At 37.8% G+C, this 144,179-nt stretch overlaps 4 protein-coding genes and 1 long non-coding RNA gene across 13 annotated transcripts in view; all 5 read right to left on the reverse strand.

The window, feature by feature from the left end:
* Nucleotides 1–2,988: 2,988 nt before the first annotated feature.
* Nucleotides 2,989–48,665, reverse strand: LOC136246266 (uncharacterized). The gene is made up of 3 exons (XR_010696344.1): nucleotides 48,177–48,665; nucleotides 25,945–26,007; nucleotides 2,989–3,153 (listed from the first exon to the last, which is right to left on the reverse strand). It is a non-coding gene; the product is annotated as an uncharacterized lncRNA (long non-coding RNA).
* Nucleotides 48,666–50,898: 2,233 nt separating this feature from the next.
* Nucleotides 50,899–54,050, reverse strand: LOC136246268 (putative phosphatidylglycerol/phosphatidylinositol transfer protein DDB_G0278295). Its single transcript, XM_066037680.1, has 5 exons — nucleotides 53,894–54,050; nucleotides 53,735–53,833; nucleotides 52,539–52,664; nucleotides 51,487–51,536; nucleotides 50,899–51,158 (listed from the first exon to the last, which is right to left on the reverse strand). The coding sequence occupies exons 1-5, from the start codon at nucleotides 53,997–53,999 to the stop codon at nucleotides 51,072–51,074; spliced, it is 468 nt and encodes a 155-aa protein (XP_065893752.1). The 5' UTR covers nucleotides 54,000–54,050; the 3' UTR covers nucleotides 50,899–51,071.
* Nucleotides 54,051–64,729: 10,679 nt separating this feature from the next.
* LOC136246269 (uncharacterized) lies at nucleotides 64,730–77,598 on the reverse strand. The gene is made up of 4 exons (XM_066037681.1): nucleotides 77,466–77,598; nucleotides 70,915–70,974; nucleotides 66,834–67,517; nucleotides 64,730–65,546 (listed from the first exon to the last, which is right to left on the reverse strand). The coding sequence occupies exons 1-4, from the start codon at nucleotides 77,554–77,556 to the stop codon at nucleotides 64,852–64,854; spliced, it is 1,530 nt and encodes a 509-aa protein (XP_065893753.1). The 5' UTR covers nucleotides 77,557–77,598; the 3' UTR covers nucleotides 64,730–64,851.
* Nucleotides 77,599–86,248: 8,650 nt separating this feature from the next.
* LOC136247610 (uncharacterized) lies at nucleotides 86,249–93,520 on the reverse strand. 6 transcript variants are annotated; one of them, XM_066039374.1, is made up of 32 exons: nucleotides 93,263–93,519; nucleotides 93,082–93,147; nucleotides 92,953–93,027; nucleotides 92,678–92,905; nucleotides 92,569–92,625; nucleotides 92,308–92,520; nucleotides 92,105–92,185; nucleotides 91,987–92,052; nucleotides 91,651–91,937; nucleotides 91,475–91,597; nucleotides 91,213–91,422; nucleotides 91,078–91,158; nucleotides 90,762–91,019; nucleotides 90,596–90,710; nucleotides 90,417–90,547; nucleotides 90,157–90,366; nucleotides 89,915–90,094; nucleotides 89,722–89,866; nucleotides 89,359–89,664; nucleotides 89,007–89,311; nucleotides 88,843–88,958; nucleotides 88,644–88,783; nucleotides 88,297–88,593; nucleotides 88,214–88,247; nucleotides 88,015–88,152; nucleotides 87,743–87,961; nucleotides 87,188–87,684; nucleotides 86,904–87,063; nucleotides 86,656–86,857; nucleotides 86,542–86,601; nucleotides 86,404–86,494; nucleotides 86,249–86,350 (listed from the first exon to the last, which is right to left on the reverse strand). In XM_066039374.1, the coding sequence occupies exons 3-26, from the start codon at nucleotides 92,959–92,961 to the stop codon at nucleotides 87,774–87,776; spliced, it is 3,918 nt and encodes a 1,305-aa protein (XP_065895446.1). In that variant the 5' UTR covers nucleotides 92,962–93,027; nucleotides 93,082–93,147; nucleotides 93,263–93,519; the 3' UTR covers nucleotides 86,249–86,350; nucleotides 86,404–86,494; nucleotides 86,542–86,601; nucleotides 86,656–86,857; nucleotides 86,904–87,063; nucleotides 87,188–87,684; nucleotides 87,743–87,773. The 6 variants fall into 6 exon arrangements, with proteins under 6 accessions (XP_065895446.1, XP_065895447.1, XP_065895449.1 ...); XM_066039375.1 differs by having other exon boundaries at nucleotides 86,904–86,972; nucleotides 93,082–93,519; XM_066039377.1 differs by having other exon boundaries at nucleotides 86,404–86,491; nucleotides 93,082–93,519.
* Nucleotides 93,521–124,462: 30,942 nt separating this feature from the next.
* The window catches only part of LOC136247628 (hemicentin-1-like), an 82,851-nt gene continuing 63,134 nt past the window's right edge, over nucleotides 124,463–144,179 (reverse strand). For 2 of the 4 annotated variants that reach the window (XM_066039397.1, XM_066039399.1), the window contains exons 8-13: nucleotides 131,346–131,669; nucleotides 130,971–131,288; nucleotides 128,442–128,750; nucleotides 124,987–125,019; nucleotides 124,822–124,936; nucleotides 124,463–124,769 (exon numbers count right to left, since the gene is read on the reverse strand). In XM_066039397.1, the coding sequence (XP_065895469.1) occupies nucleotides 124,535–124,769; nucleotides 124,822–124,936; nucleotides 124,987–125,019; nucleotides 128,442–128,750; nucleotides 130,971–131,288; nucleotides 131,346–131,669 (1,334 nt within the window). In that variant the 3' untranslated portion in view covers nucleotides 124,463–124,534. Of the gene's footprint in view, nucleotides 124,770–124,821; nucleotides 124,937–124,986; nucleotides 127,840–128,441; nucleotides 128,751–130,970; nucleotides 131,289–131,345; nucleotides 131,670–144,179 lie in introns of those variants that run through there. The other 2 variants (XM_066039398.1, XR_010697672.1) reach the window with 2 other exon arrangements.

The raw sequence follows: 144,179 nt of genomic DNA on the forward strand, positions 1-144,179 counted from the left end.
GTATCCTACAATTAGCTATGTCTGATATCAAATCAGACTCCAATAAGAAGCCTAAACGGTTAGATGATGTAGTGTTACATGCTATGGGAAGTGCAGCTGACTCTATCAAACAATCATCGCTAGAAAATTCAGATGAGCCATTGAGTCCAAAACAAAAATGGCAAAAAGCTGTTTTGTTATCAGCCCACAATAGAAAAGTGAAAACGTCATCAATGACCTCCAAAGCCAGTAGTCAATCTAAATTACGACCTGTTAGTATTCATAGAATTGGTCAAAGAATTAGTAGGAAGAGCAAAAAAACATTAATTTGTAGGTTCAGTACCTCAGTAAAAATCTGTTCATAACTTAACTGGATTGTCAAAGAGTTCCACACCTAATAAAAAAGATGCATTAAAAAGTCGGGCCGTCTATTTCACAATGAACACTGGAGCACTGTTAGAAGATGTTGATGAAGATGAGCATGAACCAGATAAGCAGTCTTCTGTTGAGAATAAGGGTTACAAATCCAAAACTGCTACGAATTCTACATCAGCTATGGCTACTGGTGAGAAGAAAGACCAATTTGATGCTAAGGAAGTAGCTACTAAGCCAACAGAATCAAATCGCTACTTTTACAGTGACTCCAATACTCTGGAATTCCTCTACTAACTATATTGTGCCTATATCCCCCTCAGTGATGTATTATCTGTGCTGTTATCTACCATAGCTATAGATAACTGAATTGTGAAGTGGTCATTAGCAGCTAGTGGTCTATTAGTGAACCTGAACCCAGTGTTTTATTGTTTGGTGTAGTGTTACCATATTGTTCATCACATGTCTTGTGTTGTGTTTTCTATACTGATATTTTTATAATGTTAGTGTGCAAATCTTGAAATTTTTGACTTACAAGCGTATATTGTGCAATGAAAGTAGTATGTTCCCCTCCTCTCATTCCCAACCACCTATGCCTGCATTTCACTGCATTGTTTATGTAGTTAAACTAAAATACAGCTTCTCCCTGCACTTATTAATAGCTTAGTACCATAAAGAGCTAAGAGTGGAAAGGAGGATGCTGTATCAACCACGAGCTGCTGATCACAAAAACATTGATGTCATGATATTAATTTTGTCTTGGATGCCATCGAACTGTATGTTAACATATGTCACTAATATGGAGAAGAACAAAATAGTTTAAATTCATTACTATATAGGAATGTAATGAATATCTCGTATGTATGTAGTTGTGATTAGGCTCATCCATTTTATTTTTACCATGTCACAATGTTTAACTGCCTAATGTTCAATGTTAATTATGTTTTGTGCAGTGATGTAATAGAAGTGTAACAAATCAGTAGGTCAAATAATTAGTGGCTACCTCCATTACTGAGTTACTGAATATTCTATTAGAGTATTTGTATTGCACTCCACAACAAGTATAAAACCGTAAAAGTCACCTTGTTTTGTACAGCAAAGTTACAATTTTTGTCTTACCTCCCTGGAATATTATGTATTAAGTGCCATACCTGTAAAAATTGGATGTGTGGGCACAAAGTACGCTCCTTTACATAACAGTTTATATCTCAGTGCTGGGATTGAACATCTGCCTTTTGCAACTTGTGCTATAAAGCCAATTGCATAAACCATCCACTTACATAAGCCATCCAAGTTGACAACTTTGATGACTGATAACGTCAAATTGGAAAAGGCTATTGACTTGAAATTGTGAGCACCAACATAGCTTAGTGGATTGGAAGTGTTTCAGGTTTTTTATGCACTGAGTTATGATCTTTCAAGTTCTTAGAGTTGGATTTGTCACAGGTGTGGAAGACCCCTTTTCGCAATTTCGGTCACAACTGATTTATGATAAATGTGGCCAAAACATGAAATAAAAAGTTATGAGTCAGCCTAAGTTTGGAAAAGTAGACAAAATCTATGTCTCCACATGTCCTGCTTTCAGAGACCCGTCACAAATAAAGGTCTTGCTGGATAAACAACTTAAATTGCTTTTAATTTGAGAAACAGAGTACTATTGATGGTTGACATTTAATTTCACTGAAACGTGTACAATTTTAACTAGTTGATAGTTAAAAGCAATCGAACAACTGTTTAAATGTGTTTCTTGCAGAAAATTGATTAATTAGGTTGATTTGTGCAGTACCTTAGTAAAAATATTGTCAAACAATTACCTGACTGCTCTATTAGAGTTGCCAACTATGTTGTTAGGGTATGTCGACCTTCATTAAATTTTGTGACGTGCATTTAACAAACAAAGGCTAATAGCATTATTACTCTACCTATTATGCTAGCATTACACTGTGCAAATGAGTCTGACTTAGTGAACGTCACTACTTTTTGTGGTAATGAGGGTCACTGATTGCAAAATTGGTCAGTGACAGTCACTGGGATTTGCCACAAAATTCATGTGATGCTGCACACCACATGCCACCAAAATCAATGTTTAACTATTTTGCAATGCTTGTGCTTTAGTATAGTTTATAGACATTATGTAATATTTGAACATTCAATAAAATTTTCAGTTCAGTTAACTAATTTTTCAGTTGAGGTAGTTAATTATTCGTAAAAGTATTAATTATTAGAGAGCTTATAGATCTTAAACTACCAGCATTTGTGCTTTCAACATTGAATTTTCATAAACATTTACAAACTTCAGTTGAACTTACCACCAAATTCAATCCCAGAAAGCTTATTTTCAAACTTTCCTATGTGAGCATAATAGCCTAGACATTAAACTACAATACAACTAATTCTGTTGTCTATAACTCAGCATATAGCTACTATATAGTTAGCATTCATACTTGCAGTGTTACTTAGTCAAACTGCCACAAATTCAATCTCCGAATGTAAAATTTCCTTACATGGGGAGTAGCCTAGACCTAAATTGCTATACTAGTTCTGTTTTCTAGCTCAGTAATTATATACATAGCTACTATTAGCATTTGCACTTTCAGTGCTAAACTATCAAAATAATTCATTCAAAAATTTCCAACAAATTTAATATCAGGATGTTAATTTTTCAAAATTTCTTGAGGAGGGGAGGGGCATAGCCACAGACCCCTTATATATTCATGCTTCACATTTCGCTGAGTGTGTTTTGCACACTGTGCATGGAGTCACTTCTATCCATGTGTCCCCCCTTAGCAAAATCCTCCAAACCTGTATTATGACAGAAACATGCAACAAGTAACAACATCCTACTGGTAAATATACATACATTAATTTTACTCATAGAGAACTATTGGATATTTGTAGATCACATGTCAGCTACATAATTATTAAAAGCAAGTTACTGCCGTACTGCACATCATTTGACGGCAGAAGCAACAGAAAGGGCAGAACAAACAAGTTTAAATAATGACAGTGTCACAGCTAGGAATGCTACCCTTAAAACAAAATACACAATTTCAACTGTTTCAATTTGAATTTTTAATAGATTATGCAATACAGTACATCAAGCACAAATATTATACCACAAGTGTACAGTATGTGTAAGTGAAAAGTAGAATACCAGCATATGATGTAGACAAGTAAAGTGGGTAAGAGTGACATGTTAGGGAGCTCATGTATGACTAAAATACCAATGAAATGTGATAATAAATGTACTAAGAATTAGATTAATAATCACTAGCTATTACTTTTGTTTTGTTTGATGTAGAATTACATCAAGTGCCAGCACTCTGTCAAGTACCAGCACTCTGTCAAATGTCCACTAATGTATTTAGGAAACCTATCATTAAGCAATTGTTGTTGACCCTGTGATTGCCATAGCTAGCTTTATTGACATCAGTATTACAATATCATAATACAGCTTCATGTGTATTAACTGGCGACTGCAACATAATCATGACATTCTTTACCAAAATGGATTTTCCTTTTAAAAACATTCCATCTGTCTACTATAGTTTTATAAAGATCGGTTTTTCTTTTGTGAGATTTTAGTATCACTTTATTCTATCCAATATCAATTGTACCTACATACATACAGATATACCATAGTACTCTTACCCACCCTACATATCTGTAATACATCTTTACCAGTCACAGTCTTGTATACCTAAAATAGTGTATTTGTATATTGTGCAAGATTCAGTGTATTGATAACCTATTCTCATTGTAAACCTAATGTGGTAAAATCAAGCGTGGAAACTACTGTACAATTAATATTATGTTAACTTTTAAAAACTTGTATAATACCTGGATGTGACAGTAGTACTATGGTATGTATGTGGTGCAATAGGTAGTAGATAGAGACTAAAACTACACAAAAGAAATGTCATCTTTAAAAAGCTATTGGCTATAGCAGACATAGGTAATGTGTTTACATGGAAAATCCATTTTGGTTAAGAATATCATGTTACTGAATGTTATGTGATATGCATATTCTAACACAGATGTCAGCTAATAACAACCTCAAGATCAATAACAATTTTAGTGACAATTTTACAATTCTTTGTAAACACATTAGCAGACACGATTGACAGTGCTCTGCAGAGTGCTGGCACTTAATGTATTCTACATCAAACAAAATAAAAGTAATAGTGATTTATAATCTAATTCTTAGTAAATGTATTAGCTATCACATTTCTGAATCAGTGTAGTTTTACATTTTGTATGTTGTCTCATATACTGGAGCTGCCTATCATGTCAGTCTCGCCCACTTCGGCTTGTATACATCATATAGTTTTCATATACACATTTGTGATATGTATGCTTGATGTAATGTAATTCATAATCTATTAAAAATTCCTGGGTTCACCATAAAAGAGAACAGCATGAAACTGCTGAGAATGTATTTGCATAATGTAAGAGTCTAAAGTAAAGTTTATTACATCCCAAGTGCGTGGGAGTATCAAAGCGCCGCACTGGGTTATAACTACCATACAGCTAGACAGAGCGGCGCTGCTACTGTACGATATATTAGTTATCACCCTGTTGCAGAGCCACTCAGCCAGTCTCTTTCGTGACATCATAATAACCGCGAATGGCATTGTTTACCAATGGAACAAAGAGCCAAATAAGGAAATATTGATACAAAACACACCAATACAGCACTTAAAACTAGCTAAATCTTACAAGAAAACTGTTAATCCTTTACACAATAACATTACAAGTTACCAATACGATAGTTTAACAAATGTCAAGAATAGTCCGTGACGATTTTCGCTCCAGCAATCACTCCCAACGGTCACTATGGTGAAGAACTAACTTCCTCTAGCTTCACCGTTCTATCTCGGACTATGGTAGCCACTTGTTGGTCTTCTGCTTCTTCTCAGGCTGGGGTGGCCGCTGCTGTTGGTGAGATAGCTAAGGACAACCAATACCAGGATATTGTGAATGATAATGGAGGAGATTTTATCCCTCTTGTATGTGAGACCTTTGGTGTTTGGTCACCATATGCCCTATCAATTTTAGGATCCATAGCTGACAAAACAACTGTTAGAAACGGTTTACCTCGAAAGTTTGCTAGGCACCAACTTCTCCAGCAACTGTCTGTGACTTTTTGGAGGTTCAATGAGAAAATGATACTCCGCCAGTATTCGCTCACTGCTGGGGACGAATTTCCTGACTTTGACACTGGTTAAGTTAAGTACGTAGGTAGTATTATTATTATTATTATTAATGGACAAAAATTGCTTGGCAGTACAAGACTGTCAAGCTAGGCCGCAGGCCTTTGAGAGTGCCCATATCTTGTTGTTCTCCATAAATCATCAAGATTCTTCTTAAACAATGCCACGGTTGGTGCAGAAATAACATCTGCTGGAAGAGAATTCCACAAATTAACTACTCTGTTGGTGAAAAAATTAATAAGTATATAGTTAGGTAATAAGTAGTAGTATGGTGTAGTTTTCAGTATGTACGTGTATTATGTCCCATATTCCCTTCCAGTTGGGTAGACTTATTGGTCTTTATTTTTCTCTTGCACACCACGCGACACCACCATACCAACTTCTGACGAAGGCTAATCGTACCTGGAACCGCTGCTTCATAACACCGCCCTTCGCTACAGTTTGTAGGCAGTATGTAAGGTCTCTCTTGTAGCTACGAAGTAGAATCTCCACATAATTCGGACGAAATCTTGAGCACAGTGACAGGAACTCAAACCGAAACTTAATTTACTATCCGTAAACTTCTGCGCACTCCCGCGCACTGGGATATAAAAATAGTTATATCCCGTATACTCGGATGATATCATTGTTATTACACTCGTCCTCTGCTCCGCCTCGTACTCGTGTAATAAGAATGATATCACCCTCGTACTGGGATATAACTATAACTTATATGCCAAACAGTACCCTGTATACATACAGGTTAATATATTATACCACATATTAAAATTCTCTTTATTGTCTTAAAAGACAAGCATCCCAAAGTCAATACATCAAGCCTCTTTGCTAGGTGATCAAAAGCAGTCGAAATTTTGCACCGCTTTGTAATGTACTTCGTAATAGTATTCTTTAAATTATTATATTCAAATTAAGTCACTGCATGGGTTAAATTATGTTATCATAGTTTAATCTTAAATCGAATTCATGTTATAGGATATAAGGATTAAGTTATTAGACGTTTTAATTTTTGAGGAAACTACCCGACAACATATAAAATGTAACACTAAAACTACAGTGAAATGTGCTAATACATTTACTAAGAATATCTATTAGGTAAAATCACATTTTGAATTACATGAAGTGCCAGCACTTTGTCAAGTCCCAGCACTCTGAAAACTGTGTCTGCTAATGTATTTATAAAATTGTAATTAAGTAATTGTTATTGATCTTGAGAGTGTTAATAGTTTAGAATAGGCATAACACTTTTTTTTTCAACCATAATAGATACTCCATGTAAACACATTACATCTCTCTGCCAAAGCCAATAACTTTTAAAAGATTTCTTTTGGTCTCTGTCCATTATTGTATCAACGTACATGCCATAGTACTACTTTCATGTCCAGGTGTTATACAACTTTACAAATAGTTAACATAATAATATCATGGCTGCCACTTTGATTTTACCATACTAGATTATCAGTACACTGAACCTTGTAAATACACTATTATAGGTGTACAAGTGACTGGTAAAGATGTATTGCAGATATGTAGGGTGGGTAGGAGTACTATGGTATGTCTGTTATGTATATGTTGGTACAATAGATTATTCATGAATGGAGACTAAAACCACACAAAAGAAATGACATCTTTAAAATGTTATAGTTATATATTGGCTATAGCAGACAGCTGTAATGTTTTTACAAGGAAAATCTATTTTGGTAAAGAAAATTACGATGCGGTCACCAGCTAATAAAAAAATGAAGTTGTATTAGATTGTTAGCTATGTGATAATTATTGTAACACTGATGTCAATAAAGCTATATGCAACCACATGATCAACAACAATTAATAGTTTTTACAATTCTTAGTAACTAGCTACATTAGTAGACATCATTTGACTGGCACTTGATAGAGTGCTGGCACTTAATGTATTTCTACATCAAACAATTCTATTTAATTAGATGCACCACATTCCTGGAAAAACGGCTCAGCTAAGCTATATAAGAAGCTAAGCAGCCAGTGTAGCTATAGCCATTTCAAAACCTGCTAAAGCAAATTATCCAAGCTTCTATTGGAATTCGTCTAGCCAGTGCTCCATTGCATAAGATGACCAGCTTTACTCACATATGGTGCCTGTTGCTGCTGATCGTATCTGCAACTGTTGCAGAGGTAAGCTCTTCTTGCAAAATCATTTACTAGCTAGCTATGTGATTTTGCTCCTGTATATAGCAATATATGTATGATCAGGTTGTTGCCAACTTTTCAATAGGCTAGGGCTTAAAACTGAATTAATGGTCTAGCTACAGCTTCTTAGTTAAGCCAGGAAAACTTGAACACTTGTTTCTCATCCACAAGAATTTGGATTTCCATGCAGGTGGGAGGTCATATTTCATTATTCATTATTAAAGAAACTTCCTTAAAGAAAATACTCTAATTCAAGCTGTCTGTTACTATAAAGGTTAGTTATAAAGCCTTTTAAGAACTAGTACTTATGTTTTACCACCGTTCACTGACATTTGCTGTGCTGTAAAATGACAGCCAGCCTTCTTAGCACTGATTAAAATACATGTGCACGTACAATAATGAAATTATAGGAGGTGGGTTAAAAAGAGATGCGGGCGGGGATGAGAAATACTACTAATCAAGTTTGCCTTGCCTTATGTCTGGTACCTGGCTATACTGAGCTATGGATCTTAGGATATAAAAAAATTCAAATGCTGGAATGCCGGCTGCCTACAGCTATAGTTAGACTAGCTACTTATTATATCTAGCTACATAAAGTATGCGAGATGCACGGGCGTAATTAGAGGGGTTTCCTGAACATAATTATTCACAGACATTTAGGGCTTAAACGGAACCTAAGCAAATCTCAGTAAAAACTGAGCCAATTCTGCTACTCAGTGGCTGGGGCTATGCCTCTGTGTGTGCTGGTGTGTGTGCGTGCTTGCGTGTGCATGTGTGTTCGGTTGTGTGTGTGTTCAGTTGTGTGTATGTGTGTGCATGTGTGTTCAGTTGTGTGTGTGCGTGGACATTCGACATGTATGTATGTATGTATGTATGTATGTATGTATGTATGTATGTATGTATGTATGTATGTATGTATGTATGTATGTATGTATGTATGTATGTATGTATGTATGTATGTATGTATGTATGTATGTATGTATGTATGTATGTATGTATGTATGTATGTATGTATGTATGTATATGTGTGTATCTATGTATGCAGAGGTATGGACTTATTTATGTAATGTTATGAATGTATACAATAGCTATTGAAGTCAGCTATAGTACTTGCATACAGTACACCATAATGTAGTTCAGTGGCTTATTCTCTCAAGGTGGTTTCCAGATTTGGTATAATAGCAAGTGCAGGGATCTGGGTACATGCACATGCACATTCACATTCACATTCACATTCACATTCACATTCACATTCACATTCACATTCACATTCACATTCACATTCACATTCACATTCACATTCACATTCACATTCACATTCACATTCACATTCACATTCACATTCACATTCACATTCACATTCACATTCACATTCACATTCACATTCACATTCACATTCACATTCACATTCACATTCACATTCACATTCACATTCACATTCACATTCACATTCACACATACATACATACATACATACATACATACATACATACATACATACATACATACATACATACATACATACATACATACATACATACATACATACATACAAACACACACAGACACACACAGACACACACAGACACACACATACATACACAGTCTTAATTAAGACACACGGTAGTGTGTCGTGCGGCCCAAGAAGCCAGCGCGCAACACCCGTGAGTATATTGACAGGAAGAAAGAAAACGCAATTTTCGCATCTCCGTAGCTCTGTGCTACCTTGATGAAACAAGACAATTTTTGCTATGGACACTCCCTACAACTTCAGTACTCCACATTCCAAATTTGAGCGAAATCGCTTCAAGCGTTCCCGAGATATGCGACTTCAAATATTGGCTTACAGTAGTTTCTTGGCTTATTTCTTCTTATTTTTCTTCCTCTTTTCGCACACTTACAAAAACTGCTATAAAACGCGAACACTATATCCGATTGCCTTGAAATTTGGCACACAGAAGGGGGTATAAAGGCGCATCTCGGTACCAACTTTGGCTGGAATACGATAAACAGGTAAAGAGTTATGAGCAATTATTCACGAAAAATAGCACCAAGATGTTATCACGCCTACAGAGTAAACCGCGCATGGGAAGAAGCTGAAAATCGGTGGGTGAATAGGTTAACTATTGAACCTCAAACCGTGTGTGGTTCGAAAGAAATCGAGTTAAAAACCAGGAAGATACAACGAAAAAACCAACAGTGTGTAGCAATTACGCAATCGAGATTAGCTAATAAAAAACGACTATTTGCCACGCCTACCAGATAAACCGCTTGGGGTAATGCTTTGAAATTCGCTGTACAGATGAAGTAATCATCTTAGAAATGCTCTTCAATGGTGTAGAAGAATCAGACTTAAAGCCACGGAGTTATAACACGAAATCCAACTTGGTGTAGCAAGTGCGAGATCGAGATACTCTAATAGAGCAGTCATCCTAATAGAGCAGTCACCCTGAAGAGAATTCAAGAGATCAGTTAGAAACAAGTAACCTATATAGAGATCAGCTACAAACAAATCACCCGTAGAGAGTTCAGCTACAAACAATTCACCCTGTAGAGAGATCAGCTAGAAGAGGTTATCTTGTAAGGAGTTCAACTACGGAATTTCAAAGAGATAGCTCAGCTAGAAGAAATCACCTTGTAGAGTTCAGCTACAAAGAAACCACCATGTAGAGAGTTCAGCTACAAACAAATCGCCCTGTAGAGAGATCAGCTAGATGAAATTACCTTGTAGATAGTTTAGCTACAAACAAATCACCCTGTATAGAGCATCTAGAAGAAGTCACCTTGTAGAGTGTTCAATTACAAAGAAACCACCATGGAGATTTCTGTAATAAATATAATTATGTATTATGCATATAATTTGTACATTTACTGATAAAATATTTAAAGTACATCTACTTCATTTTTCTTCTTCTTGTGGTAAAGAAAAAATATAGGTTTAAAAAGTCCCAAAGCTTGGGGTATACAAATACAAAAAGAAATGAAATCTAATCCAAAACAGCCAAGCTGTATAAAAAGTGTGCGGCACTCAAAAAGGCTATATGGTGAAAAAAGACATGAAATCTAAGGTGGCGGCCAAGAAATGGCTGTGATGGTAGGTTAATAAAAATTTTAATAATGACAATTCAGGTGAATTTTGTGCCAAGACCAAGTGGCACCAAAATTCACCTGAATTGTCATTATTAAAATTTTTACCATTAACCTACCATCACAGCCATTTCTTGGCCGCCACCTTGGATTTCACATCTTTTTTCACCATAGCCTTTTTGAGGGCTGCACACTTTTTCTACAGCTTGGCTGTTTTGGATTAGATAATAATATTATATATACACATGTATATCTTAGCTGTTTCCAGTTATATAGCTAGCTATATTTGTGCAAATGTGTGTGTCTTTCTAACAGAAACTGCTGTTTTCGCCTGCTAATTACTTGGCCTTCCGTGGTGGCTTGTCAAAGGATTGTCAAATCTTATCAGCTGATGATTCAATTGAGTGTGACCACTCTACAAAATTTCAACGTTTGCTTAGTGTGCCACTTGGAGAATTCCTTTACCATGTGGTTGCAGATATCACTATTGGTGTCAACCCAAAATATGGTGATACTGTAGATAGTGATTTTTGGATAGTTCTCTCTGATGGGTCTCAAGCTATTGGATTCTTTGTTCATGATCGACTTGATTATAGTCATAGCGGGCCATGTGTCCATGCCCAAGGCACTCCTGGTACATCATTTACCAACAAAAAAGTAATGCCCTATGGGCCATTGATCAATACAGGCAATCGCTATCCTCAGACATACAATTTCCTTTTCAGTACTCGCCAGCAATCAGGAACCTGCCAGACTTCCACAGCAATGGAGGGAGCCTATACCACTGCAGGACTTTATAATACTACTTTAACATTGGGCAAACCTATTACATTGGATATCTATAGTGATGATGAAGCTGGAGAAAAGTACAACTTTAGGTACATAGCTGTAGACATCCATGTTGGAATATAGTGAGTGTTCATCTTTTCATCGGACTGAATTTGGGACTCTTGACCTTGACATAATTATTGTAGTAAAGTAGTGACATATTTAGCAGTGCAGTGACTCTAATTCATTAGTTGTTAAGCAGCAATGTAGCATTGATTTTGTATTTGTATGCATGCTTCAGTGAGTATAAATATGCACTGTACCATGTACAATTCTTTTCATATCCATGATAGCTATATTTGATACAACTTTGTAATAGCATTCTTGAATGTTCTTGATCCACACTGAGTTGCATTAGAATATGTATGCAATTAAGCTTCAACATACAGGTGTATGTGACCCTGTCTGCAAAATGAAGTGTTATAGCATTTCCAAATTGTCAAGTTTGACTAATCATAACTCCTCATGTTTTCAACCTATCACCTTCATATTACACCAAGCCATTGTGCTATGTTAGGGGTGTAAGGGGACCACATTTCAAGGTGATGCCACATTCACAGGTCAAGTTACAGGTTGTTAAGTACGTGCAATTGAAAAGGCTATAAGCCCTTTTTGCATACCAGGTCACATATTGTCAATGCATGAAGCTTCGTTTTTTATGAAATCATTGTATAAGTTCATTATTACTTTAGTGTTACAGTAACAAGTATTAACATATTACTTTCAGATCTAACTGATCACTATATTGATTACTTGGACAATATAGTACGTACCAACGTTAAAACCGGGTCACTACTATTATTATTATTATTATTGTTACTGAGCAGACAGCACAGCTGATATGCTCAGGAAAAAAAAGCAATCATAAAATGAATTTAGCTACGTAGTTACAAAGATTACAGTTATAGAGTTCCATACAATGTTTGCAGTTCCGCTGAAAAAGAGTCAATATTGTTGCTCTCAATGATGGAAGATGGTAAGTTGTTCCAATCCTTAATTGATCTGGAGAAAAAGCTCTGTTGGTATGAATGGGTAGATGAATTTGGTAGAATAAAACGATGTGGGTGATATAGTCTGGTGGATCTTGTCATTGAAATAAAATGAAGAGGAATTGACAGTGAATAATCTTGATGTATAATTTTAAAAAGTGCTTGTAATCTGGATATTTTACGTCTCAGCTGAAGGCTTGGCCAAGAAAGATGCTGTAACATAGCTGTGACTGAGCTGAATCGATTGAAATCATTTAGGACCCATCTAGCTGCCCTACGCTGTACTTTCTCTAGCTATTGAATATTGTTATGGTGGTATGGGTCCCAGATGACTGCAGCGTATTCCATTGACGGTCGTACTATCGTAAGGTAGGCTGTTGCTTTGATGTTAGATGAGCAGCAACTCAGATTGCGTTTCAAAAAGTTTAATGTTCTATTGGCCTTAGCAGCTATATTACTAATATGTGGAGACCATGATAGTTTGTTGTCCAATATAACACCAAGGTAGGAGTGTTGGTTTGACGTACCCAAGTTGTGATTGTTTAGCTTGTAGTTGAAAATGATTGGTGATAATGATCTGGTAAACCGCATATAGTACATTTGGTTACATTGAATCTTAATTGCCACTTAGTTGCCCATTCGTGTAGTTGATCAAGATCATGCTGAAGTTGAATGGCATCCTCCTTGGTGGTGATAATTCTGTAAAGTAAACAGTCATCAGCAAATAACCGTAGTGGCGAATTTACATGTTCTGTTATGTCATTAATGTATAGAAGAAACATCAAAGGGCCGAGGACCGTCCCTTGAGGGACTCCTGAGTGAACAGCTATCGAGTCAGAAAAAGTACCGTCCAAAGCTACTTGCTGTGACCTTCTGGTCAGCCAAGTATTGACCCACTGACAGATGTGATCGTTGATACCATAGTGTCTTAATTTAACTAATAGTCTTTGATGTGGGACACTATCAAACGCTTTAGCAAAGTCAAGGAGAATGACATCGGTTTGTTTCTGTTGGTCTAGAGCATGTGACAAGTCTTCTATCAGTGAAATAAGTTGGGTAACACAAGAGTGCTGGGATCTAAAGCCATGCTGGGTATCAATGAGAATGCTATTAGAGTTTAAATGATTCATTACGGAATGATATATAATATGTTCCATAGTTTTGGAGCATACAGAAGTCAATGATATTGGTCGGTAGTTTGCGGTACTAGTACGGTTTCCTTTCTTAAAAACTGGACATACATTTGCCATGAGCCAATCGGAAGGTAGTATACCTGTGTCAAGTGATTGAGTGAATATAACTTGCAGTATAGGAGATATTTCGTTTGCACAATTCTTCAAGATATATGGATGAATGTTGTCTGGCCCACTGGCTTTGTTGGTATCTAATAGGGATAATTGATGTTGGATACCAGCCACTGAAAATGTAATACTTGGCATAGTAGGCAGAGCATTCACAGGGTTGTTGCAACCATTCATGGAAGGGATATTAGATAAGTTTTCTTTAGTGAAGACTGACTCAAAATAGTTGTTTAATGAATTGGCTTTACTCTTTGTATCTGAGATAGATTCACCATCTACAATTAGGGTGGAGATATTATGGTAGTCCTTATGTTTTGCTCTAATATACTTCCAAAATTGTCTACGATTTCCATTAAATGAGTTGTCAAACATTCTATTATAATAATTATTGTGTGCTACTTTAATCTTGCTATTTATAGAGTTTTTAATCTTGCGATAGGCATTCCAGTCATTACTAGATTTGGTTCTTTTAGCTATGTTGTATAATTGTTTGCGTCTCTTCATATCCCTCTTTATTTCTCTGTTTATCCATGGTAATTTGGAGTTGGAACGTATAGTTTTGTATGGCACGTGCTTTGCAACACTGTCATTGATTACACCTTTTAGATCAGTCCAGTTTTGTTCGACAGTTTTACAGTAAGGATCATTCCCAAGAAAATAAGTTACTGCTGACCCCGATGACCCACTGACCCGGGTGTTACGCGGATTAATTAAAGCCGAGACGTGTTTCGGATAGTCTCGAGCGAGCGAACGAGTCTTCATTTTAAGCGTTCGATTCGTGTTGAGTAAATATTGCAACTTCAGCCTAGCTGTACGTTGAAGACCAAAAAAAAAAAAAAAGGTCTTCACCTACTGACAATAGCTACCCCTCACCATACATTCCCTCAATTTCGTACTACATACTAGACTTACTAACAAATGAGCGTGGCTAAGCGTATGTCGGTAATGCGATAAGTGAGCGTGGCTCACGAAAGAGCTACGCGATAGCGTTTATAAGTTTCCACGTCGTCAAACGAACAATTTCGTTTCTCACGTGATCCAATCCGGGTCATACCCGGAGAAAATGTGACCCGGATGACCCAGATGACCCGACCCGATTTCAACGCTGGTGCGTACATACCCACCACAATACCACATTACCAAGGTCATAATTCTGGCCCTGTAGCTGTATATTCAACTTTTTGTTAGTTATCACTGTGTGTAGGGGTGGGCGATATCTCGGTTATATCGCCAAACCGCGACATCAAGACACACGATAGTGTGTCGAGCGGCCCAAGAAACCTGCACACCACACCGTGAGTATATTAACAGGAAGAAAGAAAACGCAATTTTCACACCTATGTAGCTCTGTGATCCCTAATCCGATTGGACCCAAATTTGCTAGAGAAGTGCCGGCCAGTTAGAGGAGTCTACATACCAAATGTGAAGAAAATCGCTCAAGCCATTTCCGAGATACGAGCGAACAAAATGTCGTTTTAATTTCTTCGTTTTTTCTTCTTCTTCTTCGTCTTCTTCTTCATTTCGCACACTTCGCAAAATCCGCCATAAAACACGAATGCGTGTTTCAATCGGGATGAAATTTGGCACACGTGAAGGGCTCATTAAGGCGGATCTCAGTACCAACGTTGGTAGGAATCCGATGAACATTCACGGAGTTATGACCGATTATTCGCGTAAAATAAGATCGAAGGTCTGTCACGCCCACAGGGTAAATCCCTTGAAGGAATGAGCTGAAAATTGCTATGTAGATGGAGTAACCATCGTACGAGTGCCTTTCTGTGGTTTGAAAAGAATCGAGATAAAGACCATGGAGATATGACACAAAGCCCATGCAACCTGTGTCACGCAATCGATTTTTACGAATAATAAAACTATTAATTTTCATGCCTACAAGGCAAACCGCTAAGAGCAATGATCTGAAAATTGGTGTGTAGCTGGAATAATCCTCATAGAAAGTCCTTGCAGTAGTACAGAAGAATCGGATTACAAACCACTGAGTTATGATTCGAAACCCAACTACGTGTAGCAAATGCGAGATCGAGGTACTCTAATAGAGCAGTCACCCTAATAGAGCATTCGGCTACGTTTATAACGTACTCCATTAAAGAAGTACATTACATTGCAAGTTCTTCTGTAGGAAGTTCAGCTACAAACAGTTAATCTTATAGACAATTCAGCTAGAAACAATTCACCCTGTAGAGAGATCAGCTAGAAAAAAAAATGTACCTTGTAGAGAGTACAGCTACAAATGCAGAGAGTTCAGCTGCAGACAAATTACCCTGTAGAGAGTTCAGCTAGAAACAAGTCATCCTGTAGAGAGATCAGCTAGAAGGATCACCTTGTAGGGAGATCAGCTACAAAGAATCACCCTGCAGATAGTTCAGCTACAAACCACAGCATAATTCATACACAAATACTGACTGTATTTATTCCATCTATATTTTGGTGTTTGAACTAATAGTCCAAAACTTCTACCTTAGCTCAAACAAAAACAGATCACAGTTCCCAATAGTGAATAACATTAGAGTCATTTATAGATTTGAGGTTCATTTTGTCTCGTTATAGGCAGTTTTTAAAAATAGTTGTTCCAATACTGAATAAAGACGGGGTTAGAATACGTAGTAGTGGAACACTATTTTTGCTGTGTAAACAAGTCATCCTGTAGAAAGATCAGCTAGAAGAAGTTACCTTGTAGAGAATCCAGCTACAAAGAAACCATCATGCAGAGAGTTTAGCTGCAAACAAATCACCCTGTAGAGAGGTCAGCTATGAACAGATCACCCTGTAGAGAGTTCAGATACAAACAATTCACGCTGTAGAGAGATCAGCTAGAAGAAGTTACCTTGTAGAGAATTCAGCTACAAAGAAACCACCATTATAGAGTTCAACTGCAAACAAATCACCCTGCAGAGAATTCAGCTACAAACAAATTGCCCTGTACAGAGACCAGCTAGAAACAAGTCACCCTGTAGACAGATCAGCTAGAAATTACCTTGTAGGGAGTTCAGCTGCAAACAAATCACCCTGTAGAGAGTTCAACTACAAACAGATAACCCTGCAGAGAGTTCAGCTAGAGTCAAGTCACCCTGTAGAGATAATCCTGTAAAGAGTTCATCTACGTACAAGCAAATCACCCTGTAGAGAGTTCAGGTACATTTCAAGTCACCCAGTAGAGAGATCAGCTGCAAATTATCCTGTGAGGATTAATTGACAGATAATAAATATATGAATCATATAATATTATATTTGTACATTTATTGATAAAATCAGAATGAGTTAAAGTATTTATAAAATCTGCTTCATCTTTTTCTTTTTCCTGTGGTAAAGAAAAAATATAGGTTAAAAAGCCCCAAAGCTGGCCATAGGCCGGATTTGGGGTATACAAATACAAAAAGAAGTGAAATCTAATTAAAAACAGCCAAGCTGTATAAAAAAGAGTGCGGCCCTTGAAAAGGCTATGGTGAAAAAAGATGTGAAATCCAAGGTGGCGGCCAAGAAATGGCTGTGATGGTAGGTTAATGGTAAAAATTTTAATAACAACAATTCAGGCGAATTTGGTGCCGCTTGGTCTTGGCACAAAATTCACCTGAATTGTCGTTATTAAAATTTTTACCATTAACCTACCATCACAGCCATTTCTTGGCCGCCACCTTGGATTTCACATCTTTTTTCACCATAGCCTTTTCAAGGGCCGCACTCCTTTTTTTACAGTTTGGCTGTTATTGATTAAATTGCATTGACACTATACCAGTATTGCGAAAAATTATTGGTAACGATATTATCGCGCTATCATAATTACCGTCCGTACACCTCCGTAAAACAATACTAAAACATGGCGGGACAGCGTCACACCGCTGCCATTGTAGCGAGTTATTTGTCAGCAGTAGATGATGGAGGCAGCGACTCGGATGAGTGGTTATCGTCGTCATGTTCTGATGCGAATAATGAGTTTGAGGAAGAAAATGAAGCTGAAGAAGAATACTTAGATGACCCTGGTAATAGTAGTACCTCTATCGACCACGTATCAAGTGGAGCTGTCATCAACTCTATAACGTCTATGAGTAATACTAGCAATGCGTGCAGTTTAGTTGCGAAAAAGAACACAAAGTCAGATGTTTGGCGCCATTTTGGGTTAAGACAAATATACGGTAGGGTTGTGGACAAGCCTGTTTGCAGAGAGTGTTTTTCGGAGGTACGTGCGAAGCCAGGTAAGGGGGCATCTCCAAACTGATTTTGGTACGCTTAACGTCATAATGACGTTAACGGGGGTTCAGCCCATGTCGTTTTTAATTTTATTAAAGCAGTTATAGTGTAAACAGCTATAGAACAGAGAAAGTGACGTAATTAAACAGCTATACTGTTTGTAGACTATGTTTTCAGGTAAAGAATATAACGTTTTGTGCTTCTATTGCCAATGCATTGTTTTCATAGTGTGACGGTAAGGAGGGGGTCTGAAGTTAGCGTCATTATGACGTTAAGCGTACTAAAATCAGTTTGGAGATGCCCCCTAACACTAGCAATTTATATTATATTCTCATCTTAAAACCAAACACCCTGATTTGTATGCTGACCTTCAGAAATCATCACAATCGAAAAACAGAGTAGCGTCCAGCAAAATTCAAATCAACCATTAATCAAAGAAGCTTTGTTGAGGGGACAGAAACTAGCAACCAATTCTAGGGAACATGTAAGGTTGACTAAAAGTGTGACCTATTGGCTTGCAAAAGATTCTCACCCTGAATATGCTATTGAAAAGCCCGGATTTAAACGCATGCTGAAATCTTTTGCTCCTACTGTAGTCAGGGGCGTAGCTAGCCAGAAGGTGACGGAGGGGCAGGCATGCCCCCACGAAACACTCAAAATCATTCCTAATTGCAAAAAAGGCTAATGACCCAATGGTGGGCTAGCCAACATACGGTGTTGTATTATCACAGCTTAAATAACTAGCTACGTAACCATTTCAGTACTGACTGCTTCCAATCGAGGTAGCTATATTCGTCGAGCATCATCGCACGTGCCACAACTGTACTCCAACAAATTCATCCACAGTCCGGTAGAACTAATACTTTCAAATACAGGTTACTTTACGTTAGCCACAGCCTGTGCTGCAGTCCTAGCACACTGCTGACAGGATGACGTATTCACTCACTTCACTCAGCGAAATTCAAATGCCATGTATTGCACGAAATCCCACCTGTCTTGCTAGCAGAACTTGTAAGCTTGACTGATCCACCTGACTGACTGACAAAGTAAAAACAGACTGCACTGCCGTACGTACAAAGGTCCAGTGTGATCAACTCGATACTATAAACTTGGTACATTTACTTAGCTAACACTTTATCACCTCGTAGACAGTAGGTTCGTAGCATCATCTGGTCTCCTTTTTCACTTGTGAGTTGTGACTCCTGCCGTGGAGAAGCGGGTCACTCTTTTTAGATTCAAAAATATTCTATCACGCGAGTAATCTAGGCTAAATATAGAAGTATGTATCTAATATTTTCGTTCGATGGATTCACGAGCGAGTTGAATGTTGCGTGTGCGCATTCACTAGCAACCCCTGGTGATACCGTGTAGTAGTGTACATAATTTACAGTCATTTGCGTGTCAGCTTAATACTGGTAAACTTGTGACGAAGGTTTTAAAAAAAATCATTTAGTGATGGGGGGGGGGGGGGGGGGGGGGGGGGCAAATGCCCCCCCCTGCCCCCCCTTAGCTACGCCTCTGACTGTAGTAGGTATGAGCTGCCTGGTCGTAACTACTTCAGTCGCACTGCTATACCTACATTATTTAGCGAAACTTATGATAAACTTAAGTGCACATTTTCTAGTACTGAAGTCAGCTTCTTCTCAGCAACTACTGATCTCTGGACATCATGTGCTAAGGATCCATTTCTAAGCTACACTGTAGGCACCAGCCTATTATGCTTTTAATTTTGCCTATTATGCCATGCTGCAGTGCTCAAAAATGTTGCCTATTATGCTCATAATTACGCTCAAATTTTTTGCCACAGTTCCAATGTTTTGTTACTTTCTATGGATAGTAATAAACTTTGGCTTATGAACAACTGGTTAGATGTAAAAAGTGCTTATTGTGCATTATGAATTCGGCTGCATTGTAAACTATAATAACAGCTGTGTCAGATAATTACTTAATGCCATACAAGTGACATCGACTACAGTGGAACCTCGATTATCCGAACACTGATTATCCGAATTCTCGATTATCCGAACACCAAATCGACTGCTCAATTAGGGTATTTTGTCAAAAAGTGTAAGCTTTATTAGAGTAGTTGAGCAAAGCTCAGTATATAAATGTATGGATATTCGATCTTACGTACTTTCGATCATTCGAACACCCTTCCCCCAATTAGTACGGATAATCAAGGTTTCACTGTATTTTATTGTTGTAAGTCAACCTTATTCTGTGGCATGTATTTTTGCTTACAGTGTGACAATTATTCTGCCTATTATGCTAGCATTATGCTTGATGCTTTCAGGCACCTATTATGCTCAAAATTATGCCGGCATAATAGGCTGGTACCTATATATGGCCCCATCACCATATTATTGTTTTACAACCAGAGTCGAAAGTCACTTACATATACAACTAGTTTTTGCCCACTACTAACACCCTTATAATGTGACAACGTAAATGCTGTGGTATCATTTGAGCTTATAAAGTTGAGCTTCAAGGGATTTGGGAGTGCAAACCTTGTATGACATTAAATATTATTAGCTTAATTCAATTGATGCTAGATTCAGATAAATGCAGCATGTAACTGTGGTACTGATAAAGCAAAAACAAACAGTTCTCAGGTACTACAGCCTTGTTAACTGTATACATGCTAAGAAATTAACTGTTTTACTTAAGCGTGTTAACCCAAGCATCAATGTAGTTACAACTGAAAATTCCCACTATAATATTAAACTATCTGACAGAAGTTGTTCTCAGAAAGTGATTAGTATATGGCAGGATGTTTGGAGCAATGGTAAGATAGCAGTGCACAGGTCAAGAAAGGACACTGGCAACTTCTTGAAAAAAATATTATGGTGGATGTTCTAATAGAGTAGTTGGCTGTTCTATTAAAATATTTCCATTTTTAGCAGCTTTTAGGTTAAGTCTCACACCAAAAGTATAATTTGAACGTCTCTTAGTAATTCTAAGTAAAGATTAGCTATTCTCCCTTCTCTTTCCATCTTTTCATTGTCCATGCATATGTATAAGATGCAATTGCATCTATACTGCAACTTTTAGAAGCTTTCTAGCTTGCACACGGTAAAATTTTGGAGGGGGGTGCTTCAGCACCCCAAGCACCCCCCCCCCCCCCCCCCCCCCTAAATCTACCTTTGATAGTAGGGACAGATACACAACTATATACAACATTTTGAATACACTGTATTTACATAGGTCTCTCTAACTGTGGAATAAACATCCATCTGCTGTTGCATCTTGGTTTCTATGTTCGCTGTTTTGTTTCATTGTGGACCCATTCTGCATTTGCATTTGAAAGTCAGATGCATAACTATTTACGACACTCACATTCAACACATGGAATTGGAAAACAAGTAAGTTACATAAATGCTAATATACATTTATATTACATGCTTCACTTAATCAGGTATCATGCAGATAAGTATATATGCAAAGCTGATTCTACGGGCATTACTGTATTGTATGAGAATAATGGTCATTTTCTAAAGCACAATTGGTACAATTTTAAGCACTGTTCTAAAACACAATGCTCAAGTTTTGGAGCATAATTATAGTCCCATGCGTAATTATGTAGCATTTCACTGTATGCATACAGAGTAAGTGAGCTACTGTAAGCTATATAGCTACAACCCTATAGGCCACCTTCGATTCACACAAACTATATATACATGTATATTATGGTAAATTTAATACTAGAGCAACTTCTGGTATATCTGGTTCATAGGCAGTGGAGACGGGGGGGAAGGAGGGCCATGGCCCCTACACTTTTATGTGACACTGTTTGCAAGAAAAGATCGAGATACTCTAATAGAACAGTCTAGGTCTGGATACTCTAATAGAGCATTCACATGCAGTATTCAGAGAAGCAGTGTAGCAAGCTACTTAGCTACATATGTGTAGTTATAAATAGGAGGTATAATTGGTGGAGAGCAGCTATTGTCAGCAGTATGTGGCAGTAGCAGTACACATATATAGCAGTAGTGCATGATGAATGCAGGTCAATAAGCTAATTTTCACTGTTCATAGTTAGTTTTATGCGGAATTTGCACTAGCTGTTCACCATTAAAAGTAGCTACTTGGGTGCTCCACTATGAAAACATTTTCACTGAAATGATCATAGATAATATACCCTACAGGCAGTAGAGTATAGTGCAATATATATATATATATATATGTGATACAGCATACATTTAATGAATTATTCTACCACTGCAATGCTTACTAATAATGCAGCAGTGAAACAGTTTCCACTCAGAAAATATTCATATGTTAAATTATCTATGTATGTATTATAGCAACTTGACTATAACACACTTGGAATACTTTTATGCAGGTTTATTATTATGTGCACAGGTAGTAACATCTCATGTGATGAGCAAAATTTTACATGCTAAAAGACAAAAGCTTCTGAAATGAAACAGTGGATGCTCAAGCATGATGAAATTACAAATGAAGGATTTTCACAGGTAATAGTACTTTGTATGCAATTTCTGCTTGTGCCTCCTATTAACAAGAGACACTATTTAGGTTGTTTTGGGTAAGTAATAAATCCCATATACTCCACTTTGTTTTATTCCTATATACTCCACGCTTTCAGGCACAATATAATATAAACTTTGTCCCATACAAATGTGCATAAGAGTGTTGTATGAGAATCTCTAACATTGCAAACTTTACCATTATATATATAATAGATCTCCGAATGCTCTGCAACCTGCAGAATATGGATCGGCATCATTTCTTGGAAAACGGAAGTACTGTCTCCTAAAATCTACAGAAAAGGACGATATAAACTACCTCATGATGAAGAACAATTTCGAAGAAATTTCAAATACTGAAGCAAGACGCTATAACAAATGCATCGTAAACAATAGAAAAATATGCACAAGATGTTATGGTAGTGACAACAAACGAAATAACTACACAATTTCTTTTGAAAACGATGGTACAGTGAACTACGCACTAATAGAAAAATTTATCTATGTTGGAAACCATCACCTTGCTTTTGTAACAAGCCTAAAAGTTGTCGGAAAAGGGCCTGATAGAAGCTTTGATGATTACACTACAGAACAAACAAAAGAAATATTATTTGAAGATCATCTAGCCTTTGAAGAAGACCATGGGATGGTTATATTTAGTAACCAAATTAGGAAGTTGTGTTGTAATCTTAGTAGTTCTAGCTGTAACCTTATAACATTATCTGTAAATAGTATTGAAATAGAGTGATTTGTCAACAAATAGCTGACATATTTTTGTACACAATATTATGATACTTCAATATACTGTATACTTATCACATTATAATGACTATGTCTTATATAGCTAAACTCTCTATATCAATTTCAAGTATTTCTGAGAGGCAAAGGTTAGCCATTGCTATAAAATTTGTGCAACAAAAATTATATGGGTAACATAATAGTAAATATGTAATATGTGCTGAAAATTTCATGGCAAAACAATAATTAAGGACCCGCCGATTATGCTTATTATTTAACCTATTATGCTATGCTGCACTGCTCAAAATATTGCCTATTATGCTTAAATTAACGCTCAATGTTTACCTATTATGCTCAAATTATGCTCGACATTTATACCTCAATTCCCATGTTTTCCTAGTAAATTTGCACTTTATAGTAAATAGCAAGTTGCTGAAGCACAGACTCTAAATCCTTGCTTGTCAAAATGCATGTCACAGGAAAGATCGATATACTCTAATAGAACAGTCAGCTGTCCGACTATTCTCTGATTGTTCTATTAGAGTATATCGATCTTTTTCTGTGATATGTATTTTGATAACCTAGAATTTATGGTAATGCATAAGTGTTCTGCCTATTATGCTAGCATTATGCTCAATGCTTTCAGGCACCTATTATGCTCATTATTATGCCAGCATAATCGGTGGGTCCCTAGCAATAATTCAATACAAAGTTATGATGCATCAAAGTTTTTTAAAGTAGGTAATTTACGTGTCCACATATCCTATTTTTGCATGCAGGCGTGGAACCTCCCTATACCCCCATTGTCCGGACAGCCCAAATTGGTCATGTGGCTTGTGTTTATTGACCATAATGAAGTTTGGTTAAGATGAAAGCACAAGGAGGGAGCCTAAAGGTTGCTGCTTACCTGTTTGGTGGCTTGTTTATTCTACTGCTACTTAGTTACTAGGTGATATTGCATTTTTATACAACAGGGGAGTGACCTTGAATGTTCTGTAGTGACTTCCACCTCTGCCCACTAAGCTGCATAGCACTAACTGATAGCACTAACTGATAGCAATAACTACACAACTTGTACTTAATTATAAGTTAGTCACTTTAGCACAATGGCATGTTATTCTTAGTTATGGACATTTTTGAGATACAGACAGTAGTATGTACCAGACCGCCCAGATAAGAGAGGTTCCACTGTATAGTATTATGTAAGCAAGCAATAACTAGGTTTGAGTTAATTATGCTTTGAAAATAACCTATTGTGCTTTTGAGCAGTGCTCAAAAATCCAGCCTATTATGCTCATAATTATTATGCTTTCAATATATATCAAGATTACGCTCTAGAGTTGGCTGAATTATTAGAGTATATCAGTCCTTCCTAGCTGCTGTATTAGAGTAAATGACTGCTCTATTAGAGTATCTTGATATTTTTTCCATGAAGTGTATAATCAGCTAGCTATAACTAGTTGGACATATTGCACAATTCAATGAGAAGGATTCTTGCAAGAAAACAAATATATTTGATCAACATTATTATAGTCTTATATATTTTCCTGCAAGAGATATACATAAGTAATATTTTCTTGCAAGACTTCTGCAAAATCCTGTTTAAGTATTATTTCTTTCAGGGTTCTTACAGGAAATCATATCACAGGTACATTCCTGCAAGACTGTGCACGATCTTGATTATTCTTGCAAGATTCTTGCAAGAACTTTCACACAATCTTGCTACATCTACCATACAGCAAGAGTGTTCAAGATCTTGCAGGATCCTGCACAATCTTGCAGAATCGTTTTGCCTGGGCACTGTCCAATTTTTACAGGTTGCTTTATGTATAATGTTGGCATTGATACAACTGATAATAAAGCCATATGTAAGTAACATTCTCAACATCTTTGATGGGTTTGTTTTACAAATAATGATCTTGGTTTCATTAGTACCACTTATTGATAGTTACGATCAAAATTTGTTGCTATCAATTGCTGTTATTCTAATAGCTCTGCCTCTGATAGCGTTTGCTGTGATGGAACTGTTCATCCACAAAAATGGTATTAAGGAAATAAGTGGGAACATACGCCATAAACCTAATTCTTCCACTGATCACAGGAATTATTTACTTATGAACAACCTTGCACTGACAAGTGTTAAGAAGCTGAACAGGTGAGCTATATTTAAATAGTAGTTGTTTGATACATGTAACATAAGAAATCTTACAACTGGCCAGATCAACACATGGTACAGTGTTGTGGACATAACTTGGCAAGACAGAATACTGTATATATATCAGTGTGTAACTTTTAATTACTATTTATTTTGTTTGTTTGTTTGTTTGTTTGTTTATATGATTGTAATAATATCTACACTGCTATTTACTGTACTAAGTGGTTTGGCAGATCTGTTAAAATTTAAAAATAATGTTCTTAGCTTCATAGTTGTAAAACTGATATTCAATCATTTTTTATAAGTTTAAGATAGTTACGCTTCCTTGAAATGATTATAATAGTAATTATATTACAACTTCATCAACATTATAAGAAACACCTTTTCCATCCTCATTTTGCAGAATGTATTTTTAAATTTGATACTCACTGATATTACAGTCTTGATAACACTTCTGTAGTTTTCACCCATTTGTCCCTTGCTCCTAACAAGCTATAAATAGACAAGTATTATAAAATATGCATTTTAAGTTACAGGTGTGTAGCGTACAGTACTTATCACTAATCTGGTCTCTGTGCATGAATATTAACTAAACTTTGGCACATATATTAAGTAACCATATAAGTGTGAATATTCACATATAACTCATCATAAAGGTTATGCCCACTACCAAGAATCTTTATTGGAAGTGATGAATGATATTGAAGACTGACATGATGTGGTAACATTCGTGCATATTAATAAACAGTGACAGATTTCAAATAATTATTCTATTATGTGTGTGTACGTGTGTAATATTCAATTCGTGTGAATCAAAATGTGTAATGTCTATCTCTTGATGTATTCCACCATACTCAGCATTGCTACTTTTGTTACTTATTTTTTTTTACTTGTACAAATTCAATGAAAACATGACATTGTATAGGAGATTTTTTGGCCTTTGAAGGTGCACTAACCAATAAACATTTCAATTATCTAGCTAATGCTACTAACTATTAATCTAATCCAAAAGGGCTGAGCTATGAAAAAAGAGTGTGACCATCAACATGTCAGGCTAGTTTGAGAAGATGTGATATTAAAGGATGGCAGACAAGAAATGGCAGCAGCAATATTAATAAAATTAAAGGACCCTTTTACATCTGACAAAACACAATTAAAGGACCCTTATACAAACTGAGTCAGGGGCGGTGGAGCAGGCCAAAGAGTGAGGGGGCCAGGCCAGCTGTGAGTTGAAGACCAAAAAAAAAAAAAAAGGTTACAGCCTACTAAAAATAGCTGCTCTCCACCAATTATATCTCCTTATTTATAACTACACATACGTAGCTAAGTAATTTGCTACACTGTTTCTCTGAATAATGTGACTGCTCTATTAGAGTATTCAGATCCTGACTGTTCTATTAGAGTATCTCGATCTTTTCTTGCAAACAGTGTCCCAAAAAAGTGGGGGGGGCCATGGCCCCCCTGACCCCCCGCCTCCACCGCCTATGAACTGAGTAGAATAAGTTTCTAGAGATGGCTCCACCAAATTTGGATTTCCAGTTGGAATGGACTACGAAAGAAAAAGCCAATGTTATAAAATTCATTCATGTATATTATAATTGTGGTAAAATTAAAATAATACAAGATGGCTGAAATCATTTTGTTATATTTGTATGATGAACTCATATATCAGCTATGATATGCACGCTTGAAGCTATATACAGTATATACCATTTTCTTTACTTCAAAGAGAAGAGAGTGCATCTCTTATCAATGTTAAGAGATGCACTCTCTTCTCTTTCCATGTATATTAAAGTACCAATAAAATAGTATCTTGTTAATATAGGTTTCTTACACATTTTGCAAACTCTTTTATAGTAGGTACGCTGGCTACCTGTAGTGTACTAATGCTGTCTGTTTATTGCCATTTAGGAAATGTCCATAAATGTCATGTGGCCTAAACTGGTGGAGAGGATAATGCAGACTGGCACCATACTGTCCCCCATCTATACTGTGTTTAGGAAATGTTATAACACACATGACATTTCCTAGACAAGATATTTGCATTTTGACATCACCTATCCTGAATGCAAGAAATTTCTGAATTTTTTTTCTTTCCTGTGTTTGAGAAATGTCAGTGAATTTCATCTATCCTGCATTAGAAAATTGATGTCAGGAAATACCATCAATCCTGCTAATAGGAAATATTATGGAAATTGTTCTCTATACTACTTCAGGAAATGTCAAGGAAATGTGAAAATTTCATGTACACCGGAAATGTACAAGAATTTTTGTACATTTACTGAGGATTTCAAAATACCTGAAATGCAGATTTTCTTCCTGTATAGGAGATTGTGACTATTTATATATATATATATATATGGCAGCAAGTTTTGCTTTTTATCTATAGTGTCACATGCGACAGTGTGTTTGTAGTGATATGCATTTGTTTGCATGGTGATGTTAACAATTGACCATTGCAATGACAGGTGGCAAGTTTCAAACACACATCTTATCTTAGGCCATGAGACAATTTTTACAAGGTTAGTGATCGTGCAATGCTGGTCTTGTGATCCTGTCACACACTTCTAGGTAGCACAAATGGCCAACACATTCTTTGCGTGCTGTATATTGCAGTACTACTCTTAAACTAAGTTTTTAATGTCCGAAAATGTTTCTATATAATAATGTCATCACTATAATATGCACTTTTGTGAGATGTGATATTTATATGTTTTGTTGTATTGATTAAAAGTTTGCTTCACTGCTACTAGTCATTCATGGATCATACAATTACAAAAATGTCTGGTAACAACCATTCAAAAAAATTAATACCTTAATGTTATATTTAGAACAACGACATGCAGCCATAATTTCAGCATGAGACATCTTACTGAGTACATTGTTAATTAAACACATGGAGTTAAAACATTTAATTTATAGCATGTGGCATCTACTGTCACTTACAGCAGTGCTTTTTGGATCCTGCTTACTTCCTAGAGGAGTTGTGCCGAGATATTAACTGATATGACACTATTCTCATCAAAGTAAAATACTTAGGAATAATTACAATGAACTGGTGGCCTAAATTGACAGTCACTCAGAATGGCTACAACGTAGAGTAAAAAATTATGTGGAATGAGTAATACAGTTTCTCATACATATATTATATGCTGTATATGTAATTAAGGTGTGTAATTTTTTGATACTAAATTAATTACAGGATTTTTGTGGTGTTATTTTTGGGGAATACTCATTTTCACTCATGTTACTTCAAAATAGCATATTGGCAATTGTGATAATGATTAAATTTTGCATAGAACAAAGTGGCTGTCAAATTATGTCTCTCAAAATGTGTGTATATATGCACACAGAATTGTAGCAGCTGTCAAAAAGTCTTTATCAAATACACAGTATTATATACTGACACAAAGGTGGTAGCTAGCTACATAAACAAGTACACAGAAAAATTTGGAATTTTCAGCTTGAGTAGGGACCATAGCACATCGTAAAAAGTACTGATTCAGAAACAAGCTGGAGTAGTGCACGATATTAAATCATAGTAAAACAATAAGAAGTGTTATATCCCTACTGTGCTATGGTCCCTGTGTAGTTGTTTGTTAACTTTTTTGTAAATAATTATCTAATCCAAAACAGCCAAGCTGTAAAAAAAGTGTGCCGCCCTCAGAAAGGCTATGGTGAAAAAAGATGTGAAATCCAAGGTGGCGGCCAAGAAATGGCTGTGATGGTAGGTTAATGGAAAAATTTAATAATGACAATTCAGGTAAATTTTGTGAAGTGGCACAAAAATTCACCTGAATTGTCGTTATTAAAATTTTTACCATTAACCTACCATCACAGCCATTTCTTGGCCGCCACCTTGGATTTCACATCTTTTTTCACCATAGCCTTTCTGAGGGCCGCACACTTTTTTTACAGCTTGGCTGTTTTGGATTAGATTTCATTTCTTTTTGTATTTGTATACCCCAAAGCCGGCCTATGGCCAGCTTTGGGACTTTTTTAACCTATGTTTTTTTTCTTTACTACAGGAAGAAGAAAAGATGAAGTAGATGTACTTTAAATATTTTATCAGTAAATGTACAAATTATATATATGTGACCGGATTTGCGAAAAGGGGTCTTCCACACACATCCAATTTTCAAACTTTGGCAGTTCATAATGTCAGATAGGAAAATAGTATTTCCTTGAAATTTGGACAGTGATATAGGTTCATACATGAACAAAATTTCAGGTTAGTATCTTCTTTGAGCACAAAGGTATGGTCATTCAAGTTCATAGAATTGGATGTGTGTGGAAGACCCTTTTTCGTAAATCCAGTCACATATATTACATATGTGACCGGAGTTGCGAAAAGGGGCCTTCCACACATCCAATTTGCCAACTTTGACAATTGATAGCTTCAGATTGGAAAGAGCTATTGCCTTGAAATTTGGGCAGTGGTGATTTCTTTGCAGCTGAACTCTCTACATGATGGTTTCTTTGTAGCTGAACTCTCTACAAGGTAATTTCTTCTAGCTGATCTCTCTACAGGGAGATTTGTTTGTAGCTGAATTCTGTACATGTGATTTGTTTGCAGCTGAGCTCTTTACGGTTTCTTTGTAGCTGAACTCTCTACAAATTAACTTCTTCTAACTGATCTTTCTACAGGGTGATTTGTTTATAGCTGAACTATCTACAAGGTAATTTCTTCTAGCTGATCTCTCTACAGGGTGATTTGTTTGTAGCTGAATTCTGTACAGGTGATTTGTTTGCAGCTGAGTTCTTTACAGAATGGTTTCTTTGTAGCTGAACTCTCTACAAGGTAACTTTTCTAGCTGATGTCTCTACAAGGTGACTAGTTTGTAGCTGAACTCTCTACATGGTGGTTTCTTTTTGTAACTGAACTTTCTACAAGGTGACTTCTTCTAGCTGATCTTTCAATAGGGTGATTTGTTTGTAGATTCACTCTCTACAAGGTAACTTCTTCTAGCTGAACTCTCTAAATGATGGTTTCTTTGCAGCTGAACTCTCTGCAAGGTAACTTCTTCTACTGATCTCTCTACAGGGAGATTTGTTTGAAAGCTGAACTTTCTAAATGATGGTTTCTTTGTAGCTGAACTCTCTACAAGGTAATTTCATCTAGCTGATCTCTCTACAGGGAGATTTGTTTGCAGCTGAACTATCTACAAGGTAACTTCTTGAAGCTGATTTCTCTACAGGGAGATTTGTTTGTAGCTGAACTCTCTACAGGTGATTTGTTTGAAGCTGAACTTTCTAAATGATGGTTTCTTTGTAGCTGAACTCTCTACAAGGTAATTTCTTCTAGCTGATCTCTCTACAGGGAGATTTGTTTGTAGCTGAACGATCTACAAGGTAACTTCTTCTAGCTGATCTCTTTAAAGGGTGGTTTCTTTGTAGCTGAACTCTCTACAAGGTAACTTCTTCTAGCTGATCTCTCTACAGGGTGAATTGTTTGTAGCTGAACTCTCTACAAGGTAACTTCTTCTAGCTGATCTCTCTACAGGGAGATTTGTTTGTAGCTGAACTCTCTACATGATGGTTTCTTTGTAGCTGAACTCTCTACAAGGTAACTTCTTCTAGCTAATCTCTCTACAGGGAGATTTGTTTGTAGCTGAACTCTCTACAAGGTAACTTTTCTAGCTGATGTCTCTACAAGGTGGCTAGTTTGTAGCTGAACTCTCTACAAGGTAACTTCTTCTAGCTGATCTCTTTAAAGGGTGGTTTCTTTGTAGCTGAACTCTCTACAAGGTAACTTCTTCTAGCTGATCTCTCTACAGGGTGAATTGTTTGTAGCTGAACTCTCTACAAGGTAACTTCTTCTAGCTGATCTCTATACAGGGAGATTTGTTTGTAGCTGAACTCTCTACATGATGGTTTCTTTGTAGCTGAACTCTCTACAAGGTAACTTCTTCTAGCTAATCTCTCTACAGGGAGATTTGTTTGTAGCTGAACTCTCTACAAGGTAACTTTTCTAGCTGATGTCTCTACAAGGTGGCTAGTTTGTAGCTGAACTCTCTACAAGGTAACTTCTTCTAGCTGATCTCTCTACAGGGAGATTTGTTTGTAGCTGAACTCTCTACATGATGGTTTCTTTGTAGCTGAACTCTCTACAAGGTAACTTCTTCTAGCTAATCTCTCTACAGGGAGATTTGTTTGTAGCTGAACTCTCTACATGATGGTTTCTTTGTAGCTGAACTCTCTGCAAGGTAACTTCTTCTATTGATCTCTCCACAGGGCGATTTGTTTGTAGCTGAACTCTCTAAAAGGTAACTTCTTCTAGCTGATCTTTCTACAGGGTGATTTGTTTGTAGCTGAACTATCTACAAGGTAATATCTTCTAGCTGATCTCTCTACATGGTGATTTGTTTGAAGCTGAATTCTGTACAGGTGATTTGTTTGCAGCTGAGCTCTTTACAGAATGGTTTCTTTGTAGCTGAACTCTCTACAAGGTAATTTCTTCTAGCTGATCTCTCTACAGGGAGATTTGTTTGTAGCTGAACTCTCTACAAGGTAACTTTTCTAGCTGATGTCTCTACAAGGTGGCTAGTTTGTAGCTGAACTCTCTACATGGTGGTTTCTTTGTAATTGAACTTTCTACAAGGTGACTTCTTCTAGCTGATCTTTCAATAGGATGATTTGTTTGTAGCTTCACTCTCTACAAGGTAACTTCTTCTAGCTGATCTCTCTACATGGTGATTTGTTTGTAGCTGAATTCTGTATAGGTGATTTGTTTGCAGCTGAACTCTTTAAATAATGGTTTCTTTGTAGCTGAACTCTCTCAAGGTAACTTCTTCTAGCTGATGTCTTTACAGGGTCACTAGATTGTAGCTGAATTCTCTACATGGCAGTTTCTTTGTAACTGAACTCTCTACAAGGTAACTTTTTCTAGCTCATCTTTCTACAGGGTAATTTGTTTGTAGCTGAATTCTGTACAGGTGATTTGTTTGCAGCTGAGCTCTTTAAAGAATGGTTTCTTTGTAGCTGAACTCTCTACAAGGTAACTTCTTCTAGCTGATGTCTCTACAAGGTCACTAGTTTGTAGCTGAGCTCTCTACATGGTGGTTTCTTTGTAACTGAACTCTCTACAAGGTGACTTCTTCTAACTGATCTTTCTACAGGGTGATTTGTTTGAAGCTGAACTCTCTACAAGGTAACTTCTTCTAGCTGATCTCTCTACAGGGAGATTTGTTTGTAGCTGAACTCTCTACATGATGGTTTCTTTGTAGCTGAACTCTCTACAAGGTAACTTCTTCTAGCTAATCTCTCTACAGGGAGATTTGTTTGTAGCTGAACTCTCTACATGATGGTTTCTTTGTAGCTGAACTCTCTGCAAGGTGATTTCTTCTAGCTGAACTATCTCTTTCCATAGTTGCATGAACTCCCTACATGGTAACTTCTTCTAGCTGATCTCTCTACAGGGTGACTTGTGTGTAGCTGATCTCTATACAGGTTTCTTGTTTCTAGCTGATCTCTTGAATTCTCTTCAGGGTGACTGCTCTATTAGAGTATCTCGATCTCGCACTTGCTGCACCAAGTTGGATTTTGTGTTATAACTCCGTGGCTTTAAGTCTGATTCTTCTACACCATTGATGAGCCTTTCTAAGATGATTACTCCATCTGTACAACGATTTTCAAAGCATTACCCCAAGCGGTTTATCTGGTAGGCGTGGCAAGCTGTGGTTTTTTTATTAGCTAATCTCGATTGCGTAATTGTTACACACTGTTGGTTTTTTTGTTGTATCTTCCTGGTTATTAGCTCGATTTCTTTCAAACCACAAAAGGTTTGAGGTTCAATAGTTAACCTATTCACCCACCGATTTTCAGCTTCTTCCCATACGCGGTTTACCCTGTAGGCGTGACAACATATTGGTGTTATTTTTCGTGAATAATCGCGCATAACTCTTTGCCTGTTTATCGTATTCCAGCCAAAGTTGGTACCGAGATGCGCTTTTATATCCCCCTTCTGTGTGCCAAATTTCAAGGAAATCGGATGTGGCGTTCGCGTTTTATAGCAGTTTTTGTAAGTGTGCGACAAGAAAAAGAAAAATAAGAAGAAAAAAAACGAAGAAACTGAGCCAATTTTTGAAGTCGCATATCTCGGGAACGCACGAAGCGATTTCGCTCAAATTTGGAATGTGGAGTGCTGCAGTTGGGGGGAATGTCCACAGCAAAAATCGTCTTGTTTCATAAAGGAAGCACAGAGCTACGGAGGTGCGAAAATTGCGTTTTCTTTCATCCTGTCAATATACTCACGGGTGTTACGCGCCGGCTTCTTGGGCCGCACGACACACTACCGTGTGTCTTGATTATGACTGGTGAACCCACGCATATCACATCTGAAATGGCGCCGGGTGCCCCAATAATCGTCTGAAAATTTAAGTATTCATTACGCTTCGTTGTCAGCTATGTCAATGCGTTATGCAGCATTTCGAATCAAAAACTGTTCAAAAAGCACCTCTGCAATCCACGCATACCGAAAGAAATGGTGCCATGCTTCGGAAGAAAATCCATCCCTCCTGGAGGAAGACTGAGTGTGGCTCCGACTAGACGACCTGCAGTTTGAGTTCTGGGATTGGAGGGATTTTTTCCTTACTTTCACCCTTTTTCTGTTACACCTTATCAATCATTAAGTCAGTCACTAAGTCAAGTCACTAAGTCAAGTCAATAAGTCAAGTCAATAATGCACTTGTCAATTTCATGCCCCACCCCCTTACCCGGTGGGGGTGGGGGATACAGGGGATTTGACAAATCGTGGTGTCACATTCCCCACTACTGGGGCAAAATCGGCTGTCAAATCCCCACTATGTCCCCACCCCCATAGTAGTGGATTTGACAACACCTCAAGGATGACTAAGCACATATTTCATGCATGCGACTAGTAACAAACCTGCCATGTAGCTAGTAAAATTATAGCAAGTACGATTTTATTGTTTAGAAATGCAACTACCGAAAATCGGTCAATGAATTGGACAACTGTCAATTGCCCCAGGAGTGGGGATAAGAAACAATGTCAAATCCCCACCTGGGGTGTGGGGATTCCCGGGGGTGGGAGGGTGGGGCATGAAATTTACAAGTGCATAAGTCTTATGTGTGACCCAGTCCTAGTATGGCTGTAGTCCCTTAATTACCCGGATGTTATATAGAATTTCACTCTGTTTTAGTTATCTACATGAACAGATGTAATTTTATATTTGTCCCTTCATCCACAGGCGAATCTAAATAGTACAGGTATGTAGGCTGCCAGGCCGTGTAATTTTCAAGAACATTAATTATTAGCTAATTATCATTAACTTATTGATTATTACTTGTAAGGTTAACTGCATTTCTTAGCACCTGATTGTATAATTATCAGTATAATGTAGAAAAAAATAATTTCATTTAGAAATTCCTATAATATTATTAATTGTACATGAAACTGTCAGTTTATCACATTATCATCCATTAAAGGAGGTAGCTTAAGAAAACTTGACTCCAAGGAAGTGCAGAATTCCTGGATTATCAGTTCCAAAAGACCAAAAATCAACTTTGGCAAGTGATGAAATTGGCAGTCTGTGTTTGTAGCTGTGAAATGATTTTCCATCAACCACAATTTGTATGTACTCATCGGTAGCAGCAAATTCAACAGTAGTCTTTTTCAGTGGCTCAAAGTTGTAGCCAGTAGGCCTTTCCCCATTGCCATAAGGACCATCAATCTTAGAATTCAGTACCACAACCTTTTCTTCAAAGCGAACATGGAATGTGAGTATGATATTACCTTTTGCATCTAGTAAATCCACTGCTAATCTTCCAGAGCCTCCATTGCTGTATACTGATTGTATACCATTACCAATTTTGAAATCAGCTACTCCAATATGTCCCATTGAATAATCTTTGAGAGATGATGCTGTACTAGAGTGTTGTAGTAGAACTGTATGTCTAAGCTGTTTACCTGTGCTGTTTTATAGGACTGTAAAGCTATAGAAATCCTGATCATGCTACATTTGTGTGGTTAGTTGTCTGCTAATGCATTTTCTAAGAATTGTAAAAATAATTGTCATTATTAACTTTGAGGTTGTTACATGTAATAGTTGACACCAGTGGAATAGACATATCACATATCATTCTAATTAAAATTAATGACTGCTACATAATATTCTACAAACCACAATGGATTTTCTATGTAAACACATTGTACATCTGTCTACTTATAGTCAATAGCTTTTTAAAGATGATACTATTTTCTTTAGTAATACCAAAATACATACATACCGTAATATATTAGTTGCAACACTGTAAGTCGTGCATTACCTGATATATATGCACTCGACCTCAGGCACTGCACGCCCTCGGGCATCATGCATACATATCAGGCAATGCACTCCTTACAGTGTTGCAACCATTACATGTAATAACCTCAGAATTAATAATGACAATTTTACAATTCGTAGTAAATGTTTTAGCAGACAACTAACCACACAAATGTAGCATGTTCAGGATTTCTATGGCTTTACAGTCCTATAAAACAGCACAGGTAAACAGCTTAGACATACAGTTCTACTACAACACTCTAGTACAGCATCATTTCTCAAAGATTATTCAATGGGACATATTGGAGTAGCTGATTTCAAAATTGGTAATGGTATACAATCAGTATACAGCAATGGAGGCTCTGGAAGATTAGCAGTGGATTTACTAGATGCAAAAGGTAATATCATTCATACTCACATTCCATGTTCGCTTTGAAGAAAAGGTTGTGGTACTGAATTCTAAGATTGATGGTGCTTATGGCAATGGGGAAAGGCCTACTCAAGGCCGGAGGAGACGGTCCGGTTGGTCAGGCCTGAGCCGGACCAAAAATCTGGAGCTGAACCATCTAACTGACCAGCTCGAACTATATTACTCATGGAATCTGGACGATCATATCTACATATACCTGTGTACATTCTATAGATGTTATTGAAAATGCACGACCCGAGTAGTTACCTAGTTCTCAGCCTAACTAAAGCACAAAACTACACGTATAGTACCTCGCAATTACCTTACAGTACAGCATAGCATTCGTATCGTTTTGTACAGAAATGATTGTGGGTTCTACGTACAGTATCACGTGTGCTGACAGTTGGCATTTATCACGTGTAAGGCAGGTGCCTTCTTTGATTCTAAACCAGCACACTTATATTACAATTCAATCTTCATAAAATAATCATTAGCATTCCTTGGCTTGTCTCTCTTGGCTTCTTTTACTAGGCAAAGGGCTGGCAGTGACAAACCAGGTGACTCATTCCGCGGCAAGAAGCTGTACACCCATACATTACATGGCGGCCATCTGGATGAGATTTTGAGTAGAAATCACTCCTCTTCAACTACCAACTCATCCTGTTGAGATACTGAGCAAACTCAGTCTTACCCACATCGCGCCATTTTTGAATACTGATTGGTCTCGTGACTGTCCACCAGTATATATTTACGTGATGATCCGTTCACTTCATACAAACCAGTATAGTAGTATACTGCATTTTTGTAGCTTTTTATTGTAGCTGTGTGAATTCACTGTATAGCTACAGCTAACTGCCTAGTCGATTAATTATATCCTAGCTAAAGGTGGCCATGGGTTCCCTGTGCAATTTGGGGGAAAAGTTGCATTGCTAGCTAGTTTTACTTTAAAATTTAGTATCAATTTTAAATTTTTAGGCATTTCCAAGCCATTAAATTGCAAAAATTCTGCAGCTCCTGGGGTTTGCACCCCCAGACTCCCCTAATTGCTATAACTAAATGAACCATACGGTAAGTTTCATGCTGTGTCCCCTGTATGTCAGGTCTACAAGTATATATAGTATAGAAAGTCTGAAGAACAACAGATAGGCTTGAGCATATTTATATAGCTAGCTAGCAGTGAAATATCCCTAAAATTGCATATCTGAGTTTCTAATTTTCAAAAAACTTTCTGTGTGGGCATGCCCCCAGACCCACCTAGCTTTGCACTTCGCAGAGTGTGCTTCGCACACTGTGCAGCAACTCCTCTCATTGGCATGTTCACGAGGTCACGATCAACGATTTTTGCAGCCACACTCCAGAATTGATTCTTACCTTTACTCTTATTACCCCTCTACAATTAAATTATGGAATAACCTATCTAGCAGTACTGTGGAATCACCTACCTTAAACACATTTAAACAATGTATTAATTATAGCTAAGTACAATCACTACAATTTATTCTTAATTTAATCTGTTGTACTATATACTCCATATGGAGGTTCTGTACAGTAAACAAATAATAATAATAATAATAATGTTTATAGTAGCAATTTAAACATTATAGTCAATGGCCTGACCAACTCAATTTTCCCTCCTCCGGCCTTGCTACTGGCTACAACTTTGAGCCACTGAAAAAGACTACTGTTGAATTTGCTGCTACCGATGAGTACATACAAATTGTGGTTGATGGAAAATCATTTCACAGCTACAAACACAGACTGCCAATTTCATCACTTGCCAAAGTTCAATATTGGTCTTTTGGCACTGATAATCCGGGTATTCTGCACTTCCTTAGAGTCAAGTTTTCTCATCATGAATTGCTGGGAATGTCGTCGTGGCCGTATGATGATATAATAAAATGAACTTACATGTACAATATAAGAACTATAATAATATTTAGGAATTTCTAACTGAAATTATTTTTTCTACATTATACTGAAAATGATACAATCAAGTGCTAAGAAATGCAGTTAAAATTACATCATAAGTAATAATGAATAAATTAATGATAATTAGCTGATAATTAATGTTCTTGAAAAGTACGTGGCCTACAGACATGTACTAACTACAGTATATCTGTACTAATCATGGACAGATTCGCCTGTGAACAAAGGGACAAATGTACACAATGAATCAAAATTGATTGTAATCAACTTATATTGTATTGGACACTCTGCCAACTGCCATGAATTTGCGAAGGTGGAATATACAATGTCATGCAAAATGTGTACTTTGTGATTCCTCACGTCCGACTACTGCTCATGTCTTGGGGGGCTGCCCGGTTGCGTTATCTCAGGGAAGGTACACTTATCGACATGACTTAGTCATTCAGTCTTTGGTCGACAGTTTCATCAGGGTTTACATTGACTTGCCCTATATCCGGGTTTATGCTGACCTTCCTAACTTGCGAGCCAGTGAGTCACCCCCATCTACACTTCCACCTAATGTGATTGTGACCCCCTTTAGACCAGACATTGTTATCCATAATACCGTCACTTCTAGTATACTTTTATTTGAACTGACATGTCCATTGGACAGTGCCCACCATCTTGAGCGGGCTAGATCTCGCAAACAAAATAAGGCTGAATACCACCAAATTCTATCCGGAACTAGATCGGTTAAATGTTACCAACTTTTATGAGACTCTTGAGATCAGTGTTTTAGGTCACTTCCAGCAATTTTCAGTCACTAACACTTACAATGTACTACATTTTATTGATAAGGACATCAATATCACAAGGTCACTGGTTCGACGGATGCTGGATGATGCCTCGAAGGTTTGTATGACTGCAGCCCAGAGGATTTTTATGGCAAGGGATTGCCGAGAGTGGTTGTGATAATGTACTTGTAATTTAATATTTTTGTTTTGTTTTGTAATTGTTGTTTTTGTTTGTAATTGTAATTACTTTTCTCCCTTGCCATGCCCACGTTGGTATCACTTGATCACCAGCCTTGTGGTCGCATGTGACCGAGGGTTACTGAATTTGTAAATGTATATACATGTCTCATTTATTATGATGGTTTCAACAACCATCAAGACTCACGGTAGTGAGTCACGCGGCCAAGGTAGGGTCCGCAATCCGAAAAATCAACTTTCACAAATCAATCCCCATACCATTGTGGGATGTTCATTGTAGTATCCCATTGCTAGATCCACCATGAAACCGGAGGCACGATTGTTGTCTTCACAGAAATATCAATTTTAGTATTTCGTGATATGCAAAAATTATTTTTAAAATTTCGTGCACCACACAAAGAACAGGATAGAACTTGCTGCTTAGCTAGGTATTATCTAGAGTTAATGTAGTTTAAAAGTACGCACAGTAATAAGCAAATGATTCACTGGGTTCCCGGCACAGGGTTGCTTTCTCTCAAAAAGCAGAAAACAAAACACGAATTTTCAAATTCAAACTGCCCTACCAGCCAAGATAAGAAAAGTCAACTCTTCCTCATAGTGATGTGATAAGGTTGGATGCATAGTCTGTCTAAGCTGTTAGTCTGGAAAGGATCTGAGACTTCTCACCATCTGGGTGAAGAACGTCAAAATTTTCGTGCGTCATTTCAAGGGATTCTCTCAATGGTACCAAAGTGCTTTCCAGTACTTCTGATGCCACACTGGTCACTTAATTTTGTTTAGAATGATAATAAAATATGGTTCAAAACGTTTGGTAGTAGTAGTAGTTGGTATTTCTGTAATTTTATATGATGCAGTATACCAGCAGTTCACCAAGAGCTCCACCCAGCTCGAATCAAAAATGAAAGATTTTGTGCATTTTTCGGTTTGTTTTGGGATGTTTTGCAGCATAATGGTGATGTAGGGTGATCTAGTGAAGATTTGAAGCTGCTGTGGAGCGTGAGAGGTGAAGTCAAATTTGCTGCCTCCCTTGATGCATAGCTTAGAGCGAGGCGTGGAAGCTGTAGATGAAATAATAATTGACAACCGCTATTACCAAACGTTCAGGGACATCTTTTGCCATAGTTTTAGTCTATAATTGATGATTCTTGTGGCTGCAGAAGCGTTGGAAATGGCTAGAAAGCGAAACACAATTCTTTGATGCTGCAGAAAATATTGACGCTCGTCACCCAGATGGTGAGAAGTATCCGATCTTTTCCAAACTAACAGCATAGACAGACTATGCTGCCAACCATATCGAAACACTATGAGGAAGAGTTGGCTTCTCTTGCCCTGGGTGATAGGGCAGTTTGAATTCGAAACTTCGTATTTCTTTGTCTGTTTTTTCAAAGAAAGCAACCCTGTGCCGGGCACCCAGCAAATCATTTACTTATTTCTGTGCGTAGTTTTCAACTACAACAACTCTGGATACGATATGGCTAAGTAGCAAGTTTCATCCGGTCCTTTGAGTGGAGCACGAAATAATCATTTGTACCTAATAGACTTTCCTAGTAAATGTATTATCACAATAATTTTAGTGCTACACTGTTCCATCTGGAGCCATGTATCATGTCACTCTTACATGTATATACCCACTTTACTAGTCTAGCGTTCACTTAGCTACGCACTTGTGGTATAATCATTTGTAATACATGTGCTTGGTGTGGTATAGTTCATACATAATCTACTGAAAACTCCAGGAACATGTTCCAAACTAAATAAGAAGCAAAAACTTTAAGTTGTGGCAAGTTTTTCCTCAAAACACAGCAAATTTTCTGTGATGTACCAAATTTTTACCTTTGTGTAAGAAGCATGGTTCCTACACGTGTAAGGCAACATTAAGACAGTCATTTTGTAGGAAATATTCCCACACTGTTGAATTTTGTAAGAAAGATTCCCACACTGTTGAATTTTGTAAGAAAGATTCCTACACATGACATATATATTGTGTAGGAATAATTCCTTCAAGTGTAGGAGTTATTCCTACATTTGTAAGAACAATTCCTACACTTGTAGGAATTATTCCTACACTGTAAGAAGATGTCTTACACTTTGTGCCATGTGTAGGAATCTTTCTTACAAAAAAAACAGAGTGGGAATCTTTCCTACAAAATTCTGAAATTCTCAATAAAGCTCTACACATATGCTTCCTAGTGTAAAACTCCTTCTAGCACTTTACCCCAAAATTATGATTATTCTTATTTAATTTGGAAAATATTCAGGGTTCGGTAATAAAGAGTAGGGTGTGAAATTGAATATTACAAATATACAATAATTATACTAAGGGACTGATAAGATGTGATTAAGGGTGCTCTGTACAGTTTGCTTGTATGGCTTCCCATTTTATTTATTTAATTCTATAACTTATAAATGGCTTTAGCAAATGTTCTGTACATTTTTACTGGGTGTAAGCTAACACTAGTACACAGTTTAGTCCAAACCCAACTGCTAAATTTGCTTTAGAACATGATCATGAGTTACAGTTTTTCCCTTTATACTAGAACTAGTCCTACAGTTTACACACAAGAGCCTTGATACTTTTATGATACACTATGCTAAACCGCACAAACCATTGTGCATTTTTATTTTTGTCTTTTAGCTTCTCAATCATCACATATTTGTGTGTTCGGGTTGACACTACCAGAAATCCTTTTCTTTACTTCCATGTTATTCATCATCTGAACTTGCTATTTCAAAATGGCAAATGCTCTTCTTTAGCAAAATTGCTAAAGTAGCTTGTGTGAAAATTTCATGTCTATTGGATTAAAAATGACGGAGTAGTTCTAATTTAAGTGAAAGGGTGTAGAATAGCAAAATGCAATGTGCTTGTTACTATGGGATACCTAATTTACAGGTACTAAAATGTGACAACATGTCACAGACTAATTAAGTGACTATAATATTTCTTTTAGTGCAAAACTAACAGACTATGTCTTGGGAAGCCTTGTACAAACTGTACAGAGCACCCTTAAGTAGGGTGGATAAGAGTATTATAATAGCTATGTATGTTGGTATTAAGATATTGAATAAAGACTAAAATCACACTGTCACCTTTAACAAGTTATGTGTTTACATGGAAAATCCATTTTGGTTACGAATATGTGACTGGGCCTGCAAAAACAGGGCATGTGGGCACATAATTTTTGCCTGCTTTTTTCAAACTTCCATCACTCATAATTTTTATACCATTATGCTATGGCAATTCAATTTTCAGCTATTTAATTGGCTTTATATGGCAAGTTACAGAATGCAAATATTCTGTTCCACTACTGAGATATGACCTGTAGTGTGATGGGGTGTAGTTTGTGCCCACAAGCCCTGTTTTCGCAGGACGTCACATTATTATGTTGCAGTAATTAAATTTTATTAGAACAGCATGTGATATGTCTATTCCACTGGTGTCAACGGGTGCAACTAATCACTGGACTAGACTACTGGACTGGAACACTGGACTGGACTACTGGACTGGAATATGTTTAGTTTTTAAACATTCTGAGGTTGGTTTTATTGAGTCTTGCTAGCCAAGGGCCTACAGAAAACTTGCAATCTGCTACTAAAATGATGAGTGTGAAGAGTGGAGTAAGCAAAAACTGACTTCTAGTGATTTCACTACTTATTATGTTCTTCTACAGTACATATACCTATACTCCTTATCAGTGTGCTACAGGGAATGTGCTAGTTATGGTTAACCGACGATAATGTCTTGAAAATAGTGGCAAGCTTGTACAATGCCAATATATTTAGTCACGTATTATAGTATGCCAACCAGCGAACTAATCATGATAGCAGAAAAACCCTACAGTTGTGCAATGAGTTTGTATATTGCATGTAGGAATGAATTTAGCTACAATAGGAAGGATAGGTTGTGTCCCAGGGGTCTGAACTATTTAGTTCAAGGATACAGTGTAACATGCATAGGTAGCACAAATATAGTACAGTGATTTTGGTTAGCTATTGCTATATATTACAATCTCCAAAACACAATATTAGGAAGTGTATAGATGCTGTAGAACATAAGAAGTAATGAGAAGTCAGTTTTTGCTTACTCCACTCCTCACACTCATCATTTTAGTAGCAGACTGCAAGTTTTCTGAATGTCCTTAGCTAGCAAGACTCCATAAATCCAACCTCAGAATGTGTAAAAATTAAAAATATGTCAGTCCAGTAGTCTAGTCCAGTGATTAGTTACACCTGGTGTCAACTATTACATGTAACAACCTCAGAATTAATAATGACAATTTTACAATTTTTAATAATTTGACAATTTTACAATTTTTAATAATTTTACAATTTTTACATTTGTGTGGTTAGTTGTCTGCATTAGCAGACAACTAACCACACAAATGTAGCATGTTCAGGATTTTCTATGGTTTTACAGTCCTATAAAACAACATAGGTAAACAGCTTAGACATACAGTTCTACTACAGTATATACAACACCATAGCACAGCATCATTTCTTAAAGGTTATTCAATGGGACATATTGAAGTAGCTGATTTCAAAATTGGTAATGGTATACAATCAGCATACAGCAATGGAGGTTCTGGAAGATTAGCAGTAGATTTACGAGATGCAAAAGATAATATCATTCTCACATTCCATGTTCGCTTTGAGGAAAAGGTTGTAGTACTGGACTCTAACATTGATGGTGCATATGGTAAAGAGGAAGGCCTACTGGCTACAACTTTGAGCCACTGAAAAAGACTACTGTTGAATTTGCTGCTACCGATGAGTACATACAAATTGTGGTTGATGGAAAATCATTTCACAGCTACAAACACAGACTGCCAATTTCATCACTTGCCAAAGTTGATTTTTGGTCTTTTGGAACTGATAATCCGGGTATTCTGCACTTCCTTGGAGTCAAGTTTTCTTAATGGATGATAATGTCATAAACTGAAGTTTCATGTACAATTAATAATATTATAGCAATTTCTCAATGAAATTACTTTTTTCTACATTATACTGATAATTATACAATCAAGTGCTAAGGATAAGTTAATGATAATTAGCTAATAATTAATGTTCTTGAAAATTTCACATGGCCTGGTAGCCTACATACAGTACATGTACTTATTAGATTCGCCTGTGGATGAAGGGACAAATATAAAATTACACCTGTTCATGCAGATAACTAAAATGGAGTGAAATTCTATATAACAAATGGGTAATTAATGGACTACAGCCATATTAGATCTCAAAGGAGAAAATTAGCAATGGACCTAACATCAGGCAGCTACAGAAGTTGACTGTAATCAGAGGAAAAGAAAGTTGCCCAGGGTAAAACAATCAATAGTTTAATCCATGCTCTACAGTAAGTTTCCAACCTGGCTGGATAAGCCACAAGGACCTTTGATGGTTCAACCAATCAAGTGTTGATGGCTCATCGTTTGGTAAGCCCCGTAAAGTTGGTTGGGGAGCTTGGATAACCAAGTGTTGTTGCATAAAGTTAGTTGGGGAACTTTCACGTGATGGTTGTTCACCAGTTGGGATAAGAGACTAAGAGTATAGTTGAACCGGCATAAATTTTGTCAGGGAATTATTTCTATGTTTAGTGTTGGTTGTTTACCAGTTGGGAAAAATGTGTAGCTAGACTGGCATAGAGGTCTATGCGTTTTGAAAGTTTTCGAAGATTCTGACAAAGGATTTTAGGTTTTGAGGGTTTTTAGTTTAGGGTTAGAGTTGTAGACAATATTATCATTGTCTCTACTTCAAAGGCACACAAAGCACATCCGTATGTGCAAGTCTTTTTGAAACTTTAATGGGAAACTGTTGATCTACAAAATTAATGATAAAAATAAAATCTTAAGTCAGGTTATTAAAGATCCAACTCATACAGAATTATCTTTCTTTGGCAGAATTGGTATAACAAAGCCTTGAAGTGCCTTTAGTACGACTCTAAATGCTTCCAATACAGTAGGTTGCTATAAGATTTTGAATATTCCAGTGGAATTTTTTGCTGACTAACTAACTGATTGATGCCTTCAGAAGCAAAGCCTGATAATGACAGTGGCTACAGACTTAATTTTTCACTGTTAGATGTTGTTTCAGCCTGATAGTTGCCTTTTGGCAAGAATCGTGGACTTCGTTATATCCTTTTCTCCTTTGGGCCCCATCTATCTTTACTGACAACACAAAAACAGCTTTTGTAATTAATTGCCTTTGTTCTTGGTTTTTAGTCCACCCAGTTCTGCTTTATATACCAGTGATATACCAGTGATATACCAGTGATATACCAGTGATATACCAGTGTTTTTATCATGTTTAATTTCTCATACTCAACTCTGATTTGCATTTGTACTTATGTTGTGTAGAGCACTTTAATTGGAAAGAATGAAGAAACTGGTGAGCGCTTTTTCTATCCAGTTGGACATTCAACTCCTCTGGAAATGTTGACACTATGTAGCAATTCTAGTATGTCCACCAATGTTACTGGTTGATACATATCACAGTATACTACATGTATGCATTATGTAAAGGATTATCCTAGCTGACTTGATGTGAGAGTGCGGGATTGTGGGTTCCAATCATAGATTTTTAGGATAGAAAGAATAATATTGCATGTGACTGCCTGTGGGAACTACATGTGTGGGTATAGATATCATATCTTGGAACTGGATTAGATTATCTGCATTCTGTAACTTGTATTACAAAGCCAATGAAATGTTTAATAATATAGTGCTCTCTTGATTATCCGATCCCAATTGGGACCAAGACATGTTTAGATAATCAAACAGTTTGGATAATCAAAGTCCATTTATGTATAATTATACAGAGCACTGTTCAATATTATAATACGACACACTGTACAAAAAGATACTCCAACAGAACATATCATACACAAAATACTCTAATAGAGCAGTCATTTCTATGTTCAGATAACCAAGTGTTCAGATGATTGGATAATCGAGGGAGCACTGTAGTTGATAAATACATAACCATACTGACACATTAAGAGGCAAGAAATTTATAAAGTAGGCAAATTTTATGTGCCAATATTACTTGTCATGCCATGATGCATGTGATTTTATTAGTATGAGCATAATATTATATTATACTGTATGAGTGTTTGTTATGGCTGCTAATGTCAACACTAAAGCTATTAAAGGTTCCACTGGCGACCATGAACTATTCTAATTGACCAGTCACTCTTTCTTGTTTCTATTCATAAATGCACCAAAACCAGTCAATGGATATTTAACACTATAAAATTATATAGAACATATTAGTTATACCACAGGCACTCGTGCTTTGTCTGTATATACGTACTCGCACTCGGGCCTGCGGCCCTCGTGCTTGTGCGTATATATCAGGCAAAGCACTCATGCCCATGGTATAACTTACATATACAAGTGGAACAAAAAATTAGGAATTTTCAATATGAGTAGGGATCAAAGTAATAAAAAGTACTGAAACAAGAGAGATTATCTACCACCTGAAGTCATGCTAGTACACACGTAATTGCTACTTCAGTTGCCAAGATTTAAGATATAATGGCACTGAAGTAGGGATTACGTGTGTACTAGCATGACTTCAGGTGGTAGATAATCTCTCTTGTTTCAGTACTTTTTATTACTTTGATCCCTACTCATATTGAAAATTCCTAATTTTTTGTTCCACTTGTTTGTGTACTTTTTACAAACATTGCATGAATCTTATCTTTTATGTGCATGCAGTTTCTATTACACAGGACACTAAAGTTACTATTTCTTCAATGTCCATGGTTTGCTAGCTATGTTATAGAGTCATTGCTTTGATACCACATAGCCTAAATATTTCAAGGGGAAATTTCAATTTTTGCTGATTTTGAGGTTTTGGAGGGTTATCAATGAAAACTTTATCCTCAATGTACACACTAATGGAAGGAAGGACAGCACAGGGATACTTGAGTCCACAAGTGTCACCCATTACTTGTATTGCAGAAGTCAAGCTAGTCATGTTTAGAAAGACTAACAGGGTCACTGTGTGGTTTAAGTACTCACAGTTTGGCCACACGCCTACCACTGCTTGAGTACCCAAGACTGCCAACAGACCAGTTTTTGTGTGGTTTAAGTACTCAGTTTGGCCACATGCCTACCACTGCCTGAGTACCCCAGACTGTCAACAGACCTGTTTTTGTATGGTTTAAGTACTCACAGTTTGGCCACACACTTACCACTGTCTGAGTACCCCAGACTGCTGACAGACCAGTTTTTGTGTGGTTTAAGTACTCAGTTTGGCTACATGTCTACCACTGCCTGAGTACCACAGACCCCAGTTTAGCAAAAGCATTAAACAATGACCGAGTATATGTGATGGAGCTATTATACACTGCATACAATGTAAGCACTGCAATACAACCATACTACCTTCTCCGTATAGCAGTGACCACTTCAAAGTGGTTTCCTGTATAATAAATATACATGGACTTGCCACTCACATCCTCTGGAATTGTCCAGTCAATACTGCCAGGAAACACCGCCAGCCAATACTCACCAGCTTTGAACGAATAAACCACTGTTTGTAGTAAATGGGCCAGTATAGCCATTTCAAAATCAGTACCCCATGTTCCACTACGGGCCATTCCAGTTTGTTCAAGGTAGTTGTGAACACTTGTATAGCCACCATTGTATGATTCCAAGTAATTTCGATGGCCATCGGCTCCAATGCCATTCAATAGCTCAGGTATTGACTACTTGTCCTTTCTCTCTGAGAGTAGACTCTCTATGAGCTTCATAGTACGCCCTGTTATTCTCCTTCTTTCTACTCTTCCGCGCCGCTTCCTTCGAAGGCATTGCCGCACCCAATATTGCCTCAGAGAAAACACACAAAGCAATAATAACCACAATACCCTTAGCTAACGCTATTTTGCTACGAATTATTTCTAATATCGCTCAAATACTTGAGGTAGATACGTTGTTTACAGCAAAGAAATGCGTTTACAAACGCAAGCAGTTTACAAACGCAAGCAGTTTACAAACGCAAGCAATATTAATTTTACCGGTTAACTTTGCCAGAAACAAAAGATATAAGTCGCTAAATATATTCACTTACACGTACAAAGCTCCCCGATTGTGAACAGCTCGCTCTTCCTGCTCAAAATCAACTTCGAACTTTCAACCACGTGTATTCGAATATTTTACCGCGAAGATTATGATTACTCTATTTAGCGAGCACTCTTATTGAAACGGACGGCGCCGTACATTGAAGCCATTTGTGGAGTTATTAACACTACCTGTAGTGAATCCAGGACGATGGCGACATTAAAGAACGATGAAAGGTAAGACCCTAGCGCAAGGATTGTATTTCTATCGGTGTAGGAAAGGTTTAATCTATAGGCAAAGCGAGCCATTTTCATGCAAGAAGTAGGACTGTAGCTGTTGCCATCTTCCCGCTAGGCCTGGCTGAAGGCATCAGTTAGGGAGTCAGTCACTAGAAAATTCGATCAGATAGAATTTTTTTTAAAATTCGTGGAAACTCATAGGATGCATTTCGTGCCGTTTTGAAGGCGAAATCGTGCTTCACTTTTGTAATACAATACTGCTGAATCGCCAAGATGGTTTTGCAAGTCTGCTTTTGGTGCGTATTTTTTTGGCGGGAAATCGTGAACCTTGACGATCCCTACCATTAAGTACCACCGTACTTAATGATATATATATATATATATAACGTCATAATTTGACAATTACTTACATATAGTACAATATACAAGGGGAATCTAGTCTACTTCTGCTCCATTTAAAGCCTATAGCATTCATATGTTAGCAATCCGGCCCCATGTAGCCAAGCCAGCAATTGCTTCATTGTTGGACTCATGTTTAATATATTTTATTAATTTATTATTGCTTGACAACACCAGATGCAAGATAAATGGTTGTACAAAAGTAGTGTGGTGGTGTTGAGGGTCAGATGGCAACATGCCCAAACTGTAAAGGTATGGTTTAGCTAAGCCACACTATACATAATTGTGACCGGATTTGTGTAAAGGTACCTTTTCCACACATTTTACATACCAGCAAACAAAATGGTGTAATCCTTGACTCCTCAACTTGCACTTAATATCAAAATGCAGTCAGATACTGTAGCCACACTCATGGACAATTTCAAGCAATTATATACCACGATCAACAATATTTATGAAGCTTTAAAGTTCAAAAAATGGGTTAAATTCTGTGCGTGAAAAAGGTACCTTTTAGCAAATCCAGTCACAATTATAGTTGGAGCTTACACTACATGGCTATGCCCAATCAGCCAGAGCTATCAAGAAACAGCTTAACCGGGAACATCAGACAATTGTTTATAAATCTCAGATCTATCCTTTCAAGTAGGTTGGCAGTATCCAGCAACAGATGTATGCAAGTTTGAAGATTATTAAACTGTGTAAATTTCACTGTCAAAGTTGGCCTCCCACTCTTTGGCCTGCTCTACCACCCCATGTTGAGAATTATTGATTCAGAACCCATATAGCTTAAGTAGATAATAAAACTGGGAAGACCAATTTATTTGGAGCAGTGGTGATTCTAGACCTGACCTACAGGAAGGGGGGACCTATAGGGCACAGCATGACTATTGCTGTATGGATGTGATATATAAAGTAGAATTTCAGGGGGGTCTGGAGGTCCAATCCCCAGAAGTTGCAGGATTTTTGCAATATTAAGGCTTGAGAACAGCCTAAAACTTATGTTAAAACATGCAAAAATGACAATGCCAATCTATGCTGCAACTTTTCTCCAAGATTTTTCAAAACTTATTTTTCAGCAGCCCCCCTCCCTTAAAATTGCCTATGATTTGGAATGTATATTTGTACAACTACATTTGACTGCATGAACCTGAAAACACAGGGCATGTGGGCTCAAATCACACCCTGTAACACACCTGGTAAGTACTGGAATAGAATATTTGTAACTTGTATGCATATTATAAAGCCAATTAAGTGTTTTAAATGTGTTGAAAATTGTATAGCTGTAACATGTTGGTAAAAAGTTAATAGCGTCTGAAAAATAGGCAATGTTTATGTGCCTGCATGCCCTTAGGCTAGTTGTTTTCACAAGCCCAGTCAAACAATACAAAACAGGGATGCAGCCAGGATTATTTTTTGTAGGAGGGTTTCCAACAGTAACGCAAAGTTGCCAGCAGCTGAGGTCTGGGGGCACAGCCCTCAGCCGGTGAAAGCACTTGAATATTTTAATGGTCCAAAACTCATTCACAATAGATTGTTAAGATTTGGAGTATTTTCTTTAATAATGAATAATGAAAAATGATCTTCCACCCATATGGAAATCTGGATGAGAAACAGGTAATCAAGTTTGCCTGGCCTTAGGGTCATACTAAAGGCACTTTTTGGATAAACCTAACAAATGTAGCCAAGACACCAGAATAGCATTGAGAAGCTGTTTTTGGGTGATAACTTTGGCCAGAAGAACTCAAACCTCAATGGTCCCTAATGTTATACAGCACCACTGTATTGTGTGATAGCTACATTGGTTCTTTATCGTTGACTTGTGTAGTCTTGTTGCATTTCATTTTAACTCTAACTGGCTAGCAATGAAGATAGCTACCTCTTTCAATATAGTCAGTATAGAAAAAAAAACAGAGAAAGCCAATTATCAATGGCTCATGCAGTCCTATAGTCTCTTAGTTACTTTTGTGAATATGCCTAGCTGTTTTGTACAGCCAAGCACTAACATAGTCGGGTACTTAACTACATTCTAGCTCGGCTGCCCATGCACGCAGCATACCCCTAATTAAACCCTATCGTGCACCTGGGCTTGGGTAGCATAACACAATAATATTAGGATGTTAACAATGATTTACATTCAGTGTTAAAAATCTTAACAATACTATAATACTATAAATCAATGATTTACAGTCAGTGTTAAAAACCTTAACAATACTAACACTATAAATCCATATAAGAGACAAATGAAATGAGTTGCCAACCATTGTCTATCAATGGCTAATGAGACATTCAGCCTTAAAGCATATAGAAGGTTTTCCATTCTGGTCAGTAGCATTGATTGCAATATGGTACTTTCCCTACATGTAAATAAACAGACAAATATGTGACTCGGTCTGACAAAATCAGTCTTATAGCCAGTCACATTTTGACCATAATTTCAAATTTTAAAATTCAATAACTTTTTCTGTGGACATGATAACTATTTTAACATTTTCACCACTTATGTAGAAATTAATTTTATGGAGATTTTCCTGGAAAGCACTGAATTGTTATAGATTACACAGAAATGGAGATGCACAATATTAAGCAAACACATGTATATATTTTCTGGCTATAAGACTGATTTTGTCAGATTCGGTCACATGCATATTATAGTAATGCAACAATGCACTCTTTAACACTCACAAGAGGAGCAAATGAAGGGACCTGTGCTTCCAGAGCACCAGACATACGACCTGAAAACCAAATATACATTATTATATGTGACTGGGCCTGTGAAATAGGGCATGTGGGCACATAAGTTTTGCCTACTTTTTCAAACTTACATCACTCATAACGTTTTGTACCATTATGCTATTACAGTGCAATTTTCAGCTCTTGGTAAGCATTTAATTGGCTTTATGATACAAGTTACAGCATAGGCGGATCTAGAAGGTATTGTCAGGGGGGGCCAAGGGGGGGCAAGAAAATTTAGTGTACAACAGTGTTTGTTCCACTAAGAGGAATTCTAGTACACAAGTTATGTTCAGTTGCATAACTTTATTCAGTATAGCTGGATGAATGATAGACATACAGTTGTAAGACTGTAGCTAGAGAAAAAAATTTAACCATTAGACTTCCTAGGTTGAATTTGAGAGCATTTTTGATAACATTTAGTGAACGAACTGCATGCTTGCAATGCATATAAAGATTAGTTAGCCTATCCTGAGATAAAGCCTGTTTGATGGTAAAGTGTACTAAATCAAAAATAAGCAGTATTGTTATAATGACATTAAATTGTGACTGTTCTATTAGAGTAGTGACTGCTCTATTAGAGTATCTCGATCTCGACACAAAAACTCAAACTTATTTGCCTCACTTTCTTTACAATGTACAGTATAACTGTAAAGTACATTTATAACTGTTGTCTTCTATTTGCACATTGGCTTTCTATACTTCTGAATACAGTGTGAATGCATGATTCCAGTTTCTGGTATCAGTATAGTAGTGTGAGCCCAAGGGGGGCAAGAGAAGGGCCGGGGGGGGGGGGGGCGCAGCACCCCTTGGCCCCCCCTCAGATCCGCTTATGAGTTACAGAATGCAAATAGTCTGTTCCAATACTGAGATATGACCTGTAAAGTGACAGGGTGTAATTTGTGCCCGCATGCCCTGTTTTCGCAGGCCGGGTCACATATATAGCTTTGTTATTTGACATAGCTAGATTTTGTCATATTAACTCCATTGATTGTATACTATACCTTTGTGGACTGGGCATTGGAGGCCTCCCAGTCGCACAAATTCACAGATGTCTATGGTTTCATCAAACACGGTAACAATATCATACCTCGCCACCATCGTCACATTGCCACCAGTAATTTTCTTGTCTAATAAATTACATTATAATTGCATAGTCAAGTAAGAGTCAGTGCTGCAATATACATGTATTAGTGTGAGTCATGTCATGTGAGCAAAGATGTTTTGCAGATCATACTTACTTAACTGCACACAACTCTATCCCTGAAGTAGTACTAGATGTATAGCATGAATGAACCTCCAGATAGCAACATACAGCTAGCAGGTCTTTTAAAAGCTGATGGGTTAACCAATTTGCTTGTAATGCTGATATATCAAGCTAGCCAGCTGAATATATATGAAAAAACAGTCAGTGTGTCTAATGGATCAGTCTATGGGTAGACCTATGCTGAGTGAAGCAGAAACTTCAATCTTCATATATACGGTAGCTATACTATTTGCCAGACCAATATTTATAATTATAATTATACTCTCCTTTATGAGTATAGATCAACGTTGAAACCGGGTCGGGTCATCCGGGTCACATTTTCTCCGGGTCATCCGGGTCTGACCCGGTTTACAATTTATCCGGGTCTGACCCGGATTGGATCACGTGAGAAGCAAAATTGTTCGTTTGACGACATGGAAACTTATAAACGCTATCGCGTAGCTCTTTCGTGAGCCACGCCCATTTATCGCATTACCAACATACGCTCAGCCACGCCCATTTGTTAGTAAGTGTAGTATGTAGTACGAAACTGAGGGTGTCAGTAGGTGAAGGCCTTTTTTTTTTTTTTTTTTTTTTGGTCTTCAACCTACAGCTAGCCTGAAGTTGCAATATTTACTCAACACGAATCGAACGCTCAAAATGTAGACTCGTTCGCTCGCTCGAGACTAGCCGAAACACGTCTCGGCTCTAATTAATCTGGGTCAATCCGGGTCACATCCGGGTCAAATCCGGGTCAGTGGGTCATCCGGGTCAGCAGTAGTGACCCGGTTTCAACGTTGGCATAGATATCTATATACTGTAGCAACCATTAGTGATCCTTAATTGTAAACTCTGCATGGCATGCTGAATCTTGTGGTGGTGCGTAGGCCGGTCTTTATGCATCATGAGATGATCATACATGCGTATAAGCTACCCGGCAATCCGCAAACTTACTGACGGTTCCATTTACAGTGATAGTAAAGTAGTCTTCTGGCTTTAAGGAGTCAGGGGAGATCGAGATTTTGAGATCCGTCACATCATAATCAGTACCGTCTGAAAAGGGAGGAGTGAATTATACACCAACGCACGTGATACTGGACTCTTCGAACTTACCACAAGACGTATCACTGGTACACACGCCTCCTAAGTCCAGTTTCACTAGTGGAATGGCGGTCACTAGCACCACGCAAAACGCAATCAGAACAAAGACCACTTTCATCTTTGCAGCATGCAGGAAATGTGCCCCACCCAAAAATCAACTGATCAGCTAGAACATTCATTCATAATAATAATATTATTATTCTAGTGGCGCAGTAGGTATAGAACAATCATTTCGCATTATTTAGTGAAATGGAATCTCAGAAGACTAGTAGCCTCCTAGATAAACACTTTCTGGGAGCTGGGGTTTATAAATCTACTATGATTATGACATTGGGCTCATTCACTCCATTGGTTTTCTCCACTTTTGGAGGAATGGGTAGTGCAGCTACAGTTGCTTATAAGCGTCTAGCTTCTATGCTATCTACTCAACGGGGCCAATCTTACAGCAGTGTTGTATCATGGATTAGATGTTCCACCAGCTTCTCTTTGCTCAGGTCAGCAGTGACCTGCTTGCGTGGAGCAAGGTCACACCGTGGCAGCCCTGTGACTATTGGAGCACTTGACCTTGCTATTTCGGAAGGCCAAGTGTTGCCATCTCATTGTTTTTTTTTTTTTTTTAGTTTTACAGTCTTTTTGTCCAGCACTTTTACCATCTGGTGCTGGGGGTGGTGGCAAGGGGTGCAGGCACCCCGGGAAAAAAAAAATTATGACATTGGGTACTGCATGGATCATATAGTATATACAACTACACTGGAGGAGAGAACCATCATTATTAAATGAGGAAACATGTAAATACATTACAGTATATGATGAGCCCTCGGTCTCATGCGACTACAGCCAGACTCTTAAAAGAGATCTGTGTGGGCACGGCAGGGTTATGCACCTATCAATGTAATCCCCGACTACCACAGAAATAGTCACATTAGTCATTTTTGATCCATTCAAATCAGTAGTTTGGTAGCTACCTAATGGTATAAAATTGAACACTCATAGATACAGTATTACACCAACTCTAAGTTCCAATTGGTGTATATATAGCTAACAGATATCACAACAGTCATTCCTTCAATTAAACATGCATGACACTCAGCCATTGCACATATCATATGCTCTCCATCTTGATCAGTGCCTTCAATGTCTCCATGGTACGTACACATACCCTTCCAACACAACAACGCATAAATGTGAGATATACAGCTATTAATAGTTTCTGCTTACTCCTGGAATATCACTAGGCAACTTAGTAGTAGCAGAACCATTCAAAAGACCTGTAGAAAGAATCATATTACGTCTTTAAAAGTTAAAACTTGGATATAGAGCCCATAAAAATGGCTCTGATAAAAAGCTTAGACATGCAGGTATGTTCCATGTATTATATACAACTACCTGCAGGAATTGGACTCTCCTTGTACTTTCCTTAACAAGATCAAACACATCATACTCATGATCCAACATAGCGATGATACCATATTTTTCTTTATCTAATATTCGTTTAATTTTTTATTTAGTTATTTTATTGCAGGCAAGGACAACCAGAGAAACATGCATGTGACTACAATACCAATATCAGTGACCAGGCCTGCGAAAACAGGGCATGTTGGCACACAAACATTTGGCTATTTCATCAAATTTTCATGGCTCATAACTTATTTGAGTCAAAGATGATTGTAATTGATAGGAAAATTGATGGGTGTACAACAGCTACAAGAACAAAGGGAATGAAGTTTACGTATGTGAATCATCCGGGTGGATGTTTGCAGTGAAGCATTCCCAGAAATAAGACTTAATATGATATTCAATTGTGCATAAAGATAAATTGATAGCCAGGGATAGAGTTCCACAAGTGGCTGATTCTGTTGAAATAAAAAATGATGTTCATTGTTTGTTGAGGATACATTATGTCTTAACTATAGCTTTTATCTGCCAGCAATTCTTTGATTCTGTCACATTAAGTTCCTATCATATGTATGCAGAAATCAAACTTAATCAGAATAGCCTTTATTAGGCCTTTAACATGCACAAGTAGATAGGACACTTCTATAATTGTGATCAGAGGTGCGTCTTCTTCACACATCCAATTCTTTGAGCTTGGAAGACCATAACTCAGTTAGTGTTATAAAAACATATAACTGTGATTTGTTGGTCACAAAGCCATCTTACCCAGTACATGTGATCCTTACGGTGGTCATTTAAATTTCTCACCTACAACACTGAGATGCTTCCTTCACGCAATTGTATGACTAGTGAGTATTCCTTTTGTAGGAAGTCTGTGTGGATTTATATAGAATAAAGCGACTAAGATATAATTATTATATTTAGCTATACTCACATTTTTGTGAGTTTTATATAATTGTATATCTTTTATAAGACTCTAATTAGAATAATTAATTGTATTATCTAAACAAACTATATACTTCTGCACAGAACATAATTATTTGCAACAGTTGATACTATCACTACAGCACTAAATATAAAGCTATGTGCTTGTGCAGTCTTTGTTTGGACCTTAAGCTTTGTAAGGCCTTTGATTCTCTTGACCACCAGATATCTTATGCAGCTGTCCTGTAGAAAAAGCCCTTTCAAATATTCCTTCATCCCAAATGCAATCCCCACGTGTAATAAATTACCCAGCACTGTGATTGACTGTAACTCACTAGATATAATTACTTTGATAGCACAATAATTGTATGACCTTGTCGTATTGTAATTCTGTGTATGACCTTCGCTGAGCAAAGTTTCACAGTAATGGTAAATAATACAGATTAAATTCAACCATTTGGAACATGGATTATGTCCCTTCAGAGCAATTTGTCTGATTGTTTTCAACATGTGAAGAATGCTGCTAATTTGTATCGCATTGCAGATAGGTTTCATGTCGGTGCCTTGTTCAATACTTAAACACCTGAAGTACAGCGTAATTATGTTCCTTGTCTACAGTCACCACTCAGAAGTATCTGGGAATTGAATTTGATATAAATTGGATTGGTCAGCTCATGTCTTCTGGATTAGTTATCACAGAAAAGCTTTACTCAAAGTCATCAAGATGTTATAGTAGATTCTCCTGTTAATATCTGATGTATGCGTTTACCAGTTTAGGGTCCTTTGCTGCAAATGCTGCCTTAGTCAAACATTCATTTTTTGTATAATAATTGCATAATTGGATGTGCATATCATTACTTTTTGGAAATTTACATGTCAGAACATCGTGCCAACTTTATTTGGCTGACAGTATCACCGTAAATAATAAGTACTGCTGTTTATTTGCTTTATGTAAGGTGTATATATATTACTGTGCTGGATCCTTCCGTAGTATTTGAAACAAATCATGGACGTCATACTATATAGATCCTCTCAACAACCAGCTGTGTTTTGCAGACTATATCCTTTATATGTATACCAAGAAACCATTTATACATTTTGCTGCACTCTGGTGAAAAGATCTACCTGGTGATGTTGTTCTGTCCTCTACTTTTCCATCTTCAGGGTATAATATTAATTTTGTATTTGTATTGTGTTAATAGTCCTAACTGTGTGCTTTTGTGCTTATTATTGTTGTGCATTGTTTTTGTATTCACTTTGTATGGAAGGATAGTTATGTCGAAGACAGTATTTGAGCTAAAATAAAAGTGAATCAATCTACTTATGGGAAATATAAAGTTTCGAGCCTACTAAATGCGACTCATTGTGTCACTGAAGCTAGTACATGACATTAATATTATGAAGCTACAACTGACTAGTAATAATACTATAAAGTATTAATTTTAAAATGAAGTAGGGATCCAAGCGATAAAAAGTAATGAAACAAGAGATGAATGATGGTATTACAGCATAGCTTAGTGGCCTACATTGGCATGTTATTATAGGATATTGCTTCATGTAAGCTTTTAGGTAATGTACATTGTAAGAGCCCCTGGATTTCTTGACAAAATAGTGATGAAATGAAAATTTGCATTCAACAAAAATTTCTTGGTCTACAGTAATTAATTTGAGTAGAAACTGTCTTATTTGTAGTTCGAAATTGTTTGATAGAAACAATGGGCCACAATTTGATGCACAGTGTAGCAAGCTAGACATATACTTGAATGTATATCAATAGTAAATTGCCCTTGATTGTATATGTACGTAATATTATGCTGTTTCTATTGTAGCCTAGGACCTTGGTTCATGATTTTCTTTTGAACAATAAGCGCAATGAAATTATTTGTCTATTTGTGTGTTTCAATAAAGCTTTGCAAGTATAAAATCATCAGGCTGTTTGTGATGATAACTGCTGTACAACAAAATGAAACTTACAGCATTGATGGTGTGGCAGCCATGTACATTCCATATCCAAATAAACTATAATTATACCAGTAAGTGATCTTCAGAATACCAGTGAGGAAAAGCCACTTGTTGAAACATCTAATCCTTTTCCTTCTTATTAACTAATATATAGTAGTCCTGAAAGTAGGGAAGAACTTTGTATAGGGAAGAAGTATTTATGTACTGTGGCAGTACTGTTTAACATATCATTGTTAGGAAACTCTGTGACAACCAAATTGGACATGAAATACTTTAACATATTTTCATTTGTGACCCAGTCTGGGAAAACTGGTCTTATCGCCTATTGTAAGTGCATTCTGAATCAACTCCCCTATGGTTAAGCTACATGTACCAAATTTTCACATGCTTAATTTTACACCAATTCCATACCTTCCACTGTACAAGTAGCTAACAGCTAAGTTTCCCCACAATTTAGATAGTTTTTAAAACTTAAATGTGGAAGGTATAGGGATGACTTATAACACCACGTTACGGACCATTCAGGTCTTAAAACTAGCTAAAATGAAGCATTGTTTTATAGCACAGGTTTCTATTCAACACTATGGAGCTGTACAGCAACATGCAGCCATCCTCAGGTAGGCCAGAACTCATCAGGGCCCCAGACTGCTTTATACAGATCGCCACTGTGCTTGGGAAAAGCAGCCAGCAAAGCAGACCACTCAAGTCTAGCTGATTTTGATTATAAAATTTGATAGTTTGTTCATGTAGCTTTGTGTTCTTTGTGAAAAATCAAAATTGCTATCATGAGCAATAAGACTAGTTATCTCAGATCCAGTTACATTTCTTGTTACATATTTAATCACATAGTGATTTAATTTGCCATACATTTAGTCTCAATAGTAGGAATGCAATTAATCCCAAATCGCATGGCCTTGTTTCTGTAATTGCACTGTAAAGTAGCCAAAAGAATAGCAGAATAATAGAAGCCTTTTAAGTGCAACATATGTAGACATTTTGAGTAGCCAATCAGAATTGCTGACACGTGAAGCCTTTTAAGTGCAACAACAAATGATGTAATACAAAGAAGGATGATGCAATCACCTGGTAGAAGTTAATGGCCACATAGAACTGGATAGATGTGTACTACAAACCACGAAGGGTGGTCACTATGTGATTAGTAGGCAATCACACGCATTTTCGTACAATTATGGAATAATTGTACTCGTAACAGCCAAAATTGCACTCGACTTTGCCTCGTGCAATTTTGACTGTTACTCGTACAATTATTCCCTAATTGCACTCAAATGTGTGTGATTACCTATACAAATAATCTAATCCAAAACAGCCAAGCTGTAAAAAAAGTGTGCGGCCCTCAGAAAGGCTATGGTGAAAAAAGATGGGAAATCCAAGGTGGCGGCCAAGAAATGACTGTGATGGTAGGTTAATGGTAAAAATTTTAATAACGACAATTCAGGTGAATTTTTGTGCCGCTTCACAAAATTTACCTAAATTGTCATTATTAAAATTTTTACCATTAACCTACCATCACAGCCATTTCTTGGCCGCCACTTTGGATTTCACATCTTTTTTCACCATAGTCTTTCTGAGGGCCGCACACTTTTTTTTACAGCTTGGCTGTTTTGGATTAGATTTCATTTCTTTTTGTATTTGTATACCTTTTTTAACCTATGTTTTTTTCTTTACTACAGGAAGAAGAAAAGATGAAGTAGATGTACTTTAAATATTTTATCAGTAAATGTACAAATTATATATACTGTATAATACATATGTGACCGGATTTGCGAAAAGGGGTCTTCCACACACATCCAATTTGCCAACTTTGACAATTGATAACTTCAGATTGGAAAGAGCTATTGCCTTGAATATTGGACAGTGGTGAGCACCACTATACCTGAATACATGGTGAAATTTTCAGGTTAATATGTTACTTGAACACTGAGTTATGGTCTCCAATGGTTACGGAATTGGATGTGTGTGGAAGACCCCTTTTCGCAAATCCGGTCACATAATATTATATTGATTACAGAAATCTCCATGGTGGTTTCTTTGAAACTGAACACTCTATAAGGTGACTTCTTCTAATTGCTCTCTCTACAGGGTGAATTGTTTGTAGCTGAACGATCAACAAGGTAACTTCTTCTAGCTGATCTCTCTACAGGGTGATGTGTTTGTAGCTGAATTCTGTATAGGTGATTTGTTTGCAGCTGAGCTCTTTACAGAATGGTTTCTTTGTAGCTGAACTCTCTAAAAGGTAACTTCTTCTAACTGATCTTTCTACAGGGCAATTTGTTTCTGGCAGAATTTTCTACAGGGTGATTTCTTTGCAGCTGAACTCTCTACATGGTGGTTTCTTTGTAGCTGAACTCTCTACAAGGTAATTTCTTCTAGCTGATCTCTCTACAGGGTGATTTGTTCGTAGTTGAATTCTGTACAGGTGATTTGTTTGCAGCTGAACTATCTACAAAGTAACTTCTTATAGCTGATCTCTCTACAGGGTGATTTGTTCGTAGTTGAATTCTGTACAGGTGATTTGTTTGCAGCTGAGCTCTTTACAAAATGGTTTCTTTGTAGCTGAACTTTCTCCAAGGTAACTTCTTCTAACTGATCTTTCTACAGGGTGATTTGTTTGTAGCTGAACTATCTACAAGGTAACTTCTTATAGCTGATCTCTCTACAGGGTGATTTGTTCGTAGTTGAATTCTGTACAGGTGATTTGTTTGCAGCTGAGCTCTTTACAGAATGGTTTCTTTGTAGCTGAACTCTCTACAGGGTGATTTGTTTGTAGCTGAAATCCCTACAAGGTAACTTCTTCTAGCTGATCTTTCTACAGGGCGATTTGTTTGTAGCTGAGTTCTCTACAGGGTGTTTGTTTGCAGCTGAATTCTCTACATGGTGGTTTCTTTGTAGCTGAACTCTCTACAAGGTGACTTCTTCTAGCTGATCTCTCTACAGGGTGATTTGTTTGTAGCTGAACTCTCTACAGGTGATTTGTTTGTAGCTGAACTCTCTACAAGGCGATACTTCTAGGTGATTTCTCTACAGGATTCCTTGTTTCTAACTGAACTCTCAACAGGGTGATCTGTTCATAGCTGAACTTTCTACTGGGTGATTTGTTTGCAGCTGAACTCTCTAAATGGTGGTTTCTTTGTAGCTGAACTCTCTACAACGTGACTTCTTCTAGCTGAACTCTCTACAAGGTGACTTGTTTCTAGCTGATCTCTCTACAGGGTGACTTGTTTCTAGCTGAATTCTCTACAGGTGATTTGTTTGTAGCTGAACTCTCTACATGATGGTTTCTTTGTAGCTGAACTCTCTACAAGGTGATTTCTTCTATAGCTGATCTTTATACAGGGTGATTTGTTTGTAGTTGAACTCTCTACATGATAGCTTCTTTGTAGCTGAACTCTCTACAAGGTGATTTCTTCTATAGCTGATCTTTCTACAGGGTGATTTGTTTGTACCTGAACTACCTACATGATGGTTTCTTTGTAGCTGAACTCTCTACAAGGTAACTTCTTCTAGCTGATCTCTCTACAGGACAATTTGTTTGTACCTGAACTCTCACATGATTGTTTCTTTGAAGCTGAACTCTCTACAAGGTGATTTCTTCTAGCTGATCTTCTACAGGGTGATTTGTTTGTAGCAGAACTCTCTACAAGGAAACTTCTTCTAGCTGATCTCTCTACAGGGAGATTTGTTTGTAGCTGAACTCTCTATACATGATTTGTTTGCGGCTGAATTCTCTACATGATGGTTTCTTTGTAGCTGAACTCTCTACAAGGTAACTTCTTCTAGCTGATCTCTTTACAGGGTGAATTGTTTGTAGCTGAACTATCTACAAGGTAACTTCTTCTAACTGATCTCTCTACAGGGTGATTTGTCTGTAGCTGAACTCTCTACAAGGAAACCTCTTTTAACTGAGCTCTGTACAGGGTGAATTGTTTGTAGCTGAACTATCTACAAGGTAACTTCTTCTAGCTGATCTCTCTACAGGATGATTTGTTTGTAGCTGAACTATCTACAAGGTAACTTCTTCTAGCTGATCTCTCTATAGGGTGATTTGTTTGTAGCTGAATTCTGTATAGGTGATTTGCTTGCAGCTGAGCTCTTTACAGAATGGTTTCTTTGTAGCTGAACTCTCTACAAGGTAACTTCTTCTAGCTGATGTATCTACAGGGTCACTAGTTTGTAGCTGAATTCTCTACATGGTGGTTTCTTTGTAACTGAACTATCTATAAGGTGACATCTTCTAGCTGATCTTTCAACAGGGTGATTTGTTTGTAACTGAACTCTCTACAAGAAAACTTCTTCTAACTGATGTCTGAACAGGGTGAATTGTTTGTAGCTGAACTCTCTACAGGGTGATTTGTTTGTAGCTGATCTCTATACAGGTTACTTATTTCTAACTGATCTCTTGAATTCTGTTCAGGGTGACTGCTCTATTAGGATGACTGCTCTATTAGAGTATCTCGATCTCGCACTTGCTACACCAAGTTGGATTTCGTGTTATAACTCCGTGGCTTTAAGTCTGATTCTTCTACACCATTGAAGAGCCTTTCTAAGATGATAACTCCATCTGTACAGCGATTTTCAAAGCATTACCCCAAGCGGTTTATCTGGTAGGCGTGGAAAGCAGTCGTTTTTTATTAGCTAATCTCGATTGCGTAATTGTTACACACTGTTGGTTTTTTCGTTGTATCTTCCTGGTTTTTAGCTCGATTTCTTTCAAACCACAAAAGGTTTGAGGTTCAATAGTTAACCTATTCACCCACCGATGTTCAGCTTCTTCCCATACGCGGTTTACCCTGTAGGCGTGACAACATATTGGTGTTATTATTCGTGCATAATCGCTCTTAACTCTTTGCCTATTTATGGTATTCCAGCCAAAGTTGGTACAGAGATGCGCCTTTATACCCCCCTTCTGTGTGCCAAATTTCAAGGCAATCGGATAACGCGTTCGCGTTTTATAGCAGTTTTTGTAAGTGTGCGAAAAGAGGAAGAAAAATAAGAAGAAAAAAAAACGAAGAAACTAAGCCAATTTTTGAAGTCGCATATCTCAGGAATGCCTGAAGCGATTTCGCTCAAATTGGGAATGTGGAGTACTGAAGTTGAAGGGAATGTACACAGCAAAATTTGTCTTGTTTCATCAAGGCAGCACAGAGCTACGGAGGTGCGAAAATTGCGTTTTCTTTCTTCCTGTCAATATACTCACGGGGTTGCGCGCCGGCTTCTTGGGCCGCACGACACACTACCGTGTGTCTTGATGATGCTTTCTGTTTTTGGACAAGAAATAACACAGAATTACAACAAAAAATCATTACATTGTTACACAAAACTCAACCCACAATCGAATCCTACACTAGCTACTATATAAATCCTTCAGTGTGTCTTGCCATTAAAGATTTTCTTACTCTTATTTTTTGGACAAGCTCACCCTATCTGGAAGAGCTTGAATAGCACAAGTACACTGTACGTTTTTAACAGGTACCGTGTGCCTAATAACTAGAATCTGTACATGTGGTACAGTAGAATACTGTCAGTTCCTTTCTGGATTAATGTTGCAAACTTTACAACAACAGGTTCCATTAGGGTAATGGTGTTTATGGCAGTAGTGTGGTAAAGATAATAAGCTCTGTTGCTAGATGGCTGAATTTGGTTGATTTCAGTGTCAATTCTAGCCAAATTATGCTAACCAACACTTTAAAACAATACAATTCACCTTTAAACATTAAATAGCCATATTTTAATTATGAATTACCTCTTATAGACACAGTACACAAATTACACCTGTATAACTACTATAAAGCTATTATAATACCTATTTTAATACTGCTCCAGAAAAGGGCTGCCTCTTTTTCCTCAAGAATTCAAGAAATGGTTCAATTGCATGTGAGTTGCATATCCATAGTTGAAGATGGCTAATTCATTAAGAAGGAAAATGAGGAATTTTAAAGTTGGATTAGAGATCAAAGAGAACAAAAGTAGTGAAATAATTAAGGTGATGCGTAGCTAAAAAGTAGTGAAACAAAGAAGTTGCCTATATCTGTAGATATCTAGTGGACATTTTAATCCCTAATTCAGTCTTTCTTTGATCCCTAATCCAACTTTAAAACTCCCATGCATACCGCATCAGTTGGACTAAAGTAACGTCTAACAGTAAAAAATCAGGCCAATAGCCTTAGCGGTTGTTGAGTTATGCATGTTGCCTTAAAACATTAGCAGCTAGTCAGCTAATTGTAGCAACTTCATTTTTGGTTACTTCGTAGACATCTATGGACTTGATTCTACCTCACTAGTACTGCCAAGATGCCATGAAGGTATTGTGAGTTAAGGTGATATTTTTGGCCAGAAAATCCTGATACCTAATAAACAGTACTATGGTACTGTATGACGGTATACAGCTAGTAAAATTCTTGGTAGCTATCAAACTACAGATGAAAAGATCATTAGAATCAGTTGCAAAAGCAAACTATTGTTGGTCTAAAAAATCTACTGAAAATGCTGTCAATAATTTTCAAAAGTTTCCTTGGAAGAGATGGTAGATGAATCTTATCACTTGACCTCTACATTTATAATACCCTTAGCACTGCAAAATATTACATACCTATATCCTTGTACAGCTTAGCCCCTTTGGAAAAATCCCTCCCTGAGCATTAAGCAACACAAGTACAGTACATATGCTATAATTAAATAGTACGATTTTTCACTAGTTCAAGCAACTTCTCATAAAGTAATATATATTCAGCTTCAAGTAAGGCTTCTCCCAGTGCCTTCCATGTTGGTCTTGAAACACTGTTCACCCACTCTGTGAATACTCGTAATGATTTATCTCTCATTTTGTTAGGGATTGTGTATTGGTCTATTTCCTCAATTACTCTTTCTTCCAAATCCAAATTTCTTGCAAGAAATTTCCACTCCTTTACCTCCTGTGACAACTCCCATATAATAGGACTATTGGCTGGTACATTATGATCAGAGAGACTGGGAGCAATGTTCAGCTGTGCTGAAGACATTTTATTTGAAGAATCAATTGCATGAGGATCTTGGGTATAGCTATACGGACGATGATAAGATTCATTTGTAGTGACATAACCATTCCTGGAATATGGTACACTGGAGTATGGGTGTGTTTGAGATGGATACTGCTGCATCATTTCATTCGTAGAGTGACGTGTATGATTCCCATAGTGTCCTGTCTGGTGTGATGACGTGTAATTGGGGGACACACTTTGCTGTGGTGGATGATGTTGATGATAGAATATTTTTGGAGAATTTTGGAGATTTGTTGGTAGCACTGCAACACTTTCTGCTGCACGCCTGAAAGTAGTGTGTATATCATTGCGCCTTTCCCCGTTTCTTCTAATTTCTAGTTTTTCAGGAACTGTGTATATAAAAATGCATAGCATATGTAATATACATACAGCATGATTGTATATTTCCAAAAAGTAATATAGTACACAACAATAGTAGACATTTAACTAAACGAAGGTACATTATACTTTTAGTAGTTAAAAATCTTATTAAATAATCTACTGCGCTATAGCGTTGGAGCATTAGTCAACTATGATAGTGTCATGTTCGGGTTATTCTGACTGTACTTAATTCTTACACTTGGTTGTTGTTTTTTGTGGCTAGTAGATTTCTAGCAATTGAAAATGACTTAAATGAATGTTAAGAAATACTCATCAGCTTCATACTTTTGTCCATTAAAGTAGCACAAATTGTACAGCTAACACTAAGAGATGTACTTACAGTAACTATTTCACGATTGCTAATTTAATGTGCAAGCTGAAACAACCTGCTGACATGTGGAACCACCATGACATGTACATCTAAAGGAAAGCTGTACACAACATGGGCAGAAAGTTGAATTATATAAATATGTGACCAAAGTTGCAAAAAGAGGTCTTCCACATATGTTCACTTTACAATTCATAACTTCTGATTTGAAATGTAACCAGTAGTGAGCACCAGCATACCTAAATGGATAGAGAAAATTTCAGGTTTGTATGTTTCTTGGAGAATAAGTTTGGTCTTCCAAGTTCAGAAAATTTTACGTGAGTGTAAGACACTTTTTCGCTAATTCAGTCATAATGATTATGCTATAGTAATTGAAGCCAGTCCTGCAGTAGCGCAATAGTATGGCAATACTGTGTAACATTCAATTTTATATATTTGGTTCACTGCCATTGTTCCCTATTAATAACTCCTGTTACATGAGCCAACTGCCCAAAAATTTAGTAGTGCTATAAGTCCTTTTAAATGCTGGAATTGTTTATCAAAAAAGGCTTCAATACGAGTAAGATAAGAGGAATTAAAATATCCATGCAGCATGAATGATTTAGGCAAGCAAACATGTTTATATACTTGTCCAGTTAGGAGCTTGTATTCACATTTTGATAAAAGTGTTGGTCTGACTATAGCGTATGGAGGACTACTAGACATGGCATTTATCTATACTGAACCTACTTGTGAAGCTAATTACATACAAGGAAAGCTATGTACAAATTGCATCCCTCTAGGTAAGCACTCTTACCCACCACATGAACATACCTGTTCAGGCTTGCACCCACAGCTGGCACGTGGTAGTTTTTAAAAACTATTCTATCAATATAACATACAAAATGTGGGACACTACTTATTGCAAACACACTTGTACGAAGCATACATTTTGAAGGCAGCTTGATATATCCTCTGTTTTGTCCAGAATTATTTATTGCTATCCTGTTGATGCCAGCCATTCGACAAATCAACCTCTCAAAATGACCATCAAGTTTTTCATAATCAAATGGCGTATCCTCAAAGATACAGAGAATATTGTGAGGATCCTGTAGTGAAGGTGGAACAAAAGCAATGTTGTTATCTTCCTCCAATAAAATTACTGGAATGACTCTGGTAGAGATATCAACTGAAAGCCGATTGTAAAGTATTTTTCTCAGTACAGTGATATTGTTTAACATTTCTCTGTCTAGACAAGAGGTATAAGCAACAGACTGTTCTGAACTGTTTGAGAGTTGTAATAATTCATATGATGACCTGGAGCAGACAAAGATCACCCAGTTGGCTTGTGACAGTTCGTGATCACTCCAAGCAGCTCTGTCAAAACTTCTTGACTGGTCACAGAACAAGTCTACCCTCACATCAAACCCATAGGTGATTAGATGACTTGAGAAGTTATAAATGCGCTTCTCCAATTTTCCTTTTATCTCACCAGTCGTACACTTCACAGTTGAGACATAATAAATGAATACTTTAAGCATCCTACCAAGTGATCCACGTTTACACAATACATCTTCCTTTAGTATACACTGCTCATGATTAAAAGTGGGTGGACCATCATTTTCTATAAGACCTGTAGCAGATAATAATAAAATCAAAATGAATCCAAACAACAGGACATAGAAACTACAACAAATTATTAACTGTGCTAATGCAGACTAAAAAGATGTATAATAATATATTAGGACCCCCCAAAAGGTGAACCCTCAGTCCACTTTTTCTTGAAATATTTTGACCCTTATGAAATATTTTTCTAATTGGTGTAAACATTGTGTGAGATGCTGTGAGGGGGCAAAAAAGTGGATTGGCCATGCAAGACTACTTGCATAGGTACCTAGTACAAGTATAGAATACTGTGAAGTAAAAAGTTGCAAGAAGTCTTGGATTTCTGTGAGTCACCTGGTCCCAGGTCCTTGGTCCCCGAGTCCACTGTTTTTTTACCTACCCCATGCATTACAACCAATTTTTGATTATGGTAAAAACAGCTATCAGCTTCTACCGATTACCGATCCAATTATCGGTACAACTCTTAAAAATGTGACCAGATTTTACAAACACGATCCAAATCGCACATCAGGCAAAATCAAACTAACACCTCCAGTGGATAGCTACACTATTGTACTAGTAGATTTGACACTTGGTACCACTCAAACTACTCGAGGCTGGTTTCAACAGGCGTCTTTTCTGGTGGTGTGTAGAGCTTGAGTGGTCGTTTTAGGCCTTGTGAAGGACCTGGCTTGGCAAGAACCAGTGGTTTACAGGTGGACAGCCTGATAATGTTGGCCAGGCATTTTTCTGTGGATTTTGCTACATATCAGTCACTAAGGAGCCAGCACAGCCTTGTAATCTCGTCTCTGGACTCCAATCGCGGTCTACCTCCATTTTGAGGTCTAACCCTTGCCCACCCCACCACCTCCCACCCACCACCCCTTTGTGAGCACTCGTGATGCTACTTCACTTGTCCAACTGCTCAGATTTTCTATCTTATTTGGTGGGAAACTTTACAAGCAGCTACAAGTACTGGAAGTGGCCTGAAAGGTATATAGATTGATGCATCTTGTGCATATGCGTGCTTTATTTTGGAGAGCTATGCTGACTTGAATTCTTTAAAACCATTTATCTTGAAATTTCTAATGTATGACTTGGATCGTTTTTCCAAAATCCAGTCACAAATAGTGTTAATAATAAGGGGAAAAATATTTCAGAGGGGCCCACATATCTTTTCATCTTTTTCTGGGGGGTCCAACACTGTGTTTGACCTGGGAAACCAAGATAAGTGGTCCAAATGTTTATGACAGCTCAAACTTTTTATCTATTATGATTTTAGAGCAGTGCTCAAAAATCAAGTATAGTATGTTCACAATCAAGTAGATAATGTGAGAGGGGGCTGACCAAAGTATAGAACAGGAGGTGCATCCAGTGGCATAGCCAGGAAATAAATTTTACCAAGGCAAAATTTATAAATTGACCTAATTAAGAGAGCCTGATGCAACTGATTCACAAACACTTTCAAATTTGGCATTTGCAGGTTGACTGGTTAGATGGAAGAAACTGTTTCAGAAGACTGAGCATTTTCTACATGTCATAAGTAATGCTCCAGCTTAGTTCATGCTACAGTATATCATGCTTCAATTATTAGACTAGTTTAATTGCACTCAGCACAAAAAGCTGATTTACTCCGGTAAAGGTCAGGCCCAGGGCCGCCCAGAGAAATTAAGGGGCCCAGGACAAAGATTTAAAGTGGGCCCCCAGGGGCAAGGAGGTTTCCACTCTGAATCACAACTTCACCCAAGCGGCAATCAATGACAAAAAAAAAAGAAAGAAAAAAAAAGGTTATTACATGCTGACAACGACAATGGCTACCCCTCACCAACCATATATCCTTACCTTGCTACACTGCTCCTCTGAAGAATACTGTGACTGCTCTATTAGAGTATCTAGATGTGACCACTCTATTAGAGTATATCAATCTTTTAAACAAGTACCTGGTCAGACCATCATGGACTGCAACAGAGGTCATAGTCATGCACACTATACTTTATATTGATCTGATGTGATATTTAAGTCTGAAATTATCTGATATACAGCTACATGTCAAGCTAGGAAAATGAGGGTATGCTCCCTCAAAGAAAATTTTGAAAATGTATACTTTGAAATGGCATGTGGAAGCTATTTTTTATTGTAATTGCTAATGCAAGTCAGTAGATCAATGCAATGCCATGCAGTTGACGCTTTGGAAATTTTGAAAAGTAATTTAAAGACAATTAACATAAATGAAAGATGATTCAGATCAAGCAGTGTAATGAGAACAGTGGCTATAATCTGTACTGGATGCTCCATTAGAGTACTCTATTAGAGTATCTCGACCTTTGTGATACAAAATCAAGTAGCTGAAAGTGATCCAGCCAATGCCGGACTTTGTCACCATGGGCTCTGGTCCTGCTTAGCACTACAGCCATATAGATTCTATTATGTGTGGTACAGTAATGCCGTCTTAATTAGTATATAGTAGTAAATGTTTGAATAGAAAATTACGGGTGCCACTGAAAACTCAGGCTGCTCAGCCTGAATTGTTGAGCATTTTTTACTGAGGCAGCTGCCTCGGTTGCCTCAATTGTAGCTACGCCACTGGCGTCCCCCCAGAAGCTCTAGCCATTGGTGCAATTTTGAAGCAAAACGCCAATTTCTTAGTCAAAAGTATTTAAAACAGGTGATTGCAGTTGACTTTTACTACAGGGATAATAAACATACCGCATTTATAAGCAGTACAAAATAGCCTTTACACACCTGAAGACATATGGTGCAAGTAAGAGGTCAATGGTTTGAATCCCACTTTTGGTTTTTTTTTCATTTTAAGACTACTTTTAGGAACACATTTTATGAAGTGTTTTGACTGTTCTATAATTTGAGCAGTTTATCAATCTTTTTCATGGTTATCAGCCCCACTCTTAGAAGGATAATTTTGGTGAGATATCATTCTGAGGGGGGAGGGGGAAGGGGTAAGCCCCCATCAGCAGACTGTGGGGGGCTTCAGCCCCCTAGCCCTCTTCACCACCTATGAACAATTATGCATTAAATTTATGCATGTACAAGAATTGACTGTTTTATTAGTGTATATCATATCAGCCTTTCCTGACTGCTGTATTAGTGCAACTGACTGTTCTATTAGAGTATCTCGATCTTACTTCTTCAATGTTTAAATTACCAACCAAAAACAGTTGATCGTCATAATATATGTTTTCAGGAGTACTGATATGTGTTGTATCCATTACTTGCTTTCTTTCAAGTTCACGCATTGCACATTTTAATTGAAGTTTTGAAAATCGTCCCTATTATGCTGGCATTATGCTTGATACTTTTGGTCACCTATTATGCTGGCATAATTCTAATCAGAAAAGAAGACACGTACATATCTAAATTTCGACTCACCAAAATTATATCCCATATAACATACGATTTCAATTACTTACCTCCAAAGTAACTCATTATTAATTGGAATGCTAAGATTGATTCAAAAATCATTTGATAATCTGAAACAACACATTAGAATATAACTGTCAGTAGCACAGTACTACATTATATGCATTAGTAAGGCATTAAATTTGGTGAAATACATATATATGAAAGAACCTCAATAACCATGACAAATTAGTGGCATATCCTAGCATATCTACCATGCAGAGAACTAAGCTTTCTAGCATTTATTGGATGGTTGCAGGTTCCAGGCTGCCCAGGTACAGTCATGGATTATTCCTTTCCATACCCTTTCAAGCATACTTAATATAACATTTTTAAACAGGCTGTAGGACCAAGTGTCCGTGTCCTGCAGACATTCAGCAGTTGTGCTGCAAAACCTTAATAATTAAAAATAAAAGCAAACTGGTAAATTTCATAAGTGTACAATAACCATATGACAAAAAAAATTATTACAAACAAGACAAATCACAATAAATAAAATTGATGCTACATATGTGATTGCAAAAACCAGTAGTGCATGTCTACTCCATAAGTTGCTTGCACTCACCTACGCATGCCCTTTATTGACCCTTGTTATGCAAACACGCAATCTGACAAATTCTTTTGTAGCCTTGTAAAGCCCTTGAACTGTTTATCTCAACCATAGAATGATCTTTACTGCATCATAAACAAGTGCCCATAACTCATGTTTAGACCATAGCATGGTGAAATACTCGAATTTCATTGGCTACGTACAGGTATCTAAATCCTGTAGATACCTTGTTTACGTCTCAATAGATCCCTGTCTCTAGGGCGATACAAAACACGGCAATTACGTGCCTATAACATTGGCAGTGCAATGGCATTTGACTGGAAAGCAAGTGCTGTTACAAGTTGAAAGGGGCTTTTTCTACTCAAGAATACTACATTTCTCATGTTACAAGCAACTGTGAAGGCACAACAAGCAGCAGCAAAGGCACAAACAGTGAGCTGTGGTCTAAATTAGTTAGACATCGAAACACAGGGTTCTACGGAATTTAGAAACCTTCAGGCCCTGTAGTAGCACCCTCGCTTCACTCGTGCACTATAACACAGGGCCTTTCAGGTTTCTAAATTCTGCAGAACCCTGTGTTTCAATGTCTAACTATTATGTACATACCAACACAAAACAAAATAATTATTATTATTATTATCTATGAACAAGTGAATCTGATGATACATAGGTTTTAAAAATATGAGCCTTGTTTCACTGTGTACAAAAATGATTAAACGTGTACAATTCTTTTCTGTGGATACATCTTTTTACCATGTTTATTTCAGAAGTTTGTGAAAAATTTTCACATAGTATCTATCCTAGTGACTTGGCCTAGCTAACCTACCAGAAGAAAGCTGTTAGGATAAGGGAGGAAACTGGCTGCTCCTAGTCTGGGGATCAAACCCCTGATACACTTCCAAGCACAGTGGTGATCTGTACAAGCAGTCTGCGGCCCTATAGGAGCTCTGGCCAACCTAGGATTTGCTGTATGTGGCTGTACAGCACCGTGGTATTGAATAAAGACCTGTGCTGTAAATGTGCTTTCATTTTAGCCAGTTTTGAGACCTGAATGGCCCATAACTTGACCTAATTCATCGTTACGTCTTCTCTGTCAAATTTTTTAACAGCCTTCCCTCCCTTTTTGGAGCTCGCCTGGTATGGTCAACCTCAGTTTAAGAACTATCTAAAATGGCAGGAAACTTAGCTGTTGGCTACTTGCACAGTGGATGCTCTGAAAGATAAGAAATTGGTGTAAAACGTGTGAACATTTGGTACACATACGTAGCTTCAACCATTAGCAAGTTACTTAAAACTGGCATTTCTGGATACTTTTAAATAGGCGATACGACTGGTTTTCCCAGACTGGGTTACATATACATACAGTAAGCCTGTAAGGTATTTGCTTCCCAAGTTGATACCATGCATGCCAAGTACCAGATCCCAATTATGCAGCTGGGTAGACTAAAGCAATGTCACCAGATGAATGTAAGTCTGTCTTTTCACCTATCAGATGAGCAAGTCCAAGCGAATGGCCACTTAAGATTTACCTGATATATATGACACCTTCAGGCTTGGGCATACATATATCAGGCTAATCCCTCATAGCCATGGTATAAGTACTGCATACATAATATTATCTGACTAAATATTGGGAAAATGATCCAAGATAAATGTTATCAAGTCATTACAACTTGCCAAACCCAAGAACACTATGGCCAGTAGCTCTTGCTCAATTTGTGCATACCTTGTCTCTGCTTTAGTTAAACCCCTAGAAGAATAGGCTACCGGCTGACCATTCTGCAGCAAGTCATTTTAATGGCAAGCTACCCCTAAATCTTTATTAAAATAAATGGTCTCAATATTCCCAATCTTGCTCATGCAGAATCATGAGCCTATCATCTGAACCAACTCAAATGAATATTATTGTCAGGTAGGTGACTACCTATGGCAGAGGGGGATCATCCACACACAAATGGTCCAATAGAGACATTGTGCTGCTGCTTTATTGGTACTTTATTGTCCCACTACTATGAAGTCATCTGCTACCCCTGTTAGACCTTCAACTAGCTCATGCATTCTTCTTTAAAAGATCTCTGGGGCCGAACTAATTCCAAAGCCATTCTTTTTCATCTGTATTGGCCAAATGGTGTATGAAAAGTTGTCAAATAAGATGATGGTTCATTCAGCTGTACATACCAAAAAACTACTCCTCACATCAAGCACTGTGAATACCTTGGCACCACGTAGACCGGTAGCAATGTCGCTTATTGTTGGTATACCTTTGAATTGCAGCATTAAGATGATGATGTAGGCACCACATGCAGACACACCAATGGACACTAAGGCAGTTGACACAGGCATGACAGACGAAGACAGAGATGAACTGTTTCTTGCACAGATATCCCACAATATCTGACACTACAGGTTAATTCAAAGGGACATGTTCAATGTATTGCCTGTTGTACAGTACAAAAGAGTTACTGGAGATGACAGTCTGACCCCAACCCACATATAACAGTGTATGGTGGACCAAACGTCCAGTGGTAGGCAGAGCAGGTTTACAAGTACAATGACTTGGTGTCAAACGCACAATAGACTGTAAGCTCATTGACAGTCCATCTGTCTGGCCATTGTTAGACTATAAAGCTTAGCATGAAAGTAATTGTGTATAATGACAAATTAAACAACACACAGACATGCCACACAGTAGCATGCGCAATTTACAGTGCAACCGTCTCGTCTATTGAACAACTGGTGAAATACTTCCAGCAGCTTATGGCAGCGGCATTGGCAAGCTTAATGGAGAGTACCATATTAGGATGGCTGGCGGAACAGGTCATACCAGTACAACACGCATTAAGGTGTGTCCCTGTGGCACCTTAAGAGAATTTTAGATGGGCAGACATAATCATCCCTGTAACAGAACCAACCCAATGGATTAGTTCAATGGTGGTGGATCTCAAGAAGAATGCAACTTTACATTTTTGCCTTGATCCCAAAGATCATCATGCCCTTCCACAGCTTTGACATCTTTCCCACTGCAACATTTTTAACAAAGTGATTGAGTTTATGACACTTGTCACATGTCTTGCCAAGGCTGGGCACAGATCTCATTCGTAATATGCATGCTGTCAGCTACAGTATAAACAGTCTCACACTCCAGACTTGCTTTCTTCAACAGTAGCTTGCTTCACACTGTCTCCTATTCCAGTTTGAAGTGTACATTAGGCTTTGTATGATGCAATAACTTTTACTGAATCTGGGTCATTGCTGATAGTTTTCTTCTGCTCGTTCATAGTTTCTGAAGCACGGCATAGTTCATCCGTCCTTGCAAGTGTAAATCTGGACTCTGAAGCAGGATGTTAAGTACAGCACCACTCAGAGGAAACATTAGAAATCCCTTGCGAGTGATCAAATCCAGGCCACGACTTGACACAAAACATGACTGGAATATGTCATGTGCAAAGGTATGCAGTTACTGAAGCAGCCACCTGAGGGAGCTCGCATGTCGTGGCTACACGTGGTGAGTTAGCTAGCGCACACATGTCAAAGAAACTTGCGGGTCAACAAAGGGCTACACAAGTGTCAACTGCTTGCAAGTATAACGTTAACTCTGGGCGGTACTGTGCCTTATCATCTACAAGCCAGTCTCTAAGCATCTCTTCAGGGGTAACGTTGCAAAAATCACATTTGTTGGCTATTTTGTGCAAGGCCATCCAGTACTGTTCATAAGTCTCACCAGGTTCTTGAGCACGGTGGTTAAAATAATGGTGTTTGAAAGGAATGCTCTTCCTTGGTTGACAGTAAGTAGCAAACTTGGTTAGCACTGGTTTGATCTTTGCTTCATCTCCTTCGTGGGCCTAGTTGAAAGTAACAACATGTTGCTTGCTTCCTCACCAATTACTGTTAGCAAAGTTGTGGCTTGAATTTATTCATCTTTCTCAAGTTTAATGGCCAGAGTTTAGTTAGTCCATGCTTTCTTAAAACATTTCCAATTCTCAGCCACTTGTGGGTCATGTATTTCGAGGGGGCAGGGGGAGGTAGTGAAAGTGGCATCATTTGTCTGGATTCCATCATTGCTCATACATTGATAGCAGAACAATGACACTATACAGCAAAAAAATACACACACGAAGTGTCTAATCTGACAATGTGAATTACTCGCCTTTATGAGTACCAATTCCATGCAGTACCAAGGATTGTGGGAGGGTGGTTATGAAAACATCGGTGAGTACTTGTAACACACTATTGTGTTTTACTCCTGTCACCATTATATGATTTAGTCACTGATTAGAGGGATCATTTCAAGATTCATTTCAAGCACACGCCATGATCATTATATAGAACAGTCTGTGTTGGGTGCAAACTGTGCATGTGTTGCATGCTACATGTAGAATCATTACTAGATTTTAACATTTTTAAGGTTACCAGATAGTGATATTTTTATTACATAATAAAGGCGATGGGCTTGGTGTTGTTGTGTTGTGTATCAGCTGGTAACAAGCTTATATTGTTGGGAGAATAGTAGTGTGCTGACTGGACAGGTACAAGGTACAAAGAAAATACATGTAACAGTACAAGATAACAAAGAAACAACACACTTAGCAACTGGCGCACCAACCAAAAATCAGGACTGCCAAACAAGTTGTTAACATTTTGTACAAACAAACTACTTGTTTGGCTTCTTGTCTAGGTCCTGACAGAGCCATTTGTTAAAAATGATGTTTCTAGTGCTTGTGATATGAATTTAAAAACTAATTTTGTGACCTCCAGAGGAGGTACGACACGAATTAAGTGCTATTGAAAAGAATTCGCAGTAATTGCATTCTTCAAATGGTAAAATTGCGGAAAATCAATCCGTAGACAAGATTTGATGAACTGCAAAGCTACTTAGACACTTGTGCAGTTGATTTTCACTTCCCAACTTGCTGCTTGGCTTGATTTCGTACAGTTAGTTATTCATCACGTGATGGTTCCTCCAATAGGCTGTGTATGTCGAAACTGAACTACTGGGATAGAATGGGGTAGACTGCACAGCTGAATTAAGCATAAGAAAAGAGTTCGATCAGCACGTATTTTTCATTGTTATCCCCACGAAATAGCTTCCCTGTACAAAACATATGCGCTCATGTGTGCGTGTCGTACCTCCTCTGTGTGACCTCAGTGTTTTGCTTTAGGCAACCATATTTCAGCTATTTCAGCAATTATATACATTATTCACAAATCCTCTTGTCAGTCCCTCACAAGTGATGTTCTTCAAACCTTAAAATTATTAGTAAGTTCTCATTGGTCTGATTTTCGGTTCATAGTTTTCACTAATTGGCATGCGGACAACTCATGTTTCCATGACAACATTTGAGTTCCATGTCATAATAAGAAATATTTTGGTAACACTAGAGTAAGAAAAATCAAAACCCTAAATTATGAAAAATAATTTATAGTGTACATGCGGGTTTACAGTATCCTGTAACCTTAAGTATGGCAACAAATGAAGATCAATGGTTTGTGTAATCCAGAAAGAAAATATTACAGTAAAACTGGCAGGTATGAATATAATGCTATGAATGGATTTCATTTATGCTACTTACAAAATTCTCAGTTGGTTTTCTAAGAAGAGTGGAAATATTACTTTATTAATGACCTAGTAACCTGATCACTGCACCTCGATAATTAGAAGTTTTATTGAATCTATCAAAAACAGTGGCATCATAGGAAACAGTACTTGAAAATGTAAGAGTAGAAATGAGAATTTTTTTGGAAAAAGCCTATTTTTTTCCAACTGACAGCAGTTAAGCACCATGACATGCACGTGAGCTGACATTTTTACTACACTTATACAGCATGCGAAAAAACACGGAATACAGTGGACTTTTAGAACTAGCAGTATAAACAGATGCGGGAGTATACTATCCCTATGAATTCTCCAAGGTCCCATACAAAACGTGCAGCATGGTGTTTAATAGTTTCACGCGCCCGATTGGGCGCGCAAGACTAGATCTCTAACCTGTGGAGCGACATGGACTGACTTACCATAGGAATCCAACAATGAACAAAAAAGGTATCTGGATCTCAGGCACAGATGATTCTTCTGAGTCAATTCCGCGACAAACAAAGAGAACATGAGCTTCGTACGGCTATCACGTTTTGACCTTTCACCTTTGGTTGACCTTTACGCCTTTAACCTTTAAATGATAAATCAAACAAAGGCGTAGCTAATACGCAGGACTCAACCAAGGGTGAAAGGTTTGCATTACTGTGGATTACGTATCTGTCCGTTTGAACATTGCGCCGGTACTGCCGGTACTCGAAACGCTATTAAGGCCATACAGCGGATTTCTCTTGCGTTCGAATCTTCGTATTCCGTATTGTGCACGTGCCCTCACTTTCAAAGCCTGGCACGTGCACAATCCGGGCTACGCAAAATTCGAACGCAAGAGAAATCCGCTGTACCTACTTGATCTTATGTTGCGCGGGCCCGACCGACTGCATTTTTTTTCAAATGAAATAATTTTGAAAATCACGTGTTCGGATCACGTGTTCTTAATTAAAGACAACACATCATCACCCTCGTGATATAGTCCAAAAGGGACCATTGAAGATCGTCCAATGCTCTAACATTGTAGAATACGATGGGAAAGCTCTTTTGGAAAATCTGATGCTACTTAGAAGAGTATAAAACTTAGATTTTTAACTGTGTATGTAGCTACTATTATAGCTACATTCATTATTTGCATTTTGTATGCTTGAGTTAAAAAATTTTATCTTTTTCATTTTCAAACCTACCTACCTATCCAAATTTAAAATAATTTTGCCCACGCAACATAAGATCAAATAGGTATGGCCTAATAGCTATCAAAAGACTGGGTCACTGAGGACAAGCCTGAAAACGTACTACCCACAAACACCAGGGGTGGATCCAGGAGCTGGCAAGGGGAGGGGCAAAAACAGGCTAAGTTGTAGGTGGTTGGGGAGAGCAGATTCTCTTGTTAATTGCTGTATTTTTAAGCAGCAATGATCACTCCTTAGTAGGTTGATTTTTGTCATTATGTCCTTTGCAGATGGTTGTGAAGTCTTAAAAGCTGTTTAAAAGGCTATGAAAGTCTTGAACACCAGCCACACAATAATTATTTTTAGACGTACAAAGGTGCTGGGTGACAGTTTGACAGCAGTTTTAACTTTAGTTTCAGGTGACTTTGCAATAAATGGCCCCTGAATGGTCTGAAGATGCTTGAATGTTGTCAACTCTATTATTTATTGTAATTACATGTTTTGTGTGTGTTGCTATACCTAGTTTTTTTTCTTGCCACACCCACTTGTGGGCATTCTATTGCCTTCTCTGTGGTAGTGTGTGTCCAAGGACTCACTCACTCACTTAATTAGCTATAGTTATTTTTGTACATTGTTATTTTTTTTTGTTTGTTCATCGCCAATGATGGTTTCTCTCTCTGATAATATGCAATTTTATATAATTGATTTGGTCTGACAACAACTATGACAAGGTGTATAGTATTTCTATCAAAAGAAGTATAGCTCTTTTACTGGGGGGAGGGAAGGGGGGGGGGGAGGCATTTGTCACAAATGTCCTATCCTGGATCCACCACTACATATAGCTGCTACATACAGTAACACAAGACATTACAAAAATAAATCAACCTAGACTGTTTTTAATTTGTATGTTAGCTGTAATTTTAGTTTTATAACCAGCATGTTTATTTCCTTGCCATGCCCACAGTTGACCCAAGTTGGTCAGATATGTGGTCGCATGTTGGCTGAGGATCCATCCATATACTGTACTTAATTTTTATTTTTGTTCATCATAATCATCATGGTGTTTAATGAAAACAAAAATAATTAATAATAACTTTATGGTGAAAACACCAATGGTCTTGGACTTAACTATATGTATACAAGGACAAAACAACAGGATTGTACAAAAACAAAATAAACACCTTAATATGAGTACACAACAAAAAAATCAGAAAAGACAACAATGGATGGCTGAACAGAATGTAAGGGTGACGTTTAACCTGCAGAATAGTATGAGGTATGATGTTCAACAAAAATGGACTGTTGAAAAAGAAAGAATAACGGATCTATAAATTTTAATGGAAAAGAAGCAACAGGCTGAATAGATAAAGGAAGAAACTGAAAATGTAGCAACTTAACTTGTGACTTCTAGGAACTTAAGACAACTGAAAATGTTTTCATGAGGTGAAGACTAGCTATCATGAATGTAACAAATGGGGAAATATAGCTGTGACGTTGTTGGATAGAAAGCCAGTTTAACTGACATCAGAAGACAATATATCCTACAGAGTGAGCTTTGCCTGGAACATTGGACAAACAAATGGTTCATGAATTCCATCCTATTAAACGTGTCATCTTAACAATCACTCACAAAGTAACTTACACACACTGCACATTGTATGGTCAAACACTTGCCCATGTTCTGGAAGCTAGCTAGATATTTAGATCTTACGCTAGATATAGACAGTAAATTAACTTTTCTTTCTTCGACATTATCTGTGACAGACCTAGTTTGATGGACCCATTATTCCACAATTAGTGGCAACCCCGGGGAACATGAAATAGATGCAATTATACTGCGGATTTACTGTCCATTTTAACATTTTGTACTGCGTATCATGTACTGCATGAGTATTGTGTATTTTACAATCCATGCAATATATGCAATAAATCCACTCAAGTCTGACAGCATTGTAATTTCCAACAAACATTCCTCAATTTTAACTTTATATCATCTAAGATCCATATGTTATTTCACACCACCCTGTTGTTCAATAACTTGGTGTTCTTGTTAACTCAATTAAGAATTGGAATGAACATTGTAAATACATTTCAGCCAAAGCTAACAAGATTGCTTAGCTTTCTTTGTCACTGTTTGTTCAATGTTTCTACATCAATTAAATCTACTGCTTACAGATGCATTCCCTGCGCTAGAGTATGCTTGTCCTGTTTGGCTCCCTCATGCTGCCAAAACATTAATGTTTTAGAATCAGTAGCTAGCTACAGCAACCATTGGACTTCTAACAGCAGGTAAAATTCATTCATCATCAGAGTTGGTATTTTTTATGTCATTATGACTTAAGGAATTCCACAGAATATTTTATGAGCTGCAGTTTCTTGATAGTATGCCTTCATTTGAATGTTGCAATAATGATGTCATGATCACTAATTAATGGAACTAGACCTGATCAGTGTGTAAGTCCAACAGGTTCACATTTATTTATTTGAGAATCTGCAAAACACCAGGTACCACTTATTTTCCAACACAATTATTGTAGTAATGTGTTGAGGAGGCAAGAAATACAGCATAATCATATATCTTCATAATCCAAATCAGGAAAGAACAAAATAATATGGCTAACCAGCCAAGGGCATGGATGACAAAAAAGAATCCCCAACTCCCTGGGAACTAATTAACTTTATAATAAGTGACCACAAGTATTGTTTGCATCTGATAAATATATGGAGTTGAAAGGTTAATGTCATATGTCTATCAGCTGAGAATATCACATGAATTACAGTAAAGTTGACGATTTGAAATCTTACTACAAAGAATAACTTTGAACAATACTACCTGGACACAATTGGCATTGTCATCAGAATGCACTGTAAAAGTTTCAAGAAAATAATATGTGACCAAATTTTTGATAATTGTTGATTATGTTGAGTCCTTTGATACAATTTATATCAATGCATTTGATTCACAGAAAAAAGTGAAATCCTCTATAGTCTATATACAAAAACAGCTTGGCTGTTAAAAAGGGCACACCCATGAAAGTAAAAGTAGCTGGCAACCAAAAAGGCTGATGTTTGGAGTGATGGTCAAGAACGAAAGTTTATACTATATCTTTTTAACATTGGGTTATCATTAACTTATCTTCTACACTTGGTCTTACTACATTCCTATTATTAATAATCCTTTAACTTGAATTGGCTAGTAATGTAGCCTCCTTTTTTCTCCACACTATAGGTGCTAGCCAATTTGTGTTAAAGGAATTAATTAGGAATACCGTAAGACTGAATGTTGAACATGAATCAATGATAAATGTCCAATGCTGTAATATTTTTTTAGTTTAATCTTGGCCACTTCAGATGTCAGCTTTCAGTTTCCACTAGCTATGTAATGGAGAGTGTGTAATTGACTAATAGTAGGCATTCCAGTATCTGAGATTTTTAATTTAAAAATTCTCCATATATTTCCCAATGGAACCCTGGCACAAAATAACAACTCACATTTAACTTGGATTTCTCCATCATCCGAGCTCCAATATTGCTATGGGGTTTGTCCACGCACTGCTCATCATGAAAATCTTAGTTTTATTGTGCTCGTTACATTTAAGTACATTTGTGTTGTTTTGTAATCTTTTTAAGCCTTGTAATGTATGTAGAATACTTTAAAACTCTAAAAACATACTGTCGGGTGGAAGGTAGTCACTGGTGCTTACTTTAAAGGGCGTAGTTACTTCACTGGGGTTAGCGATTTTCATCTCCACAGCAATTTTCTGATGACAGTGTCATCAGCTCAAAAGCATAAACCACTTCAAAGTTGGCGTAACAATGCCGTAATTGACACCACAACCCCACCTTAGGTATAGTTGCATCATTGTGATACCTCCACTTTAGTTGTTTACCTTTATAAGTTGTTAACTTGATGTTTTTACTTACTTGACAAAGCCTCTTGCCTATAGGTATACACCATTGTATTGGAAAGTGTGTAATAGTTGAAACATATCTGCTCACCACAAAGCATGCAAAGATCACTGAGATCCAATAAGACCTCAAGTTACTCTCATTACATGTTCGAACTTGCAGCTAGGAGCAACTGCAGTTTCAAGACAACTAGATGGCTTCTTTATTCAATTGTTGGGGAGCCCCAGAGAAAAAAATGTATCTTTTTTCAGTTTTTAAGCACTGTGCATGCCAAAGTAGGGTTTCCACTCAAAATAGGAAGGTGCTTCATTTTGTTGTTTCTGGGGATTTCATACAGATTTACCTTTAAGATAAAGCAAACAAGTGCTAATTTGTTATTATATTGTTTGCGGCATTGGGTATCAGTATAATTTTAACATATATAACTATCCAAAAAGTGGTCATGTGACCAAAAATCCCTTAATATAGGTTTTCCACTGCAAAATAGGATGGTGCCTCGTTTTTTCTGATGATTTTCACGCAGACTGACCTTAAGATAAATGAACAAGTGCTAATATATTGTATTGCTTTCAATATTTAACTGTAAATACTCAAAAAGTGGTCACGTGGCCAACAATCTCATTACAGCTATACAGGATATTCTATAGCACTACAAGATGTAGAAGTCTGTATTATAAGGTAAGAAATACACTGATTGTGACTTATAGATCACCCTAAATACCAAGATTTAACTATTATGGTCACATGGCCACTTTCTGTATGTTTTTGTGTGTTAAACTTATGCTGATACCCAATGCCACAAGCAGTCCAATACCAAATTAGCACTTGTTTGCTTTATCTTAAAGGTCAGTCTGTATGAAAATCTCCAGAAGCAACAAAAGGAAGCACCTTCCTATTTTGAGTTGGAAACCCTAGCCTAAGTAGCTAATTCCAACCCAACAAACTATATATTTCTGAGATCAGAAATCAATGCTCTATCTATTAAGCATATAAAAAGTCCATTTTTTCCAAAATTTAAAAATTGGGCTGGAATGCCTACCAATAGTTCAGTGAATATTAGCTTGTATGTAAAGTTCTCCAGTGGAGTATATCAAGAGCATTCATGAACAAATCAGTTACAAATATTTAGTGGTCCACTTTGTGAAACCTTTGTCAGATTATTTAGTGCAAAGTTTTCATGATAAAAATTTTTGTGTAAAAATATTTTGTATGATTTATGTGAATGACTGCTCTATTAGAGTAGTTCAATCTAAGGTAAAAATTTTTCATATAAGAAATTTTCGTACAAGTTTTGCATATAATTATATGAAAATTATTTTACAATGAAAAAATGCAAATTATGGTATTGTCTTGACTATAACGGGCTTTTATTTGCCAAGATTATTAATAATTTGAACAGTTTACCCTCCAGTGTTGTAAACGCCAGATCTATAAATGGTTTTAATCTGTTTTGGACAATTTTCTATTGATTCTATAATTTTGTTTTTGTTTAGATATTGCTATTGTTGTAATTGTGCATTTGATTGGGTATACAGGCTGTGCTTCTACCCTGTACCATAATCATAATCTATATTTGATTATTATTGGCAGTTTCAGCTACTTCACTAACACTATCTAAAATATCCTTACATGGAACATTACTTTGTCCAGCATCTTTAAGAAATTGGTTCATCTATGCAGAAGCATATGTGACCAGATTTGGAAAATCAGTCTTAATGTCAGTCACATTTTACAACTGGAATATTTATGATTAAAATAAGGCAGTACAAACTTCTACTCAGCTTTATAGTGATTAGATCAGTTATCAGTACCCTGAATTACATGAAATTCTGTGAAATATTTCAACTGGTGCATAAGTACTTTATTGGTGATAGTGGGGCGGATATTTAACATAAGATGGCAAAGATATTCACTTCTGTCAGAAAGCATAAAATTTGGTATGTAGGGGTTTTAGAACATGCCGATTCTACATAAATTTAGCTGCAACCAACTCAGGCTTCCTGCTTAAATTTGAACTCAGTATTGGTGTGTCAAGATTGTTCAATTAACATATAAAGGATATTGTTTTTTGCTTGTTATTTTGGCTTGCACATTCTAAAAATACATTCATTAGTGAACTTACAGATTTATTGCATTTCTTTCTCGGTGCGCTGTCCACTACAACAGCACAACTGTGTACACTTTAAGTTAGCCTTGCAGTGTCCAACACAGTATTTCTTGCAGTTACACTAACCAGTTCTCTGAAGCTTCAGTAAGTGTAGTCTATAATGGTATCCATTTTCATCTCTGTCCTTCTGCCAACCTCAGTCCACAGGACTTGGAAGAGACGGCTTTGCTATCAGCACTTGTCCCCAAATATGGCCTACTTACAGTAGAATGATGCACATTTCACATGCTAAAATAGAGCTTCTCTTGGAGGAGGAAGCTTTCTATTCCCATAAGAAAATAGTTGTTTCCTTGCACATTTACAGTGAAAAGTTGTGAGTACAGTTGTACAAAAATCTATCTATTTCTTAATCATCATCAGTAATTGCCTTTGGAGTCTGAGAAAGGTGACCAAACAGAGTTGTTAAGCTTGGTAAAGACCTTCAAACATCCCAAACAGTTTTCTTCCCTATTCCACAAAAAGATGGGACTGTATCACCACAGCCTGAGAGGATGTACATGAACAACAAGCCCTTGCACCAAATCGTCAACAAGCTCAGCTGCACTTGTATCAGCTGCAATGTACCTGAAAGTTTTGCAAATGCTAACCAGATTTCACATTCCTCTAACACTCTAGCAGTGGTGATGACAAATACAAGCACATGTGTGTCAGTTGCACGCACCATAATCTTCTTGTAAGCATGGGTACAATGAAGCATAAACAATGGTCATGATCAGCTTCTTATTACGTGCAGGGCTGAAGAACAGACTCATCTAATGTGCTGGTCAATACAACACTTGCTCCTTATTTGGTGATACATACCTCGACCTCATGTGTCACAACAGATTCAATGGCTAAAGCAAGAAACTGAAAGAGTTCAGTTTTGAATTAACATGTGAAAACTTCTCCAGTTCTGAGGGATTTGTGTTCTCCCAGATACACGTAATAATTTCCAGTACCACAGCACTCTCTTGTATGTGCATTTAAGCTGTCAGCAGTGTATGAGTCCCACACTACATTCATTTCCCATTCCACTGAAGACATCAACTACATTCTTCACATTGCCTGGAAATCTGTTCTGTGTACTTGGAGTTTGTTTATGATGACTGCAATCTGACTGTTTTATGCTGTCCTCACTTACTAGGGTGAGCCAGTGTTGCATAGTGATTCATTCTCAGTAATTCCTATTAGTCCACCATCACCCTTCACAATGGCATTCAACTGCTCGTGAATCTGATCTTGACCCAACTTGTGTGAGGTTTTCTGAGAAATGGAAGTGTCCCTTAAGGAACTGATTCAAAACTGTGGGACATTCACATTCCAGCTGTGTGAGGTCCCTCACATATACCATAGGTAATATGTACATCTACGCATCTACGCAAACGCACAGCCACCACACATAATGAAAGTGATACATGGCAAACATCCAAGTGATTCCAAGTACATTATAAAAGTTTCCATCTTGTTGTGATCACATAGATTGGAGGAAAAGAACCTTTATCAGATCCTGTACAAGATTAATTTTGTGGGTGACTATTTTTTATGTCTGCACACCACTCATCAAATGGCTTTGCTGTCATGTTATCAATTTCTAAATTATCCTTGTGTGATTGTGGTGAATGCTTGACTTTTTAGATGAAACAAGGCTGCTACTGTTACTTGATGAGCCCACTGAGGTGTTGAAGTGAGTGAACCACTACAAATGGTATCAGCTCTCCCCTCTTTTATAAAATTAGCAGAAGCCATATTGGTTGCCCGACCACTTTTTTTCAACGAACCACCAAAGACATTCAGTAGGGAATTTCTATGATTCCACCCATAAGAAGCTACCGCACGATTTTCGCCCAGAGAGGGGGAAAAGGGGAAAAGAAGAGGGGGAAAAAATTCATACCCGCTACCACAATGTAGTAATCAATAAGGGTATCGAAAAAATAATTAGCAGTGGTCACATGACCAATGATGTAGCTAGCTAAACCGTTTTATTGCACAATTGCATTAGCAATAGTCCTTTAATTAATTTTTAAAACAAAAATAACAGCTTGTCCATCATAATACAAAATAAGCTTTAGTCCCATCAATGTCTTGATGCAGGCTGGAAGAACAAGTAAATAAATTGCTTATTATGACAAAGAAGGAGTTGCATACCAGTGTGACGTTCAGCTTTTACTATACTTAGTAGAAATTAACACATGGCTATGTAGCTACCATCACACTACTGCATATATTATAACTGCTTCTATTAAAAGGTACATACAGAATGACAATAGAAAAGTACATTCTTACCGGTATGGTCACTGTCACCGGTTACAATGTGTCCCATTAGAAGATGTTAAAAACATTCAGCTATTTCAAGCAGGAAAAATTATGATAAAAGAAATCATCATACTAAAGTCATACCTTGGAGCTGCAACAGTTACAGACCAAAATTAGTGCTCAACCAATTGTCACTTCATCAAAATGTACTTCATTCAACATACATGAAATCGTAACCAGCTCCATGCATAGAAAAAGCACACAGTACTACTGACTTAGTAAGAAATTGAGAGAGTATGAAACTCTGGTAACACTGTAATAACACCACACAATTGAGTTGAGGCTTCTAAATTGAGAGTGCAATAATCATTTACACTCTGGTACCACCATACCATAGTCAATTCCACTGTAAGAAAACAATGCATTTAAACTCCGGTACCATCACATTGTAATCAGTTCCACTGCAATAACACAACACAATTGAGTTAGTATTAGACAACCAAATTGTGAGACTTAATCATTTAAACTCCAGTACCACTACTGCAGCCAGCACTACAATAATACAGCACAATTCAGAGATAGTTGTAATTCAGTAAAATAATCAGACTGACTAAATTCAGCATTACCAAAAATGAATGCATAAAATTATCTTACAAGAAATCATTATTTTGCTTACATTCACATGACAGCTACTCCTGTCCTGCAGTATAGTGATCACTGAGCACGCACTTGCCTGATCTTGTGCTGAAAGAGTCAGTCCACTGAACTATCTTATGCACAGACTATCACGTTGCTGACTCTAATGGTACTTCCTATCTCCTAAGAATGGTGGTCAATGTACTAAGACCATGGTGAGCACGCCTAGTATAGCCAACTGTCATTGGATGTGCTAGGAATGTTCACTATGACCCCAGTACATTGACCATCATAGCCGGCCACAGGACATACCCAACCACCCACTTATGATGGTAAGTGTACCAGGAGCATGATGGACACCTCCAGATAGAGATATACCACCTGGAAATGTCAATCATGACCCTAACACATTTACCACCATAGCCAGCTCTGTGGCACTCCCAAGCACCCAACCAACCACCCCCTACAAACAATTTTTAAAAAAATTGCAGATAATCTGTGCATAAAATTAAGTAAGTATCAGTGAATGGGACATGGCTAAAGACAAGCGTAATAATAATTTCTCTTTTAAGTATGCACACAATCAGAGACAAACCTGCACTGTATAATTATAGTTGGTCTGCTTGTTATTGTTGCTGCTGTTGTTGTTGCTGCTGTTTCTGTTGTTGTTGTTGTTGTTGTTGTTGCTGCTGCTGCTGTTGCCTCTGAGCAACTCGTAATGCCTTCTGTTCTGCCTTCCACTGCTCAACTGGCACTTGCCCTGGTATATTTGGGCAGTACCACTTCCCATAGTATTGAGCATGATTGGTCTCCGCTATACAAAAGATACTTAACAAAGTAACAGATCTCTAGCTAGTTTTCACTAACCACTTAAAGGCTGATGGCATTGTCTACACTCATGTTTCTTGTGCTTCTTTTGTGGCATGGGTTGATCTACACCAGCAGCAGCAGCTTGTGCTATCCTCTTTTTTTCACGACGCCATAAGGTGGTACGAGAGACGCTGCCTATGAGCATTAGCACCATATACACAATCTCAATAACATTATTGTAATGCAGGAAGCATACTTGTCTCCACTTCTTGCTCCTGCAGTTGTAATCCCTGTAAATATAAATTATTCAACCCTCATGACATAATTATAAACAATTACCTGCTCACTGTGTGAGTGTGGTAGTGAGGCTGACAAATGTGACGGTAATACTGCACACGTGACTCGGGAACCTATTAGTGTAGCAGCACCTGCCGTGGCCTTTCGTCTTGCCTGTCCACTAGTGTCCTTCGTCTGTGGAAATTGGTGAAATGGGGCTGGAGGAGTGGGAGGAGAGAGTGGCTGGCGTTGTGCTGGAGTAAGTTCTTCCTGAGCACACAGTGGTGGAGCTGATAACTCCAAGCCTTGTGTTCGAGCCAACATCTCTTTCCTTCTTTCCTCCCTCTTGTGCCACTTTTGCTGGTTATCAAACAATTGACTTTAGCCACATTAAAAAGAAAAAAACTAACCAAAGTGGTTTTATTGATGGTGTACAATGCAAGGTTGGTCCCCTCCAGCAGGTCAAGTGAGTTATATAAACGAGCACGCAGAGCAGTGTAATCCTTCAGCACCTTATCCCACTTAGATAGGTAGGTTCTACTCTGGCCACCTACATACAGTAGATACATTAGTAAAGCAATTAATGTGAGATGCAAGACCCATATATACCAGCACTAGAGGTTCTCCCTGACTTAATGTGCCTATTGCACAACAATATGCAGATTGCCTCCACAATGCGGCTCTCATGTGGTGATAATGGCACTGAGACTCCAGAGAGAAAACACCTGTGGTACAACATTTTGCAAATGTACACAATCATAAAAAATGTCTACCTCCTCATCTGCTCTCTAGTTGTGTGCCCAGTTCGCTTTTGGCCACAGAAGTGACCCCTCATTGTTGGCGGAGACCGGAGGAATACTTTAGTAGCTCTCTTATCAAATGCATCCAGGGAATCCCACAAAGCCTTAATCCTTTGTGCTTCCTCTTCAGACACTGACAGCCCTTTCAGCTCAACAAGCACCTCAGCTAACTGGGCAACCTTGTCCCATCCTGCTATTCCCCTGGAGTCTACAGTGCCGGTGTCAGTAATGGTGGATGCAGTGGCAAAACTATTAGTAGTGCTTTCATTGGTATCATCCTGGTAATTAATGTACAATGTGCATATTAGATATTTAATGCACATACTTCTTCCATCACTTCCTCGAGCTCATCCCCCACCTCCTCCACTAAGTCTGATGATTCCACACCATCCATTACGATCTCTTCAGATAAGGGGGGAGTCTCACTATTGTCATCAATGAAGCCCTCATCCACAGCCCTTTCATCACTTTTCTCTTGGGCAGCCATGTTGTCTTCCGTAAATTCTAGCTCCCTGCCAGCTTGCCGGTACAGATAGGAGACCCCAAACAGCTCTTCATCATTACACTGAGTAGGTTCGTGGTGGTGTGGAAGCAGCTTGTTACCTAAGATGGATTCACTCAGCTTGTTGGCCTGGCAAACAGTGTATTGCAGTAAATAGACTACAGTACAGCAACTCTCAGGGCTAACATTGTAGGCGAGTTGCAAGTCAAACACTCGCATATGAGGCTGCTGCTGTGCGGCAGATAGTGCTCGGGCTTGATTCCACCTGGCCAAGCCTTCCAGTAAAAAAGCCTGGAAGTGCACATCACTCGCAGAGGATCCTGGTATAAATCTACCAAAACATTTTATCACTGCTCATCATGGTAGTTTACAGGCTTACCTGGCCAGGTGGAGGTGAAATGATTCCAGAGAAGTAGTCCCTCTTGAGCATCGGAACACCGGAAGTTGTACACCTCCCTTCTTAATGTGTCCTATGACAGTGTACAAGGCCACCCCTGGAGGATCTTGAATGCATTTTATATGCTTTTTCTCTTCATTCCAGATGGTGACCATCTGTCCACTAAAATCAGGTATATGAAAAGGACACATTGCAAACTTGTAGAAGCATTACATAGTGTATACCTGAACACAGGAACACCAAGTGAATCGGTAGCAGGTGTAAATTGTAGCAGCAAGTCCTCAATAGCCTTGTATGTGTCATCAGCTCCCCTAGTCCTTCTGCGGCAGTGCCTGGAGAGCTCCTCCTTGTTGATGGCCTTACGTATGGCACTATCTGAGGGGTTTAGCACACCCTGTTGCTGAAGGTACCCTCTCTTGGCATCACAGAGATGACTATGATGTGGTAGTGAATGACTATGGATGGTGCAATAAGTAAACATTACCTATAGTCATTACTGTCCCATTCAAATATTGCTTGAGAAAGGCGACCCATTACCACTCCATAGAGGGGGTGTGATTCAGTTGTGCAGCCACGAGCAAATCTCCTCATGAAGTGCCATATATCCAAACGTACCTATTCATTTGAATGGTGGATAGAAATAAAACAATGGTTTCTGCCTACTTGCAGATGATCCCACTCTGCAAACAATTGTGCGCACTTGGAGGTACCTGTGACAGAGCAGCAATCTCTGTCGGTGTACAGCAGCTGTGGAGGGTCCTGCCTGGCCTTGTCATACCTATAGTGAAAGTAGAATAAGCAATATTCCAGATATGTTTTAAAGACAAACCTTCTAATTAGTCCCACTGCCATAGGACGAAGGCCTTCCAGTCCCTCGGACTCGGTTAGTACTGAAATAAGGACCTCTCCCCTCTCATTGCTAACGTTGGTACACCAGGAGGCACTCCCAGCTGCAATTCCCTGCAACTTCCCACACACTTTTTTTGTTGAATCGATCTTTAACACTGAACCAAACACTCCAGTGCAAGTGGAAAGAAGTTGAGGGAGCCTGCTGAGAATGTCCCTGGCGTACACTGACATAAACCATCTACAAATGCCAAATAGCATACAAGCATGTACACATATGTACACGCAAGAGTTCTGACCGATCACTTGGCAGCCCTTCAAATGGCACTGGGTCTGCAAACACAGGAGGAACTTCTGATAGCAGTCCTGTCCTGCCTTGCCTATTCAAACACATCCAGTAAATTATTATTAGTATTTCAAAGTACTAAACTCACCTGTACTTTCGACAGTCATCAAGGTATCTAAGCTGCTTTCTTGTCCACTCCTCGCTGTGTACTTCAAACACAGCATTACGTAGTGCAGTGGGACTATTGCCAAGGGTTCTACCTCGCAACAGGGATACCACAGCCTTATCACAAGCCAGCCGATGGGTTAGGATGGCTGGAAACAGTGAACGCTGTGATTCAGTCAGCTGATTCAATAGCCTGGGAAGTAAAGTGGTATTCTTTATAAGCAGTTCTTGCATTGAATCCTTACCGAGAATCCCAGCTCAGAAAAGCTTTATTGCACCGATCACAGCCAAGTTCTTCAGTTACAAGGTAGTAGTAGTCCCTCAGATCAACTACTCTTCTGATTGTCTTCTTGTAAAGACCCTTTGAACTATTAAAATCGCAATTCAAATTTTGCACACCTTACTTAATTACTTTACTTACTGCAGTGACCTCAAGTGGCAATTGGGGCACTTTAAATCAATGGACCATGCTCTCCGTGGCATCCAAACACAAATCCGTCGTAAAACATAGGACTCTGGCTTTGGTTGAGTTGTCTTTAGATCTGCTATTGGGGGGTACCACCACAGCTTTGCAGCAACTGTGTCACTGATGGTGTTCTGCGCAGAGAACACAGTTCTGCCAATCCATTGCTGGTCACCAACATTCATGTGGTCCCTCCATGCAGCAGGCAAGCGGAGAGCATAGTCAGTAGGTTGGCGGCTTAACTTCTGTTTAAACATATGAAAAGATACTGTTAATATTAAATAAGCCACTTACTGAAGTCAGGGTATGTTTTTCAACATAATCATCACCAGCAGTGGATGGCAACAATGACACAGCGTTCTGAATTATGTAATAAAATTATCTCACTGCAATTCTTTGCTGCTACAATTACCTCCACTGTTGTGGGTACAAGTGTGGCATTAACATGTGCAGCATCAGCTGACTGCAGTGTGGCACCAGCAACCGCTGAGGCCTACACACACACACACACACACACACACACACACACACACACACACACACACACACACACACACACACACACACACACACACACATAAAAGCACTATAAATTTCAAGACTCATCTTTCATACCAGATACTGACTCCTCGCTACAATGCTGGCTGTTGGGGGAGACATAATGATGGTAGATGGCATGGAGAGACTGGCATTCACACTGGATCTTGTTGGTGAGGAGGAGACTGATACGCTAGTGAGTGCAGAGGATATCGTGGTGGATGCAATTACACTGGTGGCAGGATCCTGCTGCCAGGCCACTACATTTGGCTTATACACACGAACACTAACCTGTGCTCCACACATAAAAATTACATCACCATATTTACATGAACTTACAGGCCGTGCCAAGGATGTGTGTGTACTCCTTTCAGTTCTTTGGTAGCTTGTAGGTGCCTGCACACATTGAAATCATATAAAATAGGCAAGAGTTTAAATGTATACTTACCATTGTTACACTAGTAGTTGTTTTAGAAGTAAATGATGAGGGAAGGGACATTGACGATGGGATAAGAAGGACTGAAGAAGGAGTAAGAGATACCGAGGAAGGGGTAAGAAGGATTGGCGATGGAGTAAGAGGTCTTAAGGATGGGGTAATTGACGATACAGAAGGGGTAGTACAAATTAAAGAGGTAGTAAGAGATCTTGAAGAGGAAGTATGGGCACCCTCCACATTCTGTAGTAACACGTGTGTGTAATCAGTAATTTGCATACAAATATTACCTGTTCCATTGGAATTGTATCTGAGGTATCTGAGGCAATGGTGGCTGGGGGTTGTGCAAAAGAAGTAATCGATTCCTGATGCACAAAGGAAGTCAACAAAAAAATAAACTGGTATAGATTTTCAAATACCTGTCTCTAAGAACCACTAGCATCACCAGTAGATGCAGCAACAGTCTGGGATTGCACATATGGGTTCTGTACGTGCATATATACCATATATAATGCACATACATCAAATCACTATGATTTTATAACACATCTCACCATGCCTAGTATACGAAAGTGCAATCATTACAGCAAAACGACTTACAGAGGGGTGGTACTGGCAGGTACAGGTCCTGTTCCCACCTTCATGAGCAGGGCAAGCCATTATTATCCGTATCACTGACTCCCAGTGCGATCCTTTAGGTGGTTGTTCTCCTCTTTTGAATTTCTCACCGGCAGCAAAAAGACGGAGACGCTTCTTCCACGCGCTGGTCGACTTGGCCTTGTGACTAGCCTTCCTGCTAGCCCCAGAATGACAAGTACCTCGTGGATACATGGCAATAACTATTAACAGTTGTTTAGATATCGACTACCGTAAAAAAAATTGTGACGTATGGCTCTATTTGTTTCAAGTTGTTGCACGCGCAGGCGCACGTCCTATTTGTTTCAATTTGTTTCATCAATTGGAGAACATTGTTTGGCAGTGTGCCGGCAAGCTAACTGTACAAGATCTATATGACTCTTAGATTGAATAATTAATTTTTCTGGTATTATATACTTTGCCATATGAAAATGTATGCATATGAAATTATCACAACAAACTGAAGCTAGTTAGCTAACTACAGTGATTAACAGAAGTGTAGCTACTTATTGTAAAATCATCATGACTTTGTTTGGTACAGTAAAAAAACTCTTAAGTCACATGAGATGGTGAAGCTAAAAATGAGACAATAATGAGATCTGATGGTGAAGCTAAAAAGTTATCACATTTAGTTAAGTAAACAAAGCCATACAAAGCAGCGGCGGAGGAAGTAGTTGATATGAGGGAGGGCTGGGCTGACCAGACTTATTTCTATAGTTTGGTAAGGTGAGACCAAAAAAAAAAAAAAAAAGGTCACAACCAACTGACAAGAGCTTTTCACCTCACCAGCTACCATTTCTAGCTGATAAACTACATAAAAATCCTTTCATAGCTCGCTACACACTGAATACTTTATTAGAGTGACTGCTCTATTAGAGTATCTCGATCTTTATCACGGTTTTCAGCCCCACTCCAAGAAAGATAATTTCGGTGTGATATCATTCTGAGGGGGGGCTAAGCCCCCCCTCACCAGACCGAGGGGGGCTTTAGCCCCCTAGCCCCCCCCCCTTTCCGCCGCCTATGATACAAAGAATGTATTAAACTAAAGTATAATCTGTTTCCCATAATAAAAGATGGGGTTTATACTAAAGTATAAGATAGTTAAGACTATACTGAGATTATTTGTATAGTTTAAGCCATTAATATACCATCTTATATTCCTCTTTTTTTCTCAATGGTTCCTATATTATCATGCAGAGATCAGACTTAAGGTTACGGGATAGCGAGCGACTGTCAAACATAAATTTTATTATGTAATTAAGGCGGGCTTGGTGTTGTTGTGTTGTGTATCAGCTAGTAACAGGCTTAAATTGTTGGGAGAATAATAGCGTGCTGACTGGACAGTTACAAGATACAAGAAAACACATGTAACAGTACAAGATAACATAGAAACAACACACTTAGCAACTGGCGCACCTGTAAGCGCATGCGTAGTTTTGCTGTTTAATGGTGATATTTTCCTGAACCAAAAATCAGGATTGTCAAACTAGTTGTTAACATTTTGTATAAACAGACTACTAGTTTGGTTTCTTGTCTAGGTCCTGACGGAGCCATTTGTTAGAAATAATGTTTCTGGTGCTTGTGATATCAATTTTAAAATTACTTTTGTGACCACAGTGTCCTGCTTTAGGCCATATTACAGTCATATTTCAGCAACTACACACATTATTCACAAATCCTCTTGTCAGTCTCTCACAAGTGATGTTCTTCAAATCTTAGAATTGTTAGTAAGTTCTCATGGTTCTTCATTGGTCTGATTTTTGGTTCATAGTTTTCACTAATTGGCATGGGGACAACTCATGTTTCCATAACAACATTTGAATTCCATGTCGATTAATGAGAAAGTTTAGAATGCATAAATATTTGATAACAATGCATTAAGAAAAATCAAACCCCTAATCATGAAAAATGATTGATAGTGTACATGTGGGGTTTACAGTATCCCGTAACCTTAATCAGAATGGCTGTATGACTACAAACTACACAAGTTTGACTGTGATGATTTTGCAGTCTGCATGAAGGATGCTGTTTCTAAATACTCCCATGATCAAACAAAGCCAGACAATAGGGGAAGCCTTTGTGGTGGAAGAAACATGTATAGGTAAACAGAGGCAGAAACATGTATAGCTAAGTAGCAGTGGTGTTGAACATCACAATTATTAGTATGCATGCTCCCTAGCCTGGTGACACTTTGTTAGCCTTAACACCAATGAAGTGCACTGAAAAGCAGAATGCAGTGAAGGGTACTAGTAGCTATTAGCTAGTCCACTGGAAATCCTTAGCAAAGTGCAACTATATTTGCATTTATGGGGTTTCTGGATTTTCTGTTGTGATAGTCAACTTAGCTATTTCTAGATCTGCTGGGTTATGAAGACTGATATATAGCTAACTACAAATACCAGCACCATAACCCACAGCATGGGGTCATATCAGAAGGTAACTGATACAGATTTTACATTCATAGACAAAAGTGCTATAGCTCAAAAGACTACAGTTTGCTAAATGGCTGAGTTGGTATGCTACATATTATACTGAAGCTGATAATCAAACCAACTAACACTTTTTAAATAAATTCATTTTAACCACACTACTCTTATAGCCTAGTGGTAAACACTGCTAATTATCTGAATAAAATAAAACCCACAATTAAAACTTTTGTAACTAAAGATGCAACCCACAATCGAAACTTTTTCTTGAAGAACTCTTGAGGAAAGGAGGCTATGCTCTCCTTGAACAGAGTTGAACAATAGGTATAGTTACATAGACATTATTTGTGCTGGTAGTGATGCATAGTTCCTGAAATAAGTCTGCTTTTGATACACATAGAAGAGTTAGGGTTTTATTGGCCAAATACTAACTTAGAAAGGAAAGGGGGGGCTACAGCCCCCCCACCCCCCTAAATCCGCCCCTGACTGCCAGGGGATTTTGTTTCCGCAAAGTTACGTGGACTGTTTATATTACTGAGCTAACCATGAAATTATATTATATAGGGTTTCCAACTCAAAATAGGAAGGTGCTTTCTTTTGTTAAGTTGTTTCTGGAGATTTTCACACAGACTGATGTTAAGATAAAGTGAACAAGTGATTTTGTTATTGGATTGCTTGTAGCATTGGGTATCAGCAAAGTTTAACACAAAAACATACAAAAAGTGGCCACATGCATGACCAAAAATACTATAATAATTACACTGGACTGCTTATTCGAAAATCTGGGTGATCTAATTGTCACAATCACTGTAGCTATTTCTTACCTTATAATAAAGACTTCTACATCTTATAGTGCTATAGCACATCCTCTATAGCTGTATAAGAGATTGTTGGCCACGTAATGTACAGTTTAATAATATATTAGCACTTGTTTGTTTTATCTTAAGGTCAGTCTATGTGAAAATCATCAGAAACAATGAAAATAGCTGAGGAATCATCCAATTTGTTTAGTGGAAATCCTATATTAGCTAAGGGATTTTTGCGGGTCATGTGACCACTTCTTGGATATTTACATATGTTACAGTTATGCTGATACCTAATGTCGAAACCAATCTAATAACAAAATTAGCATTTGTTTGCTTACCTTAAAGGTAAATCTGTGTGAAAATCTCCAAAACAACTAGCTAAATAGTGGAAACCCTAATATATAAGGTTAGCTACCTGCTCATTGGTAATTTAGACCCCAAGGGTAAATAAAATGAATTCTGTCACTAACATAAATGGTCATAACTACTTTGGAACAACTGAAATTGTAGTGACATCCCAGTGGTGGATCTAGGATGTTTGAAAAGGAGTTTCTAGGAGGTGTATTATATTTCTCCATAAAGCCATTGCATTAGCAGCTACAGCTAAATTTAGTATAACTATGTAGCTACACCATTGTGCTACCATTTAAACGTCCTTACTTGCTCTTGCTCTTTTATCAAAGAAAGATAATGATTTTCCTTGCATTAAGTCCTATCAAGATCTCTTCTCTTTTGTTTTCTTATTTTGAACTCACACAGAAACAACGCCTGAAAAATAATTATCGAGTGAGCAGATGAGCTGCTGTGCATTTAATCTATATACAGTTGGCCTCAGAGATGAAAAAGAAGACATTCTGAAAGTTAAATGTTACTGTTATGATAAAGAGCTGTATGCAACAGAAGAATGGAGTTGCACTTTACTACTGTACTGTATATGCAGGTTTGGGCTTTTCTGGCCAAATATATCACCCTAACACCTGTTTCACAATATCCAGACCTTCATGACACCTTGGCATGCAGTATTGGTTACATGTAGGTTTAACTAAACCAAAAAGTGCCTTCAGTACAACCTGAAATGCTTCTACAAGATATATATTTTTAAAATTATTTAGTGGAATTCACAGACTGACTTGACTGCCTGACTTGATTGATTAATGCCTTCAGACAAGCATAACTAGATAATGTGTTTATTTTATATAGGTTTCATTATTTCACTGTTTGACATTGCTTCAGCCCGACAGGTGCCTTTTGGCATATATATCCACAGTACATACAATGCATGCTTCATGGACCTGCGTCCTCCTTTGTGTCTCATTTATCTTAAGTGACAGCACAAGGTGTCAGTTCGTGGTAGATGGCTCATTTATTTGAGATGCCAGGTAGCTATATACCACTTATTTTCCAACACAATTATTTTTATTATATTGTTTGATGCAAAAACTCAATCAATGAGTATAATCGCACATAAATTATTTATTTGAGTTAGCTAAGACAGATTTAAATGATTATTAAATTAGTCAAATGAAGAAGCTTGGACAATGTTATCATCATATTGATTCCAAAATTTGAGGAAAGAAGGAATTTGTGTATGCATCTACTTTTGTTTGTAACTGTAGAAATCTGTACTGGTGTCCTCTAAGTCATAGTACTACTTGGTATTAGCAGTTTTTGTGGATTTGATGTCAACCATATTGTGATGTATTTTGTACAATACTGCAATTTGTAAGTTATTTCTTTGTTTTTCCAATGTTTTCCATTGTAAACTGTTAAACATTGCTGTAACATTCTATGCAATACAAAATTTCAGTATGATTAGTTACTATTGAGTACTTTATGGCTTCTCCTCCTATTATTTTACTTTTCAGGTTCTTTGAGTGTGATATGATTGGTAATTTTAAATGGCAGCGTATCATATAGTACGAATTTGTACCAAATTTGGTACTTTTATCAAAAAGTGACTGATTTTTTTTCACTTAGCTGCTCTTCTATTTTTGTAAAGCTATATCAGCATGTGATAGCAATGAAGATGGCTTAAACATTGCATCCAAGTGCATTACAGGCACATAGGTAGATTATACTTATTACAGGTACATACCTTATTTTGTGGTCATTTGATCTGTGACTAATATACTTAGCTATAGAGCTGTAAAAGATCTGTATAAAATATTTTAAACTCTTTTCATTATAGGCGTAACTTGACCAACTGTGGTTACAAATGTGACCGAGGCTGTGAAAACATCATATAGGCACAAACTACATTCCATGCAGGTTATATCTTAATACTGGAACAAATATCTGCATTCTGCAACTTGCATCATAAAGGCATGACCAAGTCTGAAGAGCTGAAAATTGCATTGCAATAGCGTAATGTTATAAAAAGTTATGAGTAATGGAAGTTTTAAAAAGTAGGGAAAATCATGTGCCCACATGCCCTATTTCTACATGCCCAGTCACAAATATGGGTTGGATACGTACTGTAAGTCAAATGTTGCAGATTTATTGCATTTATACATAGGTTGTAAATATATACCAACTTAATGGATGAATGGTGATGTTCCTCTTGTCTGTCAATACTTATGGAATTGTACTATGACTGTAATAAATTATAGCATTAAAAGTGCTATCATGTACACAGGAAATCAATGGCAGGAAACCAATTATAGCAATTGTAAGTCACCAGCGTAACCACTCAGTAAAATGACATCATATCTACTGATTTATTTGTTTGCTTGGAGCACTGTACACAAGAATAGCATACAACATCAAATGTGACCGGATTTGCGAAAAGGTACCTTTCCCACACATTTTACGTGCCAGCAAACAAAATGATGTAACACTTGACTCCTTATACTGATTAACCTGCTCTTAGTTTCAAAATGACGCCAGATACTTTAGTTGCACTGTTGGAAAATTTCAGACAATTATATGCAATGACAAAAAAGTTGTGAAGTTTCAAAGTTAAAAAAATAGGTCAAATTGTGTGTGTGAAAAAGGTACCTTTTTGCAAATCCGGTCACAAATTTCTTAATTAAATATTCACGCCTGGTGCAACACATATAGTTCATAATGGATTGTGTAATGGATATTTACAATCTAATCCAAAACAGCTAAGCTGTAAAAAAAGTGTGCGGCCCTCAGAAAGGCTATGGTGAAAAAAGATGTGAAATCCAAGGTGGCGGCCAAGAAATGGCTGTGATGGTAGGTTAATGGTAAAAATTTTAATAATGACAATTCAGGTAAATTTTGTGAAGCGGCACAAAAATTCACCTGAATTGTCGTTATTAAAATTTTTACCATTAACCTACCATCACAGCCATTTCTTGGCCGCCACCTTGGATTTCACATCTTTTTTCACCATAGCCTTTCTGAGGGCCGCACACTTTTTTTACAGCTTGGCTGTTTTGGATTAGATTTCATTTCTTTTTGTATTTGTATACCAGCTTTGGGACTTTTTTAACCTACATTTTTTTCTTTACTACAGGAAGAAGAAAAGATGAAGTAGATGTACTTTAAATATTTTATCAGAAAATGTACAAAATATATATATAGTATAATACATATTTGACCGCATTTGCGAAAAGGGGTCTTCCACACACATCCAATTTGCCAACTTTGACAATAGATAACTTCGGATTGGAAAGAGCTATTGCCTTGATATTTGGGCAGTGGTGAGCACCACTATAGCTGAATACATGGTGAAAATTTCAAATTAATATGTTACTTGAACACTGAGTTATGGTCTCCAACGTTTACGGAATTGGATGTGTGTGGAAGACCCCTTTTCGCAAATCCGGTCACATATATTGATTACAGAAATCTCCATGGTGGTTTCTTTGTAACTGGAAACTCTACAAGGTGACTTCTTCTAATTGCTCTCTCTACAGGGTGAATTGTTTGTAGCTGAACGATCTACAAGGTAACTTCTTCTAGCTGATCTCTCTACAGGGTGATGTGTTTGTAGCTGAATTTTGTATAGGTGATTTGTTTGCAGCTGAGCTCTTTACAGAATGGTTTCTTTGTAGCTGAACTCTCTAAAAGGTAACTTCTTCTAACTGATCTTTCTACAGGGCAATTTGTTTCTGGCAGAATTTTCTACAGGGTGATTTCTTTGCAGCTGAACTCTCTACATGGTGGTTTCTTTGTAGCTGAACTCTCTACAAGGTAATTTCTTCTAGCTGATCTCTCTACAGGGAGATTTGTTCGTAGTTGAATTCTGTACAGGTGATTTGTTTGCAGCTGAGTTCTTTACAAAATGGTTTCTTTGTAGCTGAACTTTCTCCAAGGTAACTTCTTCTAACTGATCTTTCTACAGGGTGATTTGTTTGTAACTGAACTATCTACAAGGTAATTTCTTCTTGCTGATCTCTCTACAGGGTGATTTGTTTGTAGCTGAATTCTGTACAAGTGATTTGTTTGCAGCTGAGCTCTTTACAGAATGGTTTCTTTGTAGCTGAACTCTCTACAGGGTGATTTGTTTGTAGCTGAAATCCCTACAAGGTAACTTCTTCTAGCTGATCTCTCTACAGGGTGATTTGTTTGTAGCTGAACTCTCTACAGGTGGTTTCTTTGTAGCTGAACTCTCTACAATGTGACTTCTTCTAGCTGAACTCTCTACAAGGTGACTTGTTTCTAGCTGATCTCTCTACAGGGTGACTTGTTTGTAGCTGAACTCTCTACAGGTGATTTGTTTGTAGCTGAACTCTCTACATGGTGGTTTCGTTGTAGCTGAACTCTCTACAAGGTAACTTATTCTAGCTGATCTTTTTACACTGCATATTTGTTTGTAGCTGAGTTCTCTACAGGGTGATTTGTTTGCAGCTGAACTCTCTACATGGAAGTTTCATTGTAGCTGAACTCTCTACAATGTGACTTCTTCTAGCTGAACTCTCTACAGGGTGACTTGTTTCTAGCTGAACTCTCTACAGGTGATTTGTTTGCAGCTGAACTCTCTACATGGTGGTTTCTTTGTAGCTGAACTCTCTACAAGGTAACTTCTTCTAGCCGATCTTTCTACAAGGTGATTGAGTTTTTTGCAGCTGAACTCTTTACATGGTGGTTGCTTTGTAGCTGAACTCTCTAAAAGGTGACTTCTTCTAGCTGAACTCTCTACAGGATGATTTGTTTGCAGCTGAACTCTCTACGTGGTAGTTTCTTTGTAGCTGAACTCTCTACAATGTGACTTCTTCTAGCTGAACTCTCTACAGGGTGACTTGTTTTTAGCTGATCTCTCTACAGGGTGACTTGTTTCTAGCTGAACTCTCTACAGGTGATTTGTTTGCAGCTGAACTCTCTACATGGTGGTTTCTTTGTAGCTGAACTCTCTACAAGGTAACTTCTTCTAGCTGATCTTTCTACAGGGTGATTTGTTTGTAGCTGAATTCTCTACAGGGTGATTTATTTGCAGCTTAACTCTCTACAAGGTGACTTCTTCTAGCTGAACTCTCTACAGAGTGATTGATTTTTTTTGCAGCTGAACTCTCTACATGGTGATTTCTTTGTAACTGAACTCTCTACAGGGTGATTTGTTTGTAGCTGAACTCTCTACAGGGTGATCTGTTCATAGCTGAACTCCCTATAAGGTAACTTCTTCTAGCTGATCTCTCTACAGGGTGATTTGTTTGCAGCTGAACTCTACATGGTAGTTTCTTTGTAGCTCTACAATGTGACTTCTTCTATCTGAACTCTCTATAAGGTGACTTGTTTCTAGCTGATCTCTCTACAGGGTGACTTGTTTCTAGCTGAACTCTCTACAGGTGATTTGTTTGCAGCTGAACTCTCTACATGGTTTATTTCTTTGTAACTGAACTCCCTGCAAGGTGACTTCTTCTAGCTGATCTCTCTACAGGGAGATTTGTTTGTAGCTTAACTCTCTACAGGTGATTTGTTTGCAGCTGAACTCTCTACATGATGGTTTCTTTGTAGCTGAACTCTCTACAAGGTAATTTCTTCTAGCTGATCTCTCTACAGGACGATTTGTTTGTAGCTGAACTCTCTACATGATGGTTTCTTTGTAGCTGAACTCTCTACAAGGTGATTTCTTCTATAGCTGATCTTTCTACAGGGTGATTTGTTTGTAGTTGAACTCTCTACATGATAGATTCTTTGTAGCTGAACTCTCTACAAGGTGATTTCTTCTATAGCTGATCTTTCTACAGGGTGATTTGTTTGTACCTGAACTATCTACATGATGGTTTCTTTGTAGCTGAACTCTCTACAAGGTAACTTCTTCTAGCTGATCTCTCTACAGGACAATTTGTTTGTACCTGAACTCTCACATGATTGTTTCTTTGAAGCTGAACTCTCTACAAGGTGATTTCTTCTAGCTGATCTTTCTACAGGGTGATTTGTTTGTAGCAGAACTCTCTACAAGGAAACTTCTTCTAGCTGATCTCTCTACAGGGAGATTTATTTGTAGCTGAACTCTCTATACATGATTTGTTTGCAGCTGAATTCTCTACATGATGGTTTCTTTGTAGCTGAACTCTTTACAAGGTAACTTCTTCTAGCTGATCTCTTTACAGGGTGAATTGTTTGTAGCTGAACGATCTACAAGGTAACTTCTTCTTACTTATCTCTCTACAGGGTGATTTGTTTGTAGCTGAACTTTCTACAAGGAAACCTCGTTTAACTGAGCTCTGTACAGGGTGAATTGTTTGTAGCTGAACTATCTACAAGGTAACTTCTTCTATCTGATCTCTTTACAGGGTGAATTGTTTGTAGCTGAACGATCTACAAGGTAACTTCTTCTTACTTATCTCTCTACAGGGTGATTTGTTTGTAGCTGAACTTTCTACAAGGAAACCTCGTTTAACTGAGCTCTGTACAGGGTGAATTGTTTGTAGCTGAACTATCTACAAGGTAACTTCTTCTAGCTGATCTCTTTACAGGGTGAATTGTTTGTAGCTGAACGATCTACAAGGTAATTTCTTCTTACTTATCTCTCTACAGGGTGATTTGTTTGTAGCTGAACTTTCTACAAGGAAACCTCGTTTAACTGAGCTCTGTACAGGGTGAATTGTTTGTAGCTGAACTATCTACAAGGTAACTTCTTCTAGCTGATCTCTCTACAGGATGATTTGTTTGTAGCTGAACTATCTACAAGGTAACTTCTTCTAGCTGATCTCTCTACAGGGTGATTTGTTTGTAGCTGAATTCTGTATAGGTGATTTGTTTGCAGCTGAGCTCTTTACAGAATGGTTTCTTTGTAGCTGAACTCTCTACAAGGTAACTTCTTCTAGCTGATATATCTACAGGGTCACTAGTTTGTAGCTGAATTCTCTACATGGTGGTTTCTTTGTAACTGAACTATCTACAAGGTGACATCTTCTAGCTGATCTTTCAACAGGGTGATTTGTTTGTAACTGAACTCTCTACAAGAAAACTTCTTCTAACTGATGTCTGAACAGGGTGAATTGTTTGTAGCTGAACTCTCTACAGGGTGATTTGTTTGTAGCTGATCTCTATACAGGTTACTTATTTCTAACTGATCTTTTGAATTCTGTTCAGGGTGACTGCTCTATTAGGATGACTGCTCTATTAGAGTATCTCGATCTCGCACTTGCTACACCAAGTTGGATTTCGTGTTATAACTCTGTGGCTTTAAGTCTGATTTTTCTACACCATTGAAGAGCCTTTCTAAGATGATAACTCCATCTGTACAGCGATTTCCAAAGCATTACCCCAAGTGGTTTATCTGGTAGGCGTGGCAAGCATAATAATAATAATAATAAAATTAAAAATTAGCTAATCTCGATTGCGTAATTGTTACACACTGTTGATTTTTTCGCTGTATCTTCCTGGTTTTTAGCTCGATTACTTTCAAACCACAAAAGGTTTGAGGTTCAATAGTTAACCTATTCACCCACCGATTTTCAGCTTCTTCCCATACGCGGTTTACCCTGTAGGCGTGACAACATATTGGTGTTATTTTTCGTGCATAATCGCTCATAACTCTTTGCCTGTTTATGGTATTCCAGCCAAAGTTGGTACCAAGATGCGCCTTTATACTCCCCTTCTGTGTGCCAAATTTCAAGGCAATCGGATAACGCGTTCGCGTTTTATAGCAGTTTTTGTAAGTGTGCGAAAAGAGGAAGAAAAATAAGAAGAAAAAAACGAAGAAACTAAGCCAATTTTTGAAGTCGCATATCTCAGGAATGCCTGAAGCGATTTCGCTTAAATTTGGAATGTGGAGTATTGAAGGTGGAGGGAATCTACACAGCAAAATTTGTCTTGTTTCATCAAGGCAGCACAGAGCTACGGAGGTGCGAAAATTGCGTTTTCTTTCTTCCTGTCAATATACTCACGGGGTTGCGCGCCGGCTTCTTGGGCCGCACGACACACTACCGTGTGTCTTGATGGATTGTTAAATCAATTATTGATTTTTAAATTTTGCTTATGTAGCATTGCCTATTGCAGCTACAACATGAACTGTATTGCTCATATGTTACAAATCCATGTAAGGTAAATGTGCTAAAGATGCTAGAGATGTTACTGAACGGCTTTAGTAACACAAGTAGTCTAAACATAAATGTGTTAAAGACATATTGGCATATTGGCTTTCAATTACCTGGCAGCACGACATATGATGTGCCCTGATATGCAGTGGAATTTTGGCAACTGATGCAGTAGCAGTTTCACTCAATAAGGCTGAAATGAATAGTGCAGATATTCGTTATTCATTCGTTTAGAAATATTCATATTTGTTAAGAAATATTCATTGAATATTTCTTAATCAGACGATTAAACGTTTTATCTTGAAAGCTTCTGAAAAACTGAAAGCTGTCATATTTAAACTGTAATGCATCATCTTTCAAGACAAATACATGCTGTGATGGTCTACTGATGGACTTTTCACAATTTAACATTCCAAGTTGTAGTAGTAATCAAGAGCACCTAGTTGTACAGTAAAGAATAATTTGTTAATTTGGTAGTTAATAATAATTTGAAAATTTAATATTCATTTCACCCCACTTTCACGTGCGGCCCAAGAAGCCGGCGCGCCACACCGTGAGTATATTGACAGGAAGAACGAAAACGTCATTTTCACACCTTTGTATCTCGGTGATCACTTATCTGATTGGAACCAAATTTGCTACACAGTTGCCCGCCAGCCAAGGGAGTCTACATTCCAAATTTGAAGGAAATCGCTCCAGCCATTTCCGAGATACGAGCTGCCAAAGTTTCGTTTTTTTTCTTCGTTCTTTTCTTCTTCTTCGTCTTTTCGCACACTTGCAAAAATTGCTATAACAAGCAAACGCGTGCTCCGATCGCCTTGAAATTTGGCACACAGAAAGGGAGTCCAAAGGCGAATCCTAGCATCAATATTGGTACAAATCCGATGAATGGTTCAGGAGTTATGACCGATTATTCGCGTAAAACAAGATCGATTTGTTGTCACGCCTACAGGGTAAACTGCTTCATGGAATGAGTTGAAAATTGCTATGTAGATGGAGTAACCATCGTAGGAGTGCCTTTTGGTGGTTTGAAAGGAATCGAGATAAAGACCACGGAGATATGACACAAAACCCAACCTGTGTCACAATTACGCGATCGATTTGTATGAATTAAAAAGTATTAGTTTTCACGCCTACTAGACAAACCGCTTAGAGCAATGAGCTGAAAATCGGTGTATAGCTGGAATAAGCTCCATAGAAAGTCCTTGCAGTAGTACAGAAGAATCGGATTACAAACCACTGAGTTATGATTCGAAAGCCAACTCCGTGTAGCAAATGCGAGATCGAGATACTCTAATAGAACAGTCACCCTAATAGAGCATTCGGCTAATTTATTTACTCCATTATAGAATTTTTATTGCATCACAAGTTATTCTGTAGGGAGTTCAGCTGCAAACAGTTAATCTTATAGACAGTTTAGCAAGAAGACAGTCACCATGTGGAGAGTTAAGCAAATATATCACTATAGAGATTCAGAACATTACAAGTCACACTGAAGAAAGTTCAGCTATAAACAAGTCATGCACTGTGTAGAGAATTCAGCTACAATTAAGTCACTCTCTAGAGAATTCAGTTACACAGAATTCAGCTACACACAAGTCACTGTGGAGAGAGTTTAGCTACAAACAAATTACCCTTTAGAGTGATCAGCTACAAACAAAACACTTTGCAGGGTGTTCAGCTGCAACAAATCAACCTTTAGAGCGATCAGCAATGAACAAATCAACACAAATCGACCTGGAGAGAGATCAGCTAGAAACAAATCAACTTATAGAGAGTTCAGCTACAAACAGATTACCTGTAGAGAGATCGGCTACAAACAAATCAACCTGCAGAGAGATCAGCTACACACAAATCAACTTGTAGAGAGATGAGCTACAAACAAATCACCCTGTAGAGAGATCAGCTAGAAACTATACACAATGTAAGGAGTTCAGCTACAAACAAATCACCCTGTAGAGAGATCAGCTACAAACTAGACACAAAGTAAGGAGTTCAGCTACAAGTAAATTACCCTGTAGCAGTGTGCGAAATAACTTTTCAGACATGTCCTGTCGTACTGTCAGGGCATTGCAAAACTTGAGTGGACATTAAGCAATTTGACTGGACATTTTAACTTCTATTGTTTCTCCTTTCCTATGTTTCTACCACTTGTATGTTTGTATCAAACACTGGGGCCACCAATGTACTGTACAGCTGATTACTTGTCAACCACTCACTGATACTGATAGTACAGCATTTTAAAGGTAGCTACTGGCCACATGAAAGGGCTTCTATGCAATAAATTGGGCCTTTGTAGGAAAGGAACCATAAGGACTTCAGTCAGGGCTTGCCTTGGAATGATATAGCTATGTGGTCAAACTTTGCTTATGCTGGCAGCTGCCATGGCTTAGAATATATAATGGCTCTATCCCTAATATAAATAGATGCACTGATGTCTTGTTCATTCTAGCTTAAAAACTGGTTGCACAGGTGATCATGGATACCACAAGTAAAAGCTACTAACTGTAATCAGGTTATAAATACATTTTACTACTGCAGTACAGGTGACTGAGACAAGTAGGCTGGCACAACATAGTAAACTGTTAACCTCAGAGTACATCTTGGGCATACCCTTGTGGTCAGTACAAACCAAAAGCAAATAACTTAATTACATGTCAATACCATCATGTCTGGCCTCCCTCCTAGCCCAATGCTAATACTATAAACTTTGAAAGGACATTATTTCCGGACAAATTCAATGATGACCTGACACCTAGTGTAATTGACTGGAAATTGTCCGGTGTCCGGACGTTATTTCGCACACTGCTGTAGAGAGTTCATCTACAAACAAATCAACCTGTAGAGCAATCAGCTAGAAACAAATCACCCTGAAGAGAGGTCAGCTACAAAAAAATCACCCTGTAGAGAGATCAGCTAGAAACAAATCACCCTGAAGAGAGGTCAGCTACAAAAAAATCACCATGTAGAGAGATCAGCTACAAACAAATTGCCCTGTAGAGAGATCAGCTAGAAACTAGACACAATGTAAGGAGTTCAGCTACAAGCAAATCACCCTTTAGTGAGTTCAGCTACAAACAAATCAACCTGCAGTGAGATCACCTACAAAAAAGCACCTTGTACAGAGTTCAGCTACAAACAAATTACCCTGTAGAGAGATCGGCTACAAACAAATCAACCAGTAGAAAGATCAGCTACACACAAATCAACTTGTAGAGAGATCAGCTACAAACAAATCACCCTGTTGAGAGATCAGCGAGAAACTAGACACAATGTAAGGAGTTCAGCTACACAAGTAAATCAACCTGCAGAGAGATCAGCTACAAATAAATCACTTTACAGACAGTTCAGCTACAAACAAATTACCTTGTAGAGAGATCGGCTGCAAATTAATCAACCTGCAGATAGATCAGCTACACACAAATCAACTTGTAGAGAGATCAGCTACAAACAAATCACCCTGTAGAGAGATCAGCTAGAAACTAGATACAATGCAAGGAGTTCAGCTACAAGCAAAATCACCCTTTAGTGAGTTCAGCTACAAACAAATCAACCTGCAGTGAGATCACCCACAAAAACGCACTTGTACAGAGTTCAGTTACAAACAAATCACCCTGTAGAGAGATCAGGTAGAAGAATTCACCTTGTAGAGAGTTCAGCAACAAAGAAACCACCATGTAGAGAGTTCAGCTGCAATCAAATCACCCAGTAGAAAGATCAGCTAGAAGAAGTTACCTTGTAGAGAGTTCAGTTACAAAGAAACCATCATATAGAGAGTTCAGTTACAAAGAAATTACCCCGTAGAGAGTTCAGCTAGAAGAAGTCACCTTGTAAAGAGTTCAGCTACAAAGAAACCATCATGTACAGAGTTCAGCTACAAAGAAACCACCTGCACAGAATTCAACTACAAACAAATTACCCTGTATAGAGATCAGCTAGAAGAAGTTACCTTGTAGATAGTTCAGCTACAACAATTCACCCTGTAGAAAGATCAGCTAGAAGAAGTCACCTGGTAGAGTGTTCAGTTACAAAGAAACCATCATGTAGAGAGTTCAGCTGCAAACAAATCACTCTGTAGAGAGTTCAGCTACAAAGAAACCGCCATGTAGAGAGTTCAGCCTCATACAAACCACCTTGTAGAGAATTCAACTACAACAAATCACCCTGTAGAGAAGAAGTTACCTTGTAGAGAGTTCTGCTACAAAGAAACCATCATGTAGGGAGTTCAGCTACAACGAAACCACCATGTAGAGAGTTTAGCTGCAAACAAATCACCTGTAGAGAGTTCAGCTAGAAACAAATCACCCCATAGAGAGATCAGCTGGACGAAGTCACCTTGTAGAGAGTTCAGCTACAAAGAAACCATCATGTAGAGAGTTCAGCTGCAAACAAATCACCCTGCAGAGAGTTCAGCTACAACAAATCACCCTGTAGAGAGTTCAGCTAGATGAAGTCACCTTATACAGAGTTCAGCTACAAAGAAACCATCATGTAGAGAGTTTAGCTGCAAACAAATCACCTGTAGAGAGTTCAGCTAGAAACAAAATACCCTGTAGAGAGACCAGCTAGAAGAGGTTACCTTGTAAAGAGTTCAGCTACAAAGAAACCATCCTGTATATAGTTCAGCTACATTTCAAGTCACCCAGTAGAGAGATCAGCTGCAAAAAAAATATCCTGTGGGGAATAATGGGCATGTAATAAATATATGTATATAATTTGTATAATTACTAATAAAATCAAAAATAATTGAAGTACTAAAATTCTTCTTTAAGTTCTTTTCTTCTTCCTGTAGTAAAGAAAAAAACACATGGGTTAAAAAAGCCCCAAAGCCAGCCATAGGCCGGCTTTGCAGTATACAAATACAAAAAGAAGTGATATCTAATCAAAAACAGCCAAGCTGTAAAAAAAGGTGCGCCCCCCAAAAAAGCCATGGTGAAAAAAGATGTGAAATCCAAGGTGGCGGCCAAGAAATGGCTGTGATGGTAGGTTAATGGTTACATTTTAATAACGACAATTCAGGTGAATTTTGTGCCGCTTGGTCTTGGCACCAAATTCACCTGAATTGTTGTTATTAAAATGTAACCATTAACCTACCATCACAGCCATTTCTTGGCCGCCATCTTGGATTTCACATCTTTTTTCACCATGGCCTTTTTGGGGGCCGCACCTTTTTTTACAGCTTGGCTGTTTTTGATTAGATAATAATATTATAATATGAATACATAAATTATATTTAAGTGCACATTTTCATTTGAAAAAGTCAAGTCCTTCGCGGTATTCTTTGTAATTGTGTGTACATTCAGGAATATCACATAAAGTAACATTGTGATATGTATCATTGCTTCTGTGACAATATCCCATTGTTTTCTCTTTCACATTTTGTAATATAGTCTCAACATTATAGTGACATGTGTACATGAGGAAATGATAGAGCACAATTGTGCAAAACTGAGTAAAAGCCAAACTGATCATGACATTTGTGACAGTAGAAAAAACACTACCACTACCCTGATAGGATACGGCATACATTACGGTGAGGTTTAGTAGCAGTAAGAGTTCTTGAATGTTAACAAGTTTGTTTTTATTTGAATGAATATATCCAACAAGCATACCAAAGCTTATAAGAACTATGGTTGAGATTATCAACTTTGCTTGTGTGTTTAATGCATAGAAACTGAAAAAGACACTTCTCAAAATGAGATGTATGCCAACACAGAAATAGTATTTGTCTTTGTATGATCCTTGAAATGCATCCAGTAATGGTTTAATCTGATTTATTATCCTGAACTGTGATAAGTATCTTGTAAACAACAAAATGATGTTGAAAGGAATAAGTAATAAGACAAGACGTACGATGAACAATATGGTGAACTTCAAGCCAAACAATGGAACACTGGCATCAATAGACCACACTAACTGTTGATGACCACTTGGTAGTTGAGTTATAGTAGAATAAGTAAACAAGACTGTTAATACAGTTCTGAGAACACTAGTGTAAGATAGCAGAAACAATGTAGTTAATACAGGAAGAGATCTAGTATATGTCCATCGTAGTATTCTAGTGGAGTGGCAACTAGCTACAATAATTGAAACAGCGATGACTATGAGATAGACAGGGAAGAACAAGTGCAAAAACATCTTAGCATATCCATCCATTCCATTATAGAAACATGTCTCAATACCCAAATCCAAGTTGGCAAAAGAAATAAACACTCATTAATACTAATGTGTTAGCATTCCATTGATAGTTCCATTAGTGACTGTGGGGTTGAGAAGATAAAGTAAGACTACTAAAACAATTCCAGCAAGTATAACTATGATAGTGATGAGAATATATATATTATACAGTGTATACACCTTGATGATCCAAATACCATACTAAGTGAATGTTGACACTGTGAACACAAGATACCAGTCCTGTTAAATTGACACTGTAAATCAGGATTAAGTAAATTCAGATGTAATGAGTATGGTAGACAGTAATCCATAGGACAATTATGTGATATTAAATATTAATTTTAGTGTTATTGGAGTAATAATGAGCAGTTATCCAAGTGTTAACAGGACATGTGATAGCTGAGTGATCAATGTAACATGTGTCAATGTGAATGTTACTGTTCCTAAGATAAGGATCACAATCGCATACTTGATCTTGTAATGTAAACCCAACTGGACAAGGTAGTATTTCTACATGAAATGCTTCATAAATGTTATGTATGCAAGGTGATGCTGCTAAAAACAGTTCACACATCGCTCTATCATCAGTAACAAATAGTAACGTTGAATGTAGTCGAATAGGTTGTAATACTTTGAAATAATTCACTTTGGTGAGCAATCTTGCAAGCTGCAGGAGGTAGTTGTGTACTGTGTGTCTCTATATACATACAAAATAGAGTCTTCATTGCTATTTGGTACACAAAAGGCTACTTGTAACACTTGTCCAGGATATGCAGGTCTATAGTACATCAACACTACAATTGGTTATGTTATGTGAATAGTAACACATGGTAGTGGTGACTTAGATGATGTTGATCAGTTTGTATGATTTGCTGATTTATTACTCCAGAGTTAAACCCATAGAACACTGATGTAGGTATCCATCTACAGTGTGCAGTAAAGTGATGGAATAGGCTTCACACAAGGAACTTGTTGCAGTATGCCAAAATTATACAATGCATTGTTATAGATGGTAATATTGTAATGTTTTGTTGAAGTGTTTGACCTGTTGCTTTGTGTTACATACTGAAAACCACAAAATATGTAAGGGTCCCTATGATCAAGTATAGTCTAAACATAATTATTGTATTTGAGAATGTGTGTTAGTAAATGTAATATTTGTATATTCCATCATTTTGATATAAGCTTAGCCAGAATGTATAACAAGAACACTATTGTAACACTCATTGGATGTAAACACAATGTCTTTACTAAACAGCATATCACAATACTTGCAATATATAACATGTGATGCACTGTTTCGAGATATTAAAACTAGTCCAATCAATTTAATGACAACTTTTTGTATGTACACAGTTACTAAATCACGAAAGCCGGTATTTCCAATTATAAAACTAGGGCCAACGATGAGCAGATTCATCATACAAACAGTGTATGCATGAGTGACAATGTTCAATATTGAACTTGCATTATCAATGAGTCAGATCTAGAACTTTCAAGGATGATGTTGGGTGTTGTGAGACAGGTGGTCACAGTGTTGACTAGAAAGAATGGTACACTACTGATATCAAAGATGCCCAATCATTATTTTGGCTAAAATTGCAATTCAAAAAAGTTACAGTTGCTGTAAACATTTTCATTGTAATCAATATCATTGAAATAAAGTGGTCAGAGATAACAAATTGATCATGATTAAGCCTGCATGGTTGAATGTGCAGTTTTCAATCAAGATCTTTGCATACATTTTTATATAAATATCTTAAAGTCATTTTTTGTATGCTATGATATAAAGTAAATTGTTCAACTCAATACAGTGAAACCTGTCTATTCCAATCATCATAGGGACAAAATTTTCTGACCTCAGTAAGGAGGTGGCTGCAGTAAGCAGGTCACTTTGTACACAGTTGGCACATGTGGGAATTTTTGTAATGGCCAGTTTAGACAGGTGACCTCTTTATGCAGTGACCTGATTAGACAGGTTTCACTGTACTCATATTATACTTCATTTGATTCAGCAATAATATTATTCCACCTAAACGTTTTCCAGGTAGGGAACTATCAATTATTTCCACTGTGCTGTCGGCATGTGTATTTTACCTAAAGTAGTCATCATAATGTATTATAATTCTACTCTTAAATGGTTGATGCAGTTCAAAGTGTACATTATTAATGGAAGACTTTCCAAATAAATTGTACGTCCAGAATCCACATTCTAAGAAGATAAAATTCATTAGTTTTCAGGAAGTACACATCTGAAGAAATAGGTATGTAACATAATACTGGAAAACTTATGCTGCTTAAACACTATCTTCACAACTTAAAGTTCATGTGAGTAAGCAATACATAGTAAGTATTTTGAATTGTAGAAGTACCAACTTACACTGCTGATAGTGATCCATTAACTGAAGCTCCAGATATTGTAAAGTTATTCAAATACTTAAGTTTAATGTGAGTAGGGAAGTGATGTTCTCTAGGTAACAAGTGATACTCAACATTAGACACAATTATAGTGTACCATCATTATCCAGTAAGTATTGACTGAGTGTAGCACTGGGCTGATATGGGAAAACTGACATTGGTAGAATCATCTGGTTGCACATAGAATATCTCAGTAGTTACTGCTAATCATATATGAATCATCAATAACACAGACACTTGGAGGAGATTAATCATGGTGCTACAATAAAAATGTAAACAATTATAACGAATCTGTTCAATATCTGTGACCAGGTCTGCGAAAATAGGGCATGTGGGTGCATAAAGTTTGCCTGCTTTTTCAAACTTTCATGGCTCATAACTTTCTATGCCACTGTGCTATATATGGCAACATAATTTTCAGCACTTATTAAACATTTCATTGGCTTTATAATAATAGTTACAGAGTGCAGATACTCTAATCACTGAGATCTGTTCTGTTATGTGATGGGGTGTAGTTTGTGCCGGAAATGTGCCCACATGCCATATTTTTGCGGGCCCAGTCACATATACAGCTTCATAATTTTTATACAAATCTCAAAGCAAGTGTAACATTTACAAGGATAATAAAATATAGTACACTGTTATCACAAATTTTGAATGACACATTGAAACTGTGCACATGGAGTGAAATATACATACTTAAGTCATGCACTAACAGCTCGGCTGTAAAAGGGTTTTGCAGCCAACAGTGCTGAATGCTGATGTAATTTTGCATACACACAGTTTAAGGTGAATTTGCAGTAAAGGGAGGGGATATATGTCTGCCTTTAAAGCTAATAGTTGTCAGTAATTCTTGGCTTTACTGGCATGAAAGTGATGTAGCTCTTCCTAAAAGGAAATAGCAGAAGGTAGGAGGGGAATTTGCCCAAATGCCCCATACTGGATTCGCCATTGAAATAACATACTGAGAATTTTCCAAATGTGGTAACTCAACATTCCTGGAAGATTCAACATACCTAGTGTAAGGGTAAAATAGATATTAACAATTGAGTATATGAATCATAGAAATACGTACATAGAAATACGTGTAAAATCGATAAAACAAGGCAGGTTATCTACACCCGCAGCTACACAGGTTGAGATTTAATTCTTACTTCATAATCAGTCATAAGTAATATAATATGATTGAGTAGAAGGTGTCTTATTTAGTAGTTCAAAGTTGTTTGATAGAAATAATTGGCCACAATTGGATGTACAGTGTTGTAAGCTGGACATGCAATTCCTAGTGTTCTGATATTTCTATTTGTGTGTTTTGTTGAAGCTTCGCAAGTATAAAGTCGTAAGGCTAAACTGTTATACAACAAAATGAACCTAATGGCATTGATAGCGTGGAGCCAATGCAGCCACATTGATGGTTGAAACAATATCAAGAGTTACTACAGCTATTGTCCATTGTCTATACAAACAAATTTGTATCTAATAATCCAGATGTATGCATGCACTCTTTTCTATGCCCATGTATATAGTAGATATAACAAAAATCCCACATCCATGCAGTATCCAAGGGCAGATTTAGGGGGGTGGTGAAACACCCCCCCTCCAAAAGTTTACCATGTGCAAGCTAGGAAGCTTTTAGAAGTTGCAGTATACATGCAATTGCATCTTATATGTATGCATGGGTAATGAAAAGATGGAAAGAGAAGGGAGAATGGCTAATGTTTACTTAGAATTACTAAGAGGGGTTCAAATTATACTTTTGGTGTGAGACTTAACCTAAAAGCTGCTAAATTAAAAATATTCTAATAGAACAGTCAACTACTCTAATAGAACATCCATCATGATGTTTTTTTCAAGAAGCTGCCAGTGTGTTTTCTTGACCTGTGCACTGCTATCTTACCATTGCTCCAAACATCCTGCCATACACTGATCTGAGAACAACTTCTGTCAAATAAGTTTGTTTAATATTATAGTGGGTATTAAATTAGTTGTTGCTACATTGATGCTTGGGTTGACATGCTTAAGTAAAACAGTTAGCATGTATACAGTTAACAAGGCTGTAGTATCTGAGAGCTGTTCATTTTTACTTTATCAGTACCAAAGTTCCATGTTGCATTTATCTGAATCTAGTATCAATTGAAGCTAATACAATTAATGTCATACATGGTTTGCATGCACTCCCAAACCCCTTAAAGTTCAACTTTATAAGCTCAAATGATACCACAGCATACGCTGTCACATTATAAGGGGGTTAGTTGTGGCCAAAAACTAGTTGTATATGTAAGTGGCTTTGGACTCTGGTTGTAATGGTGATGGGGCCATATAGTTGTAAAAAATCAGACTGAAATAGTAACAGAACAGTCTGTGGCTATATATACTACAAAGTTGAAGTTATTTTTGTGTACATTTTAAATCTTTACAGTGAACTTAAGATCCAATCCTGTGTATGTCTTTGACAATCCACTATTATTTATTGCCTTATAATCTAATAGCATTTAAAAGTGTAGTTCTGTTTTTTTCTAAAATTGCTTAAAACTGAACCCATCCATCTTGTAGCCCCACAATCTTTCAGTACAATTTAGCTTCCAGATTCAATCTTGTGATAGCTATATTCCAAAAAATTTCAGAGGGAGCACCACCCCAGACCCCCCTAGCTGGAACATTTTACGTATGTGTTCTCTACACACTGCATGGTGAGTGTATACTTGCCCTCTCAAGCCCTCTCTTCATTGTTACTGTTTGGATGTTATAGTTTGAGCCATGAGACTGTAAAGCACAATATCTATACCTTAAGCCAAGCAATACACTAAATTTGGCGATCTTGTATATTGATGGATTTGCCAAATAAATTTTATTAATTCGTGAATTGATGCAATTAATTAGCAAAAAACCAAACTCTAAAACTGCTAAATTTAATGTACCACTAAAACAAGGTATTTCAAACACAAAAATAATGGCAAGTATTGATCATGTGTAGCTGCATCCTGTTCTTTATGTAAAGAATATATTTTTAGTTACTGGCTGTGCCCTTATAGACAGCTAGTAACTATTACGACTGTTCTGGAATAGTGTTCATCATTATTACACTTAGGTGACTCACAATGCTTTAGAAGCATTGTGAAAGCATTGTGAATCACTTAAACAAAGTGGCATCACTTAAACAAAGTGGCATCACTTAAACAAAGTGGCATCATTTTTCAGTAAAAAATTTTCCAAATTTAATACTGAATAGGCTAAATTTGCAAAATTTTCCTGTGGGGGTATACCCCCAGACCCCCCTAGATAGAGCATGCTCTGCATGCTGAGTGTACTATAGCTAGTTGCATTAACCAGTTGTCGTCAGCCATCCATTATGTTAGCACCCCCCTTCTGAAATCCTAGATCCGCCCCTGATATCAAATTTTGCCCACTTGTAATTCAATAATTAATTATTGTAATTATTATACCAAGAGTTAATAATAGTAGGGAGTGCTCCTTACTATTATTAACTCTTGATTAACTTGGCCACCAATACAGGATACTGGTGGACCTTCAACACTTAAAAAAAAGTGCAACCTGTATAATAATCATGTACATGCTATATAGCATCATAATTTGGCAATTACATGTACAATATAATTATAAGGGGTCAGGAGTCTAGTCTCAGGGTTACCAAGTTACTAACTAAAAAGGTAATAATAACTGGAGCCCTGGCAAGACAAAAAGAAAGAAATTAAATTGTAAGCTACTTATAAACCTAAATAATTATAATTATAAACAGATTGACTATATCCCATGATGCTGAAACCTGAGAGTTAAATATCCTTAATGAACAGGAGATGGCAACATGAGCTGCCTGCTGAAGAATGCAATGTATTGTACCCTTCGGTAGATGGCATATATACAATGCTAAGTTTTGTAATGGTCACTGGCATGAAATGGCCTAGACAGCCAACTTCAACTGTCACTAGATCAACTAAAAGTTCAGCATGTTGAAGGTCCAGCAGTAATGTACTGTTTTATGGTTCCTTGCAGCCAAAAAGTGATGTTGAGTATTAGTGACCACAGAGAGTTCTAATAGCATGATGGAATCTGTGGAAACAAGCACAAGAACATATGCTTGCTAGAGTAGATGGGATATGAGCTCGAAGTTGAATAGTACTTGGCAAACTAACACTAGCCTAGTAGCCAGGAAGATCAGCATAAAGCTTATAACAAGGTGGTAAATCCTTTTTAAAGTTCTGAACAAAAACCTGCAAAATGGAGTCGTAACACCAGGTGTATCTCCCTTGATCAAGTGCAATGGAACAACCAGTTAAAATATGGTTGGTTGTATATAGGCTGAGTAGAGTGACAAAGGGTACAAACTGGACTAATGATTATATTCCAGCAAGCCAGATTCAATGGTGTTGGTAAGGTGTCATGAACCAGCTCATGATAAGGAAAAAGTTACTTTTCAGATAAACCATACATCAGTTTTTTTTCCAAGAGGGACATTCTTGTTCTAGAGTAACTATAATATCCATAAGTTTATTCTGTACAGTCAATGATATACACTTAGAGAGTAGAATTCCAATAATCAGTATGAGAGGAATGTAAACTGCTATGAACATTGCTCTTAAAAGTAATGGATGTGAGAAACTGATAGCAGAAAGTGTATTGAAAACAACACTAGGTGCATCCTGAAAGTCAGTAGATAAAAAGAGAATGATGCAATTCAACAATCATCTGGTCAACAGAGCATTCAATAGCCAGGATATAAGACAGCTTAGCAGACTCCTTGAGATGAGGCAAGAATGGATGGTCTAAAACATCAGGATGAAAAACAGTTCCTGGAGTGCAGTTACAAGGCATATAATCTGTGTGTTGAAAAACATTTAAATGAATAGAATGAAAAAAAAAACAAACACTTCAACAAAAGCTATATAGCAATAGATGTGCTTCAGAACACAGTGAGGAGTAGCCACTTGCTGAACCGTCAAGGTAATCCTTTTCTTCTTATTAACTGTAATAATACTGTGGCTCATTATATGTAATATACGTGGTCCTGAAAGTATACAAGAACTAGTGGTAGTACCATTTAAAATTGCCGGGAAACTGTGAAAACAAAACTGGACATTTATTGTTTTTCATTTGTGACACAATGTGGGAAATCTGGCCTTATCACTCATTTAAAAGTATCAAGAAACGCATTCAGTGTGTTGTAGCTTGCCAATAGTTGAAGCTACATGAACCAAGTTTTACACCAATTCCTTACCTTCCAGAGCATCCACTGTACAAGTAGCCAACAGCTCAGTTTCCTGCTATTTTAGATCGTTTTTACATAGATATTAGAGAGCCACGTAAGTACCTCTATTATGGTTTTTAACTTGATTTATCAGGCGAGCTCCAAAAGAGGTGGGTGGCCGTGACAAGAAGCTGTGCTTAAAGAGGAAGGTGTAGTGATGAAATAGGCCAAGTGATGGACCATTCAGGTCTCAAATATGAAAAGCATAGGCCTTTATTCAACACCACGAAGCTGTACAGCCTCTCCCATGTTGGCTAGGGCCCCAGACCACTCGCCACATGCACTATACTTGGGAAAAGCAGCCAGCAAAAGCAGACCACTCAAGTCTATAGCTGAATTTGATAACGAATGTAGCTTTGTGTTCTTGATGAAAAATCATAATTACTGTCATGGGCAATAAGACTGGTTTTCCCAGATCCAGTCACATTGTCTTGTTGCATAAAATGATGTTGGTTTTATACTACTATTCTTTGTTTTGGACAAGAAATAACACAGGCTAACAACATTTTTTACACAAACTCAAACCCACAATGTAATCCTACACTGGCCACTATATAAATCCTTCAGTGGGTCTCATCATTAAACATTTTCTTACTCTTATTTTTTGGACAATCTCATCCCTATCTGTGAAAGCATGAATAGCACAAGTATGCCACATTACGTACTTAACAGAAATGTGTCATGTGTGCCTAATAACCAGAGTTTGTGGTACTAGTGGAATATTGTCAGTTCCTTTCTGGACTAGTATCAATGTTGAAGGTTTATAAATAACAAGTACACGAAAAAATTAGGAATTTTCAACTAGAGTAGGGACCATAGCACATCGATAAAAAGTACTGAAACAAGTTGGAGTAGTCCATGATTTTAAATCACTGTAAAACAATAAGAAGTGTTATATCCCTACTGTGCATTTCCGTTATGGTATCTTGAGCACAGTAGGGATATAACACTTCTTATTGTTTAACAGTGATTTAATATCATGGACTACTCCAACTTGTTTCAGTACTTTTTATCGATACTCTAGTTGAAAATTCCAAATTTTTTCGTGTACTTGTTTGTTAACAATTTTTGTAAATAATTTTATTATGATTGGTGAACCCACGCATACCGCATCTGAAAAGGCACCGCGCACCCCGGCTATATCAATTATCGTCTCAAAAGTGAAGTATCCATTACGCTTCACTGTCAGCTATGTTCAACCCGTTACACAGCATTTCGAATGAAGAACTGTTCGAAAAGCACCTCTACAATCCACACATACCAAAAGAAAGAAATCGTGCAGCACGCCCCAATCATATTAATTATCGTCAGAAAAGTGAAGTATACATTACGCTTCGCTGTTGGCTATGTTCAACCCATTACACAGCAGTACGAATCAAGAACTGTTTGAAAAGTACCTCTGCAATCGAAATAACCTGTCCACGATGAAAAATACGGGCGATTTCCGTTTCAAAGGGAAGCCATCACGTGCTTGCGCCAAATCGACACCTTTTCCTGTCAGCAAAGATGAATGGGACACAAAGGAGGACACTGGTAAGTCCATGAAGAATGCATTGCACGTACTGCGGTATGCCAAAAGGCACCTGTCGGGCCGAAGCGACGTCGAACAGTGAAAAAATCAACCCCGTAGCCTTAGCCGTTATAGCAGTACGCTCATCAGTCAGTCAGTCAGTTACTCAGTCAGTCAGTATAAAATTCCGTTGAATAAAGTTTTTTTTTAAATTCTGTAGCAACTTGTTGAAAGCGATTCAGGTCGATCTGAAAGCTTGTTTGGGCTTAGTTTTACCTCACCAATACTGCCTCATCGTCGTAATGGAAAATCGAGGCTGGTTTTTGGGTGATATTATTTTGTGGGCCACGCCTACTCCTTTGTTGTCCCTACTATACAGTTACTATCGTACTGTATGATACTAGCGTACTGTATGATAGGTTTCATTAGCGTAATAGTATTCGTGGTAGTGGTGTGGTGAAAATGATTAGCTCTGTTCAGTAATAGGCACTACACTTTACTAAGGTAGTGTTGTGAAAATTGTTTAGTTGTATTATAGTAAAGCTGATACTGATATTAATTAACCCATTGACAGCCAAATTCTTTAGGACCCCTGGCCGAATTGCCAAATCACACCATACTAACCGTCTTGTACACAAAATTACTTAGTAACCATATATCTAAATACTCACTATAAAATAAGGAGGTCGACTGTGTTGTTTTTGTTTACGTAACAGTAACCGCAACGAAGTTATTAGACAACAAAGTCTAAACTTCGGTAAAAACCAGCCCGAACAAACAATGGAATCTCAGCTATAGCTATTTGCTAAGGTGTATTACACTCCAAAGAACTATTTTATACAGTTTACTTACAATGCGATCCATTCCACAGCCGGTTTCTTCGTGATTTGTCCCATTTCTGCTATTGCGCATGCGTATCTGCACTCGTGTCCACCATGTCACGTCAGGGATAGAGCAACCAACTGTCGACTTTACCTCTCTCCATCGATGTATAACACTTTCTTTGTTATCAGCTAGTAGATTTTTAAGTCGAAGAACGATTTAATTTGCCTATTATAACACGTTACACTTTACGCTATTACATAACAAACGCGCACTAGTCCGGGAAGGATCTGGTTATCCCAGAAACGGGACCTCTATGGGCGAGTCCGTTTCAGTACTAGCGCATCTTTCTATGAAACGCGTTTTACAAGTTACAACGAGTCTAAAGTTTATTCTATGAGTGAGTTATGATGTCATGCCGCCATATGGCGGTAGTATGACACGCCATCTGTTTCAAAATTACGTGTTTAGAAAGTCACGTTCTAAGCTTAAAACATCACGTTCTAAGCTTACACAACGTCACGTTCTAAGCAAACGTCACGTTCTAAGGTTACAACGTCACGTTCTAGGCTTCAGTACAACGTTTCCAAGATTGCTAGTTTCATGAGCTGTGGCTGACGATTATGTGTTTGGGATTTACGCCAGGTCGTGTTTTCCTGAGTAGTTAACTATAATGTCTCTGGAAAGATAGAGAAGTTTTTTTCAGGAAGTAGCTGCAATGGTTACTACAGCGGAAAGACGTTATGGTGTCTGTAATGCAAATTATTGTGATCACATGTTTGAAAGATTAGAACTATCAATTTAGTCATGTCAGTCAATTGCAAATGGTCTGTCTTCTATAGCAGATGGTGGCATTGCAGAATACCAGCAGTATGTTGATCAGCTGATAGAGTTGTTGCGATCATTACTGGATGAATGGAAAGAGTATCAAATGATATTAGATTCAAATACCCATCATTCTGCGTATCATGTACCTGTCCAGCACACACACAGACGTGGTCGACCGAAATTTGATGTTGACCAAGCCCAACTTGAGTACCTGGTTTCACTATCAATTGGAATGACATTGCTTTACTTTTGGGTATATCCAGCACAACACTTTATAGGTAAATTAGCATTATTATCATTATTATAAACATAATAATGGTTCTGCAACAGGAGAAGGGTTGAATTTGGTATCACTCTTGATCCTACAGTGCAGTTGTCAGACCAATACTTATCTTTATTACTAAGACAGTTACGACGAGACAATCCAGATGTGGGAGGCAATGGGTACACTACGAGCTGGTGGATACAATGTCACTAGAGCAAGGATCCGGTCTGCTTTGAGATCACAAGATCCTTTAAGTGCAGCAATGAGGTGGCCAGGAGGGATAACTAGAAGAAGAGTGTACTCTGTTGCAGCCCCAAACTCTTTGTAGCATATAGGTATGATTGGTACTGTAAATGCATGTAATACAGTCCATGACAAGGCATAAACTGTCTAAGCTACATGGCTCACATGACTCAGAATACCAACTCTTTAGTCTGCTCAAACTATAGTCAATTCAAAATTGCTTATACACTGCACTCACAAGAAGTTTGCGGAGATTTGGTCCAGCTGCACCGCTTTGTTCACTATAAGTTGCGTAGTTTCTATTGTACTGACACTTTGTACTCACATATCTTTTCGCTCAAAAGACGAATTTCAGATTCGCAAGTAGCTACCATGAAAAAGAGCAACTCTTGGCGAACAGGATGGTACCAAATGAAGCTCAGTACACAAAAACTCCGCTCGTCATTTTCACAATAAAGGAACACAATCATCTGCAATACATTTCAAATGGGCATTTTGATAATTCTAATAGATTCATTCATATCTCGTAACACGTTTGGATTATCCCGGATTCGCTGCTAGATCCGTTTAGCTTATTCTTGAGCGATTCCAACAAGCCATAGTGAGCATTTATAGCATAAATTATCACTCGTCAAAACGATGGCAAAGTTGGAGGTTAAATATGTGCGTGGTTCTGAGCGAGATTATTACTTTGATTTGGCGTGGACTCCGTCTGGCAAGGTCTGACTAGTAACGCACAGCAAGGCTTTAACCATAAATCACTTCTTAGAATTAATACAGAGCTTTAGAACGATTTTATTAAAGAACTTCTGTATGCGTACTAAAGTTGTAATGTTCCGGCCTGGATCCAGTACACCTGTCATGAATACACTATACGCAGCACAGACAGCCTTTGTGACTCCTTTAACCAGAAATGTCTCAAAACCTACAAAAGTGAAAAAACAGCAACAGTAAAGCCTTTAATCAATGAAATATAACAAGTTAATAATTGTAGCTGCTAAATTGCTTTGATTATAATTGTGACCGGATTTGCGAAAAGGTACCTTTTTCACACACAAAATCTGACCCATTTTGTGAACTTTGAAGCTTCATAACTTTTTAATCATTGCATATATTTGCCTGCAATTTTCCTTGAGTGTAGCTACAGTATCTGGCTACATTGTGAAACTACGAGCAAGTTAATCAGTATAAAGAGTCAAGTGTTATGTCATTTTGTTTGCTGGTATGTAAAATGTGTGGAAAAAGTACCTTTTCGCAAATCCGGTCACAATTGGACAAATCACCCGCAGCTGTCCTGAAATTTCCGTTTTTGAGCCAAACTTCCTGATATGGCTGGTCCGAGTGTCGGTCGCTTCGCACGTGACGTCTTCATGGTCGCTATCATTCCTTCTCTCCACCCCTATTTCCACAGTTCTAGCAAATGAGACCGGTCTAGATGGAGTGTCAGCCATCGTGATTTCATGCGGACCACCCGCCAAAAGTAGTAAGTGTTGATTTTATAATTAGTCACCAATCAACGCAAACGCTCAGTCGTTTGAACGATACCATAGGACTTTACGGGCTCATATTTCACAGCATATAGCGTAGTTCGACACTGTCCCCTCCCATTATAAACTCTTGGTACCGTTGTAACAGCAGTGCAATCTAGGGGGCCACGATCATTGTGACATGACATATCGTGCCGTAAAATCCCATGACATAATATGTCGTGGCCCATTTAGCTATGTCGTGACAGAGAAATAGCACACAAATTTGACTACTTTAATGAATATTGGTACCAAGTAGTTTTTGTATTATACTCTTGAAAGTATAGAATTTTGCAGAAATTTACCAAAGGGAAACATGTTTTGCTAAATTTTTTCTAGAGTAAGTAGCTATATTATATATAAGCTATGTTGTGAAATATGATATATCATGAAATGTCTGTGACATACGACATAAACATTTCTGTGTCACAGCATCCCTAGTGCAATCATTAACAGCTGCTCAAATAAAGTCATAACCAATTTCAAGATGAACAATGTACTAGTTGACATTAATATTGTTTTGAGATAGGGTTTCACTATTAATTTTATGCAGTGTTTCATTTCTTCTTGTTATTGTGTCTTCTTCTATTGGAGTCTCCCTACGCCAATCACTGTAGTCATTCTCTGCATTGTCTATTGAAGTATCACTAATACTGTCTGGTGTTTCCTTTCTCATGCTATAAATTGTTGAAGGTTGAATCTCAAACATATCAATCCTCTGTACAGCATGATTCCTGTATGAATTATGTGTACATATATAATCAATAAAACATTTAAACTCTTTACTTCTTGTAGCTCTTCTGGTAACACCTGATCCCTGTGTAAACTGATAGCAACACAAGGAGCAAAACAACTACCAGTACAGAAGAAATAATTCCACCAATAATGGTACCACTAAGTTCTGGAATATTCTATGTGTATATGTGGCATTGTATGAGTAGTGTAACTTACCAGTGTTACCATTTCTATTCACCAAACTGGCTACTAGATATATAGCACAAAAATTAAAGAATTACAGATATTACAGTAACATTTGTCTATATACATGTTTTCACGTTCTAATAAATCATGTATATTAATTGGTGTGTATTCAAAAATATAGCACCTGCAGACACATTAAAACTAAAATGGAAATCTGATACTAACATGCCCACAATTTCATAAGACTGTTATGTGCAGTGAAAATTTAGGGGGTTTCAAGGTTTCCACGGAAACCCCCTTTGAAAAATAATTATATAACAATTAAATGTTTTTTAATTATTGCGGCGTGCACCTCAATCAAGATACTCTAATAGAGCAGTCACAGTAGCTATTTTAAAGCAGTGTGTAGCAAGTTATTTAAGGTATTTATGTACTATCAATAGGCTTTGACCTTTTTTTTTGGTCTCACCTTACCTAACCACTTAGTACAGACTTTTGCATATCTCATGTCAGTGTAAATCTCCACCTTCTAAACTGGAAACCCCTTTATAAATTCCTATATCTGCCACTGATGTGACTGGGTCTACAAAAACCAGACATGTTGGCACAAACTGTACACCATTGCATAACTGGTCAGAACATTTTGCATTCTGTAACATGGATTGGCAAAGCAAAATGGAAGATTATAAGGTATAAAACTGCTTGATTATGCATTGAATTAAAAGTTATGAGTCCATTGAAACTTGAAAAAGAATTGTGTGCCTGTATTTCCAGGCCCAATAACCATTATTTTCGTACATACCTAAAAGTAGTCTCTCGACTAGAAAAAGTATATTGACATATTGTATTATTATTATACTAAAACTTTTTTGGATTATAGACTAAAGTTAAAGTGGCTGGCTAGAATACCAAGAGGGCAAAATTCACTGAACAAAACAGAGCTACATATGTCTCAGCAAATATTTTCCTTGCACTTTCCAAGAAATGTTTGCTAGTATTTTATCAGCTGATGTTGTCATAACAAGAATTCTCATAGGTGTGGACGGTGGGAGACAATAATTTTTCATGAAGACTACCTTGCACCTGTCTGTTATACACAATATGATACCATCAACTATTGCAACTGTACTGACTGTACAATTAAAATGTACAAGATCAAGATACTCTAATAGAGCAGTCAGTCAAAATGCTCTAATAGATCAGTCACCACACATACACTGTTTCATAGTTGCTGAATATGGAACTAGCATATCAACACTTCATGCCGTTATGGGCACACTTAACCTGCTAAGAATATTTGCAAATGAAATGCACATGATCTTGTGTATGACATTCGTAAGGCTCATAATTTTAGCTAGCTCATGACTGTCAACAACCCTCTTGAACAATGTAGTTCATTTAAAACAGTATGATTTAAACATTGTGCATAAAACCACTCTGTATCAAAAATTTTAATCCTAAGATATGTGGAATAGCTCCGGCTTCCCCTATTCCATATATACCTACTACCTTGGTGCACCCCTCTTTTCCAAAATGCTGGATCAACCCCTGTACATCTATCATATATAGTATACCAATAGGAAAACCTACATGGCCATATATATCCAAAAGAAATGTAGTACATAAAATATGACCAGCAGGCCCAGCACACTGTGTGTAAAATGTAAACTTGTGCTTTGTATGTAATGTTGGCAAATGACTCAAACCAAGTGTACACACCCACAGACTGCTGTATCTGTAGTTGTACTGCATTTACTTTTGTGTATACAGAGAATCACATGATCATCATAAAAGTTGTACTACCACTTTTTCAGTGTATAGGAATAATTGACTTAAAATTTACAGTAACTGGCAATAACTGTTCCATTAATTGATCTTTCAATGATGACTTGGTCCAGCAAGTGCTAGACTTATTCTGTTACCTCTAGAAAAATGTATGTGCAACATGATTTGAACCTTTCACAGTGTAGTATGAAATGTATTTAGAGTAGGTATGCATAAATCCATCTATTGTAATATTGCACTGGTACACTCCACTGTCAGTAGTAGGGATTTGCTGAAATATCACTGTCTCTGACTTATTAAAAGAATCAATCACACTGACTTGTGATGAGTTGGTTACCAAAGTATCCTCAACTTTTTTTGATTGATTGATTTTTATTTAAGCTCTTCCATTTGGCTATATAAGCCAATAAAAATGAATAAATGACGTATTTTTTCTTCGAGAAGCATTATATACCATTCAGGTTAACCACAATGTACAATAATTTGATTGTCAGCCATTAAAATAAGCCATGATATGTTGATATATAACGATACATGATGTATCGATACAGTTTGACTTTATATCGATGCATCAATACAGTCTTAAATGATACGATACATGATATATTGTTGCATGTCTAAAATCTAGAGCAGTGAAGTTGTTTGCACAAGTATGATTTCTAATCTTTGGTTCACACACATACAGTATGTATGTAATTTTTTTTTGTGTCAAAATATATTTGACACAGTAGTGAAGATGTTTGTACAGGTGTATTTTTAAGCTTAAATCAACTCTGTAGACCGAAAAAAAAGAAAACTATAGCAGTGAATGTGTAGTCACTGTACAAATTGATTTCTCTACTGATAATGCTGAGACAATAAAATGAAATTTGTAATTTGTGCAAACTAGACGGTTTTTTCACGAGACAGTCACAGTTAACTAGTTTGTACACATTTTGTTATAGATAAAAATTGTATACTCAGTTCATAAAAATTACAGACACACACCATACACAATTCACAGAATCACATGTCACACTATACAGTAGTGTATAGTTAGATTATGGGAGGAGGCCAGCTGAATATCATCAGTTAACATGTGACTCAATTGTGCAGTACCTTAAAAGTGTGATAATACATTGTGCTACATTGTCAAACAGATTGTTTGCTACCATTTATGAAGGCTTGTGGGGTAACATTTAGAATTGTGCCAACTAGTTGGCCTATTATGGAAATGGTCCTATTGGAGAGTAGTTCCTAAAACTTTAAAGGACTGTTTTTGTGGATTAGTTTAGAGTGCACAGTAATCAGAATAAACATTCAGTCAGAATACTTTAACATTAATTTTATAAACTCTTTAGTTTACTGTTGGGAAAGTTTTTCTATCCCCTATCCATGTGCCATAATTACGACAAGAAGAGAAACCATCTCCAAACTATGGCTACTAATGTGTTAATATAGTACTCTGTAAAGGGAATTAAGTGCTGGTACAGTGTGCTGTATTTCTATACAGTACACTTAACTGTGTGGGATGCCTATAGCCATAATAATCCTATATATGGGTGGTCAAAAAACTACATGAATACTCCAAAGACTACTAATAGGTATACAATACAACACTTAAAAGTATTGTTTGTTTGGTTGTACAAGAAATAAGCACTTAGCTTTGCCTTGTGTGGTATTGGGCTCTTGACCTCCACACACAATATCAAACTGCTCACCATTTACTATTATAACATCAGTCCTAGGATCGGTAAATCTATTTACTGTAACATTACACCTATATGTGCCATTGTCAGCAGCAAGAAGTTGTTGGAATATCACCGTCTTTGTGAGCACTGAGCCATCATATGAATCAATCACACTGACTCGTGATGAATTGGCAACTGTGGTAGAGTCCTTAATCCAGTCAATTCTCACCAGAGATGGGTTTACTCCAGTTGGTATTATCACTGAACAACTAATATTGTGTCCAGATCCTGTATCAGGATGTGGCACTGGCTGGTATAAAGTAATGTTCGGTGGTGGAACTGAAAGACAGAAATATTTTGTTACTAGAGCACTCACCACAAAATCATACACACACACGCACACACAACACATACAGAGTTTCTCAAACTTTATCACAACAATCTGGAAACTTTTAAATGATTCAATATTGCACAAAACAGTTAGTACTGCTACCTTAAACCTGAACATAATGTACTCCCTTTTTAAGAACAAAGTGGAGACCCCATATCTCCGAGGTGACAATGTGCCAACTCTCTTACAGGGTAGATGTATTCAATAACATATCATGCAGCTTAAAAACTTCAAATTTATTGCTCAAAATGTAAGAGTTGCAATATATGTAGAGTTCTTCAGGTTTAAACCAATTCATAAAATGAAGCTCTACGTACTCAGCAATGTATTAAGATACACAGATGATTTACTGAACATCTACCTACCTAATTTCTTGCTTATGTACTCTTTAAAAACAAGATTCATTTGCCAGTATCAGGCTACTCTTATTTTAAGACATCTTCAGAATCTTTAAGCCTCCAACATCTATATATTCTACATATTTCCTTATAGAACTTTGTGTGGGCGAAATCAAAGGAAAAGTGCACTTTAAATTTCATAAAATACACTTTAGGGAAAGCAGTGCTTTATTGCCCACAAAGAGTGCTTTATTGTATGATCAAAGCACCCTTTGTGGGAAATAAAGCACAGTTGCCCATGTGCTCTAGTGCAGGCTAAAATGGTCACACCAGTATGACTAGCCACCAAAGCTGGTGCAGGCTGATAGCCTATGCCGTGCTATGTGGTTAATCACCCCAGCCAACATGAGTTCTATCACTGGATTACTTTTATAGATATACCTAAATGCTTCGATGATGGGTGGGAGAACGTAACGTTGCTGTTACATTTGTTAATGTAAATGGACAAGCCCTGGAGATATCATGGAAATGCTTCACCATAATGTGTCACAGTAGAATCGATCGTGGGTTGTGACCAAAACCTGCCAAAATACGCAATGAACGCCTACTATGCCAAACTATGGTGAACTATGTGCAAGTTACTGTGTTAAACTAGTTTGTGTGCATTCAGGCTGCTAATAATTCATGCAATGTGTGTTAATTATAAGTCCTAATGTATGGCTGCAAGCTACCACTAGAAAGTTCCATACATCATTTAAAGCATTGCCTTACCTATATGAAAAATAAAGTACTTGGCACTTGCTAAAGCACTCGGTTTTGCCTCGTGCTTTAATATGCTCTCAATCCTATTGGTGTACAACACCACAAGATAAGGCTTTGCAGTGAATTACACAGACCTGTGTGCATTATAACCTAACTAGATGAAAGTTTGCTGTTGGACTAATTTTGACAATGAGTGATTAGAAAAATATAGCTATGGCAGTAGTACTGTATATTAGGGATCATGGAGGTTTGAGCTTTCTTGCCCTTCTGAAAAACAGCCTCAGTTTTCCCTTCAAAACAACTTGGCGGTATAGGTTAAGCAAAACCAAGCCCAAGAATGCCTTCAGAGCGGCCCTGAATCCTTCCAACAAGTTATTTTCTATTTAAACTGAATTTTCTACCACTAACTAACTGAGCCTTCAGCCAAGCATAATCACTGTTTCATGTCGCCTTGTCCCGAGACATGCCTTTTAGCCAACTATGGTATGTACATACAATACACACATCATGGACTTACCTTTGTCCTCCTTTGTGCCCCAGTTTTTTTCACTGGCGACGCAAGTTGTCAATTCACCGTAGTGCGATATGGCTTCCCTATGGCTATAGTGTTTAAATAAATATTTTTTTAAATATATACTAGCTACATATTAAGCTTATCACCCGTATTTTCTGTAGTCGTTGCAGCAGAGATACTTCTCATACTGCTCTTCATTTGTATCTGTGTAACAGGCAGAACACAGCTGAAGATGGAACATAATAGCCACTGCACTTTTGAGTAATTGATTGTAGGGTGCACATTCAGATGCAAAAGTAATTTTATGGCATGTCTGGTGCCATTCGAAGCAGTATGGGTGGGTTCATTAGTGATAACTATGTTATAAAAAAGTCAACAAACAAGTAGAAGGAAAAATAAGAAATTAAGTTGGGTTTGGAATCTAAGAATAAAAAGCAGTGAAACAAGAGAGGTTGCCTATATATCTGCAAAACATACGAGTGGACATTTAATCCCTAATTCAGAAGTACAGGGGTTACAACCCTCTTGTTTCACTGTATATTGTACGTACTTACCCATCACATCCAGTGTAACACTATCAGTAGCTGTTATTACTTGATTGGCATTGATCACCACCTCACACTGGTACTCTCTACCATCATCAGTAGTGTTCAGTTGTGAGATGGTGTAAGTGTCTGTGTACATTAGTGAACTGTCCATTATATTTGAAGAAGTATCATTAGCTCTAGTTAACACCTCACCACTGTCCCTACTCCATATAATATCCACTCTATTGGTAATACATCTCACAGCAGTCACACTACACTCCAGTGTTAGTGACTGACCAACTATCTGAGTGCTGGGGGCAGTGACAGTCACACTGGGAGTGGGTACTGTAGTATTAAGTGAAAACAAATACATGTATACTATTAGAAGATGTTATGACTCACTAGTAAGTATCTCCAGTACAACTGATGCAGATATACTAGTTTCCAGTATCGTCACATTACACATGTATGTACCCTCATCTTCTTCCATCAGGTAGGTAAACTGGATGCTGCTAGTGTAAGTGTTACCACTAGAAGTGGTTGGGTTGATAGTCACTCTACTATCATTGGTTATAGTGTCTCCTCCAGGTCCCATCCAACTGATCATTACTGAACTGGACTCCACTTCACTAACTGCACTCACTGTACACTGGATCATTTGGGGACTACCTACCATAGCTCCTTGTATGGGACCAGATGGTGATATGGTGACTGTAGGAGGAAGAACTGTGGAGAGAAATACACACAAACCATACATACTGCAGTATCAAGACAAGTTGCAATTCTTATTTATAGAAACTTGTGGTGTGTGCATTACTTCTACTGCAATGAACTGGGTGCTTATCATATCATATAGTAGGACCACAAAGGAGTAGGCGTGGCCCACAAAATAACATCACCCCAAAACAGCCTCACTTTCCCTGACGATGATGAGGTAGTATTGGTTAGGTAAAACTAAGCCCAAACAAGCTTTCAGATCGACCCGAAACGCTTTCAACAAGTTGCTACAGAATTTGTTTAAAAAATTATGGAATTTTTTACCGACTGAGTAACTGACTGACTGGATGCTTTCAGACAAGTATAGCTTGATAATGGCTAAGGCTACGGGTTTGATTTTTTCACTGTTTGACACCGCTTCGGCCTGAGAGGAGCCTTTTGGCATACCACAGTATGTACAATGCACTCTTCAAGGACTTAGTAAGGAGGACACTGTTAGCAGTGTCCTCAATTCATCTTTGCTGAGAGCAAAAAGTGTTAATTTGGTGGTAGCACATGATGGCTTCCCTTCATAATGGAAACTGTCCGTATTTTTCATAGTGACTATTTTGATTCCAGAGGTGCTTTTCGAACAGTTCTTGATTCGTACTGCTGTGTAATTGGTTGAACATAGCCGACAACAAAGTGTAATGGATACTTCACTTTTCAGACAATATAACTGGGGCGCGTGGCACCATTTCTTTTTTACGGTAAGCGTGGATTGCAGGGGTGCTTTTCAAACAGTTCTTGATTTGAAATGCTGTGGAATGGGTTAAACATAACTGACAACGAAGCGTGATGGATACTTCACTTTTCAGATGATAACTGATATAGCTGGGATGAACGGCACCATTTCAGATGCGGTATGCATGCCGGTTCACCAGTCATAATAATTATTTACAAAATGTTAAGAAACAAGTACACAAGAAATTTTGGAATTTTCAACTAGAGTAGGGACCGTAGCACATCGATAAAAAGTACTGAAACAAGTTGGAGTAGTCCATGATATTAAATCACAGTAAAACAATAAGTAGTGTTATATCCCTACTGTACTCAAGATACCATAACGGAAATTCACAGTAGGGATATAACACTTCTTATTGTTTTACTGTGATTTAATACCGTATAGAGGGAAACTTTGGCGGGCGTAAACTTTGGCGAATAGCAAGCTAAATTGCATTTGGCGAAATAAACTTTGACAAGTTCGAGCTTAATCTATAGCTATATAGATGCTATTCTCAGGCACTAAGAGTAATTGGAGGGTTAAACTTTGGTGAATTTGTAGCAAATCACCAAATTTGCCAAAGTTTTCTAACACCAAAGTTTCCCTCTATATGATATTGTGCACTACTCCAGCTTGTTTCAGTACTTTTTATCGATGTGCTATGGTCCCTAATCTAGTTGAAAATTCCAAAAACAATTTGTGTACTAGTTTAAGAGACAGAGAATAATTTCACATTAAAATAATATAGCATTACTGCAATGACTTTAAAGATGAGAAATTAAATACGTAAGTATATATATATCACTACTAGAGTGCTCTTTTACTGGTGTACACATACATATTTCTGTAGTTCCATCAAGGCACACAGTAGTGTATTAATAATTGCGGCCAAGGAACAGATCAAGTGTGCATTGTAAAGGAATCAAACACTTTTTGTTTGTTCGTAGCTTGGTCATATAGAAACCACTTTCCATTCCAAATACATATGAGCCAGCTACCTGGATTATATGCACCTTCAAAATTAATTGTGATTTATCTTCTTATATTTATAACTCTCAGAAATGTTACTGACCATGAGTTGCACATGGTATATTTGATTCCTTTCAAATTTAAAGGAAATTAAGACCATTATAATCTATTTAGTTATTTACCAATTGTCATAAATAACTTTGAACGATTAACAAATCACAAGTCAATTTGTTTAAATCAGAGGAAGCCACTAGTGCACAGATCAGAGATCCTTCTTCATTTCAATCTTACTTGTTGTCTGCTTCATGCAAGAAAACAAGCAAATTTCCCTATTGAAACTTCCTTACAGAGGTGTAAAGATGCCACAAAGTTATTTAAAACAGTTACAGTGATTGTTATTGGACGTTCTATCCCACTACTATGAAAGGAAGTTGATAGCTTCATTTACAACAACCAGTTTCATTTCAAAGAACAGAGCATTGTTACCACACCCCTTAGCAGTTTATCACATGAGATAATAATCCACTTGGTGCAAACTGCAGCAAGGTCAAGGTACTCTAATAAAGTAGTCCTAGCTGCTTGTTCTACTGGTATGGGCACTCACTAATGGCCTGATAGCTGAGAACTGAATGTTCTCAAGATGAATGCTCCAAAGAAGACTAGCAGAAAGTTCAGTATAACACTTAAAGCATTTATTATTTAGTCAATAGCAGATCAGTACTTTAAATACTGACTAAAGACGGAGTTAATATAGGCAGCATTGCAACATTATTTTTTACTGTGAAATTTTAACAACAAAGGATACAACCCCGTGCCATAAATGGACATGCTATAACATTTCTCATCATGCATTAAAGTACCCAATACTTATCTTGTTATGGATGCACATGCACTGCAACCAGTAGTACAAATTATTCATGCTATACCATAAAAATATGCATTCTTCTATTGTGCATTGCCAACACACAAAAGCAATTCACCATGTTGAGAAGAGTTATAAAAGGTAATTAATTAGCAATAATTATACAACCAATTATACAACCAAGTACTAAGAATAGTACGAAATGCGGTTAAAATTACATCATCAATGAATGAATAAATAAATAATTAAACAACCAAGTAGTAAGATAATACGAAATGCGGTTAAAATTATGTCATTATACAACCAAGTACTAAGAACATAGATATTATAACACCTGGTTTGGAAATAGTTTTCGCGGACCCAATATACACTGTAGTTATGACATAGGCACTCTTGAAACAATCCATGTTATCTGCGCTAGGGAAAAATAATTACCTTTGGACGCTGAAAAGTCACTGGAGAATCTGAAAACTGATGAGTTATCGACGTGGTTAGTCATATTATAACATGTTGTACATGCTAGTCTAGTTTTTGTACGAAAAAAGTGCATATTTGTGTTTTGAAAAAATGCACCATTTTTGCTTCCTCTCTCTTTCTCTGGAGCTAGCAAAAATTCTAAAGTGTTTTATGTCATAAAGTTATGCTGTATTGATGCGCTATTCAATAGTGATGCTGTACTGTGAGTTTAGAGGTGTTATTGTAACAAATTCGCGACTTGTGCCAAATTTTAGCCAGTGGTATTTTTTTGCCTGTTTCACAAATGGGCGTGAAACTATCCAGACAAGCATCTTTTGATCATTTTGAGTCGCCGAGGTGATTGTCTGTGATAAAATACATCACTTAGGCTATATTTTGAGTTGGTATCTGTAGTAGATTAAGAACAACAGACCATCCATTGTTTCATGCCAACAATCTTTGCTTCCTTGTGTATGGACCCTAAATGTGAGTCATTCTTCTAGATACAAGTTTGGATTTAATGGTGCCATAATATCTAAGGATGTGAGGTAAAGAGTTTTAATCTTGTTAAGTTGTTAGTTCAAAATTTCATTGTAACCAACCTGGTGTAAATTTGAAGGTGACAATGATTATTTGGTCAGTGTACCATCGTTACTGCTGTAAATATGCACAAATAAGAAAGGTAAGGAATAGTTGAACTGTTGTGAATGTTGAAGTGATGTACATTTGTTTGCCATTGTTCTGAAATTTTGTGGTACTATCATGTCCACAGTAATTTGCTATACTAAGCTAGGCCATACCAAATTAATCATGTGTTTCACGGAATGTTTGCCTTCTAGTAGTGAGCCGGCAGGTTTTGTTAGAGTTATATGACTTCTCTATTAGAGTATCTCGATCTTGACAGGTGCAAAAGCTGAAGTCCTTCCATAATAAAATGACGGAGCTCCATTTCCTTCCCCTTGGCTACTACACCTGTTTTTGCTTGCACAATATTTTATTTTTGAGTTTGCCAAAGCATTAACCCACCGAATCTGCATCCGTGTCATGGCCTAAGCTGATCACTGGTTTCATATTTTTGTTGTATAGTTGTACTACACAAAACAACTTGAGCTGTGAAAAGGGTTCCAGCCTTCGAAAGCCTGGGTGGATAAAACTGTGCACCAAGAGAAATTAAAATAAAGTAGTGCTGACCCTGTCTGGGTGGTAAAGGCTTTAGCCTCATTGGTTGTACAGTAAATAGTTAGTTGTTAGTTTGCCTGGTTAATTTTCAACTATGTTTGAATATGTAGTAGTGTAAGGGACTGTAAGTCCACACATTTTACATCGCTACTTGTAACTGGCCTTGTGCAACGGTTTTCAAAAATTGACAATAACAAGCCAAAAAGAAAGCAAACTATACAGTGCCATGATATCACATGTTTTACCCCATCAAACAGGACCTGAGGACACTAGACACCATCTGTAAATTTACATATTTTGAAGGCCCGTATATCATAGAAGTGAGAACCGCATGACTTATAGTGGTGCATGACTTACATACAGTCCCTTACACTATATGCTGATGTAGAACACTACAAATGCCATACAAATTACGTGTAGTGTTCTTGTGTATTTATTAATCAACTCATTATTGTATTTAGTGGATAATTGTGTATTACATTTAATGCTATATAGGATTGTGCTTGTGTCAGCAAGTACATGGAGAAGTGTCAGCAAGTACATGGAGGAGTGTCAGCAAGTACATGGAGGAGTGTCAGCAAGTACATGGAGAAGTGTCAGCAAGTACATGGAGAAGTGTCAGCAAGTACATGGAGAAGTGTCAGCAAGTACATGGAGTAGTGTCAGCAAGTACATGGAGAAGTATCAGCAAGTACATGGAGAAGTGTCAGCAAGTACATGGAGAAGTGTCAGCAAGTACATGGAGTAGTGTCAGCAAGTACATGGAGAAGTGTCAGCAAGTACATGGAGAAGTGTCAGCAAGTACATGGAGAAGTGTCAGCAAGTACATGGAGAAGTGTCAGCAAGTACATGGAGAAGTGTCAGCAAGTACATGGAGAAGTGTCAGCAAAGATAAGTCATCATCATCTTGATTGATTGATTCTGTGGTGTGTACTTAATGGAGATGAACTAAGATGTTCTGTAAAGACTTGGATAGCAACAGAAGAAAATGTCTTCTCCATTATTAGATTGTTATGACTCCCCTTGTGGGAAGTGTGTTCGTGGTTGTGTGTGCTTGTGTGATATTATTAATATTAGGATGCTGCATGGATTGACTAGGACCGATTTTCCGAAACAGTCATCGAGACCGTTCATTTAGTCGGAGGCCTAGGAGTAATGAAGTGACTCACACGCTATTCTATTAGAACGCACAGCTGGTGACAAAATGTTCAGTAATTAATCTTCCTGGTTGTGTAGCGCAGCTGGTTTCCCATATGTACTTGAATTGACTGGCTTCCCAATGAAATTGTGTACCTAAAGCTAAGTAAAGAAACCCTTTCATTCCTTCGCCAACACAAAATAGCCGTGTATTCGGTCCTTCCTGAAGCTTGACCTCCACACTTCCGGTAACACGGAGTGTTTCAACGCACGAACTCCGTTTCCAATCCCGGTCTTTTAAGTAATATATGGAGGTTAATAGCTTAACCGTGGTTAGCACAAAAAGAATCATGCACGCCTCCAACCAATTACGCACGTGATGCAGAAGGCACCATTTGTTGGCTTGTGTGATCGAACTTCAACTAGTTAGGTAATAAGTAGTAGTATGTTGTAGTTTTCAGTATGTAATATTATAACTCTACGGTCTGGATTCTCTTAACTTCAACTCGTCGTGCGTAAAAGTGCGAGATGAAGAACAATGATATTTCATTTCTACCTCAAAAGGAATGATACTGTATCGTGATGACTAGTAGGGAATCAACTTCTACTGTTACCCCGCGAACCACAGTGATAACCGTCAGATTGTGACTATGAAGATCTTCAAGAAAGTTTCTGGCAAGGCTTGTTCATCTGTTTGGGGTTTTGTGAGACTGTTTATTTTTGCCAAGTTTGTTTTACGCACTCCGGGTAGCCAGTCTAACCATCGCCGCCGTTACGTTGTTAGTTCCATACTTTTAGATCGTCTCCATATGTGGTCCTTATCAGATGGCATTAAATCTCTTTGGTCTCTATTACAGGATGATCTCAAGGTCTCCAAACCTACTAGGCCTGCTTTAGGTGATGAGTTCTGTAAATCACGTGCTTTATTTTGGGCTCGGGAGGGCAGATACAGCAATGCTCTTCAAGCACTCAATTCAGTAGGAGTTGCAGGTCATATATGATAGTGCATACCAAGACCTACTTAAACGTCATCCGTATTGATCTTGTCCTAATGATTCTTCTCCCAACAAAACTTCTTTCACTGTTGATGAGTCGATGGTCATGGCTTGTCTGCTTGCTTTCCCTAAAGGTACTAGCCCAGGAGCTTCAAAACTTCGAGCCCAGCATTTACTAGATGCAATTGCTGGCAGCACCGCGCCAGCTGCTGGGAATGTTTGCTCTCTCTGACTCGTTTCATGAACCATCTTTTGTCAAGAAAGGCTCCCTCTTGCTTAGCTCCTTGGTTGTGTGGTGCCCCTTTGACTGCTTTACTTAAGAAAGGTGGTGGTGTTCGCCCAATTGCTGTAGGTGAGGTCCTACATTGTTTGGCAAGCCGCCTTTGCTGTCTTGCTGTTCGCCCTTCTCTTCCAAGTGTTTTTTTGCCCTACGGTCAAGTTGGTGTAGGTATTCCTGGTAGTCTTGAGGGTGCTATACACATCACTCGTCGTTTTATTTCTACTCATGGTGCTGATGACTCTTTAGCTTTGTTAAAAGTGGACATGAAGAATGCCTTTAATAAATGTGATCGCTCTGCCTTTTTCACTCGTGTGTCTGAAGATTTTCCTGAGATTTTTGCCTGGGTGAAGTGGTGCTATTCCCAACCGGCTGAGCTTCGCTTTGGCAATAGAAGGTTTTTGGCTTCGTCAGGGGTGCAACAGGGTGACCCTCTGGGCCCTTTGCTTTTTTCACTTGTAATTTTACAGTTTATTGATGCTGTAAATCTCCGTGACTTTGTAGAGTTAAATCTTTGGTACCTTGATGATGGCACATTAGTTGGGAAGCAGTCTTCTTTATCATCTCTTTTGTCTCTTTTTGCCACTCGAGGTCCTGAGTTTGGACTACATTTGAATCTGACCAAATGTGAATTATTTTGGCCTTCTGGAGACTTCTTTCCAATCTCCCAACTGACATCAAGCGAGTCACAAGTTTAGAACTGCTGGGTTCTCCTCTTTGGGGTGATGACATTTTCTATAATGATTTTCTTTCTTCTCGAATGGACAAAGTAGCGTTAACTCAGGAGAAACTTTCTCTGTTAGATGACCCTCAGGTAGAGCTCCATCTTTTACGTAGTTGCCTCAGTAGTTGTAAAATTATTCACCTCCTTTGCACTGTCCCTTTTACCATCCTGAAACCCTTTTTGCTTCAATTTGATCATAATCTTTGTTCCTCCCTTGGTAGGATTATGCAGTGCAGTCTTTTCGACACTTCTTGGAGACAGGCATCTTTGCCTTTTCGATTAGGAGGCCCGGGGTTACGTGAATCTGCTTTCTCTGCTTCACCTGCATTTTTGGTTCATGCAACAGTGTTCGTGAATTAGCCTCCACCCTTCTTTCTGTTGATATTAATCAGCTCAGTTTCCCTAATGAGGAGGATGCTGCTACCTTACTTCTGAATCGGGTATTTCCAGTGGTCATTTGCTTTTCTCAGCCTCTCAGAAGGACCTGCAAGCTACATTAGACAAACATTTATTTGATGACTTATTTGCATCCTTTGGCATTCGTGATCAAGCTCGTTTGACTGCTTTGTCACACCCTTCTGGCACAAGTAGTGGCTGGCTCAAAGCTATTCCTCGAGTCGGTCTGGGTTTGGCTATCCCTGGGCCTGAATTTGTTATGGATTACGTATATGGTTGGGTGTTTCTTTGTTTCCGCTCTCTCTCCTTTGTGTTTTTTTTGGTTTTTCTTTTTTTTTTTAAAGAAAGAAGAACCGGCCCAAGTTGGCACTCCCATCCACCACACTCTACTCTACGCTAAGATGTTCTATAAAATGGGTTTAGCCTTTTCCTACACCTACAGAGCTACTGAAACAGAACCTACAGAACACAGAATAGAAAAAAAAAGGAAATGGGGCTTAAACGGCCCCAAGACGCCCCTCCCCCAGTGCAAGGTAAACTGATGCTGGAACATGACCCTTAAAGGGATGACCAGAGGAGGAGCGAGAACCCCTTATGCACATGATGGCAGAGTGCAATAAGGAGAAGCCAAGACGGCAGCGAAGCCAGCTCATCACCCTACAGTATGGTGATTTCCACTTACAAGATAGGAGGAAGGTCAGGCATTTGTAAGCCACAGTGGTGGAGGCACCCATGCCTCCAGAAGTTGAAAAAACAAGAGGACTAAAATTACCATGTTCCACCTCTCGTACTCTCTCCTCATACTGACGGCGCTTCGAAGTTTCATGCTGGCGATAGGGATTACAATGGTTTGAAGGGGCATAAGGGTTAAATATTCTAACATCAAAAAAAGTAGGTTCAAACCGAGAACCCCAGAATCCAGAAGCCTTGATGTCCAAGCGAGCACCGACATCTTGGCTAGCTGTACGTAGGGAGAGAGATTCACCACTCAAGGGCTGAAGGGGAGGTTATGATTATGATTATGATTATGATTAGATACTGGAAAGACAGCACTCAGTGCTGGTTACATCCAGGAGGGGGGGGGACCCTCAAAACAAAAAGGGGGTTAATTACAACAAATCTAGTCCAAAAATACAATTATTAAACTGTTCTAGTGACTCTGTATCGATGATGTGATTAGGGAGGTTCAGTAGATACATCATGACAAACCTCTGACATTAATTCTGCAGTCAAATCTCGGATGTCATTGTGGCGGATGGTAGGGAAGGCTCCGTTCGGACAGCTGAGAGCATGTTCAATGTTGTTGGATCTGCCACAGACACAGCTGACAGGAAGATTCTTAGGAGACCAACCATAACGGAGAGCTAACGCATCACAAAAGCCACCTTTGTGCAGAGCAAATCCATGACATTCCAAAGGCAAAGTGGAAAGCAAGGAGGATGCACCCTTCTCACCAGCAAGTTTCAGGGACAGTTGGAGATTGTTGGACAAAGTCGAGAAAAACTCTGAAAATCTTTGAGAGAGATTCTGACGTTTGATGGATAGAGCTTCTTGTTTAAGAGCACGCTGTTGTTGTAGGATGGAGGAATCAAAGCAAGAAAGCTGATTCAGGATGGCAGATGCTAGGGGGGATGTAACAGATGTGGAAAACTGATAGTTGTCTTGGGAAGATTTACAAGGGTCAAATACACCAAGGCCCCCTTGACGGATTGGCAAAGCAAACGTAGCCCGTTCAGAGTCATTAGGGGCATGGAGACATTACTTCGGTAGCAAGTGCAGACGAATAGCCTCCTCAAGGGGAGCGAGTTGAGAGGACAAATCACACACAGTCCTAGTTAAAAAGGTCCAACGAGATGACAGGCCGTGAATCATAGCGGAATATGCAGCATGTGTCTGACTGGAGGCAAAATTGGAAAGCTGAATAATGTCATTACGCCATTGACATACCCTTTCCTGAAGAAAGATGGATTTAAATTCAGGGGAACCAAGAGGAGCTCCCAAGTAGGGACGACCTTCAGTTGTAATGCGCAGGGAAGTACCAGCAAATAAAGTGCAGGCAGTGTACCTGTCTTTCTACCGGATTCTGGACTATATCAAAACTTTCATAGTTAAGGCGTTTCGATTAAACGATTACATTTCGCCTAAAAGTCCTTTTGTTAAAAGCAAAAATGCTACTCGGTGAATACATTTCGAGTTAGAACGTTTCATTCAAACCCATCTATTTGCCTAAGATTACAGGAATTCGCACCACTTTTAAACAAAAGGCATTTCAATTGCAGGGATCCCAGCAGTTGCTGCAGCTACTAAGTATTTTGCTACTTAAATGTCTGTCATTCGCTGAGATTCTGGCAACCTGCATTTCGTTTAGTCAAAGGAAATGCTATTCGCTGAGATCCTGGCAACCTGCCTTTCTTTTATTCAAAGAATATGCGATTCCCTGACATCATGGCGACCTGCATTTCTATTATTGAAAGGAAATGCTATTCACTGAGATCATGGCGACCTTCATTTCTTTTACTATACTATGATATGCGGATAGGCGATTCGCTGAGATCATGGCGACCTGCATTTCTTTAACCCAAAAGATAGAGCATTCACTGAGATCATGGCGACCTGCATTTATAGCTAGCTATATAGCTATAGCTGATTGTATCCCATCATTCACATACCATGATGCATGCAGACACAACCTATATGAATTTCTCATGATGCCATGCATGATTATATGTTTTCAGCCTATAGCTATAGCACTGTAAATTATATATATATACCTACAAAGCATGTAGTTATACTATTAGCCACTTCTATAGTTATATAATAAAGTATTCAAGTCTGCTCTCAGCTTTGCATACATAATCATCACTCTGGAATGCATTTAACTCAGGGCTACACATAACAAATTAACTTATACAATTAATATCATTAATGTACTCGACGATTTGAGGTTTTATAGCCTTAAGAACCATCTGATCATTTCAACACTTTATGAACATTATAAAATTTAACCACAAACTTTTAATGTCAGATTATGGAATCATAGATACACACATCAATACACTGTAAAAAATGACCTACAACTGTCGCTACATTTTGTGGCAATTCTCAGTGACCGTCACTACTTTGTCACTGACCTTCACTGGGATTTTCCACAAAAAGTAGTGATGGTCACTAAGTTATTTTTACATTATAAAATTAACCACAAACTTTTAATGTCAGATTATGGAATCATAGATACACACATCAATACACTGTAAAAAATGACCTACTGACTGTTACCACACACCAAATGCAACTGTTTTGTCTAAAGCATTTGCCTTTGCTAATATTATGGCAATCTGACTTCCTTTATTTAAAGGAATTCTTAATATCTGTAATTCCAGAAAAGTAATATTGTTGGATTGAAACGTTTGTGACTCTGACATGTTTACAGCCAGCCAGCGGCGGAGGAAGTAGTTGATATGAGGGGGGGCTGGGCTGACCCAGACTTATTTCTATAGTTTGGTAAGGTGAGACCAACAAAAAAAAAAAAAAAAAAAAAGAAAGGTCGCAACCAACTGACAAGAGCTTTCTACCTCACCAACTTAGCTGATAAACTACATAAAAATCCTTTCATAGCTCGCTACAAACTGACTACTTATTAAAGTGACTGCTCTATTAGAGTATCTCGATCTTTATCACGGTTTTCAGCCCCACTCCAAGAAAGATAATTTCGGTGTGATATCATTCTGAGGGGGGGCTAATCCCCCCCTCAGCAGACCGAGGGGGGGGCTTTAGCCCCCTAGCCCCCCCCCCCCCCCCCCCCCCCTTTCCGCCGCCTATGCAGCCAGCCCCATACAACCTTTCGATTAAAGGCCGATTACACTGCAAGTATTCCAGCAAAAAGGATTTGTTTCATTCAAAAAATGGCATAAGTGTATTGTTTCAACGTATGAAGGTGTTTTGATCCTAAATGATTCTACTTCGCCATGATTCCTCAGTTGCAACCAACCTTTCATTTAAAGAACTTCAGTTGCGAGTGTCATAGCAAAAAGGGTTTGTTTTGTTTAAAGCAATGGTAAGTGTGTATGATTATATTATGTGTAAGGGCTTTCAATTAAACGTTTTTGTTTCGCCATGATTCCACTGTATGTGCATGCTTTAAATAAAACGTTTGTTTTTCGCAATGATTCCACCCTTACAAATCTCCTTTAAACTAAATAAACTATTTGCTACAATATTTTGTTTGTTATATATATTCCCTCTTTCTACCATCGATAACTACGGTGACCATCTGTTAGGTTGCTCTCAAGGCCCAATGAGAATACGTCGACATGATGCTCTGGTAAACATCATTTATAATGCCCTTTCACAGGATCACCCTGGGGTTCTTAAGGAACAGAGAGCTTCTTATGATGATGGGTTGCGCCCTGGTGATGTTTTTCATCTTGACTTCCACCATGGTCGTCTAGCTTACTTCGATGTCTCCATACACTGCACCACTCAGCCTGCTTTTATCTCCTTCTGTGCTTCATGTGCTGGGGTGACTGCTGCTGCTGGAGAGATTGCCAAGGATGAGAAGCATTTGGCAGCTGTGGAGAAGGTGGGGTCAGATTTCATTCCATTAGTTGTGGAAACATTTGGAGTTTGGACACCTTTTGCTCTAAAAACTTTACAGAATGTGCAACTGTGGTCCAACAATGCTAAGATTATCTTGAGGTACTGGGCCTTTCAGGGCTCGGATGATGATGACAATCCCCTTTTCCCCTAGTAATAGTTTTCCCC

Source organism: Dysidea avara, chromosome 2 (genome assembly GCF_963678975.1).
Source record: "Dysidea avara chromosome 2, odDysAvar1.4, whole genome shotgun sequence".
NCBI classification, from domain to species: Eukaryota; Metazoa; Porifera; class Demospongiae; order Dictyoceratida; family Dysideidae; genus Dysidea; species Dysidea avara.

What these genes read in the sequence shown, in the direction of transcription:
- LOC136246269 (XM_066037681.1), bottom strand. Translation starts at nt 77,556, where the DNA reads ATGTTCTCTTTGTTTGTCGCGGAATTGACTCAGAAGAATCATCTGTGC. An exon ending in TTCATTGTTGGATTCCTATG is followed by an intron (nt 70,975 to 77,465) that starts GTAAGTCAGTCC and finishes GTGTTGTTTCAG; the next exon opens with ATTATCAAATGATTTTTGAA. An exon ending in TATCAAGCTGCCTTCAAAAT is followed by an intron (nt 65,547 to 66,833) that starts GTATGCTTCGTA and finishes TTATATACACAG; the next exon opens with TTCCTGAAAAACTAGAAATT.
- LOC136246268 (XM_066037680.1), bottom strand. Translation starts at nt 53,999, where the DNA reads ATGAAAGTGGTCTTTGTTCTGATTGCGTTTTGCGTGGTGCTAGTGACC. An exon ending in CCAATGCCCAGTCCACAAAG is followed by an intron (nt 51,537 to 52,538) that starts GTATAGTATACA and finishes TTTGGTTTTCAG; the next exon opens with GTCGTATGTCTGGTGCTCTG. An exon ending in TCCCTTCATTTGCTCCTCTT is followed by an intron (nt 51,159 to 51,486) that starts GTGAGTGTTAAA and finishes ATTTACATGTAG; the next exon opens with GGAAAGTACCATATTGCAAT.
- LOC136247610 (XM_066039374.1), bottom strand. An exon ending in TTGTACCCACAACAGTGGAG is followed by an intron (nt 92,053 to 92,104) that starts GTAATTGTAGCA and finishes TACATAATTCAG; the next exon opens with AACGCTGTGTCATTGTTGCC. An exon ending in CAGAGTGGGATCATCTGCAA is followed by an intron (nt 90,548 to 90,595) that starts GTAGGCAGAAAC and finishes TCAAATGAATAG; the next exon opens with GTACGTTTGGATATATGGCA.